We start from the raw sequence: 121,896 nt of genomic DNA on the forward strand, positions 1-121,896 counted from the left end.
TGGGAGGGTTATGTGAAGGATGGGATTGGAATTGAGTTGTTGTTTTTTAATTTACTTCTTTAATTAACTGCGTCAGGTCTCAGTTGTGGCATGCAGGCTCAGTAGTCGCTGCACGCTGGCTTAGTTACCCCACGAGGTATGGGGGACCTTAGTTTCCCGACCAGGGATAGAACCTGTGTCTCCTGCATCGGAAGGTAGATTCTTAACCACTGGACAACCAGGGAAGTCTCTAAAACTGAGCTTAGAAGGACTGGACTTGGGCGGGCTGCTGGTTGGGTGAAAGGAGTGGTCTGAACACAAGTCTTGTCTGAACACAAGTCTGGGCATGAATAGGTGCCATAAACTCATTATTTCAGATCTCTTTATATACTCGTTTCTGACAGCAGAGGAAACTGAGACTCAGAAATTAAATGACTTGCCTGAGATCATAGAGTTAGAAAGTGGTAAAATCAAGATTCCCCATTCCAAAGAAAGGGGGCTGAATGGTGGAACTGAACATAGGAGTACAGAACAGCAGACAAACGGGGGCTGTAAGACATAAGGTGTAAAGGTGAGGCTGGTCAAATTGTGAAGGGTCTAGTTTGCTGCAATGAACAGGCTGGACCTTATTTTGTAGATGTAGATGAAGACAAGCCATTGTACGTTCTCCAGTGGGCTAGGAGCATGATCAGCACTGTGATTTTGGAAAGTGCTGGCTGTCGACTGAAAAAAAAAAGCAAAACATGAGAAGCAAAACATGAGCGCTGTGAGTTGTTTTATTTGGGGCAAAATGAGGACAATAGTCTGGGAGAAAGCATTTCAGATATTTCTGAGAAACTGCTCGGAAGTGGTAGGAGGCAGGTCAGTATATATGTGATTTTGGTGAAAGGGGAATACATGTAATCAAGCCCATATATTTCGCAGAACGTGTCTGCCAGTGACGAGAGGCAGATGTCACCACGGAGGATTTCAGTTCTTTTATAGGTACGAGGCGATGCAAGAATGGGGCTCATAACATTGTCTCCTGAAAATACCTAACTAACTGAAGACCTATTCTGCCAGTTTTCCCCAGAGCACAGAATGCCTCATTACAAATTTCCATGTTTAAATCCTTTCAGGGGTGTTGAAGGTCAGCAGCAGCAATGGCTCATAATTTGATCCTTTGTAGAGATAGACGGCAAGTGCCAATTTGCAGGTGACAACGGCTCAATGGCCAAAAGTGACACCACCTCGTAACACTATTAATTATTTTTAAAAATACAGGTTCTGGAGATACAATGGCAAGCAAAATCAGACACAAGCTGTGCCATACAGGACTAACAAATTAATCAAATAAGCATGCAAACAAGTGGAGAGCCTAAACCACAAAGAAGCAAATACATGACTGTGAGGTCTTTGTCAACTAAAAAAATGCTTAGACTTGTGAGTCAAGTTTTATTTGGGGGCAAAATGAGGACTGCAGCCTAGGAGAGAGCACCTCAGATAGCTCTGAAAGACTGCTCCAAAGAGGCAGTGGGGGAAGGTCAATACATAAGATTGTGGTAAAGGGGGAGTTCAGTGCACTTGTGAGCTTACTTCACATAAGGTTTTCTGCTAATCACGAGGAAATGATGTCACCATCGAGGGATTTAGAGCCTTTCTAGATATGAGGAGATGCAAGGATTGGGATCATAAAATCAGTTCCTTAAAATATCTAACTGTCTAAAGAGCCGTTTCATCAGTTTCCCTGGAGCACAGAGTGCCTCCCTCTCCACCCCGAATTCCCTTTGGGGAGTGTTGAAGGTCAGCAGCTGCAGCAGCACAGGCAGAAGGCAAGGGCCCTTGTTGGTGCAGTTCAGTCACTGGCAAAAGCTCTTGGCAAGAGCCAATTTGTAGTTGACATCTCTTAATAACCAGGATTTTACTTACATTGGGGATCAGTCCTCAACACTTTCCTGATGAAACCTGGGGCATCCACTGACCCCAGTTCTAGGCTACACTCTGCCCGTAAGCCATAGTGAACTAGGGCAGGTCACTGGACCTAGTTCTCCATTTATGAAACAAGTCAGCCTTTTGTAACTCAATGAAACTATAAGCCATACCATGCAGGGCCATCCAAAACAGACGGGTCACAGTGGAGCGTTCTGACAAAACATGGTCGACTGGAGAAGGGAATGGCAATCACTTCAGTATTTCTGCCTCAAGAACTCCATGAACAGTATGAAAAAGCAAAAAGATAGGATACCGAAAGATAAGCCCCCAGGCAGATAGATGTCCAGTATCCTACTGGGGAAGAGAGGAGAAATAACTCCAGAAGAAATGAAAGCAAGTGTTGCTCAGTCCTATTGGACTCTTTGCAACCCTAAGGACTGTAGCCCACCAGGCTCCTCTGTCCATGGGATTCTCCAGGCAAGAATACTGGAATGGGTAGACATTTCCTTACCCAGGGGTCGAACCCGTGTCTCCTGCATTGCAGGCAGATTCTCAACCCTTTAAGCCACCAGGAGAGCCTGAACGAATGGAAAGGCTGGGCCAAAGTAGAAACAAGGCTCAGCTGTGGATGTGTCTGGTGGTGAAAGTAAAGCCCCAAGAGACCCTGCTGCTGCTGCTGCTGCTAAGTCGCTTCAGTCGTGTCCGACTCTGTGCGACCCCCTAGATGGCAGCCCACCAGGCTCCTCTGTCCCTGGAATTCTCAAGGGAAGAACACTGGAGCGGGCTGCCATTTCCTTCTCCAATGCATGAAAGTGAAAAGTCAAAGTGAAGTCGCTCAGTCGTGTCCGACTCCCAGCGACCCCATGGACTGCAGCCTACCAGGCTCCTCCGTCCATGGATTTTTCAGGCAAGAGTACTGGAGTGGGATGCCATTGCCTTCTCCGCGAAGAGACCCTAGACGATCCAATTTCCCTCCCATTCTGATGACTTGGAATTTTCCTGTCCAAATACCGTAGATCCAACTCCAAAGTTACTGACATATGGTGTCCTGAAGTTAGAACGAAGTACTTCTAGCCCTAGCCTCCGTCCTTCCCAGGATGCCTCTGTACCCCGTTATCAGGGTAACCGCCTGGGCCTTCCCCTGGTTCAGGGTAACCGCCTGGGCCTTCCCCTGGTGGAAACCTGGGCTGAGGACAGCAACTACGCCACTTTCATGCGCCCTTTTTGCCAGGTTAAAATATGGCCACCACTGCAACACCCTACCCAAGTTTCTCTCTAAATACCCAGGCCGACCAGCCCCGGGACCTACTCTAGAGCAAGAAAGGGAGGAAGAGCTGCGCCAGCACAGCAATTAAGTTTTCCGGAATCGGTCTCCTGACCCTTAGCTCCTTCGGCCTCTCTCTAGGAGGCACCAAACCTCCGCCCTAGAGCGTCAGTTCCGTCGACCGATGAGTCCAGGATGGACAGTCTCATATATCCAATCAGAATAGGGCCCGCCCCCAAGCCCAAGAGAAGGCAGGGTTGACTCCTGGAAGCTCCGCCCCTCGCAGACGTGTGACGTCAGAATCGCCATGGCCAGCTATCCTTACGGGCAGGTGAGTGTGAGGGGCGGGCGAATTCAATTAGGGCCCTCGCTAAGTCCTGCCCGAAACCCCCTGCTTCGCTGTCTCCCCGCCTCCTCCGCGCCTTTCCCAAGCTGAGGTTGTCTTCTTGAGGTTGCGCAGGAGCGAAGGGAAAAGAGATGGTCGGTCGCTCCTGGCTCACGTCACGTAGGCATGCACGTCTGGGAGGTCGTGTCGCGCCCCCTTTGACGTTGTGCATGGGAAGATTTGGGGTTCTTGAACCCCAGAGTCAGACTGCGCTTGGCCTGGGCCCCACAACTCTCCCAGGACTCCACTGGGGCCCGCAAGCGGGGTCATCAACGCCAGCAGAACGTTTAGAGCACTGGTTCTGTCGGTATCTTTTGGGGAGTCGATAAAAATACACCTCTGACGTACTGCATCTGAACAATCAGGAGAATCTGTGGTTTTAGCAGACTGCCCAAGTGAGCTTGTCTGGCCACTGATTTAGTCCAGTACCTTCGTTTCACACATAGAAAAAGTAAAACCCAAGAAGACATGGAATTTATTTGAAGTCGTTAGGCAGCAGAACCCGGAGCTGTCAGCAAATGCCTCTTCCCCAGCGCACCTTGATCCAGCCAAGAACGCCACAGCAAAGTGATTCTGTGGCCAGAATACGTTGTTGGATGACAGAATGGTTGAGTGATCAAGTGCAGTTTGGTGTGGAGGAAGGTTCACATCTTGGCTCCATCACTTAGTTTAGAGCCCTTAAACAAGGTACTTTTGCCTTTCTGAGTTGAAAGTTTCCTCCTCGGTAAAATAGGGCCACATAATAGGGTCTGTTTCATAGAGCTGTTATGAAGAATAATGAAGTGATGCTCGTAAAACCTTTGGTACAACTAAGAGTGTAACGGGTGTTACCTTTTAGTATTTTGATTTTTCCTAGATTCCTAGGTCAGTGCTGGAAGAGCCCTCAAAAGAGTTCCTTCGTTTTATTAATTTACTTTTAAATGTCATTTATTTGGCTGCCTCAGGTCTTAGTTCCCGCATGTGGGATCAAGTTCCCCGACCAAGGATGGAACCTGGACCCCCTGCGTTGGGAGTGCAGAGTCCTAACTGGTGGGCCACCTGAGAAGTACCAAGTTCCTTCATTTTAAAAGGAGGAAACTGAAGCTCAGAGAGGGCTCCTGAGTTGCCCAAGATCACACTAATTTAGGAGATAAAACCCATGCAGGAAAAATTGGCAAACGGTCACATGGGCTATTACTAAGTGCTGTGTGTAACCACATACCGACAGATGTGGCAAGAGCCCTCTTAGGCAGTGCAGCCCTGTACACAGTATTTGGACATCCATATTCTCAATTGTGAAGGCACTGTAAGCAGGCTTGCAGGAATAATTGATTCAACTTATAACTCCGGAAAGAGCCCAAAGAGGTTAAGTGGCTTGCCTATGGTTGCACATAGCAAGTGAGGGAGCATCTGTGCTAGAACTTAGAACTTTTGTTGCATATTTAGCAGAGGTAGGAAAGAGAGGCCCGCTGGGGCTTAGGTTAGGAGGAAGTATAACCAAGCTCGGTTCCATTTGGTGAGGCTTGTGAGATGTTAATATGTATTGCTAATAAGGGGGTATGGATAAATAAGTTTGGGAAATACTCTGTTAAATGTAGTACGTGTTTCATCACAAAGCGTCTCAGAATTCTTAATTTGTTAATAAACATTGTATATTTGCCAGAGAGGGACAGAGTTTGCAGTGTTTCTTTTTTTTTTAATTTTAATTAGAGGCTAATTTGGAGAAGGCAATGGCACCCCACTCCAGTACTCTTGCCTGGAAAATCCCATGGATGGAGGAGCCTGGTAGGCTGCAGTCCATGGAGTCGTGAAGAGTCGGACACAACTGAGTGACTTCACTTTCACTTTTCACTGTCATGTATAGGAGAAGGAAATGGCAACCCACTCCAGTGTTCTTGCCTGGAGAATCCCAGGGACGGGGGAGCCTGGTGGGCTTCCGTCTATGGGGTCGCACAGGGTCGGACACGACTGAAGCGACTTAGCAGCAGCAGCAGAGGCTAATTACAATATTGTATTGGTTTTGCCATACATCAACATGTTTCTTAAACTTACTTAAGCATGGGAAACTCCCCCTCCCCTGTTTTGAGTCTGGTCATTTTTTGGTGACACTAGTATTATTCCTGAGGAATATAGTTTGGGAAAACATGGCCGTGGTGCATTGTTTCTCGGTGGGTGGCCTGCATCAGAATCCCCTAGGAGCTTGTTAAAAAAGCACGGTTTAGATTTCCACCTCAGACCTGTTCTGTACCCAGAAAAGGCCCAAGCGTCTGCATTTTAATAAGCTTTTGGAGATCACTGGTATGCATCCTAGAAGCAGTGACATAGAAATTAGGGGCCTGAACTTCCAGGTTAGACCGAATTGGGCTAGAATCCTAATTCTGCCATTTAATATTTATACCCCTTTGGACAAATCATCTAAGGACTCTGGGTCTCAGTTTCCTTACTTGTAAAGAGGGAGGAATAACATTTCATAGGCCTGAAAAGAGGATGAAATATGGTGAAGCCTGTGGGCACTTGGTGCATTGCTAACGTGCAGTGTGTGCTAGCGTGTGGCGGGAGCCCCCTTGCTGCTGTGATCGCGGTTACATGCTGTGCTGCCTGGCCTTATGCTCAGTGAGACAGTGAGGAGGAGCACAGAGAGAAGTGTGCCTCAAGTAGAAGAAGAAATGCTTTTCCCTCACCATACCTTTGTTCCTCCTATCCAACTCCTGGTCCACAGTGTTGCAAGAAAGGAAGTGGGTTGTTTGAAAGCATCCAAAAAATTAGTACTGCCTGTCCTCCACCCAGTATGTAGCCCTGGAGGATTCCAGCCTCCTGTTAGGAATCAGAATTCCTGTAACTTTCCACTGCCTTCTGCCTGGGGGGTCCTCAAGCATGGACTGCGTGTTGGAGAAGTAAAACTCAAGTACCCTTTGGTCGTGTCAGGGAGCCAGCCTAATGGATTTCAGTGCATAAGAGCTTGGTCTCTGAGACCAGAGAGATTTGGCTTGAAACCCCTCCACTGCCATTTCCTTGCAGAAATTTCCCACCAAAGTCTGAGGCTTGATATTCCCCTTTTTATAAATGGGATCACAGGCATACCTACCTCAAGAGTTACTGTAAAAATTAAATGAGATAATCCACGTTAAGTGAGTGATACAGTGTTTTGGCATGTAGTAAATACTCAGGTGGAAGAGTGATTCAGACACGTAGATTGTAGAATCAGCATGATGAGTATTAAATGGGAGTAAGAATCAGGCCTGCACAGGAGAGGTCCCTAACTCAGTCTTGGGGGAAGGAAGGCTTCTTAAAGGAGATGACGTTTAAGCCAAAAACCGAATATCCGGTAGGAGTTGGCTGCATGAAGAAAGTATTCCTGTGGAGAGAATAGTGTTCACAAAGACCAGGAAGCAAGAGCCCAGTATTGTGGAAGAATGTAAGGAGATCAGTCTAGTTGTAGTGAAGAAGAGGGGGAAATGAAGAAGAGGGGGAAATGGTAAGAAATGAGACCAGAAAGCTAAGCAAGGACTAGATCTTAAAGGGCCTTATGTTCCTTTTTGAGGAGGGTGGACTTGTGAGGGATCTCCTAAAGAGTTTTATCCCATTTGTGTTTTGAAGCTGTTCCCGGGGGGCACTGTCAGGATGGGTTGAAGCAGGGAGACCAGTTTCAAAGCTATTGAAGTAATCTAGATGATTTGCAGCAGATTAAGCCAACTGTGCTCTTTCCACTGTGGGGGCCCAGTGTGCCGTGGCTGCAAACAGCAGCCTCCTCTGAGGTATATACAGCCTGTTGCCGTAAGGGACCTTGGAGACAGCCTTTTCCAGTGGACATTCTTGACTGGCATGCTGTCCCTAATCTAGACTCCAAGCAGGTTATGTGCAGTGCCTTTAGAAAGCGCCAGGGGAGAGTGGCCAGGTACACTGGCCAAGTCATACTGTCCATCCGCACCAAGCCGTAGAACAAGGAGCATGTGATTGAAGCCCTCTGCAGGGCCAAGTTCAAGTTCTCTGGCCACCAGAAGGTCCCCATCCCCAAGAAGTGGGCATTTACTTAAGTTTAATGAGGACAAATTTGAAAACATAGTGGCAGAAAAGTGGCTCACCCAGATGGCTGTGGGGTCAGATACATCCCTAATCGTGGTCCTCTGGACAGGTGATGTGCCCTGCATTCATGAGAGCCTTGGCGCTGACCCCTCCTTATTCACGCCCACCAATAAATCCTACTTTCCTGTCCAGAAAAAAAGTTATCTAGGTGAGAGAACAGTGGCCTGGTGAACATGGAGCTGGGAGGCAGAAGTGAGGAAACTTGGCACCTAATTGAGGGACAGAGAAGAAAGAGGAGGCCTCAGGGGGTGCACCAGCATGTCCCTTCACTGCCATGGGCACACAGGGAGGAGCAGATTTGGATGGAACGTCAGGAGGCTGTTGGATAGGAAGATCTGCAGCTCACAAGAGATGAAGCTGGAGAGAAAGATTTTAGAGTGTCAGCACAGAGGTGGTAATTGAAGTCTTGGGACAATTCTTGGCCCACTGTTTATTGGCTGCAGGCTTCTAGCCTTTAAATATTTTAGGATGTTCTGCTGGTGAATGCCCAAACCACTCCTTCTGTAATCTTGTGACTGTTTAACCCCTTAGAATGGGCTCTAGCCTCCTGCAGCAGGCTGGGGGTAGCTCCAGAGCACAGGCTTGTCTTTGCAACACAGCTGACTCTTTCTCGTCAGCTTCAGCATGGACAACCTTTGACACCTCTGAGCTTTACTAGCATCTTCAGGGTAGAAGAATGAGCTCTCAAAGCCAAAGCAAAGTGTAGGACTTTCTGAGTGGGTTATTTAAGAGGGGGTGAGCTCCCCATTGGGGCTTCTTTGATGACTCAATGGTAAAGAATCTGCCTGTGATGCAGGAGACGTGGGTTTGATCCCTGGATTGAGAAGATCCCCTGGAGGAGGGCATGGCAACCCACTCCAGTATCCTTGCCTGGAGAATCGCATGGACAGAGGAGCCTGGCATGTTACAGTCCATAGGGTCATGAAGAGTCGAACACAACTGAAGTGACTTTGCATGTACGAGCTCCCCACCATTTGCAGGAATGTAAGCAAAGATTCCAGATGGTGCTACAGAGATTCCATCATTGATTGAAAGTTTGGACCAGAAGGGCTCTGAGATCTCTTAGAATACTGTGGCTCTTGAATTGGGTCTAAGTGCTGGAGTGAAAACAGGATAAAATTCTTCTGAGTCTCCCTGATTTCTGGGCTTGAAGCCTCTGAAAGATCACCTAATCCAACCTTTCCCCCTTCAACCTTGCCCACTGTAGAGACCTGTTATATTTGACACATATATTTTGGACAGTCCCTGCCACTGGCGTGTAGTAGACTCTCACCCATTTATCGTGAACACTTACTTAGAAGAGGGTCGAGTGGGTGGAGTCATGCAGATCCTGTTTTAAATTTCACTATTTCTAGCTGTGCCCTCCCAGGCACGTGATTAAACTTTCTGGTCCTTAATTTTCTCATCTGTGAAATAGGGATCATAGCCCTTACCTCATAGGACAGAGGATCAGTGAGAGCCTTAATAAAATGTTAATTGCTCCCTGCCCCCATACAAACTTATCAAATGTATTTTACTTACAGTCAGTAGAGATAGGATTAGTTTGGAAAAGACCTTGATGCTGGGAAAGATTGAGGGCAGGAGGAAAAGGGGGCAACAGAGGACTCAATGGACATGAGTTTGAGCAAGCTCCAGGGGACAGTGAAGGACAGGGAGGCCTGGTGCACTGCAGTCCGTGGGGTCACAAAGAGTTGGACATGACTTAGCAACTGAAAAATAATAATAACAACAAAGGGTTAGTTTTCTGTAATGTTTTGGAAGCCGTGGTTACTGAACTTTTCCTGTCTTTTTTTTCTCCTTTTTTTTTTTAATCTCATGTTTATTGTCAGCATGAAATGCTCTTGGAAAAACCTCTTAAAGGGGCTGGCAAGTAGCATGGAGTAGTATAAAAGAACGTGGAGTCAAGGACTCTCACTCCTGTTTCATTTCTGGTTCTGACCTTTACTAATAACTCAGTGACCCTGGGAACCGTCTTCGCCAGCCTGGATTCTGGTGGTTTTACTTTCTTCATCTTATGGTGCAGACCAGAAACCTGAGTCATCCTAAACACTTCCCCTTCTTCACTCCTCCTTCCATCGCTTCCCTAATCTAATTAGTTGCCAAGTCATGTCTAGTCTATCTCTGAAATAGCTGCAGAATCCATCCTGTTCTGAGCCTGCTGTCTGGTTCAGGTTCTGCTTGTCCGGCACCTTGGCTGCTTCCTCCCCCGCAAGCTCATCCTCCACACCCTCTGCTGCTTAGTTCTCTAAACAAGGCTTTGATCACGTTTCTTCCCTGTTGGAAACCCTCCTATGGCACTCCGTTTCCCCTGGCATAAAGCTCCACATCTTCTGAGTGATATTCTTTTGTTCACGTTTTTACGGAGGCTTGCCGGTGGGTGCCAGGCACTGTGCTGGACACTGGGGTGCTGTGATGAATGAGGCCCAGTGTGTGCCCCCAGGGAGCTCACTGTTGTGTGACAGAGAGAAATTCTTCTAAGATGCGGCCCCGCACCAGCTACCGAAACGCAGCAGGACAAGTGCTGGGACGAGGAGCACGGAAAGAGCCTGCCTTTCTGAGTTCACGCTGCCTTCTTGGCCCTGCCCCTGGCTGTTAGCCCGCTCCCTGGCCACTCCATGCTCGCCCTCAGGCCTGTGCCTTTGCCTTTCTTCTCGCTTCTGTCTGGGATGTCCAGTTTCCTTTTGGAGAGTTCCTGTGCGCCAGACTGCCTCCTCCAGGAAGCCTTCCTTGAGCCCCTGCCTGCATGTGTTCCTTTGATTGCTTATTTATCGTTTGACAAATGGAACCAATTCCTCTACTCATGCCTCTGAATAGCATTTAAGTCGATTTTTCTGATGTCATTGATTGGATTGTATCACAGTTACCCCGTGCTCCGCAAGGCCAGGCCCTGTTTTGTCTAGCACAAGCTAACACAACATTACTGCTCTGAGTGAATGAAGTCTTTTAACAGTTGTCCCCCTCAGTTTCTGAAAATAGGCCTTCTAACACCGTCCTTTTTTTCTGTTAAAGGATTGTTGGTGGGATTTTGCCAGTAGTGTTTATGTGTGTATGTGAAAGTGCTTTGTAAACTGTACACCTGAGGGCTTTAATGCAGGGCAGAAAGGAAAGAGTTTAGTTGCCATCAGCCCCCTGGATTGTGATAGCGCCAGGTCAGAAGCCCTGCTGGGACAGCCCTCGCTTGATTGTAAGGACTATGCCTCAGGTCCTCAGCCAGGAACAGTTTACGGCTTTGCTCACAGGAGTTCTTGGGAGCAGCGACACCCTGGCTTCTTGTCCAGCCTGTTCTTTGGTTTGCACAGCCTCTGTAGAGTCCTTTCCCCTCTTCTAGCCTACCCTGGAATCCTGTGCCCTATTGCTTAAGGAAAGAGCACTGTCGCAGGAGGTAGTGGGAGTCATTGGGCTAGGGTGTCAACAAGGAGTGGTCTTGTCTTTCTTGGAGGAGGTTCGTGCTCCTCCACATCAGTGTTTCTTGAACCAGTCCCTTCCCCTCACCTGGCCTTAGTTTCTTGTCTGTGAACTGGAGGGGATGGATTGAAGAGGTTCCCTGCGCATCTCTCCAACTCCATTGGAAATCTTTTAAAAATTTATCTGTTTATTTTTGGTTGTGCTAGGTGTTTGTAGCTGCACGTGGGCTTTCTCTAGTTGTGGATAATGGGAGCTACTCTTCCTCGAGGTGCGCAGGTTCCCCACTGAGGCGGCTTCTTTTGCAGAACACAAGCTCAAGGACGCACGGGCTTCAGTAGTTGTGCTGCACAGGCTTAGTTGCCCTGAGGCACGTGGAATCTTCCAGGACCAGGGATCGAAGCTGGGTGCCTCGTATTGGCAGGCAGATTCTAAAGCTCTGGACCACTAGGGAATCCCCCTTCTTTTCTTCTTTGTTGGTCCCATGGCACCTGGCTCATGTGTCCGTTTTAAACAGCTCTTTCCTTATGCTGCTTTGTTAAATGTTACAGAGAGTGTTTCCGTGCTCCTTCGAACATTTCCCTCTCCTTTATATACTGCACTGCGCCCCCTGCACCCCCTCGCCCCCTCCCCCCCCCCGCCTCCCACGCCAGAGTTTACCTGGTTCAGGGCTTTGCTGATAGTAATAATAATAATTAATATAACAATAGCAACTATGATTTATGCCAGACACTGTTGTAAGAACTGTTTGTCTTGTATTAGTGCTTTTCAAACTGCCTTTTGAATCACTGGGAGGGTTCTGCAGGGGCTCACTCACAAGCTTGCGAGGGAGGGCTTGCGAGCCTGCCTCATTGAGGCTCCAGAATCGCCACCTCCAACCACAGCAGCTTTCTCTTGTGAGTTTTTGGATTTGTATTTATCCAAAGGTTCTTTAGCTAAAATTTAACAAAAGCTGTATACATTTCTTGTAATCTGCGGAACAATTCAGTGAGGAAGGGATTATTATGTATTTTGCTTGTGAGAGAACAGGCTTAGAGAGATTAAGCCACTGGCACATGGTCATGGAGTCAGCTGATGGGAGCAGAGTATGGAACTGAGATTGGCCTGTGGCTTCATTATCTGTGAAGGAGGCTTGCCATGAGCTCTGGGCAGCTTCCAGGGCAGAAGAGCGTCCACGATGCTGAGTGGGGAAGGACCTGCCACCAACCCTCCCTCAAGAAGCTTCTCTTCCTTGAGCAGGCAGTCCCTCTTTAGATCAAGTGTGAATTTGGCCTTGGCCTTGAAGGTAAGTGTCCAGGAAGCCATCAAACACAATTAAAAGAGAAAGTCCAAGTTCACACTGGCGGTTGGTCTAGGACTTGTCTGGATGGCAGCATCCTCAATTTTTGGAGCTAGGCCCAGTTGCCCTCTGTGCCCTTGACCTCAGCCCACCTGCCGAGGCCTTGGCTGTCCTCCACTCAGCCTTTGGCTGTCCTCCACTCGGCCTTTGGCCAGCCTCCACTCGGCCTTTGGCCGGCCTGTTAGGGAGATGGAGCCTAACGCTCTGAGTCTCAGGGATCCCTGGCTAGTGGCGTAGGGACACGAACAAGAGCGGGAGTGCTCCCATGCAGGCTCTACTGTACCCATGGCCCGGGCTTAGCAGCCAGGAAACCTGCATTCTGGCCCCAGCCCTTCCACGCGGTTTTGTGTGATTTTTCTGGACTTGAGTTTCCTTCTCCATAGGGGAGCGCTAATACTAATAGTTAATGTGTATTGAGTGCTTTGTACTAGGGTCTCTGTCAGAACTCTTCATGTGATAGGCCTCATTTCATTCTCATACTAATTGGTAGGCCGGCACTTTAAAAGCAAAGAATATTGAGGTTTAGAGAGGCTAAGTCATTGGACCAGTTAGGAAATGGCAGAACCCCAACTTGAACTGGTCTTTTTCACTCCTAGCCGTTGTCCTGTATTGCTTTAGGAATAGGGTCTTGCCTGCCTGTCTCACAGAGCCGTGGGTGAGTCCGGGGAAATGTTTTTGCATCATGAGCTAGAGTCCAGTAAGGAAGACGTGCTCTGGGTGAATCCATGCACCGTGCACCATTGGTGACTGGGAGGGTCAGGGGCATTACTGGAGATCGCGTTTGGCTGGGAATTCTGCAAGTAGAGGTGGGGGTACCATGGAGTGTGGATTTTGAATTCAGTTTGATTCATTTGCCTGCTCACTGATACAGTCAATACTCACGGAGCATCCATTCTGCCCTGGGGGTGGGGATAAAGTGGCAAACCAGTCAGGATACCAGCCCTTGTGGAGCCCCTTAGTGGGCAGGGAAGGGCAGGTTTCCAGGGCAGCCAGGAGAGCAGGTTTCCAGCCCTGCCTCTGCAGGTCATGGGCAGTGTGACTGGGTAAGCTGAATGTCTTCTGGACGCCGCAGGTTCCCCATCTGAACCATGGGATCATGAGTCCAGCCCAGCCTGTAGGATCAGTTAAAAGAAAGGCCATGGCAGGGCTTTGTAACTGTAGCCTGCCGTGCCGTGGCTAGTTTCTGGCCCTGTCCTTCTGACCGATGTCTTCTCTTCTTGCAGGGCTGCCCAGGAGCTGGGGGACAAGCACCCGGAGCCCCTCCGGGTAGCTACTACCCCGGACCCCCCCACGGTGGAGGGCAGTATGGGAGCGGGGTACCCCCTGGTGGCGGATATGGAGGAGGTCCTGCCCCTGGAGGGCCTTACGGACCACCAGCTGGTGGAGGACCCTATGGACACCCCCACCCTGGGGGGCTCCCTTCTGGAACTCCAGGAGGACCCTATGGTGGCGCAGCCCCAGGGGGCCCCTATGGTACACCACCTCCAAATTCCTTCGGTGCCGGACCTTATGGACAGGGACCACCTCCTCCAGGTAAGTAGGGGTCTTGGACTCCAGCTGCCTTGAGCCTTGTTCCGAGTTATCCAGGGCCCTGTATGCCCTTCTTGTGAATGCACAGGCAGCCTGCTCTCTGGCTTCTAAGCATCTTGTCTCTAGCTTTGCTTGCATTAGCAGAATGAGAAGTCTGTTAATTAGCTTTGCTGTGGTGACAACAATTCTGAAATCTCTGGCTTACAGCAACAAACGTTTATTTCTGTTCCTCGCTCACACTTATTTACTCTTGCTTACACGTCGACAGCTGCAGGCTTGGCTGCTGAGGTTCTGCTCCACGTGTCTTTTCTTTCCAGGATCTCGGCTGGAGGCGCAGCCCCCGTTTGGGGTATGCTGTTTCTGTGACAGGCGAAAAGAGCAGGAGAGCTAGGAGGAATGCACAGTGCCTCCTAAAGCTTCTGCTCTGAAGGACGTTATATCTCTTCCACTCAGGTTTATCACATCCCCTGGTTCAAGCCTGACATCAGTAGGATGGGAGTGGATCTTTCTCTCATTAGAGGGGGCTCTGCAGCCCCTGGGCAGTGGAGAGGATGTACCATGCTCTTGCCAGAAGTGGGGGAAGGAGTAGATTAGCCAGTCATTGGAGACAGCAGTACCATCTGCTGTGGGAAGGAACCCCTTTTCTGTGTAAGGGAGGCTGACTGCTTATATGCAGAAAGGCACGGTAGCCTAATTGCTGAAAGCTTGGGCTTTTGAGATAAGATCACTTACTGATCTGACCACATTACTTCATCTCTTTAAGCCTCAGTAGCCACATCTGTAAAATGGGTAAGTATCACTGCTTCACAGGATCGTTAATAAGGATTAAGTGAGAAGTTGCAGGTAAACACTGGGCACAGTGTCTGGCACATGGAGGGGCTTACTAAACAGTGTTCTGTTAGAGGGCTTGTTCTGGAACATTCTCAGCAAAGAGGTATTGAGCATTTACTGTGACAGCAGACGTGACAAGGGCTGTCCCACTGCAGGATGCCAAGACAGGCGGGGGGTGATGAGATGAGATGGGGAAGGATAAAGAGCAGAGGCAGTAAAGGTGAGCTGCTGGACGAATGGGGCCTGGGGAGGGGGCTTGGCAACTCAGTGGATGTGGAGAAGCTTAGGTGGGGGCTTCAGGCTCAGTTGAAGACTCCTGAGTGGTCTCAGACCGGCTGTCAGGAAAGGTGAGTGCCCAGACCCCTGCGCCCTCCCAAACTCATCCAGTGAGCCTGTTCACAGCATCCTTGTTCCGAGGAGCCCGCTCTGGCAGTGAGGCAGCCTGGAGCCACTCTGCTGCACCTGAAGGGCCTCCGGGGAGCGGTGCTGCAGGGAAACTGCAGCGTCTTAGTATACAGAGCGGCAGGTGGCCGAGGGAGAGGCTCGGACCTTGGGGGCTCTAAACACTGGGAGCCAGTGGCATTTATCTTGTCAGAGCTGGAGCTGCTGGCTATTTGCTTTCAGCTCAGCAGCTTCCTGGTGGATTTCCTCCTAAAATTTTGTTTCTGAGCCTGCATGAGGTCTCAGCAGGGGAATGGAACCCCTGGCTGTGAAGCTCACTCCTCCAGGGCCTGAGGCCAGAGATACTTTCTGGGGCTGCAGAGGAGAGGAGAAATGTGCTTCAGACTATTAACTGCTCACCCTCTGCAGCTGCCTGTCTCCCAACCACCATCCTGTCCCCCGCAGTGCCGCCTGTGAACCCCTGGAGCAGTGCTTCTTGAAGCATGATCCTTATATCACATGCACTGGAGGGCCTGCCTTAGCCCTGCTGAATCCAGAGTCTAAAAGTTGAGCACCGTGCTCTGCCAGAGAGGTTTGGCCCTTAACGTTGCCCCCACTGCCCACAGGGGAGATCCTAGGGGCACTCGACTCCCAAAGGGCCTCTCCAGCTCCTCACCTGCCATTACCCCTCCCTCCCACCAACCCAAGACCCCGTGGAGTGCTCTGAACACACTCTGTGCCTTTGCCACATGGCTTTTCTTTTCCCCATTGCAACTCTTTGGTCACCCTTTCAGACCCAATTTTAAAAGCCCTTCCTCTGTGAAAATTGGACTGCACACATTCCAGGCCCATTGCAAAAATTTTCTTTTGCCATTATGTCACTTAGTCATCAGAGAAACCCTGGGAAGTGGGTCCAATTTAGAAATGGAGGAATTAGTACTGAGAGAATGGAATGGTTTCTCTAAAGTCACACAAGCTAGTAAGGATCAGAGCTCTTTGCTTCCAGAGGCTGAGCTCTTCTCTGCTGATTGCAGAGACCGCGTGTTCCAGAGACTCTTCGCCCCTGCCTATGGCCTCCTCAGCGTCTGGCACAGCAGCTGTTTTTTTAGGAAAGAGGGTGGGGCCTGTCGGGATTTCCCACCCGAGGAGGGCAGCCTAGTCCCTCAGTCAGGCCAATCTTTCCTTCCAGCCTCGCCTTGGGGCCTGGGTGGGGGTTTCTGCGCAGTCTCTGATACCGCCTTGTGCCAACGAGCCCTTTTTGGGGCCAGTCAACTCAGCAGGGTTACCAGTACTCTGGCTTTTTCCCAAGACAATCTTCTGTGCTTCTCCGCTTTCATCTGCCACCCTCTCCCCTCACCCCCAGCCCACCCTGCAGTCTCCTTTCCAAATGAATGATCCTTTCTTGCATCTTCTGACATACGCACAAAGCTCGCAGACACCCAAAGCCGTTTGAACGCCGACAGCAACACTAATAATCAGCAGTTACACAGGACTTAGACGGTGCCAGGTGCTGATCCAAGGGCTTTCGTGGATTCATTATATCGTCACAGTAACCTTATGAAGTAGATGCTGTTGTGTCCTCATTTCACAGATAAGAAACCGAAACACAGAGAACGTTAAGAGCTTAGCTGAGGCCGCACCCGGGAGAGCTGAGGCTTGACCAGGAGCCGCCTCTGGCAGGGGCTGAGCACCTCCCTCTTCTGTGTCCTGCCGAGCCCCTGGGGATTCAGAGATGAGTTAGGCTTGGATCCTGCCCACAAGCTGCTCCAAGTATAACCTGGAAGAAGTTGGGAAAAACATGTACACAGAAGAGTGATCAGGGCTATAGGGTGAAGGGGTACAAAGGAGAGAGGAAGAAGGTCCGTCCAGGAATGGAAGAAGAAGAAAGGCTTTATGGAAGGAGCAGCATCTTCTTTTGAGTTTTGAAGTGTGGATGGGAAACGGATGCAAAGAGATGAGGGAGAAGGGGACGCGAAGCAGAGAGAACCCAGCGTGTCAGGGCTCCGCGGAGGGGCTGGGCAGCTCTGGGGAGGAGCAAGGGCCTTACTGCAGCTAGGCTGGCACAACAGGGTGGGGAGACAGACTGACAAGTAGACGGGGTGGACCACGTGGTGGGGAGACTGGAATGCTGTTTTAGGGGCGCTGGGCTTCATTGTAGGCAGTGAGGTGCCTCGGAGGAGTTTTGAGTTGAGGAGGGGGAAACTGGTGAGAACAGAGTGGGATTTTACAAAGGTTGCTCAGCTACAAGTGCTGGGTGGTGGAGAGTTGCCGTATGGGGGATTCGGTTTCACAGTCAGGTGAGAGGGGTCTGAATCAGGGCAGGTGCAGTAGGAACAGGGAAGAGTTGATAGCTGTGTGTGGAACTGCCAGCTTTGGGCTGCTCTTCGGATGTGTGGGATGAGGTGTCGGAGATGTCCTCGGGGAGGTTCACAGATGAGGACCTCTGGAGGCCATGGGGAGGGAGGAACAGCGGCCACCCACACTCTGGTAGGTCCAGATAGGATACACCTGCCCTCATGGTGCCAGGGCAGTCAGAGATGGACCAGACCTGGTTCCCACCACAGAGAACTCCCTGCTGCCTGATGCTCAAGATGCTTGTCTCTGGGCCATGCATGTTAGGTGCTCAGCAAACAGTTTTGGGTCCACCTTCTCAGAAGATTCTTAATCTGACAGATGAGTCCCTGTTTCTTAGAAACTTAAAATCAAATAGAAGAGTGGCTGGAGCACTATAGGAAAAGCCAGAAGGATTTGTGGAGTAGAATTCAATGCATTTACACAGAAGGTCCTCTTCCATTAGAGGAAGGATGTTGTCTTGATGGAAGACAGGGAGGGGGCAGACAGACCTGTAAGGCTTTCAGAGAAGGGAAAACCTGTAGCCAGGGAGGTGCCGAGGCTGGCCCTTCCCAGCATTTCTGCGGATTGGTCTTGAGTCCTGCATCTGACTGTCCTGGTTGGCACCCCTTCCTGCAGGTGGCGTCCCTCCCAATGTGGATCCCGAGGCTTACTCCTGGTTCCAGTCAGTGGACTCTGATCACAGTGGCTACATCTCCATCAAGGAGCTGAAGCAGGCCCTGGTCAACTCCAACTGGTCCTCGTTCAATGACGAGACGTGCCTTATGATGATAAGTGAGTCCTAGCCCTTCCCCATGGGCTCAAGCTGGGGTCGAGCCACCTCCTGTCTGACGGGAGGCAAATGGAAGGCCATTCTGAGGAGAATTGTTTCAGCCAGGGAAGATTTCAAGCAGGAAACTGGGTTCACGATGAGATATCCCTTAAACTGAGAGCTCTTTTCCTTAGATCTTTTCTCAAGTTCTAGACATGGCTGAGTCATAGGCCATCTCGGTTTCTCGTTCTGCAGGATGGGACTACTTGTCCTGGTGGGTGATGGCAGGGAGGGGGTCAGCCCCCAAGCCTGTGGAGACGATGCAGTTCTGGCAGGGATGGGGCTGGTACAGCGCTTGATGAAGGTGCATCTTGGGTGCTGGCATCTGGGCCTCGGGCCTGTGGTTCTGTGGAGTCTCCTACCCCAGCCTGGGGGGACAGGCTGCCTGAGTGGTACCTGAGGACCCTGGGCCCTTAGTCTTGAAGCCTTCTTTCCATTTCCCCCCAAGACATGTTTGACAAGACCAAGTCAGGCCGCATCGACGTCTACGGTTTCTCCGCCCTGTGGAAGTTCATCCAGCAGTGGAAGAACCTCTTCCAGCAGTATGACCGGGACTGCTCGGGCTCCATCAGCTACACAGAGCTGCAGCAAGGTGAGAGCCTGGCGGCACTCGGTGCGCAGGCACAGCGGACCTTTCTCTTTACTCCCTAGGACAGAGCAGGGGTGCTCTCTGCCTTCTGACCACCTCATGTCCAACTGCACTCCAGAACGCTGCCCTCAGCACAGGCGCCCTCCCCACCCCGTCTGTGACCTGGCTGGACAGTGAGCCAAATCCCGGGCAAGGACATGAGCAGGGCTGGATTCTGACAATGAAATTCCTGGGTCAGACAGATCCAGCCGGCAGGGAGCCTTGGGGATGGAAACTCAGCAGCCCAGGGCACTGTAAGGCTGGTATGTGTGCCTTGTGTGGCTCTTTCCTCTTGAGTTTCTAGCATGCAGAATGAAAAGAGCCCTGTAGAGGGGCTCAGAAAGATGGCTTCTGTTGCTGGCTCTGCTGGAAGGCAGTTTCCTTCCCAGAGTACTCTAAACGTAGTTGGGTAAGATGATGAGGTCACAGCTCCAGGTCTGGTTCCAGGTCTGACTCTAGAGGACAGTTGGTTAGTGTGGTTGATGGGAACTGGACAGGGAGCTTTGCTGGCTGAGAGGGAGAAAGCGTTCCCCAGAGAACCCAGCCCATCGCCCTGGCCATGGATTTCACTCAGACCGAGGAGCTTGGAGGCAGGGGGAGAGGGGAGTGCCCTGGTGGAAGAGAAAGGAGGAGATTTGTCTTGAGCACCTACCCTGTTGCCAGGTGATGATCTGGTGATGGATATTTGTAAGGGTGATATCATCACAGGAAAGCTAGTACTTATTGAGTCTTTGCTAAGGGCCAGGCACTGGAGTAAGTTTTTCTCCTGTGTTACATCATTCTGTCTCTGCATGTGATAGGTACTGTTTCTTATTCCCCACCCTTAGATGAAGGATCTCTTATTATTACCCTTTTACAGATGAGCAAACTGAGGCTTAGTCTAGGAAACTTGCCCAAGGGCCACATGGCAAAAGGGGAGCCGAGATAGTAGCCTGAGCGGGTAGATTATACGGAGAGGAAGAAGGGAGCACCCCAGCTGGGATGGGGGGACGTGGGGAGCAGTGTGGAGGCTGCGACCTGGGAACTGCCCTGCAGCCCCACCTGGGGGAGATGGGATGATTTTATTACTTTTAACAAATAACACTTACTCTGAGTGTTTATTATGTACCAAGCAGTATGCCAAGTCCTTTGCATGATCACCTCCTTTAATCCTTACTAGAACCTACAAGGTAAGTATTATCCCTATTTTAGAGATGGTAAGACAGAGGATTAGCAAAGTTAATAAACTACTTGCAGAGGGGCTGTCTTAACTCCAGAGCAGGCCCTCATAGCCTCAGCTGAGCTGCCTCTGATGTCTGTCGGCTTGAAGCAGGGGGGCTCAGGCTTCCGTCTGTAATACAGACAAGTCAGAGATGAGCATGTACAGACTGGTGTCACTCTGGGCCCCTTCGGGCCCTTAGCTAAACACAGTAGAGACATTGAGAGCAAGCGATGGGGGCCTTCCAGCTCAGGGGAGCACCCAGAGCTCCTGCTGTGCTCCTGCCATCTCGGGCGTCTGTCCCGTTTTCACCTTGGTGCCGGTCCCCTCGAGGCCCCTGAACTGCTGTGCTCTGTGGGGCTGATGGATGGCAGTGCTCACGGCAGGTTTTTGTGTCTGCTCTGTGTGCCCCTCCTCTCCAGCTCTGTCCCAGATGGGCTACAACCTGAGCCCCCAGTTCACCCAGCTCCTGGTCTCCCGCTACTGCCCGCGCTCCGCCAATCCCGCCATGCAGCTGGATCGCTTCATCCAGGTCTGCACCCAGCTGCAGGTGCTGACCGAGGCCTTCCGGGAGAAGGACACAGCTGTGCAGGGCAGCGTTCGGCTCAGCTTCGAGGACTTCGTCACCATGACAGCCTCTCGGATGCTATGACCAGCCCATCTGCAGAGTGGGGAGCGCGCCAGGCGACAACGTTTCCTGGCTCCTGGGGTGGGAGAAGCATGTGGGCCTCTCTTCCTTTCCTGCCCCTTCTAGAAAAAGAATTCTCCCTTGCATGATGCAGCAGTGTTTGCAAAGAGTGCTAGGAGTCTGTGTCATGGCCACCAAGTAGTGGGGGCCTTGGCTGAGGCCACACAGGTAGGGGCCTGACTGAGGAGAGGACTGGAAGTTGAATGTCCTTATATCCCTGAGCATTTAAATGGCACATCCTTGCGCCAGTTGCAAGACATGCAAGTCACAGCTGTGGAGTTAGTGCCCAGTTGGCTGGCTCCAGCCTCTAGCTTTTCCTCCTGTGCCCTGACGCCAGTGGTAAGTATTCATCAGCTTCTTCCCATTAGTGCCTGCATTCCCTTGCCTGTGCTGTCTTGTCAAACCGACCCCATTTCTCCAAAGCAGAACCTGACCGGGGTAGGGGTGAGAGATCTGCCCATGGGACCAGTGGCTTGGATTCCACCCCCACGAGGCCATATGTGGTTGACTTCTAGCTGCCCAGGGGTTGTCCCTGCTCAGGGAGCTTGGGCCGTCTGCTCTCTGGGCACCTTTGGCCAGGCGACCCCTCACTTGCCTGCGTCTTCTGCTTGGCTTCAGTCCCCAGGGAACAAGTTGCCACCTCCCACTGCCAATGCTTTTTTATTTGTAGTGGTTTTTTTTTTTTTTTTTTCATTTGGGGCCAAAAAGTTCAGTGACACCGTAAGCTTCAATATAAGAATAAAATTCTGGAGTTCCATGTTTTTCACCACACCTTCCCAGTTAAAGGTCCATGCGTGTATCCATTTAGTCACTCACTCACTTCACTCAACGAATATTTAAGTACATGTGATATCCAGTGGTCCCCAGCCTTTTTGGCACCAGAGACTGGTCTCGTGGAAGACAGTTTTCTCATGGATGGGGGTGTGGGGAGGGAATGGTTTCAGGATGATTAAAGTGCATTGCATTTATTGTGCACTTTATTATTATTGGGTTTCTCTGGTGACTCAGAGGGTAAAGCGTCTGCCTGCAATGCAGGAGACCCAGGTTCCATCCCTCAGTTGGGAAGATTCCCTAGAGAAGGAAATGGCAACCCACTCCAGTATTCTTGCCTGGAGAATCCCATGGACAGAGGAGCCTAGTAGGCTACAGTCTACAGGGTCGCAAAGAGTCGGGCACGACTGAGCAACTTCACTTTGACTTTCTTACTGTTGTTCCATTAGCTCCACCTCAGATCATCAGGCATTAGATCCTGGAGCTTGGGGACCCCTGCTGTGTACCATGCTATGCAGAAAGAAACAACTCAAGGGGCATGGCCTTCATGGGGCAGCTGTCACTTACCCGGGTGAAGTTAAGTGTTGGGGCCTGCCTGGTTCAGTCCAAGGGGCTGACTGTGTGTTTTATAACAGTTTTAGGGCCGGCATTCTGGGCTAGAAGCCGCCACCCCAGACTTCTCACAGCATGGCCTTTTATCATCTCAAGCTCTAGTTTTATCTTCCAGACAAATTGCATTTATGAAGTCATAACTTTCCTCCCATTTTTATTAAGCACAAACATCTGTACTTACCAGCTGGATCTTCAGCATGATAATCAGCCTACGCCAAATGTCTGTAGTGATCTGACAAAATCTCAATCAAAAGCCAAGACACCAGACATTCTGGCTTGCCAGGGAGACTTGATGGGTAGTGGCAAGTTAATCCTTTCACTCTGGGGGGTGAAGATAAGCAAGCCAGGCTCTCCTCCGTGCTTGGTTGGGGAAACGGCTCAGTGAGGCCGGCAGGTGTGTCAGGCTGAGCCAGTTCAGTCCCATTCTCTTCTGGCTGCTGTTGTGCTAGAATCCTCAAGTTAGGTGGAGTCCAGTTCCCAGAGGCCAGTCCCCACCTGGAGCTAGAACCCCCTCCATTTACTCCACTGTCAGTCTGGCCTCTGCTTGCCAACCTCCAGTGACAATTCAGTGCCTTTCCAGGCAGCCCATTTCCTGCTTGACTAATAGGGACTTCTTCCTGATGTGGATCCCAAATCCCACCACGTTGGAAACATCACCCATTGGCTATGGTTTTCTCTCTCAGGCCACCCAGAACCTGTTTCACCCTCTCAGCGTGCCAGCCCCCTAGGTAGCTGAAACCTGTCACTGTGTTTCCCCCCCAGGGCCTCCCTTCCCTAGGTCACATAGTCCTGGGCTCCTCAAAAGCTCTTCACTGAGCTTCATCCCTGGTGATCTCTGAATTATCCGAGTCCCCCAAAATGGAGGCCCGAGGCCCACCACGATGCTGGGCTCAACCAGCAGAGAGTCGGGTAGAAATGCAGACATTAGGGGAAGCTTCTGTTCCTTTGCTCCACTGAGCCACGTGTCTACTGAAACCCACGTGTAGAACAGTGCCAGTCATGTGCTGTCACCCTGATGCTCAGCTGGAACTGAGGAGCCCAGGACCTGGCTTCGTCCTTACGGTCATGGCTGGTTCTAGGCTTGGGGGCCAGCCGTCACACCTCATTCTACCACACTGCCCCCCACCCCAAGCCTGGCTACAAACTGGACAAGTTTGGATCCCAAGGCCAGAGGGAGGGGAGTGGAGAATGGGTGGGACACCCCATCCCGCCTGGCAATGACTCTCAGGAGCTGGGCTGGTGAGTCCTCTGGAGAGAGGGATGACAAGCACAGACCACTCCTTCCACCTGCTCTGCCCACGAGGAGGGGTGCTGACGTGTTCCTGGGCTGGGTCCCTGGCAGGAGCTGCATTTTGCCCCCATTTTCTGACGGGCGGGGTCATTAATCAGGTTAAGCAGAGCCGGCAGTGCACAGGGCCGAGCCAGCCTCTGCCAGCTGTCTGCCGCTCCTCCCAGCAGAGAGCCCTTCAGAAGGCTCCCACCTCCTGCTCCGGCCGTGAGGATCAGGGCCTCCAGCTGCCCTCTAATCATCTGGTAGCAGATGGAGCCTGTCGAGCCCAGTCCCTGGCTTTCTCTTTTTATTCAGTAAGTTCACGGAAAAGAAATGCAAGCCCTGATCTCCAAGAAAGTGAAGATAACAGTAAACCAGTTAACCCTGCTGTCTGCCCACCCTCTCACCTTCCACAGGCTCTTGGGCCCAGGAGCTGACAGATGTGGCCACGACAGGTCTGGCACCAGGATCAGCGCCTCATGAGGGGGCAGCAGCCTGTGAGCCCCGAGGCCTGGCCAGGAGCCACCTGGGATTCAGTGTGTCGGGGGCAAGAGGGGTCAGCAGAGAGCTGCCTTCCAGCGCTGCCTTGACCGCCCCCTCCTCCCCCAGCCTCCCCAGCTTCTCACTCCCTACCTTCTCCCTCCTAAGAAGCCCAGGTTTTGTGTAATGACAAGGAAAGAGAACAGTCAGTGCCAGGCTTTTAATGACAGTTGCTTCAGGCTGCTAGCCTCCCTGCCAAACGGCCACATGGAGAGTGTTCTGTGACACCACCAGTCAGCGGGGTCCAGACTGTGGTGTGTGCACTTGGCACCTGGTGGGGGGTGGGGGGGCTGTTTTCCCACCAGAGAGGGACTCGGCTCAGATTAGTTCACACAGGCCTCAAGGAGCGGCTGCCAAGTGCAGTCTGGGTTTTAGGGAGCCCCTGGACCAGATGGAAATGCCTGCTGGGACCCTTAAAGCAGACTCCAGGGAAGACCTGTAATTGGGTAGGAGAAGGTCTTTGGGAGGCAGGCCAAGCTCTGGAAGGATGATGGCGATGGATGGTACCATGGGGTATGGCCAAGTGAAAGGAGCGAGACGATAATCTTGTCTGTAATGCTTTGCAGTTTACGGAGAGCTTTCCATTTATCCTGAGCGTGCTTAATCCTCGCATCCTGTGTCCCTCTTAGGGCACACAGTTGAGAGAAGGGAAGTGACACTGCCCGGAGGCAAACAGGCAGAAAACTAGGAGTGGAGCCCCAGGCGGCCTCACACTGCAACCAGCAGTCTTTCCACGAGTCGTGGGGGCGGGCCCCCAAGAGCCAGAGGAGCAGCCCAGGCAGAGGACAGGTTGCACGCCCCCCTAGAGCCACCGGCCTGGCGCCCGCTCAGGGCAGCACCGTGGTGACGCTGGTGAGCAGCACGTGCTCCGAGGCTTTGGAGACGGAGCACCGGCTCTGCAAGGACAAGGACTTGTGGCTGGCAGAGGAGCGAGGGCTGGGGACCTTCAGAGAGACGCAGGGACCCAGGCCAGGCAGGCAGCAGGAGAAGGCAGCCTTAAACTGCTCCCGGAACTTGCCTTGGTTGGGAGACAGAAGACACAGCCATAAGCAGACAGAGATGGGCTTCGGCCCAGGAACACCGACATAGCTCAAGCCAAGCTGCCTGTGAACGGGGGCAAGGGGTGGGGGGAGGAAGGGTAGCCCCAGGCAGGAGACAGCCCCAAGGCAACCTCGCCCCTGCCAGGTAGAGAGAGGATAGGCCCTGGAGCAGATTCCCAAGGAGAAATGCAATTTTCATCTGATTCCTTGACAGCGCCCTGGCTCTGAGCCCGGCTCAAAACGTGGCGTCTGGCTCAGGGACCTCAGGTCACCTCCGCCCCGGCCGGCGTGTAGGTGAAGGGGCTCAGGGCTCACCATCTGTGGCTAGGCTTTGCCCACCTCTGCCCCACAGTGGTGAAGATGACCACAGCAGTGGCCCTCAAACGAGGCGCTGTGCCTGGTGCCTGGGCTCGTCATCCAGCTCACCCCAGCACCCTGAGGGGCCCGAGTCCTTCATCCTCCTCACTCCACTGATGAGACACCCAGGTCCGCTGGCCTGTCACCATGCAGAATTTGGACCCCGTTCTAATTCTAAAGACCTTCACTTAAAGTTGAGAGTGGGGGAACAGTGGGGAAGGAGGGACCACCATGACCACCTGTTCAGCCAGAGGACCCCAGGCAATAGACTGCTGTAACTGAACAACCACGTTTCATCACTGGCAAGCCACGCTGGTGCCCAGCAGAGGGCTGAGCACACAGTGCTGTGCTTAGACACGCAGCTGTGTCTGACTCTTTGCGACCCCATAGATTGTAGCCTGCCAGACTCCTCTGTCCATGGGGATTCTCCAGGCAAGAATAATGGAGTGGGTTGCCATGCCCTCCTCCAGGGGACTGTCCCAACTCAGGGATCAAACCCAGGTCTCCTGCATCGCAGGCAGATTTTTTTACCGTCTGAGCCACCAGGGAAGCCCCCAACACAGAGTAGGCTCTCAGTAAATGTAGAGTCAGTTAAGGAATGCTCTCCAGCACATGCTCATTTCTGTTCTCTGAGCCGGAAACCAGTGGCTAGCCTTTGTTAAGTAATTCTTTAGTCTCGGTGAAGGCTAAGATACTGACCCTGGCCCCTTCTTTAACTTTTCAACGTTTTGGCAAAAATCGTTTTGTGTCCAGGCTTGAAGAGTCATCTGGTTCTCAGGCCTGGTCCAAGTCAGAGGTCTGGTGAGTCACACTCTGCTGAGCCCAGGCGGGGGCCGGGGTGGGGCCTTTCCACCCTGAGGCTGGGAGGTAGTGGAGGCGGGTGGGGGCTGTGGGACAGCTGGGAGAGGAGACCTGCAGGGAGAGGGGACCACAGATGCCTGGAGAGTGACAGGGCTGGTGCTGGAGGCAGGTGGATTCAGGGGTAGCCCCTCCAGATCCTGGCCATACTGCCAGTATGTGTCTAGCTGGGCATGGGGAAGCCACTTCCTGGCTCTGGGCTGCCTCTGCTGGTGGCCCTCCCTTCCTCCCATGCCTTGATTATGCAGTCACCTTTTCAGACAGGGGCTCCATCTGGAGCCTGTGTCAACCAGACTGGCTGATCCGTGGTCCTGCTCTGCATGTGTCAGGCAGGGGTGGAGGTGAGCTGGCCCTCCCGCAGCGCTCCCGCCCACCCACTGGTCTGCATCATCTGCAAAACTGGATCCAGGTGCTGGACACCTTCTTCGGCCACTACTGGGAGTGTGGCCTGTCTCCCACTCAAACCAGGGCTCCTGGGTGGGGCCAGGTGTTTCCCCTGAGTGGGGGTGCCCAGAGCAGGGTCACAGTCCCCAGGAGGGAGCAGGTGTATCCTCCCAGGCTTTATTCAGCCTGGAGTGGAGATGCAGAGACTGCCGTCCTGGGGACTGTTGCCACCCTCTGTTACTCTGCGTCCCCAGTCCACTCACCACTGAGGAAGTTGTAGATGATGGGGTTGGCAGCGCTGTTGGCATACACCAGCCAGTGGGAGAAAGTGAAGCAGGCATAGACAGCTTCCCGGTCGCTGGCTTGGCGGAACATCCCAAACACCCTAGGACCGGGAGGGGCAGGACACTCAGAAATGGGGTGTGTGTGTGTGTTTTGTTGGGCAGGAGTCACCATCCTCATCTAGCATACAGGAAAACCAAGACTCAGAAAAGGAAAGTGAGTTGTCCAAGGTCACACAGCTCATGAATGGCTGTAAAGTACAGGAGTCCCACGGTCCCTTCTGTTCACCAGATGGCCTTTTCCTGGGCCTCTGGGTCTAGGGTCCTGACCACAGTTTGGGGTTCTTGAACACAGAGTGTATGGCCGAAGTGGGCCTAGGGGCAGGAGCCAGGGCACCTCTGCTCCGTCACCGACCGTCCGATCCCCTGGGGCTCCCCTTCCCCTTTATCATCTGTCTTCACAGCAGCATGGTGAGTCATAGACATCATCCGATTTTCAAATAGAGAAACAGATTCAGAGAAGCAAAGTGATGTGCCCAAGATCACACAGCCGGGAAGTGGCGGAGCACAAACTCTCGCTCAGATTGTCTCACATTGTGGAACGGCCCGGTATTTGGCTCTCCCCACCCCCACCCCACCACGGCCTCTGCTATTCCAGATACCCATGGGTGTGGTCCCTCCCTTCAAGTCTCTGCCAAATGTCACTTTCTCAGGCCTTTTTTAAAAACCATTACATCTTTAAAAAAAAGATTTTTAAAAACTGCCACCAATCTCGGTCATTGTCACTTTTTATCCCCTTTCCCTATTTTTTTCTTCCTAGCAGTTATTGCTGGCTGACATTGTAATATATTAATATGTCCATTCTTGTCCACCAGATGTCATTTCCACCAAGGCAGGACATTGTACCCTGCACCTGTTCACTCTGTTCCCAGCCCCTACAACCTGATGACTGACTGAACAGATGAGAGGATAGCCTTAGGAGGCAGGCGGGTTATTCTTCCCATTTTACAGATGAGGAGATTGAGGCTCAAAAAAGAGAAACAACTGCCCCAAGGTCACACAGTGAGTGAGCGGTGGGCCCGTTCTTTCTCTAAAGCCGAGAACTCTCCTTTCCCTTGACTCCACCACCTCTCCCCACCCCAGCCGCTCCCCATGTGCTCTCACCTCTTGAGGACGTTGAGGACACTGATGGGCAGGTAGCAGAGGGCAAAGACCAGCAGCACCACCATCAGCATCTTGGCTGTCTTCCTCCGAGCCCGCATCTGCTTCACCTCGGCCAGGAAGGCGCGGGCCCGAGGCTGGGGCTCTGCACCCAGGCCTTGCCCCTGCTCCTCCAGCTGGACTGAGGGCCGCTTCCAGTTCCTGACCAGGGCTGACGTGGTGCCAGGGATCTGTCCAGCACACAGACAGCAGTTGTGGGTAGCACCTTGGGAGGGGTGTTCTGCTTTGCTGGGCTGGACTCTGGGGCAGGGCAGAAGTGAGCAAGGGACCAAACCCTTGCAGTAGGAAGGAACTAATAATCATGATAAAGACCAATATCCTGGACTTGAGTATACTTCCGTTTTTCCATTAGCTCATTGTGAGCCCTCCCACAATATACCTCTTGGGAACATGTTATTGGCCTTTAGTTATAGATGAGGTAGGGGACGCTCGACAAGTCCCCAGGTCACAGCCTGGGGCCTGAACATCCTCCTAGCTACCCATCCATCTTCCTCAGTGGTGAGTTGTGCCTTCCCCTGGCCCATGCCTGACTCGAGGAGGCCCGAGCAAGGGGTGAACAGGTGGGCAGCATGGAATGGCCTGGGCCTCAGAGCACAGGTCCCAGCCTAGGTCGGTGCCTGTAGGCCTCTGATGATTCTGGGCTCCTGGAGCAGCACAGATACCTTCACAGCCTCTCCCACACTAGACACCTGAATCACCCTACAGCAGAAGGGCATGGGGCTAGAGTTCAGGAAACCTGGGGTCTAGGGCCGGCTCAGCCGTTCATGAGCTGTGTGACCTTGGTATGTGACTCACTTTTCTTTTCTGAGCCTTCGTGTTTCCTGTTGGTCAGACAGGACTGAGCAACTTTCACTTTGCACAATGTTTGAGAATCTATATCAGAACTGGAGAAGGGAAAGGCTACCCACTCAAGTATTCTGGCCTGGAGAATTCCAGGGACTGTACAGTCCATGGGGTCACAAAGAGTCGAACACAACTGAGTGACTTTCTCTCACTCTGCACTTGTTCCTGTTGACTGGGGGACTGTGAGGAGCAGATGGCAAGTGTTGGTGGACTGCAAGCCTGCTTGTGTTCAGGCTGGCATCCTCTCCCTGTCCAGGCCCTGATGCAGGGCTCACCCCCACAAGTGCCACTGCCACGGAGCACCCCCTCCCTTGGCAAACACCACCCCCACCCCCCACCCCATGGAACTTGCTGTTGGTCAGTTCGTAATAGAGGAGAGAAGGAAGGCTCTGGAACCAGGAAGGCTGTTACTCATTGGCTGTGGAACTGGTCGCCCTTACTCATCATTTGTATTGTGGGTAATATTGCTTCTTCGGTTAAATATTAATGTTGTGAAGACACTGCAAGCCAAGTGCGTAACTGGGAAGCAGCACAGAGGTACAATTCTTGTTGCTGAGGCCCTGCACCGAGCACTGGAACCCCCAGACCTGGGTTTTAGTCCCTGCTCTTCCACTCACTGTGAAGGATTTGGGAGAAGTTGCTTTGCCTCTCTAGGTCTCAGTTCTCTCATATATGGAGTTGGGGATAATGTTTGGTGGTGGAGAGGATACAAGACTGGCTGGGAGTGCCCGGCGTGATAACTACTGACACTACGACAGTGTCAGTCACTTTGGTTCCAGGGCTGGCACTCGCACTTCTGGCCTGGAGTGTGTCCCTAGGCCTTGCCTCTCTGGGTGCAGCCAGAACGGCATGTTCTGAAGGCAGAGAACTGTGTACTCCCTCAGATGAGGACCCTTGTGCCCTCCCAGACCAGACAGTGACACCAGAGTGGGCCTCACCTGGCGGCCCCAGAGCTTGCGGAAGATCTGGAAATAGGCCATGGCCATGAGACCCAGCGGGGCCAGGTAGGTGACGATGAAGAAGCAACTGTGGTAGATCTTGGGGTAGAGATCATCTGCAGGAGCCAAGACATAGAAGGGTTGGGCCCCCAGCCTGCCCCGCTTAGCAATACCACCCTGCCCCGACTAGAGCCAAAGCCAGAAGCTCAGCCCCATGCAGAGCCCTGGCAGAGAGACCCTGGAGTTACCCAGCTCATGGGTGTCCATCCTGGAGGAACCCTGGCACAGATGTTGACCCTAGAGAAGGTACCCAACCTGGAGGTAACCCTGGTAGATGCCTGCTTTAGAGTGTCCTCCTGAGAGAGCCACACCCGGGGGTGTCCACTGCAAAAGTGCCCTGAGAGATGTCTACCGCTGGGTATGTATCCCAGAGGTGCCCACCTCAGGTGCCCTCCCAAGGCTCCCGCTCTTACCAGCCCAGCGTTCATCACAGACGGAGAAGAGCCGGGTGCGGTTGGCTAGCTCGGGCAGCACACTGCTGCATTCCATGACCGCAGCCTGGGGCACCATGACGGCCAGCGACACAGCCCAGATACCCAGGATGGAGCCCCGGGCACGCCGGGCAGTGCTCTTGAACAGCAGAGGGTGGCAGATGGCATACCAGCGGTCCAAGGCGATGAAGCTGAGGGTCAGCACTGCCACGGACACAGACACGGCCTGCCCCGTGGGGACACAATGTCAGTCATTTTGGGGGCCACCCGGAGACATGGGGTGAGTGATGGAGCTCAGAGCCCAGAAATACCAGGCATCCAGGTGCAATGCTGATCCTGACTCCACCACTTATGCCTGGGTGCTGTGCTATGCTTAGTTACTCAGTCATGTCCGAATCTTTGTGATCCCATGGACTGTGGCCCGCCAGGCTCCTCTGTCCATGGGATTTTCCATGGCAAGAATACTCCTGTGAATGCCATGCCCTCCTCCAGGGGATTTTCCCAGCCCAAGGATCGAACCCAGGTCTCAGGCAGATTCTTCGGCATCTGAACCACAAGGGAAGCCTTACTGCCAGGGTAGATTTGGTCAAATCACTTACCCTCTCTGAGCCTCATCTGCAGAATGAGAATATATCATCCTGGCAGGATTCTTTTTAGAATAAATGAAATTATGGGTGGAGAACACCCAGCCTGAGACCTGGCACATAGCAGGTGTACTAACTTACACTTCTGGAAATAACCATGTGCCAGACACTGTTCTCAGGACCCTCACAATGACCCACAAGGTGAGTACTCTTACCTCCAAGGTACAGATGAGGAAACTGAAGAACAGAAAGGTTAAATAACTTGCCTTAGGTGAATTTCCTCACCTGCCTGTCTTTATTTTCAGGGTGGCCGGAGTTAATCAGTTGACTGGAAAAACCTCAATATAATGGGAAAACCAAGAGGCATTCTCTCTGCCCTGGGATTTCATCCCTTTCCCCAGGCTGTAAGGGAAAAGAGTCCTCATTCTGGGAGGCAAAGATGCAGGTGGGCACTGGCTCCAGGAGTGCCCCCTGCCTTCTGGGGTATAAGGAGGCAAGGAATGAAACCCTGGCCTCTGGCCAACCCTCCTTCCATCCCGCCAACCCCACTGGGTATCCTGATTCTCACCACTGGGAAAGGGAAGGCCCTGGCCAGGGGTGGGAGGGGAGGGAAGGGGAGGAGACTCTTTCCAGCAGGCCCCCTCAAATCTGCCCTACCTCCGGATCAGGGAGCAGACCCAGCGCTCTGTCACAGCAAGCTTGTGTCTGTCGCCTCCACGGTGTGCCTGTGTGCCTGGAGGTGACTGTACATGTGTCCCCAAATGACTGTGTGTATGTCTGCGGGTGTGACCTGGAGGGGATCTCTGTATCCGTACTTGGGGCTGTGTCTGTGTCCTTAAGTGTCAGGCCTGGTAGCCTGCCCTTGCTGACAGCAGAGCATAACCCTGTCGAGGTACTGAGCCACCATCTGAAAGTCAAGACTAAGGGTCCCTGAGATCTAGCAAGGCCATGGTTGTTGTGCTTGGTGTGTCAGAGGGATCACGAGGGTCACCCAGGCGGAGCTCACCTGTAGATAGGGGATGACCTTGCAGAGGGCATGGCCGAAGAGCCAGGATTCAGTGATGTCTACTAACAAGCTAGCCGGCAGGCAGATGGCCGTCACCAGCACGTCAGCCAGGGACAGGTTGACGATGAAGTAGTTGGTGACCGTCCTCATGTGGTGGTTGCGCCACACGGCCAGGCACACTGCAGGGTGAGCAGGGGAAGAAGTGAGGCTGGAGGCAGAGCCACGCCCAGTCCAGCCGGGCCCCTGCAGCGAGACCCTTCCCCACACTACCCAGGAGGGACTGGGGAGAGAAGTGAGGCCCAGGACCCCTCCCAGTCCCCAGGGGGACCCCGCAGCACTCCCAGAGACCTAGAGACCTACCCAGTGTGTTGCCCACCAGGGCTACGAAGAACACAGCCACGTAGGCTGCGATGAGGACCCACTCGTACTGCTTCGGGTACAGATAATCACGCCACAGATAGCGGAGAAACTCGTCTTCATAGTCTGGAGGCTCCGGGGACCGTTCCCTGCCCTCCGTGGGGACCCCCATCTGGGGCCCTGGGGTGGCTGAGGGCTCCATGAGCTCAGGAGCCACTAAGGCTGAAGGGCATCCCAGGCTCTCCCCAGGGAGGGGTGCGCCTGGGCCAGGCTTCAGCCCACTTCCCTCGGTGGAGGGGGGCCAGTCTTGCACTCAGGTGTTTAGGGTCCCAGCCCCAAACCTTCTGAAAGAAGGAAGGAAGAAAGGGAATATTAGGGAATGTGCTGGGTTACGTGCAGATAAGCCCTCTCAATTCTCACAATCGTGGGTTAGGATGAGCCTGAAATGGTTGGAGAAAGCCTTGCATCCCCACTTCATACCAATTGGTCAACTCACCTCTCAGCCTTGGCTTCCCCATCTATCTCGTAGAGTAATAACTGAACCTGCTTCACAGGGCCAGTGAGGAGAAATCAGCTTTAATGAACGCCAAGGGTTTTACCCAGAAACTGGCTGGCTTCCTCGCCGTTGTGGGTTACCACTATTAAGAGCTCCGCTTTGCAGAAGAGACAGAAGCTCAGAGAGGTTGAGCCCCTTGCTCAAGGTCAAAAGGCCACTATGGTCTGTCTGAGTCCACCAAACACCACAGCTTAGGAAGGAGAAGCCATCCTGGTTGCAAACACCTCTCCTGAGTCAGTTCACGGGCCTGAATTTTGGGGTTGTAAAAAAAATGGTCAAGGGTGGCTTTCAGAGACCCAGGCCCCGCCCACCAGACCTGCCAGACCCTCCCAGGTGGACACACACCCACGCACACACACGGTGTGGGTGGAGGTGCAGGGAGGAGCTGACAGCCTCCCTGAAAGCGAAGGGAGAGCCCCAGGCCCAGGGGCTGAGCGGGTCAGCACCCCCGGCCTCAGATAGTCCCCGCTTTGAATCCCTCGACCGCGATGAGCCCCGGCGGCCGCCAGGGGTCGCTGGACCGGCGCGCCGGCCGCCCTCTTCATTCATAAATCCGGCCTCGCACCCCGCTGCTCCTTCCTCGCTCAGACCCCTCCTCCCCTCAAGCTGAGCCGGGACGACCCCGGATGTGTGTAGGAGGGTTGCGGATCCCTGGAGACCCCCGGAAGAGCATGAGGGGTCTCCTTTAGATCCCCACCGGGCGCCGACGGACCTGCTTCCCCAGCGGGACCTCACTGCATCTCGGAGGCTGTGGGGCGGCGGTCGGAGGAGCGAGAGCGCGAAGGGTTCTTTAGGAACCTGACGGAAAGAGGTCAGAGCCTGCTGGGGACCAACCTCCCAGCACCTAGGTCATAGCTCCCGAGACCCCTGGCTTCCGCCGAGGGTCCTCTGGAGCCGCCCACCCCGGGCCCAGGGGTCCCCCAAGCCCCGCACCTGTTGGCTCTGGGACCTGGGCGTCCTCGGCTGCTGATCCCCCGATCGTGCAACGGGACTTCGCCTCCCCTCCCGGAAGACCGGTCTCCGGGGCCCGGGTCTGGGGGCAGGGCACCGGGCTGGGGCAGCCCCCTCCCTAGGCTGCGCTGTCTGGGCTCGCTCGGCTGGGCACGAGCGCCGGCTCAGGCGCGGGCTGTGGCTGGGCGCGGGCTCCGCGGAGCTGCGCGCCGCGGGGAGGGGGGGCCGGGGCGGGAGGGGCAGGGCGGGGAGGGGGGCCCCCAGCCTGTCTCGGCTGCAGGTCTCCCAACCCCCGAGTCTCAGAGGGCGGAGGGAGAGGCTCGTCCGTCCCAGCTCACGACTTCACGCGTCCATCCCACCTTCATTCATGTGTCCACCCGTTCATTCATTACGTTCGCATGCATTCAACATTCCTGCCTCCGCCTACGCTGCATTCAGAGCGCACCTACTGTGTGCCGATGGGCCCTCGGGCAGCTTCGGAGAGCCACAGTGCTGGAGGTGGGTCCCAGCTCCACCTCTGCCCGCTGCCTCACCTAGCTGACGAGGATGATGGCACAGGTGGGTGACCAGGGTGCGAGAGCGTCGCCTGCACGGTCTCCTGCTAGGCTCCAGCTGTTGCTGGAGCAGTGGGCTCCCAGAGATGCCTGGAGACCCTACTTGCCCATCTCCCAGCCTCTGATTCTATCTGCCCTCCAGTCCTTTCTGTTCATGACTGCTTCACCCCTCCCAAGACAGGAAGGATAGATGGGGGCAGCACTCAGGGGAGCAGAGGGGCTGATGAATTCAACAAACGTTTTCTCAGCTGTGTGTCAGGCAATGAGCTAGAATATTACAGCTGCCATTTGCACAGTCCCCGCCATGCATGATCCCATCTAATCTTCACATCAACCCGGTGAGGCGGCTGTTCACCACCCCATTGCACAGATAAGGACCCTGGACTCACGTGGTTCAGTGACTTGTCCAGGGTCACACAGCAGAGGCCGAGCTGGGATTCAAACCTGCCCAGTTCTCCAGGTCTATCCTCCTCTGCCAGACAGAGGTGCCCAGGCTGGCTGGAGGCAGGTGGGCTCACAGCCAGGCAAGTCCTCTACAGTGTGACAGAGCTGCTGGGGCACAGAAGGACAGATTGATTCAACCAGGACGTCAGGACAGTCTCCAAGAGCAGGGATGTAGAGACTTAAAGAGAAGGAAGCCCTGCGGTGGGGGTGGGGGGCAGGGGTGGTGGACTCAAGGCAGAAGAAAAAACAGGGACAGAAGTATGGGGGTTGGGCCTTCCTGGAGTCACAAGCCAGTGAAGGGTGACCTCTTAGGCATCGAGCTGTCACCTTGACCTTCCTCTGTGTCCGGACAGGACCTTCCTAACCCGTCAGATTCACCCTCCTCTCTGACACTCAGAGACTCACACCCCTTCCCTCCTGGGAGGGGATTCCTGAGCTGGAACTTCCATCTTCCCTGTTGCAGCCAAAGGCTTTTTTCCAAAGGAACTAGAGATGCACATTAGGCATAGAGGGTGTGGAAGGGAAGCTGGGGGCAGGTCAGGGACCTGCTTCACCTGTCCGGGGCAGGAAAGAGGACCGAGGCTGGTGCTTACGTAGCACTCTGTCCCTGCGCAGCATCTGCACAGTAAGTGATCATTCAGCGCATCCATGAGGTTCCAAGGCTCTGAACCAGCCCCACCCATCTAGAGCTGCCCGAGGTGCCTGCCTGCCATAGAGAATGGATGAGGAGACATGTGTGTGTGTGTGTGTGTGTGTGTGGTGGGGCAGGGGGAAGAGAGAGAGAGTTTGAGTGTCTGTATTTAGAAGTAAGGGTTGTGACTACATGTTTGGGGAATCCAGTGTGTGACTCTGTGTGTGTGTGTGTGTGTGCGTGTCTGAACATGCATGTGGGTAGGGGACAGGCTCTGGGTTGATGACTGGAGTCACCCAGGGTGGGATGTGTCTGTATGATGTGTCTCTTGATTTGTCTCTATGCATACTGGTGTCCATGTCTATGAAGGGTGTGTGTGTGTGTGTGTGTCTTGGGGGTGTCTGTCTCTCAGTGTGTCTGGATGTGTGGTTGTAGCTTTGACGAGAACGGCCTCCCAGTTCGTTCCCCTGTGAGTGTGGGAATGTGAGGTGGTGTGCCTTTGTGTCCATGGCTCTGCGAGTGTGCGTGCATGGAACTGGGTACGTCTGCCCCCACAACGATGACTCATCTAATCTCCCAAGTGAATCCTCCCTGTCCCCCGCCCATCTAGAGCTGTGACTGTTTGCTAGGTAGGGGCTGGGGAGTGGGCTGCGGCACACGCGGGGCTGGGAGGCAGATCGCCCGTGGACGCTCAGATGACAGCCGCAGCAAACAAGGCACAGGTGGTGATGGGAAAGGGACAGACCCCTCTGTGCCTGCGTGGGCGATGGGCACCGGCTGAGCACAGCACAGCTACAAACCCAACGCACAGCCCAGAATGCCATGATTCAGGGCCTCCCAGACACTCTGGGTTGGAGTGAACAAGGAGCTTCCCAGGTCTCCCAAATCATTGTACTGGGGATGCACGTGTCTATGTGGGGAAGAGTCAGGCTGAGAATCCACCCCACACCCACAATATCCAGTTTCACAGAACCTGTCCCATCTCCCCTTAAGAAGGATCCTTCTTCATTCCTGGGGACCCCAGAGACTGCTCCCCAGGACAAGGATCCTGGGTGATTCCTTCTAACCTGAAGCAGCAGATCTTTCTTCCTCCCCTACCAAACCCTGGCCAGGGAGGAGGCTCTGGGTCCCCAGGTCCATCTAGCCTGGAGTCTGGCTCCCTTAGCCATGGCTTGAGGGTGGGAGAGGCCAGTTATTTGGCCTCTGTGGGCATGGAGTAGAGACCCTGGGGTGTCTTGCTCAGAGAAAATCCTGGGGCCCCCAAGGGGGCCACTGATGCTCTAGGAGACCCACCAGGAGCTGCAGTGGTTTGGTCCTTGGGCTCAACAGCACTGTCCTCTGGGCGTGCATGCTAAGCCACTTGTGTCTGACTCTTTGCAGTCCTATGGACAGTAGCCTGTCAGGCTCCTCTGTCCATGGGATTCTCCAGGCAAGAATACTGGAGTGGGTTGCCATAACCTCCTCCAGGGGATCTTCCTGACCCAGGTATTGAACCCAAGTCTCCTGCATTGGCAGGCAGGTTCTTTACCACTAGTGCCCCCTGGGAAGTCCTCTGGGAGACCTTGGCTTCTGGCAAAGCACCTGTGTCCAGAGGAGGGCCCCAGGGACCTCATAACCTCCATCTCCAGGCTGGGCGCTCAACCTGATGCCTCCTCCTCCCAGGGAGGGCCAGCCTGAAGCCTTTGCTTTGCCCAAGCTGTCAGTCAACCTTTGGCCACGCGACCTCTTTCCTGGAACCAGCCAGCTCCAGCCTTGTTGATCTAATCCTGAGCCTCTGAGCCACAGGGCCGGGTCATATCCATCTTCCAGTGTCAGCCTGGGCACTGCCCCCAGGTGCTACCTCCCCCTCCCTCTAGTGTGACTTACAGTAACCTCTGTCTGGCTGGGACTAGAATAATCAAAATGTAATTGCATTTTCAACTCACTAATGCTGCCACGGGCCCAGGATGGGATGGGAACACTCTGGGTGGGGAGGGCAGAGGTGCTTGTCAGAAGAACAGAGATCAGAAAACAAGCAGACGTGTGGGGTGGGGCCAGGGGAAGGCCAGCAGTGAGTGGGCTGTGGGCCCAGGAAAGGAGAATTCTTTCAGAGGGCTGAGTCCAGACAGGCCATGGAGGTGGCCAGGGTGCTGTGGTCCTTGGGCCCCAAAGTACTGACCCCTGGAAGTTCCTGACAAAGCGTCATACCCACAGGAGGGACCGAGGGACCTCAGGTCCTCCATCTCCAGGCCAGGCGCTCAGGTTTTGTGCCCCTCTCTTTTTGGGGAAGGCCAGTCTTTTTCCAGGGTTTGAGTGATTGGAAAGGACCCACCATCCACCAGGAGAACCAGGGGCCCAGGGCCCAAAGTCAGGCATCCTCAGTGGCTTCACCAGGTAGGGAGCATCTTCACGCCAGGGCTGGAGCTAGAGAGAAGGGGCTGGAGACAGCAGTCTTCTGTCTGCTCACTCACTCATAGACCCACTCAACAAACAGACGCTGGTGGGAGGTAGGCTGCAGAGCTGGGGGGTTCTCCTGCTTAGGCTGCGGAGGCCCCATGTAAACACGGGTGGAGTGGGTATCAAACGCATTAGGGTGGGAGCTGCGGAGTCAGGCCTGGGGGTGGGACGGGGCCCGGACCAACAATGGGCAGTGCATGTGGATCCGAAGGAACACAGACTAAACCCCTCAGCTTGTTAATTCTGGTGTTGAAAGGAGGTGAGGAGTACGGGCTCTGGGGCCAGAGAGGCCTGGGTTAGAGAAGTGGCTCTGTCGCTTACTACTGTGTGATCTTGGACCAGTCACTTCACCTCTCTGATGGACTGGGTCATGGCCGTCAAACATGTCCGTGTCCTAATCCCCAGAATCTGGAAATAAGTTACAAGGCCAAAGAGGCTTTGCAGATGGGACTAAGTGAAAGGTCTTGAGGTGGAGCAGCCTAAGTTAACAAGGTGGGCCCAATATGGTGTAATGAGGACAGGTCCTCATAAGGAGGCAGGCGGGTGAGAAAGAGGAGATGTGAGGACAGAAGCAGAGGTTAGAGCGATGCTGGCCCTGGAAGGGACAACGGACCAAGGCATGATAGCAGCCTCTAGAAGCTGGAAAAGATGAGCAACATAGTCTTTCCTGAAGTCTCCAGAGGAAACGCAGCCCTGCCAGTTCCTTGATTTTTAGCCTCATAAGACACATTTGGACTTCTAAACTCCAGAAACATAAGAAAGAAAATTTTGTGTGCTTTTAAGTCACTTAATGGTAATATGTTACAACACAATAGGAAATAATACAACCTCTCTGTGTCTCAGTTCACTGGTTAGGAGACCAACAGGAACCTTCAGCGTATTGTTGGGTATTCGCTGTGAACGGAGCAGGTGTGCAGAGCCGCAAGCGCTGGGCACCAGAAAGACAGACAACCGCATGTTCATTCTCATGGTATTTATAAAGATCAGAGTGATCTGCATGGGAAGGAGCCAGGCTTGGCCAGATAGCCTTAGGCTTACCTGTCGTTTGTTTTGTTTTGTTGTTTGTTTTTGACGTGGACCATTTTTAAAGTCTTCATTGACTTTGTTACAATATTGCTTCTGTTTTATGTTTTATTCTTTTTTTTTTTTTGGCCACGAGGCATATAGGATCTTAGCTCCCTGACGAGGGACTGAACCTCTGCATTAGAAGGGAAAGTCTTCACCACTGGATCACCAGTGAAATCCCTAGTAATGTTTTTGTTTCTCGTCATGTATTGGTGCTGGAGGCTTGTTAAAGATCCAGATCCTAAAAAAAAAAGTAATATTAGTAGTAAACAATGATCATAGGAAACATGTACTGGTTTGGCTATTTCGACACAGGAAGATATGAGGGGAAGCAAAAGAAGGAGAGGCCTGATCTTCCTGGGACGGGTGTATGTGAGTCTGTGTGTGTGTGTGTGTGTGGACTAGAGGTGAAGAGTGAGTTCGCTATGACTTGGATCACCATTCATATGAGGAAAATCTTATAACAGGACAGAGAAAAAACCAAGATAAACAAAAAAGCTCCAGGGGCAACTGGGGCTAGGTCTTGAGGGATGAATAGAAGTTCTCAGACGGGCTTTGAGTGAAACATGCTGGGCAGAAGGGAGAGAGGAAAAGGGGGCAGGATTTCAAGCAGAGGGGACAGCATGAGGGGTGGGCATGGCCACGGGTCTGTTCTGGGGCCCCAGTAAATGCTAGTTTGGCCTGAGGGTGCTCCCACAGAGGGAAGCAATGAGAAATAGAAAGATGGATGAAGGGCTGGCCTTGAGTCTAGGCTGAGGAGCTTGGGCTCCATCCAAGAGGCAGTAGAGTTCCTGAAGGGTGTGAGTGAGGGTGTGATGTAGACTGATTGGCAGCCATACCCTCTGAAACACATTTGAAATGAATGAAGAGTACATTTTCCTTGTGAAAGATTCCAAACATTCAGAATAAAACAACATAAAATCATTATTTTTAATTATGTAGAGTAGCTATTGATTTCTGTATAAGAAGCTACTCTAACAAAGATTCTCCTAGTCACAGTGACTTAGAAAGATGGATGTTGATTTTTCTCGCCAGGACACCCAGGGCTGGTGAGGTGGCTCAATGATCATCAGAAAGCCAGAACTCTGCTGGGACAGAAAAGTACCCGTTTTGAGCACCGGTTCTGGCGCCAGATTGTCCAGGTTTAAATCATGGATCTGCCACTTATGAGCTATGTGTCTGTGAGCATACTACTTAACTTCTCTGTGCTTGAATTTCATCATCTGTTAAATGGGCATGATATAGTTTCAGCCTAAGATAGGAAGAAGAATGTTCCCCCAAAGATGTTAGTCTGGTGGGCCATGGGGTCGCATAGAGTTGGACACAACTGAACGACTCTCACTTTCTAAAGATATCTATGTCCTAACCCCTAGAAACTGTGAATATAGCCTTATATGGCAAAAAAGAGGGGGACTTTGCAGAAATGGTTATGTTAAGAATCTTGAGATGTTATCCTGATTGGCCCAGTTTGGTCCAATGTAATCACCAGGGCCCTTATAAGAGGGAGGCAAGAAATCAAAATAATAATAGGAGATGTAATGATGGAAGCAAGAAACTGTAGTGATATGATGACAGGATCGTGAACTGAGGAATTATAGGTGGCCACTCGGAGCTCTAAAAGGCAAAGTGGTGGATTCTTCCCTGAGTCTCCAAAAGGGAGAAGCCCAGCTGGCACACTGTTTTTAGACTTCTGACCTCCAGAATGGTAAGAGAACTTTTTTTTTTTAAATCACTGCTGTAGGGACTTCCCTGGGGGTCCAGTGGTTGAGAATCCAACTTGCAACGCAGGGGAGGCGGGTTTGCTCCCTGCTCAAGGAACTAAGATCCCACATGCTGCAGAGAACTAAGCCTGAAAGCCACAGCTACCGAGGGCTCTCACTCTAGAGCCCGCGCTCTGCAACGTAAAAGTCTGTATGCCACCACAAAGAGCCAGCACATCCAAAGTCAATAATAATAATTTTTTAAAAATCAGCACTGTAATTTTTTATAGCAGCAATAGGAAATACACACCCTCGTTAGGTTAAAATGACTTGATACATTCAAAGCACTTAGAAAATTACCTGACACATAGCTTACATATAAGTCTTAGCTAAAACTCTTGTCCTGGGTCAGAGGTGGCCAGCTCCACCCATATTCCAGCTAGCGGGAGGCACGTCTCTTCTGTTACATCCAGTTGGCCTGAATTTGGTCACCTGGTCACACGTAACTGCAAGGGAAGCTGAGGGATATAATGTTTTTCTGAGTAGCCCATGTGCCTACCTGAGATATATGGGTTCTAAAGAAAGGAGAGGAGGTGGCTGTTGAGGAGCTAACGGTGTCCTGCTATTAAAGACAAGAAGTTCAGCAAAGGTACTTTGCCCCCAGAGTTCGGTTAGAGACACACTTTTCCAGCTTCTTTTTCTTGTGCCCCTAATCTTATGTAACATCTCTTGGCTTTAAGATGAGACACCCTCCTTGATCACTCTTGGCCTCCCTCTTCCTGCTAAACCATTACTTTTGCATCTGGTTCTGTACCCACAATTAAAATGCTCTGGTTTTGTGTGTTGTGTATCTCTGAACTTCAAAATTGAAAAATCAATAAAATGTCTAAAAAACTTTATGACTATGCAAACATCATTCCCTATAGAACTAACTAGCATTCTGGGACCTCTAAAGAAGGAACTATGATCTTATAGTTGAAATGTTCTTGAAGAAGAAATGCTCCAGGCTCCAAGTTCAAATATATTTTTCTACATTCCTTTAGATACTCAAAGTCATGTTACATTTTAATTCGCTTTGTATTTGGGCCATGACTCTCTTATACAACTTTTTGTTCTCCAGGAGTTTTTCATTGCTTTTCTCTTCTCTTCTTGAGAAAAGAAACATATGCCTTTTAAATCAGGTCATTAGAATCTTCCAGCTTCTTAATTACATTATTTTTTGAATGAAGCCCATTTTTTTCTTAAGGACATTCTTCTCCAAACCCTCTGACTTCCTGTTCTAATTTTGACCGATGGTTTTATAGACCTCTGGCATTTCTATTCATTGTACTGTTGGGTTAATTCCACTCTTTCGTGAATCTCTTAACTTTATCTTTCTGGAGTTTTGCCTCTGTTTTGCTGACGTGCATCTTCAAATGACATTTTAAAAAGGAGTGCATGGGAGAAAAGCTTCATTGCATGTCTGAAAATGACTTTAATTTGTCGTACGCTTACTGAGTCAGGAGGTCAACCAGCAAGCTTCACTTTATGGTGTGTGGAAAGGGGGACCAATAGGCAACCAGACGAGTTCCCACCCTGGGCCAAATAAGAAGCGATCTACTCTAGACCCCAGCACTCTGAGTAGGAACCCTGGTCCTTTTGAAAAAAATTACTCAGTTTTTTTAGAAAGTACTTCTTTCTCATTTTTTTCTTTTTTAAAATATTTTTACTTTTGAAAAATTGAGATATAGTCGATATACAGGCTTCCCTGTTAGCTTAGCTGGTAAAGAATCCACCTGCACTGAGGGAGACCTGGTTTCCCTGGATTGGGAAGATCCCCTGGAGGAGGGCATGGCAACCCACTCCAGTATTCTTGCCTGGACAGTCCTCGTGGACAGAGGAGGCTGGCAGGCTACAGTCCATGGGGTCACAAAGAGTCAGACACAACTGAGTGACTGAGCACAGCTCACAGCCGCTGAACAGTGTTACAAGTTACCAGGGTACAGCGTAGTGATGCACAATTTTTAAAGGTTCTATTCCACTTGTAGCTATGATAAAATATTGGCTATATTCTCTGTTATATAATGTATCCTTGTGGCTTATTTATTTTATACATAATAGTTTGTGCCTTTTAACCCCTGCTCCTGTCTCACCCCTCCCCCTCCCCACTGGTAACCACTAGTTAGTTCTCTGTATCTGTGAATCTGCTTCTTTTTTTGTTATGTTCACTAGTTTTGCTTGTTTTAGATTCCACATTTAAATGATACTGCACAGTATTTGTTTTTCTCTGTCTTATTTCACTGAACACAATACTCTCCAAATCCATTCATGTTGTTGTAAGTGGAAAATTTTCATTCTTTGTTAAATGGCTGAATAATAACAACATCTTATCCATTCTTCTGTTGATGGACACAGGTTGCTTCCATGTCTTAGCAATTGTAAACACTGCTATGAACATTGAGGAGCGTTATCTTTTTGAATTAGTATTTTCTTCTCTCTTTTTTTTTTTTTGGATATATACCCAGGAGTGGAATTGCTGGGTCTTATGGTAGTTCTATTTTTAGCTTTTTGAAAATCCACTATGTTATTTTCCTCAGTGGCTGCACCAATTTACATTCCCATCAACAATGTACAAGGGTTCAGCTTCCTCCATGTCCTCGCCGACATTTGTTATTCATGGTCTTTCTTATGATAGCCTTCCTAATAGGTGTGAGGTAATATCTCACTGCGGTTTTAATTTGTATTTCTTTGATGATGAATGACGTTGAGGATCTTTCCATGTGCCTGTTGGCCATCTGTATGTCTTCTTTCTCTCTTACTTTTTAACCTGTCTGTCTCTATGTATGTTCCTGATGTGAGTGTATTTGTAAAGGAGAGTTGGTGGCCGATACTGGCTTGTTATTCACTAAACAGGTCTTTTCTTGAATATTTTCTAAACTTTGGTTATTCACATACCACTATTTAATTTTTGCCATATCTTCTTACTACCTGCATTACTGTTTACTCATGGTATTATTTTTCTTTGAATTGACTGTCCTAGTCCTACATGGCTGCTGCTGCTGCTGCTGCTAAGTCGATTCAGTCGTGTCCGACTCTGTGTGACCCCATAGACGGCAGCCCACCAGGCTCCCCGTCCCTGGGATTCTCCAGGCAAGAACACTGGAGTGGGTTGCCATTTCCTTCTTCAAGGCACGAAAGTGAAAAGTGAAAGTGAAGTCGCTCAGTCGTGTCTGACTCTTTGCGACCCCATGGACTGCAGCCCACCAGGCTCCTCTGTCCATGGGATTTTCCAGGCAAGAGTACTGGAGTGGGGTGCCAGTGCCTTCTCCAGTCCTACATTATACATATAAAACTACAAGTGTGTTGTTAAAATTATATCTCTTATTATTTGTAATTATACGGTTATATCTTATAATCTATGTGAAAACAAACACAAAACTCTTAATACAGCAGAGGTTTACTTAATGTAAAATAATATGAACAAGAATAAATATATAAAAAACTGAATCACTTTTCTGTATACCAGAAACTAACACAACATTGTAAATCAACTATACTTGACTAAGTAAGAGTAGGGACTTCCCTGGCAGTGCAGTGCTCAAGGCTTTGCCTTCTAACACAGCCAGGGAATGGGTTCAATCCCTGGTTTGGGAGCTATGATCCCACATGCCTCAGGGCCAAAAAACCAAAAACGTGAAACAAGCAATATCATAATAAACTCAATAAACACTTAAAAAATGGTCCACATCAAAAATGAAAAATTAAAGCTAAATAAAAGATAACAAAGGTGTATTTATTTACCACTAAATATTATCCACAGCAGTGGTTCATGTACTATACTTTGGGAAATATTTTTTTTTTAGCTTCGTGGCAGGAAGGATCTTAGTTCCCCAGTCAGGGATCAAATCTGCGGGGGTGTGTGTGGGGGGGTGTCCTTTCTCTTCCTTGGTCTTTATTCTGGCATGCTGGGAAATAAAATACAAGAGTAAATATAAGAGACAAAATATCACTTTCATTGCTGATGATGTAAAATGTGGGACCTCAGCTTAGGATGAACTCACTGTTCAGTTCAGTTCAGTTCAGTCGCTCAGTCGTGTCTGACTCTTTTCGACCCCATGAATCGCAGCATGCCAGGCCTCCCTGTCCATCACCAACTCCCAGAGTTCACTGACTCACGTCCATCGAGTCAGTGATGCCATCCAGCCATCTCATCCTCTGTCGTCCCCTTCTCCTCCTGCCCCCAATCCTTCCCAGCATCAGAGTCTTTTCCAGTGAGTCAACTCTTTGCATGAGGTGGCCAAAGTACTGGAGTTTCAGCTTTAGCACCATTCCTTCCAAAGAACACTCAGGACTGATCTCCTTCAGAATGGACTGGTTGGATCTCCTTGCAGTCCAAGGGACTCTCAAGAGTCTTCTCCAGCACCACAGTTCAAAAGCATCAATTCTTCAGTGCTCAGCTTTCTTCAGAGTCCAACTCTGACATCCATACATGACCACAGGAAAACCATAGCCTTGACTAGATGGACCTTTGTTGGCAAAGTAATGTCTCTGCTTTTGAATATGCTATCTAGGTTGGTCATAACTTTCCTTCCAAGGAGTAAGCGTCTTTTAATTTCATGGCTGCAGTCACCATCTGCAGTGATTTTGGAGCCCAGAAAATAAAGTCTGACACTGTTTCCACTGTTTCCCCATCTATTTCCCATGAAGTGATGGGACTGAATGCCATGATCTTCGTTTTCTGAATGTTGAGCTTTAAGCCAACTTTTTCACTCTCCACTTTGACTTTCATCAAGAGGCTTTTGAGTTCCTCTTCACTTTCTGCCATAAGGGTGGTGTCATCTGCATATCTGAGGTTATTGATATTTCTCCCAGCAATCTTGATTCCAGCTTGTGTTTCTTCCAGTCCAACATTTCTCATGATGTACTCTGTATATAAGTTAAATAAGCAGGGTGACAATATACAGCCTTGACGTACTCCTTTTCCTATTTGGAACCAGTCTGTTGTTTCATGTCCAGTTCTCACTGTTGCTTCCTGACCTGCATACAGATTTCTCAAGAGGCAGGTCAGGTGGTCTGGTATTCCCATCTCTTTCAGAATTTTCCACAGTTTATTGTGATCCACACAGTCAAAGGCTTTGGCATAGTCAATAAAGCAGAAATAGATGTTTTTCTGGAACTCTCTTGCTTTTTCCATGATCCAGCGGATGTTGGCAATTTGATCTCTGGTTCCTCTGCCTTTTCTAAAACCAGCTTGAACACCAGGAAGTTCACAGTTCACATATTGCTGAAGCCTGGCTCGGAGAATTTTGAGCATTACTTTACTAGCGTGTGAGATGAGTGCAATTGTGTGGTAGTTTGAGCATTCTTTGGCATTGCCTTTCTTTGGGATTGGAATGAAAACTGACCTTTTTCAGTCCTGTGGCCACTGTTGAGTTTTCCAAATTTGCTGGCATATTGAGTGTGGCACTTTCAAAGCATCATCTTTCAAGACTTGAAATAGCTCAACTGGAATTCCATCACCTCCACTAGCTTTGTTTGTAGTGATGCTTCCTAAGTCCCACTTGACTTCACATTCCAGGATGTCTGGCTCCAGGTGAGTGATCATACCATCGTGATTATCTGGGTCATGAAGATCTTTTTTGTACAGTTCTTCTGTGTATTCTTGCCACCTCTTCTTGATATCTTCTGAACTCACTGAGATGAGGGCTAACCGAGCCCCACTCGCAGCATCTGCCTGGGGAAATGATTGGACCTCCGTTTCACGTGTCATGGGCTCAGAGTCTCAGTTCAGCTGCTCTCTTTCACTCTTAGTGACCATGACGGTCACTTGAGCTCAGGGACGTACTCAGAGAACAAAGAGTCCATAACTTATACTAATGGCTTCAAAAAATAAAACAGAAACACAAACAACCCTTTATACTTTATGTGGCTAGTAGAACCTTGGTACTCAACCCAGGCAAGGACAGTTTGAGACAGGAAAGTCAATCTCAATAATGGATATGGATACAAATACACTAAACACAATATTATCAAACTAAATACAGCAATATATTTAAAAATACATAATGACCAAGTTGGGTTTATTCCAAGAATGCAAGGCTATTTTAACATTTGAAAATTTTCATGTTAAGTTGCAGCATTAACGGGTTAAAAGATACAAAAATCCTATGATCGTATAAAACAGATAAAGAAAAAGCAACTTATTCAAACTCTTGGCAAACTAGGGACAGGAGGGGCTTCCTTTTTTAATTTTTGAAATATGTTTTATCCTTATTGTAAAGTTTTTATCCAGGGGAATAGTGACAGTTGACCCAAATAACCCAGCCCTATTAGAAGCTGGAAATTCTTACACTGAGGTTTTTTTTTATATTATATTTTTAATTTCTAAGGGCTATTTTTGTTTGTTTTCTCAATGTACTTTTATTTTTATTTCATTTATTTTTGACTTAGGGAATCTCAGTTCTCTGACCAAGGATTGAACCCAGGATACAGCAATGAAAGCATCGAATCCTAACCAGGCCACCAGGTAACTTGCAGGAGGTAATTCCCTTAGTGTGAAAATTGTAAAGGATCTTTCTAAAACCTACAGTAAACATAACAATGATAAAAGCTTAAAAAGCATTCATTTCAAAGTCAGAAACCTAAACAATGGTTGTTCACTATCTCTTTCTGTTCAAAGCTGTACTAGATTTTGCAGCTTGTACAGTGAGAAAAAGGGGGAGAAATGATATAAACCATTGAAAAGGAAGAAACAAAATGGTCGTTATATATTTGTAGATTAAGTGATTGTCTACCCAGAAATTCTAAGAGATTCCACAGACAAATTCTTAAAACTATTAAGAGGATTCATAGTGAGAGGCAATTTCCCATAGGTTGCACTCCTGGATGACCTGCAATCAGAGGCATTAAATGACCTTTGGACTTTTCCTTGACACTCTCTTAAAGAATATCTGCATGTCAACCATCTTTGGAATATAGAATAAGCGTCTTCCTCCAGAGCAGAGGGCAGACTTGCTCACTGTCCAATATAATCAAGATAATGTCTCCGTCTGCAGCCAAGATCAGGCATTTGGGTCCCCTCAGTGCAGGGTTCCTCAGCAATTAGGCCAACTCACTCGGTGCATGGGCAGCAGCCCTTGGGACTTGAAGGGCAAGCGGAACCACTGACTCAAACAGGAAGCTCATGCTACTTGCTGAGCCACCAGTAATGAAGTTCTTTGTCTCTGACCCAGGAGTCTCATCATCCAGGACACTCTGACAGCTAAGGGTCTGAGTAGGGCAAAATCCCAGGCTCTTCACATTCTTGGCAATTCTGCCATCTCATTTCTAAATATTTGCAATAAATAAAAAATGCTATTTATAAAGGATAACTTTCATAAAAGCACATAAAACTCTTAAGTGCCGAGGGATAAATCTAAGGGATGTGTAAGATTTTATGAAGAAAATTAGAAAACTTGATTGATGGTCATTCAAGAGACATAGGTACATAGAGAGTATACATTTCTTGTAGAAGGAAAGACTCAACTGTAAACATGTCAGTTATCCAATTAATCTATAAATCTATTTCAGTTTCAAAGGGCTAAGTAAAGGTTTTTTAAAAAAATTATTGTTTTCAGGGGGAAAAAAAGGTTTTCAGAAACATGTCAAGCTTTTCCTAAAGTCATATGAAAGAACAATCAAGAGTCGTCAAGACAACTTTGAAGATATTGAACAGGGTGCGAATGATCCTCCAGGTAAGACTTATTATACAAGTGAAGTAGGAAAGACAAGGAGAGTTTGGCAGAAGGATATACAAATAAATAAACGGGGCAGAACTGAGAGCTCAGAGACAGAGACATGCAGATTGGAGGTTCAGCATATGTCAGAGGTGGTATTTAAATCCATTCCTTCAAATAACTGGTGGGAAATTTGTTTTCCGTGTGGGAAAAAAGAGAACTGCACCTCTCTATCACTCTGATCACCAAAGTCAATGCAGAGGGATGCTAAAGATGAAAAAAGAAAACTTTAAACTCTTAAATGAAAATCTTTTCTAGACATCATGATGTAAAGATTTCAAGCAACAAGAAGCATAAATAATATAGAAAATACAGATAGATTTAACTACATTCAAATTCCAAAGTATTGTGTAGTAATAATATAAACAAAATTTAAAGCCAAGCCACATGGCTGGGAGATGTATTGATATAAAATGCACACGACAGACAAAGCCTCAGTATCCAGGCTACATAGAGAGCTACAGATCAAGGACTTCCCTGGGTGTCCAGTGGTTAAGAATCTGCCTTCTAATGCAAGGGACGTGGGTTTGTTTCCTGGTCCAGGAAGATGCCACATACCTCAGAGCAACTAAGCCTGTGTGCTACAACCACTGAGCCTGTGTACCACAACTAGAGAATCCCTCTCCTGCAATAAAAAGATCCTGCGTGCTGCAACTAAGACCCAACACAGCCAAAATAATAAATAAATACATATTTTTAAAAGAACTACAGATCAATACAAAAATTATAAACAACTTGAGAGAAAAGGGGACTTCCCTGGTGGTCCAGTGGTTAAGACTCTGCACCCACAATGCAGGAAGGGTAAGTTCAATCCCTGGTTAGGGAACTAAGATCCCATATGCTATAGCACAGAGCCAAAAAGTAAGAAAAAAGAGAGAGAGAGAGAAAAGCAAGTAAAAGATATAAAGAGGCAAACCATACAAATACATAAAATGATGTTTAACTTTACTTGAAATTATTGGAATACAAATCAAAGCAAAATGCAGTATAATTTTATGCCTCAAATTGGAAAAGATTGGAAACATTTTCAGGCTGAGTATATTATTAACAAGTGTGGGTGAGTACGTGTGGAACCATGGGCATTCCTGTTAATGCTAAAGAGGGTTTAAACTATAACCACTTTGAAAAACAATATGGCAAAATCTAGTAAATTTCAACACATGCATACCCTCTAATCTAGCAATTAACTCAACTAGAGTTGAAATAAAGTTGAAATAAACTCTAACTCTTGATAAGTAAAAAAAAATGCTCATTACAACACTGTGTGTAGTGAAAGATTGAAGACAATAGAATAATGCATAAATAAATCATGTTAGAGCTTAAAAACAGAGAAGGCAATGGCACCCCACTCCAGTGCTCTTGCCTGGAAAATCCCATGGATGGAGGAGCCTGGTGGGCTACAGTCCATGGGGTCGCTGAGAGTCGGACACGACTGAGCGACTTCACTTTCACTTTTCACTCTTATGCACTGGAGAAGGAAACGGCAACCCACTGCAGTGTTCTTGCCTTGAGAATCCCAGGGACAGGGGAGCCTGGTGGACTGCCGTCTATGGGGTTGCACAGAGTCGGACACGACTGAAGCGACTTAGCAGCAGCAGCAGAGCTTAAAAAAAGATGAAGATGAATACACTGAAGGTCTATACATGTATTTATTGACAGGCCTGTGCCTAACATTTGTGAGACCCAGGGCAAGAGTAATCTGGAGGCTCAGAGCCCATGCTTCGTCTCTTCCTACTCTGGCTCCATCCCACATAGTGAAGGACCTCACACATCAGCCAGTTTGTCTTAATTCTGTCCACCAGAGCCATCCCCCTAAAACAGCCACCCTGGACACCCCTTGGGCTTAGGGTGTGCATGGCCTCATGGTCAAACTCAGGAGAAAAAGTAGCAAAATGACTGCTCTGGCCTTGGAAACAGGTTTCGGGCCCTTGAGTCAAGGGAGTTCCAGGATCCTGTGTACCCAGACATGGTTTAGAAGAGCAAGCGAATGGTCCTGGGTGATCCTTGGCACTCTAACCCATAGAGAAGGGCATGAAGCTAAGGGAGGTGTTATGTGTTAACATCGACAAATCTTACCTATAATACTGAATATACAAGGTAGAACTATATGTACCAAATGAAAACTTTATATGAAGCTTAAAAATAAGTAAAACAGGGACCTCCCTGGTGGTCCAGTGGTTAAGAATCTGCCTTGCAATCCAGGAGGATGCAGGTTTGATCCCTTGTCTGAGAAGATCCCACATGCCACAGAGCAACTAAGCCCGCCGTGAGCCACAACTAGAGAGCCTGCCGACACAGACAGACAAATAAATATTTTTTAGAATAAGCAAAACAATACTATCAACTGCTCAAGGATACAAGAAGAGGAGCAAAATAATAAAAATTTGAATGGGAAGGACATCTACTTCCGGCAGTTTGGTGAATTCCGTTCAGTAACGTCTCTGCTTTTTAATATGCTATCTAGATTGGTCACAACTTTCCTTCCAAGGAGTCAGCATCTTTTAATTTCATGGCTGCAATCACCATCTGCAGTGATTTTGGAGCCCCAAAACAGAAAGTCTGTCTCTGTTTCCATTGTTTCCCCATCTATTTCCCATGAAGTGATGGGATCAGATGCCATGATCTTAGTTTTCTGAATGCTGAGTTTTAAGACAGCTTTTTCACTCTCGTCTTTCACTTTCATCAAGAGGCTCTTTAGTTCTTCTTTACTTCCGACCTTAAGGTTGGTATCATCTGCATATCCGAGGTTATTGATATTTCTCTCGGCAATCTTGATTCCAGCTTGTGCTTCACCCAGCCCAGCGTTTCTCATGATGTACTCTGCATAGAAGTTAAATAAGCAAGGTGACAATATATAGCCTTGACGTACTCCTTTCCCTATTTGGAACTAGTCTGTTGTTCCATGTCCAGTTCTAACTGTTGCTTCCTGACCTGCATACAGATTTCTCAAGAGGCAGGTCAGGTGGTCTGGTATTCCCATCTCTTTCAGAATTTTCCACAGTTTCTTGTGATCCACACAGTCAAAGGCTTTGGCATAGTCAATAAAGCAGAAATAGATGTTTTTCTGGAACTCTCTTGCTTTTTTGATGATCTAGCGAATGTTGGCAATTTGATCTCTGATTCCTCTGCCTTTTTTAAATCCAGCTTGAACATCTGGAAGTTCATGGTTCACGTATTGTTGAGGCCTGGCTTGGATAATTTTGAGCATTACTTTACTAGTGTGTGAGATGAGTGCAATTGTGCGGTAGTTTGAGCATTCTTTGGCATTGCCTTTCTTTGGGATTGGAATGAAAACTGACCTTTTCCAGTCCTGTGACCACTGCTGAGTTTTCCAAATTTGCTGGCATATTGAGTGTGGCACTTTCAAAGCATCATCTTTTAGGATTTGAAAGAGCTCAACTGGAATTCCATCACCTCCACTAGCTTTGTTTGTAGTGATGCTTCCTAAGGCCCACTTGACTTCACATTCCAGGATGTCTGGCTCTAGGTGAGTGATCATACCATTGTGATTATCTGGGTCATGAAGATCTTTTTTGTATAGTTCTTCTGTGTATTCTTGCCACCTCTTCTTAATATCTTGTTTCTGTTAGGTCTGTACCATTTCTGTCCTTTATTGTACCCATCTTTGCATGAAATGTTCCCTTGATATCTCTAATTTTCTTGAAGAGATCTCTAGTCTTTCCCACTCTATTGTTTTCCTCTATTTCTTTGCATTGATCACTGAGGAAGTTTGGTGAATTAGGTATTCTGAAAGGTCTTCCCGCTCGAGAAGAACCAGATGTTGAAAAAAAAAAAAAACACACAATAACTTTATATCTTATTACTGGTTTCCCAGGAAGTGAAATCTCCAAGGAGATGAAACAAAACACAATTGTGATCTATGAGGGGTACATATTTAGGGAGGAGTGATGCATAAGAGTAAATGCCTATTTAGCACCACAGTCAGGAGCACAGATGAGGCCAGTAGCACCTGAGGGATCTGAATCTGAGATTCCAGCTTGAACAGGGACCCAGAAGTATATTAAAGTGATTACAGATCAGCAGCTCTCCCTAGTTCCCAGATACAATTATCTCACAATAAACAGCTTAAAAAAAATCATCACCAACAGACCTGCATTAAACATATGAATGTCCAAGTATGTACTTTTTTTTTTTGGCTATACTACATAGCTTGCAGGATCTTAGTTCCCCAACCAGGCATCAAACCTGGGTCCACAGCAGTGAAAGCACTGAGCCCTAACCACTTGGCCACCAGCGAATTCCCTACGTATGTACTTTAGAAAAAAGAAAAATGATGGAAGAAGACAAACCTGAGACACAAGGAGGATTGTTGAGGGAAAAAATGATAAATGTAGATACACGTAAACAAATGTTGTATAATATAAAGAGTATGAGGGCAAATTTATGGGCTAAAAGAAAAAGAGGATAGAAATGAAACTTGATTGCTAGGAAGAAGGGTGAAGTCATTGGAATTAGAGTGTTCCAAGGTTCTTGCATTGTTTGGAAAGAGAGCTGGAATATTAAATTCAGGCTTTGTTAAATGTGCAAGGTAAAATTTTAAAAATAACTACTCTAAGAATAGAAATAGAGTCAATGACTTCAAAGAAATGAGTTAATTTTCAGGCCAGTAGACGGAAAATGTGGAGTAAGGAAACAGAAATTCAGGGTGTGGCCAAGATGGTGGAGGAGGAAGACCCTGAGTTCACTTCCTTCCATGGGCACACCCAAACTGTAACTCTGTACAGAGCAACTATCTATGAGAACAACCTGAAAACTAGCAGAAAAGATTTTCCACACCTAAGGATGTTAAGAAGGAGCAACAGGAAGGGTGGGCACAATGTACCGTCAAGACCGTCCGCCCCACTTTTGGTTAGGCAACCCACAAACAGGAGGCCAATCACAACTGCAGAGGTTTTCCCAAGAAGCAAGTGGTTCAAGCCCCAGGTTGGGCTCCCTAGCCCAGTGTTCTCGCCAGGAAGATGAGCCCCTAGAACATCTGACTTTGAAGGCTAGTGGGTCTTATGTACAGGAGAGTTTATCGGAAATAGAAACTACACTCTAAAAGTGTTAGTCGCTCAGTCTGACTCTTTGCAACCCTATGGACAGAGGCCCGCCAGGCTCCTCTGTCCACGGGATTTCCCAGGCAAGAATACTGGAGTGGATTGCCATTTCCTTCTCCAGGGGATCTTCCCAATCCAGGGATTGAACCTGGGTCTCCCATTTGCCTCAGCCACCAGGGAAGCACTCCTAAAGGGTTCACACAAAATCTCACATGCCTGAGACCCAGGACAGAGGCAGGAATTTGAAAGGAACCTGGATTGGACCCACTTGCTGATCTTGGAGAGCCTCCTGGAGAGACAGGAGGCAGCTAGGGCCCCCCTTGAGTACATGGACACTGGCAGCAGTCATTTTGGGGAGCTTGTTGTACCACCAGGACACTGGTGCTGGCAAGCACCATTTTAGAATCCTCCCTCTAGTTTATTATCACCAGGAGGCAACTCCGCCCGCTGGTGGACCAGCAACCTTCACACTAGGGCCTGGAAGCCAGCTGGGCCAGGGTCAACTACCAGTGTGCCCACAGTAATCCATCCCACTACAACAGAAGTGCCCATGTAGAGCACATAGCTTGAATGACCAAGGGGAAGTGTGTTACTGGGCCCCATAGGATGCTTCCTACATAAGGCCATTTCTCGAAAATCAGGAAATGTAACTGAACTACTAAATACACAGAAATAAAAATAGAGAATCAGGCAAAAAATGAGGCAACAGAGGAATATATTCCAAAGGAAAGAATAAGATAAAGCCCCAGAAGAAGAGCTAAGGATGATAAGCAATCTACCCAATAAAGAGTTCAAGATAATGATCATAAAGGTGCTCAATAAATTCAGGGGAAGAATGGATGAACACAGTGAGAATTTTAACAAAGAGTTTAAAGATATAGAAAAGAACTAAACAGAGCTGAAGAATACAATAACTGAAATGAAAGCTACAATGGAAGGAATCAACTGTATACTAGATGATGCAGAAGAATAGATCAATGAACTAAAAGACAGTAGTGAGAATCACTGAAGCCGAATGGAAAAAAAAAGAAATCTTTGATGAGGATAATTTAAAGGAACTCTGAGACAACACCAAGTATGTGAATATTTGCATCGCAAGGGTCCCAGATGGAAAAGAGAAAGAGACAAGAACTTATCTGAAGAAATAATAGCTGAAAGTTTTCTAACCTGGAAAAGAGAACAGACGTCCAGGTCCAGGGAGCACAGAGTCACAAACAAGTTGAACCCAAAGAAATTCACACCAAGACACATTGTCATTAAAATGGAAGAAATTAAAGACAAAGGGAGAATCTTAAAAGCAGCGAGGGAACTCCCATAGGCTATCAGTTGACTTTTCAGCAGAAACTTTGCAGGGCAGAGGGAATGGAATAGTGAAATATTTAAAATGGTGAAAGCAAGAATATTATACCCAGAAAATCTTTCATTCAGATATGAAAGAGAGTTAAAGAGTTTTATAGACAAAGAAAAAGCTAAGAGTTCAACACCATGTGTAGAACTGGCTTTATAAGAAATGTTATAGGGACTTCTCTAAGTAAAAAAGAAAAGACCACAACTAGAAATATGAAAGTTACAAAAGGAAAAATTTCATTGGTAAAGGCAATCATACAGTAAAGGTAGTAGCTCAACTATTTTTAAAGCTAGTAGGAAAGTTAAAAGACAAAAATAGTAAAACTGTCTATATTCACAACAAGCAGTTAAGGGATACACAAGACAAAAAGATGTAAAATATGATGTCCAAAACATTAAGGGGATAAGTAAAGATGCAGAAAACAGAAATTCAGTCTACTCTTAAAAAGATAAGAACAGAAAACAAGCAAGCAAACAAACAAAAACAGAGCAAAAGTGGGATAAATAAAAATCAAATGGTAAAATTGTAGAGACAAGTCAAATATTTTAGTAATAATAGTAAATTAACAGCACACAGTTCGAAGTGGGATAGTTGAAAACACTTTTCTCCATTATTGACTGACATTTCCAATCAGAAAAAAATTGGTAAAGTAATGGAAGATGTAAGCAACACAACTAACTAGCTTGATTTATTGACCCAAAGTGACTCCAACACCCAAAACTTATTTTACCAAGCATGCATAAAACATTTGCAAACACTGACCACATACCAGGCCATAAAGCAAGTCTTATTGTCAAAAATCAGTCATACGCACCATATTCTCTGACCAAAATGCAATTAAGTTAATGATTGATAATGATAAACAATTCCCACATGTTTGGAAATTTTAAAACACATTTCTGGAAACAATCCAGATGTTCATCAACAGTTGAATAGACAAATAAGTTGTATTATATTCATACAATGGGATGCTGTACTGTGCTTAGTCACTCAGTCATGTCTGACTGTTTACAACCCCATGGACTGTAGCCTGCCAGGCCCCTCTGTCCATGGGAATTCACCAGGCAAGAATCCTGGAGTGGGTTGCCATGCCCTCCTCCATGGGATCTTTCCAACCCAAGGATTGAACCCAGGTCTCCCACATTTCAGGTGGATTCTTTACGATCTGAGCCACCATGGAAGCCCATGAATACCGGAGTGGATAGCCTACCCCTTCTCCAGGGGATCTTCCCAACCCAGGAATCCAACTGGGGTCTCCTGCACTGCAGGCAGATTCTTTACCAGCTGAGCTACCAGGGAAGCCCACAGTGGGATGCTGCTGCTGCTGCTGCTGCTGCTGCTGCTGCTGCTAAGTCGCTTCAGTCATGTCCAACTCTGTGCGACCCCACAGACGGCAGCCCACCAAGGCTCCCCCGTCCCTGGGATTCTCCAGGCAAGAACACTGGAGTGGGTTGCCATTTCCTTCTCCAATGCATAAAAGTGAAAAGGGAAAGTGAAGTCGCTCTGTCGTGCCCAACTCTTTGCGACCCCATGGACTGCAGCCTACCAGGCTCCTCTGTCCATGGGATTTTCCGGGCAAGAGTACTGGAGTGGGGTGCCATTGCCTTCGAGTGGGATGCTACACCCCCAAATAAATCACACACAAATCACTATTTAACAGGCAATGACATGAACAAACCTCACAGAATGTTGAATGAAAGAGGTCAGAAAGAGTAAATACTCTGTAGTTCCATTTGCATAAAGTCCAAAAGCAAAATCAATTCTGGTAGAAGTTAGAATAGTTTTACCTCTAGGATGTTGAGGGTGATTATTGACTGAGATGTTGAAAATTCTATCTTGTTTTAGCTTAAGGAAAAAAATAAAATAAAATAAACCCAGTGAAAGTAGGACAAAGGAAATAATGAATATAAGACCAAAACTTGCTAAAATAGAAAAAAAAAAAGACACAATTGAGAGGATTAACGAAACCCAATGTTGGTTTTTCTGAAAATATCAATAAAATAGTCAAACCTCTTAGGCTGATTTATGTTTTAAAAGGAAAGGCAAAAATAAATAAATATTAAGAATGGAAAGGATATGATAAACACACATGCAGGGGTGATTTAAAAGATAAAAAAAAAGCAATCTGAACAACCATTTCTTTAATGTTATCGTTTATTCCTCATTTCCATTTCTTAAATCAGTTTTGAAGTTATATTTTAAAGACACATCTATTACATCTACATTTTAAATTTTTTTGCAGAAAGTTGTGTATTATGGTTTAAAAAAATCTTTCTATAGTTAATTCCCTCTGTTCATTATTTATTTGGGCCTTCTTTAATCAGCCTTGTGAGAAATGTATCTATTTTATAAGACACTTTTAAAACTGATCTGTATTGTTTCTTTCCGTTCTTGATATTGATTTTTCTCTCATCTTTAGTGTTTTCTGCTATTTGAGAAGGGTGTTATCATGTTGTTTTCTTTCTGATTTCTTAAGTTGGATTCTCAACTCATTAATATGAAATCTTTATTAATGTGAACTCCTTAATTAATTTATTTAAGAATAAGCATGCCCCTTAGGATTGCTTTAGTTGTATTCAAATTTCAAAATGCAATGCTTTGGGGCTTCCCTGGTGGCTCATCGGTAAAGAATCTGCCTGCCAATCCTGGAGACACGGGTTCAATTCCTGGTCAGGGAGGACCCCACATGCCGCCAAGCAGCCAAGTTCGTGTCCCACAACTATTGAGCCTGTGCTCTAGAGCCCAGGAACCACAAGTACCGGGTCCACGTGCCCAAGATCCTGTGCTCTGCAACACGAGGAGCCACCCCAATGAGAAGCCTTCACACTGCAACTAGAGCCCCTACTCACCACAGCTAGAGGAAAGCCCGCACAGCAGTGAAGACCCAGAACAGTTCAAAATAAAGGCAAATTAATTAATTTAAATTATTAAATTAAAACAATGTAATGCTTTCATTGTCAGCCAGTTCCTAATTTTGTATTTTTTCTTTGTCCTGTTAAGTATTTGGAGGTAAGATCTTTCTTTTCAAACTTAGTGTTATCTTTTTGTAATGGTTTTCTCATTTCATTTTATTGTAATCGTAGACGATGAGCTAAACAATATCAGTTCTTCACTCTGTGGGCAGACTTGCTTCATGACCTAGTGTGTAATCAATGGTTATAAAATTTCCCTTATTGTATGAGAAGAATGTCAGTTTTCTGATTGTTTGAACAAGCTTCTTAATTATGTTATTCAAATTTTCTGCATATCTATTAATCTTAGGGCTGCTTGATTTAGTCCTTGGGATGAATTGTGAATCCATTCATCTTCAAAACAGTCTCAACTTTTGCTTTATGTCAGGAGTCATCAAACTATGGTAAATGGACCACATTTGGCCCACTCCTTAATTTAGTAAATGAAGTTTAATTGGAACGTGGCCATGTTCTTTTTCTTACGTGTTATCTATAATTGCGTTATCATTACAACGGCAAAGTGAGCGGTTGAGATAGAGACTATATTACCTGCAAAGTCTAAAAGTTTTCACTATCCGTCCTTTTATGTTGCTGCTGTTGCTCAGTTGCCAAGTTGTGTCTGACACTTTGTGATCACATGTACTGCAGCATGCCAGGCCTCCCTGTCCCTCATCATCTCTCAGAGTTTGTGCAAGTTCATGTCCATTGAATTAGTGATGTCATCCAACCATCTCATCCTCTGTTGCCCTCTTCTCCTTCTCCTTTTATAGGGAAAATATAATATGAGGACTATGCTATTAGATTCAAACAAGTTCGGAATTATATCTCCCTGATAACAATTTCTTTGTTAACCATTATATAATGATTCTCTCATCCTCAAGAATCATGCCTTTTGACTTAAAGTGCATTTCATCTGATACTTCTAAAGCTACACCAGCTTCTTTTGGCTTAGTAGTCACCCAATGTGCCTGTTAGGAATGCATTTAGCTGCAAATAACAAATCCCAACTACGGTGGCTGAAACAATTTACCCAATAAAAATACAGTGTTAGCCATTCAGCCGCTCAGTTACATCCAACTCTTTGTGACCCCACAGACTGTAGCCCACCAGGCTCCTCCATCCATAGGATTTTCCAGGCAACAATACTGGAGCAGGTTGCCATTTCCTTCTCCAGGGGGTCTTCCCAAGCCAGGGATCAAACCGGTGTCTCCCACGTTGCAGGCAGACTCTTTACCACCTGAGCCGCCAGGGGAACCACCTATAAAAATACAAGGTACCCAGTTAAATGTAAATTGCAGATAATAATTTCAATATTGGCATGGGATGTACTTATACTAAAAATAATCATTCATGCTTATTCAAAATTCAGATTTGCCCGGATTCCTGAATTGTATGTGGCAACCCTATTTATAATCTGACCTTGGAAGCAAAACCGGCTACGTAATTTGTGGAGCCCCTTATTTTAAAAATTGTTAGGAATTTCAAGTCAGCGAGAGCAGATCATTAAACCAAGCATGGAGCTCTCCTGAGAAGGTTACCCTATGTGAGAGTACAGGCTGTATTCACAGAAAGCCAGCCCTGCTTGGAAGTGACATACCATCACTTTCACCACATTCTACTGAACAGAAACTAGTCATTAAGTCCAACCCACACGTTATGGGAGAGAATTACACAAGGGTCCCAAGAGGCAGAAATCACAAGGGTCATCTTGGAAACTGACAAACTTTGCTTCTCCTATTTGTCATTTCCTGCCTGGAGGTGGACTGACTGGACTGTCCGTATTCCCTTTGTTTCCTCTCTACTGGTTAGAATATGTGCTATTTCTGGTCTTTCATTAGTCATCCTCAAATTTTAAACATGCATACCTCAGTTAACAAAGTCTACAGTTAATCAATTCTTTTAGAACAATCAGGCCTTCCTTGGTCGCTCAGCTGGTAAAGAATCCACTTGCAGTGCAGGAGACCCTGGTTTGATTCCTGGATTGGGAAGATCCCCTGGAGAAGGGATAGGCTACCCACTCCAGTATTCATGGGTGGCTCAGATGGTAGAAAATCTGCCTGCAATGTGGGAGACCTGGGTTTGATCCCTGGGTTGGGAAGATCCTCTGAAGGAGGGCATGGCAACCCACTCCAGTATTCTCGCCTGGAGAATCCCGATGGACAGAGGAGCCTGGTGGGCTATAGTCCATCAGGTTGCAAAGAGTCAGACACGACTGGGCAACTAAGCCAAAGGACCTTAGAGTGCTTTAGAACTCTGATCTTAGCTCCCTGTCTATAATTTGATTGTTTTCCAGTTTTTAGCCTATCTTGTTTATTTTATCCCCCAAATCAGCTAAAATTATTTTTGATTAATCAAAAATAAAATCATTTTTATTAAGTCCCTGCTTGTTTGCATTTCCCACATTTAATCTTTTTTGGGCTTTTGCTCCCCATCTTTTGTAATCCACTTCATCCTTTTGAGTTTACTTCCTGGATTTTTCATATTATCTTGATCTGTTATCATGCCAGAACACTATGTCCTCATGGTGTTTTTAGTGATTTTTTTTTTTAAACCTTCATTGCATCTCTGGTCATAGCCTTCTTTTCATTCCCAATACTGTGAATTTTGTGCTAATAATTTATTTTATTAAGGCTTTTAAAGAAATAGTTCAACTTTTTGTTGTTTTCCATATTATTAATTCCTGCTTTATTACACCCTTTTTTCCTTTCTTTTTGAGTTTTCTGATGGTCTCTCCTAAAATCTTGAGTTGGATGTTTAATTCATTTGTTGCCAATCTTTTCTGTTTTTAATAAATGAATTTAAAGCTATAATTTTCCTCGCAAGTTTCACTTTACTTATTGTTGCTCAGTTTTAAATATCTTGTAATTTTCATTATAATGTTCTCATTGCATATAGAGATTATTATTTAAAATATGCTTTTAAGGTAACAAATATTTAACAAATATTTCCTTGGCCAACTTTTTATTGTTGGTTTCTAATTTTATCTATCTATTTTATCTAATTTTATACTGGGGCTACAGAACGTGACTGATATCGATTCTTGAAAAGAAATTTTCGACTTCCTTTATGGCCACAAATGTGGTATTTTTAAAAATGTTCCGTGTGCGCTTGAAAACAATGGGTATTCTTTGTGTAAGGAGGAGTAAAGTTTATGTTTATCCAGCAGATGAAGTTCTTAATTACATTGTCCTAATTTCTGTATCCTTCCTAACGTTTTGCTATTTGATCTTCTGGTTTTAAGAAAGTTTAGAATTTCCCATTTTGAAACAGAAAATTTCCCACTTTGTTTATAGGTTCCTGGCTTTCTCCTTGTGGTTCTGCCAGATTTGCTTTATATGTTTCACCAAAATAAATATAAGTTTATGATCCATGTAAGTTCATGATTATTAGATCTTCTTGGCAGATGTTTCCTTTTATGTGTGTGTTGGTTAGGGCTAGACTGCTGCTACAAACGACCCTAAAAACAGTGCTTTAAATAAGACAGAAGTGTATTGCTTGTCCACGTGAAAGTCCACAGCCACAGTTCCTGTGGGGTTTGGTGAACGAGAAGCCAGCAGGAGAGGAGGGAGCAGAAAGCGTGAGGCTGACGTTTGTTCCCCTGCCTCCTCACTGTGAGGTCACCTCTGCTCTACAAAACTCTCTGTCAGAACTGGTCACTTCTTCCCTTTGACCCTGCTGACCTAGGGGAATGAAAACTATGCTATCGCTAGCCTCAGAGCCCTGCAATTTCTCTTATGACTCCCCTACACCCTACTTTGTCATGAGTCCTTTTGAAAATAAACTCTGCCCAAGTTCTCTTAATTAGAGCACGCCATCTGTTTCCTGTTGGGACCCTGAGCAATGCAGGCTGGCATCATGTGTTTAGAAGTCATTGATTCTGAATGCCTTTAGGCAAGCGTGAACTCTCTAATACATGCTGGCCACAGGCCCCATGACTCCCTGTTCTCACACTCCTAGCTCACTCGTGTAACTGCTTAGACCCAAAGGCATTTGAGGCGGAGACCCTGGGTTAGTGGCCCCTGTCTAAGACCACCCCTACATCCACATCTCCAAAGTACCACCGTGTCTCTGGGGAAGGAACTACTCAAAACCCATCAATAACACCCTCCTTATCCGTCTTAACACAGGCTCAGTGTGGCCACTGGTTTGATGGCCAGAGTGGCCTCTTCCTGGACAGTCTCAGCATCTCAGAATCACAGGGACTCCCTTCATCTGAGGATGCTTTTCTACTTTAGAGGGGTCAATACTTCGCCAAGTGACTGTCAGATTTTGCAGGACCCAGAGCCAGCCTGCCCCTTTATGGTGACTTTGTACATCTCTGCTCTGATTCATTCAGTTCAGTTAAGTTCAGTTGCTCAGTTGTGTCCGACTCTTTGCGACCCCATGAACTGCAGCACGCCAGGCCTCCCTGTCTATCACCGACTCCTGGAATTCACCCAAACTCATGACCATTGAGTTGGTGATGCTATCTAGCCATCTCATCCCTTGTCATCCCCTTCTCCTCCTGCCTCCAATCCCTCCCAGCATCAGAGTCTTTTCCAATGAGTCAACTATTTGCATGAGGTGGCCAAAATATTGGAGTTTCAGCTTTAGCACCAGTCCTTCCAAAGAACACCCAGGGCTGATCTCCTTTAGGATGGACTGGTTGGATCTCCTTGCAGTCCAAGGGACTCTCAAGAGTCTTCTCCAACACCAAAGCATCAATTCTTCAGTGCTCAGCTTTCTTCACAGTCCAACTCTCACATCCATACATGACCACAGGAAAAACCATAGCCTTGACTGGATGAACCTTTGTTGTCAAAGTAGTGTCTCTGCTTTTGAATATGCTATCTAGGTTGGTCATAACTTTCCTTCCAAGGAGTAAGTGTCTTTTAATTTCGTGGCTGCAATCACCATCTGCAGTGATTTTGGAGCCCCAAAAAATAAAGTCTAACACTGTTTCCCCATCTATTTCCCATGAAGTGATGGGACTGAATGCCATGATCTTCGTTTTCTGAATGTTGAGCTTTAAGCCAAGTTTTTCACTCTCCTCTTTCACTTGCATCAAGAGGCTTTTTAGTTCCTCTTCATTTTCTGCCATAAGGGTGGTGTCATCTGCCTGGAAAATCCTGTGGGCGGAGGAGCCTTGTGGGCTGCGGTCCATGGGGTCGCTAAGAGTCGGACATGACTGAACGACTTCACTTTGACTTTTCACTTTCATGCATTGGAGAAGGAAATGGCAACCCACTCTTGTGTTCTTGCCTGGAGAATCCCAGGGACAGCGGAGCCTGGTGCAACCCCTCCGTCTATGGGGTTGCACAGAGTCGGACACTACTGAAGCGACTTAGCAGCAGCAGCAGCAGCATCTGCATATCTGAGGTTATTGATATTTCTCCCAGCAATCTTGATTCCAGCTTGTGCTTCTTCCAGCCCAGCATTTCTCATGATGTATTCTGCACATAAGTACCAATTTCTCCAGTCTGACTCTCAGTGGGCCCAATTTGTTTCCCTCATTTCCTCATTTTCAGGGAAACATTCAGTCTTGGCCAGCTCCCACACCAAGACAGTAGAGATCACTGTTACCATTTTACAGACTAGGAAACCAAGGCTCAGAGTGGAAAGTGAGCTTTGAGGAGTACAATGGAGCTGGGCTTTGAGCCTGGTTCTGTTGGGCTCTGGATTAGAGGTTTTCCAAGGGAAGTTGTTTGTGTTGAGGTGAGGAAAGGGAACCTGAGTGGAGGACAGAGCCCCAGATGAACCTCAAAGCCTTATCCTGACCAGACTGGCTCATGACATCTGGGTGAGAGGCACCGACTGACGGGGCCCTGGATTCCAGCAGACTGAGACGCATTCCCTCTTCTGCCCCCATCTGTTTGTCTCCTCAGGCTGGTCTCCAGGCTTCACAAAGTTATGAGGACTCACCCAGGGAATGTCTGTGAAACGTGTAGGTGGGCACCTGCTTGGTTCTGAGAGTCACCCAGATCCATGCTCTTCACTTCTCCAGGTTGTGGTGGGTGCGGATTCAGCCAGCAGCGGGCCCTGCTGTAACTTGACCAAGCCCCTGAGCCCTGCCTGTGCGCATCCATTCATTCACTCATACCTCTGGTCTCCCAGCAAACAGCTCCCATTCAACCATCTCATCATATCCCATGATGGGGACCACGCTCTTCCCCTGGGATCAGACAGCAGGATGCTCTCCTGGAAGCCCTGCTCAGACTCAGTCTTGCTTTACTTTGGGAAAACTACCCTGGGTGTTAGTGTCAGAGCCACAGAATTTTCATAAAATGGATGGAATTCTAGACAAGTTATCTCCAGGGCTCAGGAATGAGTCCTCAGGGAGAAGCTGGGGAGGAATCTCTCACTCTTTGACCTACAAAGTCATCTCTTTGGGTTGATCTATAAATCAAGTGGTAGGCAATGTGGGTTGTATCCAGCGGCACCACTTAACAGCTAAGTGACCTGACCAATCCCACGTTCCCCTGAGCCTCTATCTCCTTATCTGTCCAATGATGGTAACAGTAACCCCTGGCTGTTGTGGACTGTTTTGGTCATCTGGTCAGCATCTCTTCTTTCCCCTGGAACAGCAGTCTTCCCCTTCTTTGGGGTTTCCTCCTCCAAACACTGGTTCATCCAGGGTGGTCATGGCATCTATGATCCTGTCCTTTGGCTAGAGATTAGAGCTGGGCCAATCAGAAGCCTTCCCTGTTCCGTTCTGTTTTGAGTCAGAACTGAGAAGACAGCTGTGAGAACGTGAAAGGCTCAGGAGTTGTCATTGGTCAAATGTCCTTCCTAATAGCAGAGTTAGTCTAGAGAGGGAGAGAGAGAATGTGAGTCCTGGCGAGGTTTAGATTCCTAGTTCTGGCTGTGCTTGGGCCCACTAGCCCTGCTCACAATCTGGAAGTTCACTCCTCTCTTAGATTCCCAGAGTTGCATCACTGGTTGGCTTTGGTTTCTAAAGATATCTTTCTCACAGGGTTGTGTGTAGGATCAAATGAGCTGAAGTGTACGCAGCGCTCAGCCCGAGGTCTGGTGCACTGCAGGCTCAGGGGGCATGGATTCCTTTCCCTTAATGGGCACCAGGCAAGGATGGGGTTTGGCAAGATACCAGGAAGATGTGAGGCATCAGCACTAGTGAAGGGATGTAACTCAGCAGCTCACAGAAAATGAAAGTCAGGTGCCTGGGGACCCCACGGAGCTCCACAGGAGACCAGAATGAATTCCCAAGAGGAACATTTGGTGCTTAGGAAAGATAGGACTAAGGAAAAAAAACTCCTGCTGCAATGATTTGTGGGAGGAAAAATTGCCCCTCTGTACTAGGAATTTGGGCTTTCCAGGTGGCTCAGTGGTAAAGAATCCACTTGCCAATGCAGGAGACACAGGGGACATGGGCTCAATCCCTGGGTCAGGAAGATTCCCTGGAGGAGGAAATGGCAACACACTCTAGTATTCTTGCCCAGAAAATCCCATGGACAAAGGAGCGTGACGGGCTACAGTCCATGGGGTCGTGAAGAGTCAAACACGACTGAGCAACTGAGACACACACACGCACCAGGCGTGTATGCTAGAATCTCTGGAGGTCTAGAAGATGGGTACTATGAAAAGCTTTCAGAGGAGGGATGTTTGAGCTGGGTGTTGAAGGATGACTAAGAGTTTGTCATGCAGGGAAAGGACTTAAGGAAATTGGATTAACAGTACCAAACAACCACTATTAGTACAGAGCTGATTAGTATGAGAATTTAGACAGCCTGAGTTTAATCCTGCCTCAACTATCTGCAAAAAAAGGAAGTAGAAGTTTATTTTTAGTATTAAATGAGATGTTGTTGTCATTATTGTTCAGTCACTAAGTTGTATCTGACTCTTTGCAACCCCATGGACTGTAGCCTGCCAGGCTTTCCTGTCCTTTAAATGAGATAATGTATGCAAAACACTCAGAACAACATGCTGTCAGAGGCTATGGTTAAGCACTAAAAAATGTTTAGCTCATTACAAAAAGCTTTTACATTATCAAGTCCAACCCCCTTTAAAAGATTAGAGCTGTTACCATTTAATACTTTTCAAGTATGCTGCTAAATGTTTAGCATGTTTTGTCTCTTTTAATCCTCCCAACAACTCCAGGAGGTGAGTACTATTATCCTCATTAAAGATAGAAACCAAAACAGCACATTAAAAAGCAGAGACATCTCTGCCAACAAAGTTCCATATAGTCAAAGCTATGGCTTTTCCAATAGTCATGTATGGTTATGAGAGTTGGACCATAAAGAAGGCTGAGCACTGAAGAACTGATGCTTTCGAACTGTGGTGCTGGAGAAGACTCTTGAGAGTCCCTTGGACAGCAAGGAGATCAAACCAATCAATCCTAAAGGAAATCAACCCTGAATATTCCTTGGGAGGACTGATGCTAAAGCTCCAACCCTTTGGCCACCTGATGTGAAAAGTCAACTCATTGGAAAGACACTGATATCAGGAAAGACTGAAGGCAGGAGGAGAAAGGGGCAACAGAGGATGAGTTGGTTGGATGGCATCATCGACTCAGTGGACATGAGTTTGAGCAAACACTGGGAGATAGTGAAGGACAGGGAAGCCTGGCATGCTGCAGTCCATGGGGTCACAAAGAGTCGGACACGACTAAGTGACTGAACAACAACAAAAGATAGAAAAACAGAGCCTCTGAAAGGTCAAGATTACACAGCCAGTGCAGAACAAGCAGAGCAGGGGTTCAAACCCAGGTTTGTCTAAGGACTCATGCCCGTGGCCCAGAGAGGGTAAGGGACTAGCCTCAGAACACAGAGCAGGCTGCTGGGCTGCCAGGATTTCTTTATGGACAGACTCAAGGGCAGTAATCTGGTTGGAAGTCTTTGGTTTGTCTCTTTCTTTACAACCACATGTCCATGGACTTCCCGGGTGGTCCAGTGGTTAAGACTCCACACCTCCAATGTAGGCGCTGCAGGTGCTATCCCTGGTCAGGGAATTAAGATCCCACATGCATTGTGGTGCACCCAAATTAAAAAAATAAATAAAAATATAAAATAAATACAAACCCAGTGTCTGAGTCCTGAGAGCTGCCAGTGGAGAAGACTTAAAACACAACACCTACAAGTCCATTGCCAATATCAGAGAACCAGAGGTGGCTGGTGGAGGTTACTAAGAGACTCGCTAAGCCCTGCCCAGCCCCATTTGCACTCTTGAGGGGGGTTGGGGGGGAGGCTCTCAGGCCTGGGCTCCTTGGTCCATGAAGCTAGGGAAGGGCTGGCTGACCCTACTTGGGCGCACAGGGTCAGGCCTCCCAGCCCGGCAGACAGAGCTAGAGCCTGGAGACTCAGCCGCGCCCCTGCTCCCCTCCCTCTCCCAGCCCCCACCGCTTCCGCCAAAGGTCCTTGTAGAAAAATTCCAGCCGCGCCCAGGGACCGGGGTTTTTCCAGTGGGGTGGGAGTTGTGAGGCCTCTCTGGTGGCCGCAGAGGGGGTAGTAATCGGACAGCCCTGCTCAGGACTCCCTTCCCGTCGTTGTCCCCAGGGCTCTGGCTGTCCTTGGCTCCTTGGGGACAAGCAGGCTGGCCAGGGGAGCCGGGCTCGGGACGTCCTAGCAAACAGGAAATGAAACAAAGGCAGCTGCTTATCGGTCGCCCCACATTCCTTTTAGGTGATGCCCAGGCGGCCTGGGGGACGTGGCTGGCACTGAGGGGCTGCCCTCCAGGGGATACACCTCCCTGCTGCCTCCTCCAGTGACTCTAGCTGAGGGGCAAGGAGGACTGCTGCCAGGGGAGGACCATCCCCAGGCACAGCCTCCCTGAGCTTCTGGAAAGGCAGGGTTCCATACTGACTTCTGTGCCTAGAGGCTTGGGAAGGGAATGGAAAGGAAAGAATGGGTCGTGTTATTCAACCATCCCACAAACTGCAACACCACCTTATCCAGGGTACAGGTATGGGTACCAGGACTCATTAGTGAACCAGACCCAGTCTCTGTTTCTCAAGGAACTTCCAGCATAAGGAAGATAGTAAAATACCAGTGAAAGGGCAGGATGAAGTTGAGTCCAGGGAGGGGGTGTCTAAGCCATGCTAAGGGGGTTGGGGTGGTTAGGGGAACCATAGCTCCCCTGCACAGCACCTGGGACATCCATTACTCTCCCCTGGTACTGTCTGAGTGAAGAAACCTTGGAGCTGGGCTGGGAACAGCAGTGCGACAGGGGAAGGTGGGATGGAAGGGCATCCGCACTGAGAGAAAACAGCATGTGCAAATGCCCAGTGGTCTGCATGCGTGCTGGACATTAGGGAGCAGGGCGGACTCTGGAGCCGCCTGGGCACTGGGTGAAGAAGCTGGTGAGGAAGCTGGTGGGGTGAGTCCTGATGGCCTTGAATGCGAGTGAGGCCTGGACTTAATTCCGCTGGCACTGAGAGCCTGGGGACATGGGCTAGAGAGAGGGCTCACAGAGGCAGGCCCAACCTGGCCTAGGGGTAGGGTGCGGGGGGCTGTCCCTTCGCCTGGGTGGCTTGGAGAAGCTGATCTGCAGAGACAGAGGCTCCAGCTTCTATGGGGCTATGCCCCCCTTGCCTGCTGGGCACTGGCGCCAGCTCTGCTGATTGGTGGGTTGGACTGCCCCCTACCCCAGGCAGAGCTGACTCAGCGTCTGAGAGGTGGTTCCCACGGGCCCACATCTCTCTGGGGGCCAAAGGCCACGCCATCCATGTCCCACCCCCAGTGGATCAGTGTCCAAGGTCACTGACAATTCGGGCTGAATGGAGGCTAAGATTTCTGGTCCCCTGACCCCCACCCCTGCCAACCAGCAAAGCCTCAGGCAGTCCTTTCTGCTGTCCCCCCATATGCCACTCCAACTCTGGCCTGGATTTCCATGCCCAGAAATTTCAAGATACCATAGTTATCAATACTTTGTATCTTTTATTTTAAAACAGTGAAAAGAAAAATAAATATCATTGAAGAATAAAAGTACAAGGGTGGGGTGAGGTCATGGGCCGGAGACTGGGGCGGGGGGACGGTGTGTGGCTCTCCTGGCTTCATTGATCTTGCGTGGGGGTCTCCCTCCTCCCCGGCCAGCCCCTGCCCGGCCCCGCTGGGAGGTCTGGGGGCTCCGGCCAGCCCGCGGCTCCCAGGCCCGGCGCTGCGTCAGCGGAACTGCGCAGGGATTAGACCTCTGGCGCCTGGAGTCCCGTCGGGCGGACGGGCGGGCGGGGCTGGGGGCTGCCGCCCCACGAGGGGGGCTCTTCCCGGTGTGGTGCCCGCGGCCTCAGTGGTGTCCCATATCCTCCATTCCCACGCGGCCCCAGACGCCCAGCACGAAGCTCTCGATGTCGCACTCATTGGCTCCGCGCACGATGCGAAAGTGGCCCCTCTCGCCCCAGGCCGGGCCCCACGAGTTGGCTGCCGTCTGGGAACGCAGAGGGGGCTGTGAGGAGGGGAATCGCGGTGGGGGAGAAGGGCAGGAGGGCCAGGGGAAGGTGACAGCAGCCGCAGGGCGCGCAGTGCCAGGACTCACCCAGTACTTGATGGTCCTCCCGTCAGGCAGCGTCTCCTCGCCCCACCTGCCGGGCAGAGCCAGAGCCACAAGGGTGCTGATTCACCTACTTTCAGGGGCTCCCGCCCCGCTGCGTCCTTCCCTAGCCAGGCCCCTGTTGCCTTTGGTGACTTGGTGCCCCCTCAGGACTTGGGCAGTTCTCTGTCCATCTTTGCCCAAGCCCCACCAGGCTTCCCAGGTGGCGCGAGTGGTAAAGAATCCCTGGGTGGGGAAGACCCCCAGGAGAAGGGGATGGCTACCCACTCCAGTAGTCTTGCCTGGGGAATCTCAGGGACAGAGGAACCTGGTGGGCGACCGTCCATAGCGTCACGAAGAGTCGGAAAAGACTGAAGCGACTTAGGACGGCACACTGCTGTCCCTCTCTGCACCTCCCCCAGTCCCCACATCTCCAAGTCCCCCATGGGACACAAAGGGACGTCTGCAAGGGGGAGCAGAAACGCCTACACCTTCCAGAGACCCACAGCGGGGAGAAGGGCACACATCTGCTGCTCTCCATCCTTACCTGGCTGGTTGGGGGGGTGGAAGTGGGTACAAAGTACATCTTATCGGTTGAACTATTGAAATCAATGATGCTAGCATCTCCTGTTACATCAGTGGGGGAACTGAGGGCTGGAGGTATGAGTCAGTGAGTCAGGCAAAGCTGGGACAGGCCCTGAGCTGTGGAGAGCTGGAGCAACCCTTGAATCCTTGTCTGTATTTGATTTGGAGTGATTTCTCCTGTTGTGTAAGGAACTGTTCTAGAACACTTTGAAAGGCCCCTAACTCTTGGTGTGCCCTGAGGCAAGTACCTCCTCTTTCTGAGTCTCAGCTTCCTCCTCTTTGAAATGGAGCTTTGCAGAGAGGTGGCAAGGATTCAAGGGAGGTTTAGAGCCCCCAGCTGCCCCCAGCCCCCCTCCCCATCAAGCCCCTTACCCTGTGATCTTAACCGAATGGGTTCCATGCCGGCGGTATCGCTCCGGCCTCCCGAGGCTCACTGGTGTGTGGCTGTAGATACCGCTCTGATATAGGAAGAAGTCCTCATGCACCTCCATGAGGGCTGTGGGCAGAGGTCAGAGGAGGTAGCTCAGCCCATCAGCACAGGCACTGACGCCCAAGCCTGGAGATACATGCCTAGGTCCCAGAGCCTCTGGTACCAAGGCTCTAAGTGCCCCCTCCAGGTGCCACCCCTGAGGAGGGGACATAGTCCCCCACTCCTGGCCCCAGTGGACTCGCTGCTCAGGGCTGTAGGGACCACCTATGCCGCAGTGCCCAGTCTCAAGCAGGCACAAGCTTCTGGCATCACAGGGCAGGATGAGGGGCATTTACCTTGGACAGGGCCATTCTCCATCAGCTCCTTCATGATCTCCTTCTCCTGGAGGGTGAGAGGGTGGGGAGGAGACGATGCATCAGGCATGAGGCCCCAGCCTTTGGTTAGGCTTCCAGCTCTCTCCTGCCTTTGCCCCTCACTCAAGTGCAGACTTACGTTGGAGCCGAGGCGGTAGGCAGGAGTGACCTGGTAGATGTCATTGGCATGGACATAGCTATTGGGGCAGCGCGCGGTGGCCTGGCGTTTGCCCCGACCCATGGCCCGACTGTGCATCATGCAGGGGGGTGCGGGGACAGCCTCGTCCCGCCCATGGCCGGAGAACGGGTAGCAGTGGTCAGACACAACCCTGCAGGGGCAGCAGGAGGGAGCGGGGACAGAGTGAGCATGGGGCAGCCTGGCCCAGGCCCTTCCTGCAGGCTTTCGCTTCCTGAGACCCCTGCTTATGCCCTCTTCCCTGTCCGTGCCCCCTGCTGCTCACCCTCGACGGCGCAGGAACCACCAGGCACCATCCAGTCGCCCGCCACGGCAACCCTGCTGGTTGTGCGTATCACAGGACAGCAGGTTCTGGGGCGACAGGACAGGTGACATGTGCCCCAGAGAATGGATTGAGACTCGATCGGATGCCACAGCTGGGAAGGGAGGTAGAGGGGCTGTCAGGGAGTCAGGCCTGGGTCCCCCTTTCCCACCTGGCCAGCCCCTGCCCTTGAACCTACCTGCCGTGGAGAAGGCCCAGGAGCCTGCACAGTTGCCCTGGTCTAGAGGGTCGTGGATCAGGTTGGGCCACTTCTCAGAGGCCTCAAACGTTCTGGGCAGCACCTCCCCTGGACCCAGCACTGTCTGCAAGGCAAAGGCCACTCTTGTCTGTCTCCTGCCTCTGCCCCAGCCTGACCCTCCGGGGGCCTAGGCATGGGAGGTCTCCCAAGAGTCCAGAACCTTCGGCAATTTGATCTTGAGCCCTCCAAGATTTGAGAGATTTGATCTGAGAGATTCCAGCAACCTCCACCTTGACCCAGAGGGAGAGGCAGGCACCATTTAGTGCCTCCCTAGCGTCAGCTGGGGAGTGACTAGTCCTGTTTACAGGTGAGGCAGTTGAAGCCAGGAACAGGTAAGTGACTGGGCCACTTTCCATTCCAGCTTCTTTCCTGCTCTGCACCTTCTGATCCACTTACATCCTTCTTTCCACCAGAACCTTGGGATTCGGGCCCCAAAGGGCAGGGGAGGGAAGAAGCAGTAAGGTCCCGTGACTGGGCAGGCTGCCAAAGCAAACAGCAGGAGGCAGAAAATAGCCAGAGGCCCCAGGGAGTAAGGGCAGGGGCAGGGTCTGGTCACCCCAGCCTTGAGCTGAACTCCCTCTGCAGGGCTGGCCACTCCAGCCAGACACCAGCCCCTCCTTGCCCGCCAATGACAGACAGAGCCTTCGGCATGTGGCCCAGCCCTGTCCTGCTGAAGCGCCCTTTCCTCACCCTTGGAACTGTCCTGGGTCTGGTTCCTATTTCTCCCTCTAGAGGGTCCCACTGGTGGGAAGGGAGAAACCCCCAACTCCCTTGAGGTTCTGCTGAGATGGCATTTGTTTCCGAGAATTGCTGCTCTCTGGCCAAAACTGGGGGAGTGCCTGTCCCTTCCTTCCCAAAATACCAAGGTGACCTCCTGGCCCTTTGGGGCCCTGACCCCGCCATACTGGGACCAATGACATTTTTTCCCAAGCTGGGGAGACTCAAGAAGCCAGGGAGGGTGAGATGCCGGGACCACAAAACTCTGAATCTGAGCACCAGTTCTTACAGTGCAGTTTATCAAGTTATAGGCAGAAACTTAAGGCCCAGAGAAGGGGAGTCACTTGGCCACAACACACAGCCTATCAGTGGGCCTGGGTCCTTGGAGAAACAGGGCACAAGGTGCCAGGGTCCCTGGGGTCATAGGCCAAAGGGAGATGGCAGGATTGTAGTCAGGGGTGGACTTACGTGAATCTCATTCATATTGGCGACGAAGGAAGATGGGCGGACAGTACCTAGGCGGTAGCGAATGCCCTCATCCAGGGTCATGCCCCAGAAGGCACTGTGGTTCCCAGCCCGCCAGCTGAAAGAAAGGGGGTGGAGGTCACAGGCCTGCCAAGGCTGGGGGCCCTGGAGGAATGCACACGTGAGTGGGAGAGACGCCTACTGGCTGAGTGTACCCATGAATAAGATCTGAGTGTGGGTGCCCCTGGCAGGACGTGCCTCTCGGGCAGAAAGTGCATCTGTGTGTGCGTGCACGTGTGCCCACTGGGGTCACGCCGTGGGCCTCTCACCCGTAGTCGCCGTGGTTGATGGCCTCGATCATGTCTTCGTCCACCAGGCATGGCTCCTGGTCACACTCCCACCGCTCTTTCTCATGGCAGGTACTGGAAAAACGGGAGGGAAGGAAGAAGTGAGGTAAGGCTGGGCGTCCTTGGAAGGGAGGAGGCCTTGGAGGTCAACATGTGGGCCTGAAATTCCACATCAGCACCTCCGAGAGGACCCCCCCCGAGGTGATCCCATGCAGCCTGGTGGCTTTAAACGTCAGTTTCAAGTTCATGATTCTCAGTTTACATCTGCTTCTCAGATCTCTCCCTGAACTCCAGATTCCAGGATCTTGACTGCTACACAGCCTCACCTCCGGGGTGTCTAACAGGTTACACTCCTCACATCTCAAACTGAACTCCTGCTCTCCCCTACTCCCAGGACTGCGCCTGCCACAGTCCTCGAAAACAGCCACTCCATCCTTCCTGGAGCGCAGGCCAAAAGCCTGGGAGGCACCCTTGACTCTCTCTCACGTGCTGACCTGATTCACTGGCAGATCTGTTGACTTTACCTTAAAAACACATCCAGAATCCAAACCGTGTCTCATTCTTTCCTGCAGCCACAATGGTCCAATCACCTTTCACCTGGATTAGGCTGCAGCCTCCTCACTGTTCTCCGCCCTGGGCCCCACCCCTTCAGTATATTTTTAACACAGTGATCCTGTTAAACCCAAATCATATCATGCTATTCCCCTGCCCAAAACTCGCCATTGGCTTCACATGACAGGATAAGAGCCAAAGTCCTTCCATGCCAACAAGGCCCCACATGATCTGTCTTCTCTCTGGCCCCCTCCTCCAAGACCTGGTTCCTAAGGCCCCAGCCAGGCTGGTCCCCTGATGGTTGACACAAGTCATGCTCCTGCCGCTGGGCCTTTGAGCTCTTCTTCCTGGGAGGAAGCGTCCTCATGGCCCCCTCTCACTTCTCCCGAGTCCTTATTCAAATGTCACCTTGTCAGGGCGGCTTGCCCTGAACACCCTGTCTCAGCATCCGCCACCCTTCCCACCCTGCTTTCCTGCTTTATTTTCTCCTCAGCCTGTCATCACTGTCTGACGTATTATAGCTTTAATTATTTATATTGTTTATACCTATTTCCTCATAGGATCGAATATCTTCAAGGGCAGGTATTGTTTGATATCATCAGTGCCCCCAAACAAAATCTAACACGTAGTAGGGACCTAATAAATATTTGTTGAATGAATGAATGGGGGCAATATAGTGAAATGATAAAGACCACGGATTCCAAATCGAATCGAGGGTTCTGATTTTAGCTAACTAGTGAACCTTCTGTTAGCTGTTTAGTTGCTGCATCGTATCTGACTCTTTTGTGATCCCATACACTAGCTCGGAGCTTCCCTGGTGGCTCAGTGGTAAAAAAAAATATCCCCCTGCAATGTGGGAGACCTGGGTTCAATCCCTGGGTTGGGAAGATCCCCTGGGGGAGGACATGGCAACCTGCTCCAAGACCCTTGCCTGGAGAACCCCATGGATAGAGGAGCCTGGTGGGCTACAGTCTATAGGGTCGCACAGAGTCAGAGATGACTGAAGCAGCTACGCAGCAGCAGACTGTAGTCCATCAGGCTCCTCTGTCCATGGGATTTCCAGGTAAGAATGCTGGAGTGGGTTGCCATTTCCTTCTGTAGGGGATCTTCCCGACCCAGGGATCGAACCTGCATCTCCTGCATTGGCAGGCAGATTCTTTATCACTGAGTCACCAGGGAAGCCCGTGTGACCTTAGGTAAGTTATTTAAAACTCTCCTCAATGTCATCTGTAAAATGAGGATAATAATAGTGCCAACTTCCAGGGATTAAAAGGCAAGCTTGCAAAGCCCAAGGCCTGGCCCAAGTTATGTGCTCAGAAATTGTCATCTCCTATTATTGTTCTCAGTGCAGGAACCCCGACTCCCCACCCCCTTGAGTTTCAGACTCAGATCCAACTGGCCTCCTGACATCTCCTCTGGGTATGTGAATGGCGTCTCAAAACGGCTAAACTATCTCCCCCAAACCTGTTCCTCCCCCTAACAACATACTCAACTCAGACAACACTTTATCTACTGGGCTGTTCAAGCCAGAACTCCGTGTGGTCCATGACGTCTCCACCGTTACTCATCCCTGTCCCCAGCACCCACATCATGTTGAAGATTACTTTCTGCCACATGCCTCCCCTATTAGCAGACCCAGCATCATGAAAGACTCGGAATCCACTTGCCTCTTACCCCTCCACCACCATCACCCTACTCTGGTCCCTGGACCACGGCAGTGGCTTCCTTACCAGGCTCTCTAACACTTTATAATTCCCTTCCCCCAGTACACACATCTCGCTCTTAAAGCCAATGAGATCTTTGAGCAACACACATCAGTGTGTGCTCCCTAAGTGGCTTCCCACGACACTTAGAACAAAATGCAACATCCTAGGCACAGTTTATGAGACCCAGGGGACATGGCCTGCACCTCCCCAGGCGTCTCTCCCCATTTCACAGCTCCAGCTGCAATGAGCTTGGTCCCACCTCCTGGCCTTTCCACCAGCCATCACCCCCCTTGTTCCCTCCTCCTGGGCCTGGGCCACTCATGCTCTCATCTCCCTGGTATCTGCATAAACGTCCCTTCCTGAGTGGCCTTCCCTCACCCCCACCCCACTCAGAACTAGGATCCCCTGTTGGTCTCTGTCCCCCCATCACACCTGGAACAGGTTGTAATGACAGGTTTATGATTAGTGTCACCGAGGCTCCCGTGCAGGGACAAGGACTGTCTGCTGCATACTGGCTGCATCTCCTTGACCCAGCACCACGCTGGGCACATAGTAGGTCTCTAATAGGTGTCAACTGAACAGCTGAATCCTGTGAATTCTACAATGCTTTTCCAAGCTCATAACTCTGCTATGACAAGATGCTGAACTTTGTCCTTCTGAGCCTGCCCGAGGCTCCCGCCTCCAATGTTGCCTTTTAAGGAGCCTCAAGGGGACAAGACCCAGTATGGCTGGGCTCTCCAGCCCCAGGAGCTGTGGGCATGTTCAGGAAGGCTCTTGTCCTCCCCCTCCCCCTCTGGCTCTCAAAACATCCCTGGAGGGCTCCCAGAGTCTGGGAGGCCCCCAGACACTGCCGCACACCCTCCCCTCAGGTGTCAAGTGCAGGGAACACAGCCAGAGCTGGACTGGGAGGAAAGTGGCTTGGTCAGTCCTCTCCTGCTGCCTCCCTCTTTGCCCCCAGGGCTATCCAAGCAAGTCTAGGCAGGGCTGGTGGCAGCAGGTACTGGCATTCCAGAGGGGGCCTGGGTGGCCAGGCCGAGAAGGGACAGAGTGTGTTAACCCCTTCATGTCCATCCTATCAGTACCAGCAGAATCATGCAGGCGTGCTCCATCTTTTGAACACACACACAGGTCACATACACTCAAAACGTGCACACGTGAGTGCACGTACACTCTCACCCTGACACATGCTGAAATACACAAATCCTCACTCTCACTGTGACCCAGGCACCCCTCACACCAGTGAGGCAATGGAAATCACTTATGCATCATGCATTCCTAAAAGTTTCCTCCTCCCAGAGGCCCTCTCAGTCCCAGAGCAGGGGGTGGAGTGGGTGCAGGGCCTCCTGCTCTAAGTCTTAGGGTCCCCCTTATTTTCATTAAAGCACTCAAGGCTTCCCCCCTCGCATCTCAGACCTTCGATTAGGGTAGTGGCATACCCCAACCCCTTCATCCTCTTGCTGGGAAGTGAGGGGAGGGGTGGGGGAGGGAGGAGGGGCCACATTCCAGGGAAGGCCCCGCTACACTCTGGCTGGCTGCCAGTTTAGCCATCCCTGACCCTCATCCGGTCCAGGTCAGCGGATGCTGCAGTCAGAGGTTTCCTTCCTGGCGCCCCCTTCTTGGACTCTCCAGTGACAGCGAGAAAGGCTGGGAGGGGAAGTAGCCCGGCCCCAGGCAGGAGGAGCTGCACCTGAAGCCGGGCATCCAGAGTTGACTACTCCTGGGGACTGCTGTTGGAATGCCGGTGTAGAAGCTGATGTGGTCCAGGTAAAATTTCCCACGTTACAGATGAGGAAACTGAGGCCTTGCCACCAGCAAATGGGTGACAGGCATAGGATGCGAAACAAGTCTGTTGCCACAAAGCCTACCAGGCAAGCCGCCTCCAAGTCCCAAATACTCACCAACGGTTACAGTTGTCCCAGTAGGTTCCCAAGACTGGATAGATGCGCCCCTTGTGCATACATCCTAGTGGGAGGGAAGACAGGAAGAGAAGTGGAACCAAGACGAGGGACGATGGGCTGAGATGGCCAGATCCTCAGAGGTCTAGTGTCCTGAATCCTCCCAGACACACACACACCAGCCCTCACTGAAAGCAAAGCCAAGCTATAACGTAAGACATCTCCTGAGAGTCACATATCAACTTCCCACTACTTGGAAGTTCTTTACTGACTCTAACCCAAATCCCTCTTGCTTCACTTGGATGCCAGCCACAACATTCCTTAGATCCTATGCCAGTTAAATGAGCTGGGGTTTGGAGATGGGGAGTGGGATGAATATGAGAAAGCCAAAGCCCAAAGAAGACACATGACTGCCTTGAGATAACACAGCACTTTGGGATGACAACCCAGGCACACCTGCGGCCCTGTGGAATTGTAGGAAGGAAGTCAAGTGATTCTCCTCTTGGATTGGGATGGGTGGATGGTGGTAAGGGCTGAAGGTAGGAACAGACTTGACCCACCTCCCAGGTGTGACCAGCCATCTCAGGGATAAGGAATCCTGAGCAAAAGCAGAGGAACTGCTAAAATGACGCTGACCAATGCTTGTGTGCTTTATCAGTCTGAGAGTGAGTCAGCAGGTGGGGCCAGCACCTTCTCAGTCTGGAATACAGAGACAGGAAGGACTGGGAGAAATGGGTAGCTGCCCTTCTCCTGGGGCAAATGAAAATCCCACTGACCGAGGCGCTTTTTCAATCTTACAGGAGAGATTCAAGTTAGACCAGAGTGAGTGCTTCGCAGAAGTAAAGAGAGAGGGGGCGGGTCTCTTTCCAGATGCTACCCCAAAGCCGCCCCTGGAAACGCCAATGCATCAGCCTTGCTCCTGAGCCTTGCTGAGTTTTGGGCTTGACAACGTGACCCACCCCTGGCCGTCTGGTGCCCACCTTGGATTGGGGGGAAGGGGGGTGGCACGCCAAGGCAGAAGTCCCAGAAGTCAGGGCAGCAGTCGGAGACGGTGCGGTTGCAGAAGAGGTCACAGTAACAGGTCACACCCAGGTAGGGCAGGGCGCAGTCATCCGCGCGGCCGCGGCAGCAGAGGTCCTGCTCCTGGCAGTACCGGCCCCCCGCGTCCCGGATGCCACGCCGGTGCAGAGCGGGTGCTAGCTCCCGGCGCCTACGACCCCGCCTGGCGCCCACGCCCAACTCGCCGGCCAGCAGCAGCAACAGCAGCAGCAGCAGCCCCAGTGGACGGCGCCACATGGTGCCTCCTGGGCCCAGGGAGGGCAGAGGTCAGGGGTCAGAAGTGGCGGGCAGCAGAGATTCCCTGGCACCCCCGGGAACCTCTCGCCCCTGCTTCCTGGGGCTGCAAGTCTGCGGGGATCCAACAGGGACCCTGACTTCTGCGTCCCCTGGCAGGACAGGGGCGAGGAGCCACAGTCTATGTGCCCTGGTTTACAGGACGGGGAGGGAGCTTGGGCAAGAAGTGGAGTCCCTCTCTGACCTGCCAGGGGACCTCAGAGAATGGGAGGTGGGGACGGTGGCATTCTTGGTGCCCCCCCGCCCCCAAGGCCACACCCAGGCCTCGAACCCCAGGTCTCCTTCAATCCTGGATCCCTGCCCAGCTTCGGTCCTTGATGGGGGCCCCTGACTTTGTGCCCTCACGTGTCCCTCGCGCTGTGCCCCTCTGCCCCCCTCTACTTTCCCTCTCTGCCACCTGTCTCGGCCCCTCCGCCTGCCCCTCCTCCTCTCTGCTCCTTATGTCTACAACTCTCTCTCTCCCTCCGAGCAGGGGAGAGGCCCTACCTGGTGAGGGGTGTGGGCTGAGCCCCGCTGCCTCTCTCGCCTCCGCCTCCCCGCTCCCCGCGACCGCCGCGGGACACTCAAAGTCAAGTGAGGAAAGCTGGGCTGGGCGGGATCGCTTTTTGTACCGCCCCGCGGGGCGCGCCGCCCCGGCCGGCGGAGGAAGGGAGGGGCCCCAGCGGGTTCGCACCTGGAATCGCCCCGCCGTAACCCCCGAAGCCGGGACTTGGGGAAAGGGATCGTGAGCACGCGACTCACCTTGCCGGGTCTCGGCTGGAAGCCGTTCCCTTAGGGGACCAGCTCCAACCGAGGTAGAAACGTTTAGTGGTCTGCTGACCCTGGGAAGGACTGCCCGGTGGGCTTCGCGGTGGGGCCGAGGGGCTTGCGCCGACAAAGGGAGATTAGGAGGCGGCGGAGTTCCGAGTTTGGGACCTAAGTTAGAGAAATGATGCGGAGAGTGTGGGCGGCAAAAATGACTAAGTCCCCCTGCGACCCCTCAGTAATAAATAAAGTCTTGCGCGCCCCTCTTCACTGGGCACCGCCCCCCTCCTCCCAAGCCTTGGAGCTTCCCCAAGCCGTCTTGGTTTCCAGGAATGACTGGAATCTGGAGGAGGATAGTTTAGGACCCTGCAGATGCCTTGGGAGACTCATCCTCCCCGGGGGGATTGCGGGGAGGATGGAGTGGGTGTGGTGGGCGGGGGGAGAGGTGGGGAGCTGCCTCCCTGCCCTAAGACCCCTCTTTGGGTCTGCCCTCCCCATCAGCCCAGACATCTCACTCAACACAGCCCCTTCTATCAAATCCACCCCCTGGTGGGGTGGGGGTGATCCTGCTCAGCACCTGCGCCCCTCCAGGGTCCCAAAGCAAGAGCCCTGCCAGCTGGCACCCCCTGCAGAGCCCCCCTCCTTCCTGCCCCAGGCTTAAACCCTTCCTTTGCCCAGGCTGGCCTGGGCCCCAAACAATGGGGCTTCTGTCCCGCCAGGCCCGCCATCACCTTTTACCTCCCCATTGCGCAATCCCCTGTCTTCCAAAGGTTGGGCCTGGGGCCAGAGGACTCTTAACAGCGGGAGAATGAAAGAGACACCACCTGGACAGACCACCCCCCATCCTGGGCCTGAGCCTCACAGATGCCCCTGGATGGAAAATGCAAGCACTGGGAAATCCCTTTGCCCTTGCTCTGACCTCCCTGCCACCCTCCTCCAGACTTGGGGCATCTCAGCTGGCTGGCCCCTGGGGGAGGGGAGGGGCCCGGACAACAGGCATCTGTGATTGAGTTGACTGAGTTACTCCCTGCCAGGGGGTACTGGGCAGGGAGTCAAGAAGGGAATCCTGCCCTGAGTAGGGGTGTGGGGGTTAGAGGAGTAAGGTCCTGGAGCTCCAGCATTGGCGTGAACACTTACAGGAGCTGGCCATCTGCTCCTTGCAGGGATCTGGGAGGACAGAACCAGATGAGCCCCTTGAGGCTCAGAACAGACTTGCCCAAGGTCACACAGCCAAAAGGCAGGCTTGCTACCTGCCAACACTCCACTCCTTTCCTCCAGCCATCCTTAGTCACCCACTTAGCAGGTTTCAACACCCTCCCTGTAGGGAAGTCCCTTTCTATGTCCAACCTCCATTTGTCTTACTGCAAAGCGGGCCCCTCATACTGGGAAGGAGGTAGAGGCTGCCTTCAGCAGCCCCCGAAGAGCTCAGGCCCAGAGAATCCACTTTTATGAATCCATTTCAGTGTGGTTCTGGGGCTGAGGGCTGGCCCAGGGGCATCTGGCCTGTCCTTCGCCCCAGATCCCCCCCTGCAGGCCCTCCATGTGAGTCTGTGTCATGCGCGTATCTGGGTTGTGAGGTGTTTCTGTTTGAGTGTGTCTGAGTCTGCCTGTATCTCTGTTACGCATCTGTCATGTGCCCGCATGTCTGGCTGTTGCCTCTGTGTGGTCATGGGTCTGTCCGTATGTCAGTGCACTGTTTGCTTGTATTTGTGTGCTTGTTGGCTTGTGTGTCAGTGTGTATAGTGTCTGCCTGTCTACGAGGTGTCTGTGTATCTGGGTAGGTGTCTGTTTGTGTCTGTTCAGGGGTTTTAGCTGTCTGCCTGTTCTTGCCTGCCTGTCTGCCCATGCACAGGAGACAGGAACGCAGAGCAAGGAAAGAGACCGGAGCCAAAAGCATGGCTCCAAGGTCCCTCGTCATCACCGAGCTTGGCACCGAGCCGCCCAGTGGAATCTTGTGACTCATTTGGTTCCTTGGCCAGGGAGGAGAGGAAAAGGGCGGGGCTCTGGGGGAGGGGCTGGAACCCCACTTTCCTTTTCCGAAGCTCCTTTCCTTCCTGGTGACTCGCTCTCTGCCTTTATTCTTGTCCAAGGGCCTAGGGCAGAGCAACAGGTGAGGAGATGGCAGCAGCTTTGCCCTCTGAGCCCTGTGGCCTCCCGGGAGGCAGGTGGCCTGGGGCTCCGCGGTGATTCTGTCCTTCCTCACTTCCCTGGCAGATCCTGCCCCTCTCGGGGCCTTGGTTTCCCATCTGTACCTTGATACTCCCTAGAGGCTCTTAGATGCTCTTTTCTTTCTACAAAGGGTGTGTGTGTATGCATGCTCACTCATGTTCCACTCTTTTGTGACCCCATGAAACTTAAAGCCCACTAGGCTCCTCTGTCCATGGGATTTTGCAGGCAAGAATACTGGGGTGGGTTGCCATTTCCTACTCCAACCTAGGGATCAAACCTACATCTCTTGTGCCTCCTGCATTGGCAGGCAGATTCTTTACCACTATGCCACCTGGGAAGCCCTTCTGCAAAGGGAGGTGAGGCTAAAAAGAGGCAGTGACCCACCTAAAGTCGCACAGCAGAGCAGAGGCCTGGGCCTCCTTTCCTCTCCCCAGAATCCAGCACTACCCCCTCCCCTTTCCGGTTCCCCAGCTGCTCAGGGTGCTCAGCAGGGGCCATTCTCCTCTGGAGGTTGAGTGGGGCCTCCTGGGAAGACAACGACCCATCGTGCTCTGCTCAACCCAGGTCTGTGGCTGAGGACCCACTACTTGAGGCCTGGGAGCTCAGCTGTATGGATCCCAAATGGCACTGCATCTAGGGCTGGGAGGTCCCTTGGGAACCCCTATGGTCAGCTGGGCAGGCCCAGAGCCTGGAGCAGTGTCTGAGATGCAGGGCAGGCCTAATATGGTCCCCGCTGGGTCTTGTCCTGAATGTGCTGGGCTTCTTGAGGCCTGCTGGACTGTGGTATTGGAGCACTGTTCACGAGCCTGTGTGGCAGAAGGTTGTGCTGTCACAGCATGCTGAAGCTTGTGGGAGATAAGATTCGGGGCCACAAGGAAGTGTGTGGCGCCAAGCAGAGGAAGGCGTTCCTGTTTGATGTTCTCATTCATTCCACAAATGTTTGTTGAGTATCTACTATGTGCCAGGCTCTGTGCTAGACGCTGAGTGTTCGGGATTGAACCAAATGTTCTACTGTTGCAATATCTTCAAGCTAATGGGAAAAGAGACAAACAAGCAAACACGCAGACACACAGACACACACACACACACACACACACATATTCATTCTACCATGTAAAGGTCTATGAAACTGTGCCCATGACATGGGACCTTGAGTGTTGTGATTGTTGAGAGTGTCAGAAAGGAGATGGCATTTGATCTGAGACTGAAGGATGAGAAGGAGGCAGCTAGTCCTGGAACCCAGGGGAGGGTGTTCCAGGAAGCCGTATCAGCATGAGCAGCAGTCCTGAAGCTGGCACAAGTGAGTCTGTTTGGGACACAGAAGGAAGCCCAGAGTGGCCATGCTATAGTGAAGACTGGGGCAGAGGAACAAGATGAGGCTGGGAGGTGGTGTGCACGGCCCATCACCTAGGACCCTCAGGCTGCAGTAGGGAGCTTGAATTGTCTTCTGAGCACTAAAGAGATCTCAACGGGGCAGTGAAATAATCTGATTCACGCATGCAAAACCCCACTCCGCCTGCTCTTTAGAGAAGAGATGAGTACAAGGTAAGAGTGGAATCAGGGGGGCCAAGGAGGAGGCGACGGTGTGGCCCAGGCTAGAGATGCTAAGGCTTGAATGAGGCTGGTGGCTGTGGAGATCCTGAGAAGAGGGCGTGTTGGAGACCTCTTCTGGAGGTGGGAGTGGCAGAACTTGCTGGAGGGTCAGATGAAATGGGTGAGAGAGGAGGAACTGAGAAGAACTTCTGGGCTCCTAGCCTGGTGGGCAGTTTCTCTACTGTTCCCGTCCTGGGAGTCTGGGCAGGCTGGGGGACGGCTTGGACCCACAGAGACTGCGTGACCTAGGCTGGTTTCCAGCTCAGACTGGAAAAGTGGGAGGAAGACAGAGTCCAAGGATACTCCTAGGCAGAAGCTGGGCAGAGAAGAGGAGAGAGTGCTGTGGACTGAGCAGAAGCTGTCGGGGAGGAAGAGGAGGGCCAAGGTGAGGAAGCCGAGGGGGAGCTCCCCGGGAAGGGTGAGTAAGCTGAGGACAGAGACGTGTCCACAGCAAGGACGCCAGGGCGACCTTGATGGAGCAATCTCAGTGAAAGCCGACTGGCAGGAGTGGAACAGCAAATAGGAGTAAATGAACCGAAGAGAACCACCACGGGCAACTTTTTAGAATGTTTTACTGCAAAGGGAAGTCGAGAAATGGGGCTTTGGCTGGAAGAAGATAGGGAGGGTGAAGGGAGAGTTCTGTCCAAATATGGAGACTATAATACCGTGTCTCTGTGCTGATGGCAAGGAATTGGGGAGGAACTGGTGTTCCAGAGAGAGGGGATTACCCAGGATCAGAGTCCTTGCTAAAGTAAGAGAGAGGACACCGGAGCCCAAGAGGACAGAACTTAGGAGCAGGGACAGTCATCTGAGAGGCAGAAGAAGAGGAGGTGGATTTGTACTGTCAGCCATGAGAAGCCGAGGGACCCTCCTCTGATGGTTTGCCAAAGGGGTGCAAGCAAGTTGCAGCCAAAGCGAGACTGGAAAAGAGGCTGGGACGGTTAAGGATTAGATGTGAAATAGTTCTCACAATCAAGCCCACAAGACACATAGAGTAGGATTTCCGGCAGTGCGGAGTGACCATTCGAAGTTGCTGACCATGAATTTGTAATGACTCCGGCCAGCCAGCCTGTTTGCTAGTGTGTGTTCTGCCACACACGGCATGTGCCAAACGTGGGCCTTTTCCCAGGTAATCCTATTAAATCAACAGGCAGATGGGAAAATCAAGACTCAGAAAGCCTTTCTGGCTTGCCCAAGGTCACTCAGCTGGTAGGGGCAGAGCAGAACCTTGAGCCCAATCCCTGAAGCTTCTGCAGAGGCCAAAATGGTCTAAGGACTAAGCTGACTCTCACATCCGGTGGTGTTCATAGTCATCACTTGTGGGTGCAAGTGGGGAAATGCAGAAAAGAGAAACAGCTTTCCCTTTTCTGTAATATTTCTGTGAATTGGCTCTTGGGGTCAGTTGAGTACAAAGGGCCCTGAGTGCTGCTTCCTGCTGAGTAAGGACACCATTTCGTCACCTCTCTCTCTATCTAAATGACAAGCTTCTTTCAACTCTGGGCCAGGAGTGCAGAGATATTTGGGGCTAACTGCTCCCCCTCGTCCGCTAATCATCTGCCCTCCTTCAATTCAGCATTACTTTCACTAAAGAGAGCTCCCTGGGGAACAGTAAACTTGGTGTTATCACCAGCAAACATCTTAGAAAGCAGGTTGTGTCTTCCGGTGCCTATTTACGGAAACATTCCCACACCTTGCTTGGTGTTTCCAGGAATTCCTGATCTTCCCAGCCAGGAAGAGCAACAAGAAAGTCTTGAAAAGTACAAGAGGTTCTTCTGTGGCTGCAAGCACATTGAATACTTTTACCTTTTAATTCCTCAGCAGAAAGTAATAAAATCCTAAAGGCTGAGTTAAAAACCAATCTGTTAGAGTCCCTCTTAAGAGCTAGGTTCTCAGGGGGAAATACTGTGATGTGACCTTAGTGGTTGTAATGGGTTGAATGGAGCCCCCCACCCACAAAGATATGCCCAAATCCTAAACCCTGAAATCTGTGGCTGGAAACTTACTTGAAAAAAGTCTTTTCAGATAAATTAAAGATCTTGAGATAGATAATCCTGAATGTCTAGAGGGGTTGGGGTGTGCTAAATCCACTGACAATTTCCTTATAAGAAACACACAGAAGAGGAGGAAGTAATGTGACCATGGATGCAGAGGTTGGAGTGATGGGGCCACAAGTCAAGAGACACCTGGAGCCCCCAGAAGCTCAGTTCAGTTCAGTCTCTCAGTCGTGTCCGACTCTTTGTGACCCCATGGACTGCAGCACGCCAAGCTTCCCTGTCCATCACTAACTCCCAGAGCTTGCTCACACTCATGCCCATTGAGTCGATGACGCCATCCAACCATCTCATCCTCTGTCGTCTCTTTCTCCTCCTGCCTTCAATCTTTCCCAGCATCAGGGTCTTATCCAATGAGTCAGTTCTTCACATCAGGTGGCCAAAGTATTGGAGTTTCAGCTTCAGCATCAGTCCTTCCAATGAATACTCCTTTAGGATGTCCTGGTTTGATCTTCTCGCAGTCCAAGGGACTCTCAAGAGTCTTCTCCAACACCACAGTTCAAAAGTATCCAGAAGCTGGAAGAGGCAAGAAGCATATTCTCCCCTTGAGCCTTCAGAGAGAGACTAGCTCAGCCAAAACCTTGATTTTGAACTTCTGGCCTCCAGACTGTGAGAAATTGCATTTCTGTTTTAAGCAGTCAAATCTGCGGCAGTTTGTGCCAGCAGCCTTAGGAAACTAATACAGTGGTCTAGGCTCTGTGAGGCCTGAGATGGTGTGTCAACCTGAACGTGCCAAATTCAGGGCTGTTTGCAGATGGAGCCAGCACCAAGCAGCTTGTGTTGGCAAAAGCAGAACAAACTGGCTCAGACGGCATCGACGTTTATCAAGAAATGGCTCAAACGCTCATCGGCAGTGATAGAGCGTAACGTCAAGGTTCAGAGCACAGACTCGGCGGCCAGATGGAGTAGGTTCAAATCCTGGATCTGCCTCTCAGTGAGCTGGAAACCTGGGGCAGGTTTCTGAAGTTCTCTGTGCCTCAGTTTCTCCACGCGTGACATGAGGACGCTGGGGACTTTCCTGGTGAACCAGAGGTTAAGAATTCCCCTTCAATGCAGGGGGCGTGAGTTTGATCCCTGGTTTGGGAACATGCCTCGGGGCAACTAAGCCCACACACCGCAACTAGAGAGCCTGGGTGCTACAACTAGAGAAAAAGCCTGCAGGCAGCAACGAAGACCCAGTGCAGCAAAAATAAAAATAAAGAAGCAAATGTGTTCCAGAAAAAGAAAGAAGAACACTAATGACAGTCCCCACCTGTGCAGTAGTTGTGAGAATTACGACTTCATGTAAAGCCCTTTTAATCGACCGTGCTGACATATCACAAGTGTGAGAAGAGTGTCTGCTATTATTATGATAACCCAAATCAAAACAGCCACAGATGAGCTCAGAACAGACAAATAGATGCAAACATGCTTATGCCGATGTAAAGTGAGTCAAACCAGCTAAAACTAGCTGAAACTACTGTAAACCTGCTCCAGCCTCATGGGTCAAGCCATAGGAAAACTAGATGAAAGGAGTCAAACCGGATTAGAGTGGTCTGAAATCTGCACACGTGTTTGCCTACGTGAGGGGGTCTCTGTTCTCTGCGTCAGCTTAGACGGTGACAAACAGCCCCACGCATGAGAGTGATTGATGCTCAGGCAGAGACTGTCTGAGAGACACCAAGACACAGTTCCCTGTCGGAAGCGTGACCAACGTGTGCTGAAAGAAACACTCACGTGACTTCTCAGAGGCCATGCCTCAGATGTTAGGAACCAACCTCATGCTATTTAGACAAAAGACCGGATAGCTTGCCCCCGGATCCCTAGGGAAACTCCAGGACAAGAAGTATAGTCAGAGTCCACGGGGAACTAGAAGGTTGTCAGAACCCAAGGCCGCTCTCTCCCTGGCTCAGGAAGGGGAGGTAACTCCCTCAAGGCCTAGTGAGCCGCAGGATGAGGGCGGGAGACCCTGGGGAAGAAGAGAGTTCCAGGTGAGAGATCAAAGATTCAAGGCCTTTGTGGTTCCTCACGCTGTGGTCACAGGGGCCTTCGCTGGCTCCGCGCCACCCCAGGGGTGCTCTGTCTTGCTTGTCACTGTCTCCTGCTGGAGGGGGCAGATGTTGGGGAGACTCCTGGATAGGGGATCTGGGGAGCTGGAGCCTCGAAACTCAAGACTGGGTGAGCAGCAGCCCTTCTGTAGTAACAAGCAGAGGAGATAAGGAGAGACCCCAAGAAGGCTCCATGGGATGACATGGCTGCTCGGACACAGATGGGCTGGGGCAGAGAGAGCTCAAGGGTGCGGGTGGGAGTCAGGGGCCTTCGGTCCCAGTCCTGGTTCTGCCTCTGACATATGCTCTGTGACCTTGAACAAGTCGCCACTCTGTCTGGGACTTACCAACCCGTATCTGAAGTGAGAGAGAACCCTCCATAGTGACTGAGGTCCCTAAACTCATGCAAAAGAGAGAGAGGATGCATTCAGTCCAAACTTCCCACTTGCAACTGAAGATATGGAGACTAGATGGAGGAATTGAGCCACAGCTACACGGTGAGTGATCAGGTCTACTCACTATGTGCTCGATAAACTCCTTCTGCAAGGAATGCCCTTTCCAGCCAGCACGACTACCAAGAGCACCTTCTAAGGGGCAGGAGTGCGGGGTGGGGGGTGGGGGTCACTTGACGTGGTTTATTTTATGTAATCCTCCAACAGCCCTCTGAGGTATGATCATCCCCATTTTACAGATGGGAAAACTGAATCCCAGAACATGACTTGCTCAGACACAGCTATTTGAATCCCTGTCTCTAGTTCCCCTAGGCAGAAGGGAGATGGAGGACCCTATGTCAGAGGTCAAGGGTGTTGTGGAGGACATGCCCCAGAATCAACTTTTGGGGGCAAAGCAAGGGAGCAGGCTCAGGCCCACAAAGAAGCTGGGGGGAGGGTAGCACCCTACTGACTCATTTTATTTATTTATTTGGCCACACTGTGCAGCTTGTGGGATCTTAATTCCCTGATCAGGGACTGAGGCTGGGCCCTCGGCAGTGAGAGTGTAGACTTCTAACCACTGGACAGCCAGGTAATTCCCTCTCTGGCTCATTTTAAAGCAATTAGTTTTATTTGATTTTTCATTAATACATCCTCATGGTTCCAAAAATGTGTATAAAAAGCATACAGTAAAAAGTCTCGCCTGGGGACTTCCCTGGTGGTCCAGTGGTTAGTACTTCACACTTCCGATGTGAGGTGGGCAGCAATTTGATCCCTGGTTGGGGACCTCAGATCCCACGTGCTGCTCAGTGCGGCCAAATAGAAATAAATAAATAAATTTAAAATAAACAAATGTTCTATCACTAACAAAAGTCTCCCTTGGACACATGTGCCTCATTTGCCCTGTTCTGATTCCTCGTCCCCACCCCTACAAGTCACTACTTTTTATTAGTATCTGAGGTTTTCTTGCAGAGTTACTTTGTTGTGCTGTGTTAAGTCACTTCAGTCGTGTCCAACTCTGCGACCCTATGGAACATAGCTGGCCAGGCTCCTCTGTCCATGGGATTCTCCAGGCAAGAATACTGGAGTGGGGTTGCCATTTCCTACTCCAGCACAGTTACTTTATGCACCTACAAAAATGAATATATGTTCATAACACCCTTTCTGCATAAAACATAACAAACTACATATGCTGGGAGATTTTAATTTTAATTTTAATCAGCCAGTAGAGCTCCACTTTTCTTTTTATCACTGTCTGATACTCAACTGTAGATTGAAATAATCCATTTAATCAATTTGAGTCCTTTCTAATTTCTCTCTTTTTTGGTATTACAGTAATGCTGCAATAAATAATCATGTACATACTTTGTTCAATATATGTACAAGTATATTTGCAGAATTAATTCCCAGCAGTGGATGGCTAGGTTGAAGGTACTGTATTCATTTTCTGTGGCTGCATACCAAAGTATCACAAACTCAGCAGCTTAAAATAACACCCTGAGTATCTGTAGGGCAGTCCTGCATGATGTAGCTGGGTCTCCTGCTCAGGATGGAGTCAAGGTGTTGGCAAGGCTTAGTTCTTATTTGGAGCCTCAGGGGGCAGACCCGCTTCCACGCTCACCCCAGTCATTGGCAGAACTTGCTTCCTTGTGGTCTCTGGTTTCTCACCGGCAAACAGCTGAGGGCGCTCCTCAGCTCCTAGAGGACACCTACATACTCTGCCACGTGACTTTCTCTGAATGGTACAGTTCATCCTTCTCCTGCTTCAAATCTCGGACTTCTGCTTCTGAGACCAGCTGGAGAAAACTTTCTGCACTTAACAGGTTCAGCTGATCAGGTCCAGCCCCCTAGGAAGAAAGTTCTGCCAATGACAGGAGTGAGCGAGAAAGTTGATTTGCCCCCTGAGGCTCCAAATGAGAGCCAAGCCTTACCAATACCTTGATTCCATCCTGAGCCCCCTCCACTGACTTGGGACCTTACATCTGCAAAATCTCTGTTTTAAAAAAATCTATATTTATTTTTTTAAAGAATGTTTAAAATGTGGACCATATTTTTTAAAGTCTTTATTGAATTTGCTACAATATTGCTTCTGTTTTATGTTTTGGTTTTTGGGTAATCAGGCATGTGGGAGCTTGGGTCCCTGAACCCACCCCTCTGCACTGGAAGGCAAAGTCTTAACCACTGGATGCCAGGAAAGTCCCTGAAAAATCTCTTTTGCCATATAAAGGAACATAATCATTGAGTCCATATTTTCATCATATTTACAGATTCTGCTCACATGCAAAGGATCACACAAAGTTGAAAGCCAAGAAGGATCACCTTAGAATCCAGTCTAACACCAGGGTATTGGCAAAATTGGATAGATAATGCCATCTTGTCCCCCAAGGGATGTCCCCTCCCCTAGCAATGATGAGTGTGCCTGCTTTTCCACGGTGTCACCTAAACAATGATATCAAACTTGGGGATTTCTGCCAATCTGATGGGTGAAAATGGAATCTCGGTGTATTTTTAATCTCTGGTAGACTTCGCATGAATAAGGTTGAGGATTTCTTCAAAAGCTTAAAAGTCATTTACGTTTCTTATTTGCTAATGGCTTCTGGTTTTGCGTCATATAAAGGTCTTTCAAACTCCAAAGTTAATCAGAAACCCTTCTATGTTTTCTTCTGCCGTTTTTATGGTTTCGTAATGTATCCACTGGTTCATGGAACTGGAAGCTTTTCTTGTCATTTTCTCAGCGGTGAGCACCTAGCTGGATCCTGAAAGGCTTGGGGTCTGGGTAGAGACTTGAGCTGCCAGTGGAGCCCTCTAGGTGCTGGGCTCCAATCCCCTTCAGCTCTGCCAGAAGTCTCAGCCAGCAGACCCTCCACCTTCCTCCCTCCAGCGCGCCTGTGTCCTGGGCTGGCACAGGGGGCCCAGAGTTGAGGCGGTCCCTGCCCTGTCTGAGAAGTGAGATGAGCACATGGCCAGACCAGGATTCAAGATACAGAACCAAGGCTATGGGCTTAGGGGAGGGAGAGGGGGATTCTGGTGGGAGTGTTTAGGAGAATCCAGGGAAGAGCTGGCATCTGAGTTGAGCATTAAAAATGAGGAGAAATGGTAGTATCGGGGGAAGGAGAACAGCAGGAGCCAAACAGGGAGGTGGAAAAATCAGCCTGAAATCTAGCCTGGAGAGGATGATTTAGTGAACCATGAAGTCCTCCAGGGTAGAGGCAGGGGATGACTTATCTCTGTGCACCAGCCACAGTTTGTCAAATGAAACGAAGCAGAAGGGACACAGGGCTTTGGATCCCAGGCAAAATCATTTTCCCTTTTGATAGTGAGAAGCAAAGACCTCCAAAAAGAAACCCTTGGCCATGATGTCATCTCAGAACCTGAGCGCTCTCTGCACACAACTGCCCCCTTGTGGCTGATCTGGGAACTCTCCGTGCCTAGCCTCAGGTGTCAGCTCTACGCTGAGCCAATTCACTAACTGAGGGTGCAGAGCCGGCTGAGTGGGTCTCAGAGGATTGAAAAACTATGGGATTCTGTCCTGAGTCCAGTAGGCTCTCAGAGACCATCTGGTCTGACTTCTTCATTACATACAGAGAAACCAAGTATCCAAGAGAGTACTGCTAGGTCGTGGGTGGAGAGATTACCAGACTTGGTATAAGTCTGCAGGCTGGCTCCACTTCTAACTGGTTGTAAGGTCCCAGGAAAGTGGCCCTACCCCACTGACCCGCAGTTTCCATCTCTGTCAAATGGAGTCTGGGGCCTGGCAGAATTCCCTTTTATGGTCATATCAGGCTAAGTCACTCAGATCAACTCACCCCTTGGAAACAATGAAAAATGCTGGTAAATTAGTGTATCCAGAGGGTTACAGAGTTACCAGAAAAAACACTGAAGGGAAAACAAAAATTTTGACAGAGAAACCAAACAGGAAAGTCTTTTTTCCCGATTCTGGCCACTCTGGGCTGTTGTTTTGCTGACTGTCTTGGACCAGGGGCACAAATAAAGTTAGAGTACATAGTGAAAGATCATATAGAAAACCTTCCCCACAACAAGCTGGGAATCCCCAAAGCCACGCTCCTAGAAGGAAGTCAGCCCTAGTGTGGACTTGCAGCCCCAGCTTATATGTGTTGGATGATCAAGTCTTGAACATAGATTGAGGTATCCCCAGACTGTGATTCCAGCCCCCCGAAAAAGCAAGTGAAGATCTTCTTTGGAGGGAGGGTTGATTAAATCTAGACTCGAAGGAGTTAAGTGTGTAGATTATAACCTCTAGCTGCTGCTAAGTCACTTCAGTCGTGTCCGACTCTGTGCAACCCCATAGATGGCAGCCCACCAGGCTCCCCCATCCCTGGGATTTTCAAGGCAAGAACACTGGAGTGGGTTGCCATTTCCTTCTCCAATGCAAGAAAGTGAAAAGTGAAAGTGAAGTCACTCAGTCATGTCTGACTCTTAGCGACCCCATGGACTGCAGCCTACCAGGCTCCTCCGTCCATGGGATTTTCCAGGCAAGAGTACCATTGGAGTGGGTTGCTATTGCCTTCTCCAAGGATAAACAGTAAAACAATAAAGACAGTACAATTTCCAGGTCAGTTTAGGGAAGTGGAAGTCCCCTCTGGGTGCAGGTCTACTAACCAAATACCTATGCAGATTAACACCAGACAGTGTGTGGGCTTTAAGGCAAGAAGTACTATTAGGATACTACTCAATATCAAAACAAACAAACAAACAAACAACCCAATCAAAAAAAAAAAAAAAGGGCAGAATATATAAACAGACATTTCTCCAAAGAAGACATACAGGTGGCTAACAGGAACATGAAAGATGCCCAACATCGCTAATTATTAGAGAAACGCAAATCAAAACTACAATGAGGTATCACTTCACATCAGTCAGAATGGCTTTCATTAGAAAGTCTACAAATAATGGGCTTCCCTGGTAGCTAAATTGTGAAGAGTATGCTTTCCAATGCAGGAGACACAGGTTCAATTCCTGGTCCAGAAGGATCCCACATGTCACAGAGCAACTAAGCCTGTGTTCCACAACTACTGAGCCTGTGCTCTAGAGCCCGGGAGCCACAGCTATGGAAGCCCACAAGACCTAGATCCCAGGCTCCGCAACAAGAGAAGCCATCACAATGAGCTGCCCATGGACCGCAACTAGAGTAGCCCTCGCTCACCACAACTAGAGAAAAGCCCGTGCAGCAACGAAGATGCAGCACAGCCAAAAATTTTTAAAAAAGTAAATAAAATTATTTTTAAAATCTATAAATAATAAATGCTGGGGAAGGTGTGGAGAGAAAGGAACTCGCCTACGCTATTGGTGGGAATGTAAATTGGTACAGTCATTATGGAAAACAGTATGGAAGTTCCTTAAAAAACTAAAAATAGAGTTGCCGTGAAAGTTGCTTAGTCATGTTCAACTCTTTGTGACCCCATGGTCTATACAGTCCATGGAATTCTCCAGGCCAGAATACTGGAATGGGTAGCTTTTCCATTCTCCAGGGGATCTTCCCAACCTAGGGATCAAACCCAGGTCTCCCACATTGCAGGCAGAGTCTTTACCAGCTGAGCCACAAGGGAAGTTCAAGAATACTGGTGTGAGTAACTATCCCTTCTCCAGTGGATCTTCCTGACCCAGGAATCGAACTGGGGTCTCCTGCATTGCAGGAGGATCCTTTACCAGCTGAGCCACAAGGGAAGCCTAAGAGTTGCCATATGATCCTCCATTTCCACTCCTGGGCATATACCCAGAGAAAACTATAATTTGAAAAGATACATGCATCCTGTTGTTCATTGCAGCACTACTTAAAATAGCCAAGACATGGAGGCAACCAAAATGCCCATCGACAGATGAATGGATGAAGAAGATGTGGTACATATATACAATGGAATATTACTCAGCCACAAAAAAGAGTGAAATAATGCCATGTGCAGCAACACAGATGGACCCGGAGATTACCATATTAAGTGGGGCAGAGAAAGACAAATACATACGATATCATGAAGTCTAAAAAATGCAAATGAACTCATTTATAAAATAGAAATAGACCTTCTGACATACAGATGCAATAGACATGAGCTTGATCCTCGGGCTGGGAAGATCTCCTGGAGTAGGAAATGGCAACCTACTCCAGTATTCTTGCCTGGACAATTCCATGGACAGAGGAGCTACAGTCCATGGGGTTGCAAAGAGTCAGACACAGCTGAGCAACCGAGCATGCGTGCACTATTGTATATAAAATAGATAACCAAGAAAGATCTACTGTACAGCACAGGGAACTATACTCAATGTTTTAAATAACCTATAAGGCATAAGAATCTGAAAAAAAGAATATATCTGAATATAAAAGAACACATCTGAATCATTGTGCTATACACCTGAAACGAACACATTGTAAATCAACTGTACTTCAATTAAAAAAAAAAAAAAAGACGTGCTATTAGGAATAGAGGGGACCACTGTACAAATAATAAATAATAAATTGAACAGGCATTCCACAAAAGAGGAAAACCAAATCATTGATAATATGAAAAAGTGCTCATCCTTACACATAATTTTAAAATGCAAATTAAGACCACAATAAGATGCTACTACACACTTATCATAATAGGATAATATCATATTGGGATAAGTTACAATTTGAACAATATCATCTATTGGAGATTACTAGATATACAGAGGCAGGAAAATATGATTGGTAGTCAAGAGAAAAAATAGAAAATAGTGTCAGAACCACAATGATCCATATACCAGAGTTAATAAACAAAAACTTTAAAATAACTTTGATAATATGCTAGATAACATGAAGAAAAAAAGATTGAAAAAGTGGATATACAATAAAGATTGTCAATAGAGAAGTAGAATGTATTTTTAAAAACTAAATATTCTAAAACAGATATACAACACATGAAGTTAAGAATTTATTTGATATATTTAACAACAACAAAAAAGAGTACAGCATAAGGATAAAAGACAAGATTAGAAAACTTGAAAACAATTCAATAGAAAACATCCAAGCTGAAACAGAAGAAAAAAAAAAAAAACAGGAACACAGCATAACAAATTCTAACATTTATATAATTAGAATCCCAGAACAGAAGAAAAGAGATTTGGGACAGAAGCAATATTTGAAGATACTTCAAATGACTTATTATTTTTCCAAAACTGTTGAAAGATATCAACCCACAAATCCAAGAAGCTTAGTAAAACCCTTTCTTTCACTAAAGAAAGCCACACTTAGACGTGTTCAACAGCTGAAAACTGAGACAAAGAAACATCACAAAAGCAGCTAAATATAAGACACTATCTTTAAAGCCCAACAATAAGACTGGTGCCTACATTTCAACAGAAACTATAAATCTAAAAGAAAATGGAATGACATTTTAAAAGGTCAGAAATGGAATAATAATAATAAAACCAACACTGCTAATCTAGAATTCTATACCAAGGAGGGATAATTTTTTTTTTTTTTAAGAATTAACAGGAACCAAAGACATTTGTACAAAAAAAAGTTGACAAAATGTGCTGCTGACCAAATTGTACCACAAGAAATATTAAAAGAAAAATTTCAGGCTGAAGTAAAATGACTCCAGATGAAAGAGCAGACCTTCAGAAAGTAATGCAGAGCACTGGCAAGGAGAAATGTGTGGGTAAACATTCAGAAATTGACGAAACAGTGATAGAAATGTCTTGGAGGGCTTGTAGTGTTTACAGAAGCAAAATATACAACATAGCACAAAAGCTGGAAGGGAGTTAAAGGAGCTGAGCTGTTGTAAGTTTCTTGTATTGTTAAAACAGCGGTAAATATATTAATTTAATACGCCAATGAGCCTGCAATATTGTGATATGGGCTGAATGTTTGTGTCTCTCCCTCCCCACCTCCTCCCATTCATACAATGAAACTTTAATCTCCAAAGTGATGGTATTTGGAGATGTGGCCTTTAGGAAGTAGTTGGGTTATGAGGATAGAGTCCTCGTGGGATTAGTGCTCTTTTGAGAAGAGGGTAAGAGAGCTTGCTTCCTCTCTCTGCCATGTTAAGACAAAGCAGGAAGACTGCCATGTGCAAACCAGGAAAAGGACTCTCACCAGACCCTAATCATCTGGGGTCCTGACCCCGGACTTTCCAGCCACCCGAACTGTGAGTAATACATTTCTATTGTTTATGTCCATCGCTTTATGGTATTTTGTTACAGTAGCTTGAACTAAGACATATAATAATATGTCAAAGACGCATATTTAAATCTCTAAAGTAACCACTGCAAGGATTTTGTAAAACTGTGTAGCTAGAACCTAATAAAGGAAAAGCATGAAATAATAAAAGCTAGATGATTATCCAAAAGAAGAAAATAGTGGGTGAGTACATGAACAAGGAACAGATGAGATAGAAAATGAACAGCAAATGGTTGCTTAAATTATAAATCCAACTATATCCAAATATAATCCAACTATATCCAAATGGTTGCTTAAATTATAAATCCAACTATATCAGTAGTTACATTAAATATACAGGGTTAAAACAAACTGACTAAAAGACACGTAACACTAGAGTGGGTTTTTTAAAAGCCCAATTGTGTTTCATTTATAAGAGACACTTTTAAAATATAAAAACACAGAAACAAGAGGGTCAAAAAAGATATACCACTCAAACACTACTTTTTTAAAAAGTAGTGTCACTATATTAATACCAGGTAAAATAAGCTTAAGACAAAAGGTATTACTAGAGATAAAGACAGATGTTTTATAACAATAAAAGTCCAATTAGAGGCTTCCCTGGTGGTTCAGTGGTAAAGAATTCGCCTGCCAATACACCACAGCTATTCAGCCTGTGCTCTGGAGCTGCAGCTACTGAGTTCATGTGCTGCAGCTGCTGAAGCCCACACTTCCTAGAGCCCGTGCTCCGCAACAAAAGCCACTGCAATGAGAAGCCTGTGCACTGCAGCTAAGGAGTAGCCCCCACTAGCTGCAGCTAGAAGAAAGCCTGCATGAGCAGCAGCAAAGACCCAGCACAGCCATAAGTAAATAGATAAATAAAGAAAATTATTTTTAAAAGTCCAATTCAATAGGAAGATATAACAATTCTAAATTTGTATGTACCAAATAACACAGGTTAAAACTATATAAAGCAGAGACTTCCCTGGTAGTCCAGTGGCTAAGACTCTGCGCTCCGAATGCAGGGGGCCTGGATTCTATCCCTGGTCAGGGAACTAGATCCCCCAGGCTGCAACTAGAAGATTCTGCATGCCGCAACGAAGATCAGAGATCCCAAATGCTGTATCTAAGACCTGGTGCAGCCAAATTAATTAGTTAGAAAAACACATAAAAATTGTTGAGACTAAAAGAGAACTAGACAAACATACAACCACAGCTGGAGATTTCAAAATACTTTTTTCAGAAGCTCAATCAAAAAAAAAAAAAAATCAGCAATGGTACAGATGATTCAATGTTGTTCACCAGTTTGATTCAGTTGAGACATAGGATATATATGCAGAACACATTTCATGAAAGAAGATATACCAATGGCCAAAGAGCACATGAAAATGTGTTCAACATCACTGATTGTTAGGAAACTCCAAATTGAAACCACAATGAAACAACATTTTACACCACTTGAAGAGCTAAAATAAGATCAACATACTAAATCCTGCTGAGGATTCAGAGCAACTAGGACTTTCATACATTGCTGAGGAGAGTATAAGTAAGTTCACCACTTCAGAAGACTGCTTAATAGCTTCTTAGAAAATCCCAGCTATTAATAGTTACCCAAGATATCGGGGCTGATTTCAGATCTAGGGTGGGAAATGTACAAGATGAGAGAAACATAGTCATGAGCCCCTGATGATGAACACACATCACCTGTAAAAGCAGGCTTGTCAGAAATAGAAATGCAAATCTGATTAGTTTCTGGATCCAATGACCAATTAACAGGAAATTCCAAGAAAAGAGGAATGTGCTACCTCCACCATGGAGATATAATTAGCAATGATAGCGGGAAACTCTGTAAGACAAATAATCTGGTTTCATTAGTAAATAAATCGCAAGAAGAAAAAAGATGGAAAGAGAACCAAGGATTAAAAAAACTAATGACACATTAAAATAAAAACCAGGCAAAGTGAAAGGCTGCTGGGGGTGGAGATGGGAAGTGATAAGGAGGAGATGTGTGGAGAGTTCTGGGGTGGGGGGGCAAAATTTTGCCTTCAGACAGGTGTGGTGGTCATACAGGAGTTTGCCTAATTATGGTTCATTAATCTGTACATTTGTTTTATGTGGTTTTTTTGTATTCGTGTTGTATTTTGCCATTAAAAAAAAGGTTTAAGAAAATCATTCAGAGATGTGGGTGCAGGTTTTTAGGCTTCAGCTCCCAGAGATTCTGCATCTCTGAATGAAGCTTCCTAAACCACCACCTATTAGAAAGCTTCAGATGTTTTTACGTAACCATCATTCCAAGATGCATTTTAAGGAACATTGGTGAAGGAACTGGGGAGCCAGGGACAGATTTCACAGCAGAACAGGCTGAGTTTTTGCTTTAGAAAGATCCCTCCGCCACATGGAGTATGGGCTGGAGGAGTCTGGAGTCTGACTCACAAGGTCAGAAGTGATGGCAAAGTTCTGGCAATCAGAGCAATGGCCTTTGGAGATGGGACTGGATGTAGAGTTGAGAAATGTTACAGAGGCAGAACTTCAAAAAGCATTTCCAAATTCTTCAGTTCAGTCACTCAGTCGTGTCCCACTCTTTGAGACCCCATGAACTGCAGCACACCAGGCCTCCCTGTCCATCACCAACTCCCAGAGCTTGCTCAAATTCATGTCCACCGAGTTGGTGATGCCATCCAACCATCTCATCCTCTGTTCTCCCCTTCTCCTCCATCTTCAATCTTTCCCAGCATCAGGATCTTTTCCAATGAACCAGCTCTTCACATTAGGTGGCCAAAGCATTGGAGTTTCAGCTTCAACATCTTCCAATGGATATTCAGGACTGATCTTCTTTAGGATTGACTGGTTGGATCTCCTTGCTGCCCAAGAGTCTCTCAAGAGTCTTCTCCAGCACCACAGTTCAAAAGCATCAATTCTTTGGCACTTAGCTTTCTTTATGGTCCAACTCTCACATACATGACTACTGGAAAAACCATAGCTTTGACTATACGGACCTTTGTTGGCAAAGTGATGTCTCTGCTTTTTAATCTCTGCTGTCTAGCTTTGTCATAGCTTTTCTTCCAAGGAGCAAACGTCTTCTAACTTCATGGCTGCAGTCACCATCTGCAGTGATTTGGGAGCCCAAGAAAATTAAATCTGCCACTGTTTCCATTTTTTCCCCATCTATTTGCCATGAAGTGATAGGATCAGATGCTATTATCTTAGTTTTTTGAATGTTGAGTTTTAAGCCAGCTTTTTCATTCTCCTCTATCACTTTCATCAAGAGGCTCATCAAGAGGTTCCTCTTTGCTTTCTGCTATGAGGATGGTATCATCTGCATATCTGAGGCTGTTGATAGTTCTCCTGGCAGTCTTGATTCCAGCTTGTAATTCATCCAGCCTGGCATTTCACATGATGTACTCTGCATATAAGTTAAATAAGCAGGGCGACAATATACAGCCTTGATGTATATGGTTCCCAATTTTGAACTATTTTGTTGTTCCATGTCTGGTTCTGTTTCTTCTTGACCTGCATACAGATCTCTCAGAAGGTGTGGTATCTAAGGTGATCTGGTATTCCCATCTCTTTAAGAATTTTCCACAGCTTGTTGTGATCCACAGTCAAAGGCTTTAGAGTAGTCAGTGAAGCAGAAGTAGACATTTTTTCTGGAATTCTCTTGCTATTTCTATGATTTAACAGATGTTGACAATTTGGTTCCTGGTTCCTTTGCCTTTTCTGAATCCAGCTTGAACATCTGGAAGTTCTCGGTTCATGTACTGCTGAAACCTGGCTTGGAGAATTTTGAGTATTACTTTGCTAGCATGGAATGATTGCAGTTGTGTGGTAGTTTGACTATTCTTTGACACTGTCCTTCTTTGGGATTGGAATGAAACTGACTTTTTCTAGAATCCCAGGTAATTCTCAGGAATTCCAGGAGTCATACATTGTTCTGTATTTTCCTCAACACTTCATGTGTTTTGGAAGAATAATGATTGACCGTAATAAAAAATAGTGAAAATTTTCTTGAGAGATTGTTATACTAAACATTTCAGGAAAATCCCTGGCAGTGCAGTGGTTAGGACATTGTGCCTTCACTGCTGAGGGCTGAGGGTTTGGGTTCAACCCCTGGCCAAAGAACTAAGATTCCCACAAGCCCGGCATAGCAGCCAAAAGTAAAAATTCAGAGGTTTTCTGTTTAAAAAATCATGATTGCAGATGCATGGTTTATTATTATTATGAGGCAGTGTATGACAGGATGGTATATAGTAATCCCCCTCCTCCCTTATCTACGGTTTTGCTTTCCACAGTCTCAGTTACCCGTAGTCAACCATGGTCCAAAAATATTAAATGGGAAATATCAGAAACAGTTCATAAGTTTCTAAACTATTACATGCATTTATGTATTTCATTAATTTTTGGCTTCACCACATGGCATGTAAGACCTTAGTTCCCTGGCCAGGATCAAACCCATGTCCCCTGTATTGGCAGCATAGACTCTTAAGCACTGGGCCATCAGGGAAGTCCAATGTTTTATGTTTTAAATTGAGTGCCAGTCTGAGAAGTGTGATGAAATCTCTAGCCATCCAACTCCATCCCAACAGAGACATGAATCATCCCGCTGTCAGCATAATCTGCCTGTGAGTCATTCAGTAGCCATCAGTTACCAGACTGACGGTCTTGGTATCTGGGTGTTTGTGTTCAGATAACCTTTATTTTATTTAATAAGGGCCACAAAGCCCAAGAGTAGTGATGCTGGCAATTCAGATATACCAAACAGAAGCCATCAAGTGCTTCCTTTAAGTTCTAAACTTATAGAAAAAATGTGGAGGCTGCTAAGATCTATAGTAAGAACAAATTTTCTCTTCATGAAATGGTGAGGAAGGAAAAAGAAATTCATGCTAGTATTGCTGTCTTGCCTCCAAGTGCAAAAGTTACTGCCATGGTGCAAGGAAAGTTAAGATGGAAAAGGCATTAAATTTGAGCAATAAGATGTTTTGAGAAAGAGAGAGACCACATTCACATAACTTTCATTACAGTATGTAATTATAATTGTTTTATTTAGTTGGTGTTAATCTATTGCACTTATTTTATAAAATAAACTTTAGCGTAGGTATGTATGTATATGGAAAACCACAGTACGCTCTGTAGTTTCAGGCATCCACTGGGGGTCTTCTAACCTATCACCGCCTTGGATAAGGGAGACTACTATATTCAAAAACATGTAACAATGACCTCTACCACATATAGACACTTGATCATTTAAAAAAACATTAAAAAGGGGGAAACATTAACCCAACATAAATGCCAAATAAAGGTCATTTTAAAAATTGAGTGATATCACAAATGTTCATGTTGATTTATGGCAAAAACCATCACAGTATTATAATTAGCCCCCAATAAAGTAAGTAAATTAATTTTAAAAAATTATAAATAGATAAACAATAAGGTCCTACTGCATAGCACAGGGAACTGTATTCAATATAATATAATGAAAAATAATATATATATGTACAACTGAATCACTTTGCTGTACACCAGAACATTGTAAATACTCTATACTTAAATAAATAAGTAAAAATAAATAAAAGACAAAAAAATAGAAGAGTCTTGAAAATTTAAAATGCAATATTAATTGCCCTTGATCTTTGTTTTTATGATAAATATTTCTGGTATGGAAGAACTGATTTCATTTGCACTGATGTTGGTTGAACTGAGTGTCTTGCCTCATGTTGGGTATTAGGTACATGTTGCTTCCTATAACTTTCCTCTTTTTAAGGATGCACTATTTTGCTTTACAAAGAACTATAGCCTAGAGCAAATATTCAAACACTGGAAAATACCAGCTGACATAATTGGGTTCAGTTCAGTTCAGTCAGTCACTCATGTCCGACTCTTTGTAACCCCATAACTGGGTAGTATTAGAGTAACATGTAATGGCACCCCACTCCAGTACTCTTGCCTGGAAAATCCTATGGGTGGAGGAGCCTGGTGGGCTACAGTCCATGGGGTCGCTAAGAGTCGGACACGACTGAGCAACTTCACTTTCACTTTTCACTCTCATGCATTGGAGAAGAAATGGCAACCCATTCCAGTGTTCTTGCCTTGAGAATCCCGGGGACGGGGGAGCCTGGTGGGCTTCCATCTATGGGGTCGCACAGAGTCGGACACGACTGAAGCGACTTAGCAGCAGAGTAACATGGCGAAATTATCAAATTAGGGACTTGTTCCCAGATAGCTCAGTAGGTAAAGAATCAGCTTGCAATTCAGGAGACCCCAGTTTGATTCCTGGGTTGGGAAGATCTGCTGGAGAAGAGATAGGCTACCCACTCCAGTACTCTGGCCTGGAGAATTCCATGGACTTTATAGTCCATGGGGTCGCAAAGAGTCGGACACGACTGAATGACTTTCACTTCACTTTGCTTCCAAAACTTATTATTTCTTGGAACACTAATCATAGGATTTGAATAAAGCTTACTCATATAATATATATAAAAACATAAATATTCATTTTATTTGCAAGAATGGCTCACAGATTAGCAGCAGACAGGTCCACAAACACATATTTATAACATGGCAAAAGCTACTCGCGAAACTGATGACATCTCCAATTCTCTCCCACGTGCTCCTGTTCCAGATCCCAGAAATGTTGATCTTGACCTTTGACTCTGAGTGTCAATATTCCCTGCTCTAACTTTTAACATGTCAGTGAACGTGAAGTCGTTCAGTCATGTCCGACTCTTTGCAACCCCATGGACTGTAGCCTACCAGGCTCCTCCATCCATGGGATTTTCCAGGCAAGAATATTGGAGTGGGCGGCCATTTCCTTCTCCAGGAGATCTTCTCAACTCAGAGATTGAACCCAGGTTTCCCGCATTGGAGGCAGATGCTTTACCCTTTGAGCCACCAGGGAAGTCAGGGAAGTCAGGGAAGTCTGACATGTCAGTGGGTTCCTTCAAACCAGAAACTTCTGTATGTTTGCTAAGCTTTGATTTCCACAGGAGAATATTCATAGCTTTTCCTACCACCAGCGATTAGTATCATACAACCCAAGAGAGGAGAGAGTTTCCAGGAGGGAGGGGACAGCTGTGTGAGTTGGATGGGTGTTGATCAAGGCTGTGAACTGGCTGAGAGAAGGTCAATGGCATGCACCTCCCTGCTAGAAAGTCCTGCTATGACCTCTAGACTTTCTACACAGATAGCTGTGGGCTGGGGCGTTGGTGGGCTCCTCCTGTTCTGGACCGCCCACACCTTTCACAGCCTCCGAGCCTTTGTAGAGCTGTTCCTTCTTCCTGCAGCATCTTTCCCGAACCACCCCAGTCATCAGGTCTCTCTTCAAACGTCACCTCCCACCACCCTCTCCAGTCACTGTCCTTTAATTCCTTCTCACCATCCTCCAGAGTCTAGCATTGGTTTATTTATTTGGTTGGTTCCTGTCCTCCCCCTTCCTCACCTCCACCCTCCATGGATGTCAGGTCTACAAGAGCAATGATGTCTGCTCAATTCCCAGAATCTAAAACAGTGCCTGGCACAGAGGAGGTGTTCAGTGAATACTTATTGACTCCATGGAGCAGGCAGGTTCAGACAGCTTTTTAAAGCCACCTCTTCGGACTTCTCTCTCCTCGTTTGTCAAAGAGGGAAGGGAACTCCTCTAAAAGGCATTGTTATTCCCATAAACCGAATCCTTAGCTGAGCAAACGCCTTGTAGGTTTCTGGTCAGATGCAACACTGACTGTGGCCAGTGGGTGGAAGCAAATCACTATGGCTGAACCACAACAAAGCCTGGGCCACTCGGCGCTCAGAACACCTGAAATTTAATCTCCCAACAGCCAAGCTTGTTATATATATAATACATATATATAATACGTATATATACGTATGTGTGTATCTTTGAGAAGCATATATGTATATGTATATATATATTTGAGAAGCAAGACTTTCTTAAACATAGTGTGCTCATCCCTGTGGCCCTAAAGGAAAAACACTGAACCGCTTTTGAGGTCAAATCCCAGTTCTGTCATTTACCAGCTAGGTGGCCCCAGGGTTCACTTCTCTAAAGAGGGGGTATTATTTGCTCACTGGGTCATTATGAGTCTCCAGCAGGTAAAGGCTGTGGAAGGCAGCATGTGGGCTCAGGAAAAGGCTTTGAAGACTGCAGGTGGAGCCTGGACCTGCAGAGACCCCCCTGCCCCCACCAGGAGCACCTCATTCTCTAAGCTGTCTCCACCTGCCTAGCTCTCTTCCTTCCCAATGACCCCCCCTCATTCTGCACCCACAGAGCAGGTGCCCATGTGCTGAAGACAAAACACACTGCACGGCGGGCCTCTACATGGACCCCCACAAACCTCGAGTGGGCACCTGCACTGGCACTGCCACCCATTTCACAGATCCATTCATCCTTCCACACTTTTGTTCCTTTTCCACTCCGCCCCTCTCCTGAGAACACCAGGACCCTCTCCTGCCTCCTTGCTCCCACCATGTTCTTGCTTCTTAATCCGCTAAGAAAGAAACCACCAGTAGATTTCCATGTTCTCCCAGTGACCTGCCTGTCCCTGTGGAGGCACTGAAGGAGTTCCCATCTAGGCGCACCCCGCCTCAGTTCCCCCACCCTGCCCCAGAGCACAGGACACTAATCCCTCCCATCCACCCAAGGATGTTGCTTTGCCACTGTCGCCTCTCTTTCTGCGTCTTAATTATCTTGCCTTCTGTCAGTCATCCCTGTGAGCCTACAAAGAAGCTGTAATATCTCTCATCTTAAACCTTCCTTGACCTACAGGCACCTCTTCCAGCAACCCTCCCATTTCCTGCTCCTCTTACAGCACAACTAACTTCCTGGAAGAGGTGCCCACACCCCATCCTCTCTGGACCCCACTTCCACCAACCTTCCTAGGCGTTAAAATCCGCTGGTGAAGATCAGCGATGACCTCCGTCTCTCCGATGTCGTTCTCAGCCCTCACCTCACCCACTCTGGGGAGTCCTGGGCACAGAGCTGAGGGCTGCCATCCGGGAACGTTTCTCCTCTCAGTTCCCAGGACTTGTGTCATCTCTCTGCATATTTACTTCCTGGCTGAGCTGGCAAGCCCTAGGGGTGGAAAGTCCAACCAGTGTGGACCACACCCCATGGACAGTCATATCTGCCCTCCCGACCTCTGCCCTGAAACCTGATGCTTATATCTGGAAGTTGAATCGGCTTCTCATATATTACTTTTCCAAAAGGGAACTCTCCATTTTAATCCCTCCTAACCCGCTTCTCAAAGAAAGGCAATGCCAAAGAATGCTCAAACTACCGCACAATTGCACTCATCTCACACGCTAGTAAAGTAATGCTCAAAATTCTCCAAGCCAGGCTTCAGCAATACGTGAACCGTGAACTTCCAAATGTTCAAGCTGGTTTTAGAAAAGGCAGAGGAATCAGAGATCAAATTGCCAACATCCGCTGGATCATGGAAAAAGCAAGAGAGTTCCAGAAAAACTTGTATTTCTGCCTTATTGACTATGCCAAAGCCTTTGACTGTGTGGATCACAATAAACTGTGGAAAATTCTGAAAGAGATGGGAATACCAGACCACCTGACCTGCCTCTTGAGAAATCTGTATGCAGGTCAGGAAGCAACAGTTAGAACTGGACATGGAACAACAGACTGGGTCCAAATAGAAAAAGGAGTTCGTCAAGGCTGTATATTGTCACCCTGCTTATTTAACTTATATGCAGAGTACATCATGAGAAATGCTGGACTGGAAGAAACACAAGCTGGAATCAAGATTGCTGGGAGAAATATCAATAACCTCAGATATGCAGATGACACCACCCTTATGGCAGAAAGTGAAGAGGAAATAAAAACCCTCTTGATGAAAGTGAAAGAGGAGAGTGAAAAAGTTGGCTTAAAGCTCAACATTCAGAAAACGAAGATCATGGCATCTGATCCCATCACTTCATGGGAAATAGATGGGGAAACAGTGGAAACAGTGTCAGAGTTTATTTTTTGGGGCTCCAAAATCACTACAGATGGTGACTGCAGCCGTGAAATTAAAAGACGCTTACTCCTTGGAAGGAAAGTTATGACCAACCTAGATAGCATATTCAAAAGCAGAGACATTACTTTGCCAACAAAGGTCCGTCTAGTCAAGGCTATGGTTTTTCCAGTGGTCATGTATGGATGTGAGAGTTGGACTGTGAAGAAGGCTGAGCGCTGAAGAATTGATGATTTTGAACTGTGGTGTTGGAGAAGACTCTTGAGAGTCCCTTTTACTGCAAGGAGCTCTAACCAGTCCATTCTGAAGGAGATCAGCCCTGGGATTACTTTGGAAGGAATGATGCTAAAGCTGAAACTCCAGTACTTTGGCCACCTCATGCGAAGGGTTGACTCATTGGAAAGGACTCTGATGCTGGGAGGGATTGGGGGCAGGAGGAGAAGGGGATGACAGAGGATGAGATGGCTGGATGGCATCACTGACTCAATGGACGTGAGTCTGAGTGAACTCCAGGAGTTGGTGATGGACAGGGAGGCCTGGCGTGCTGCGATTCATGGGGTCGCAAAGAATCGGACATGACTGAATGACTGAACCTGCTTCTCCTCCCTCCCTGCATCCCCATCTGTGTACCACAGCCACAGCCCAAAGCCCTGGAGTTGTCCTGGACGCCTCTCTTTGCCTCTTACCCCACCTCTGACCCCTTCAGAAAGTTCTCCCCTCTTGACCTTTGCAGTCCACGCTGAACCTGGTGCAGCTTACCACCTGTACTGTGACCACTGTCACTTCCCAGGACTGGCAGGCGCCCCTCAACTTCTCTCTGCATCCTGTCACACTATTCACCTGCCCAAACCTGCCAGGGCCTCCCCAGCCCCTTCCCCACCTTCTCCGCCTCAGAGCAAAGTCAGATCCCTGACTCACCTGAAGCTTGAGATCAGCCCCCAGTCCTCCTCCTGCCTCAACTGCCAACACCTCCCCTCACTCACTGTGCTCACCCACACGGGCTTCTTGCCTGTGAGGGAACACTGTCAGTCCCTGGCCTTGGACTTGCTGTTTCCAGTGCCTGGAACTCTCTGACTCAGGTAAGCACAAGCTCCCTTCAGATCTCTGCTCACCTGCTATGTCCTCAGAGAGGCCTCCCGAGACCCCACTATCTAAAACAGCACTGTCTTCAATCGCTCATTGGCCCCTTGCTTGCTTTATTTTTCTTCACAGCCCTTATTGCTTCCACTTCATTTTATTAGATTTAGGGCTTTGTTTATGCTCTTTTTCCAACTAGAAAGTTAGTTCTATGAGCTTAGACTCTTGTCCATCTTGTTCATCATGTGTCACTTGTACCTAGAACAGTGCCAGGAACAGTCTAGGCTCTTGCATTTTATCTTATGGATGGATGAATGAGTAGATAGATCAATGGGTGAATGGATGGATGGATAGATGGATTGGTGGAAGGGTGGATAGATAGATGGATGGATGGATGGATGGATGGGTAGATGGATGGATAGATAGGTAGATGGATAGATGGGTGGATAGGTGGATGGATAGATGGGTGGATGGATGGGTGGAAGGATGAATAGATAGGTGGATGGATGGGTGGATGGATGGGTGGGTAGATGGGTGAATGGATGGATGGATAGATGAATGGATAGATGGGTGGATGGAAGGATGGGTGGATGGATGGAGAGATGGGTGGATGGATGGATGGATAGATGGGTAAATAGATAGATGAATGGATGGATGGGTGGATGGATGGATGGATAGATGAATGGATAGATAGGTAGATGGATAAATGAATGGATGGAAGGGTGGATGGATGAATAGATAGGTGGATGGATGGATAGGTGGATGGATGGGTGGATAGATGGGTGAATGGATGGATGGATAGATGGATGGATAGATGGGTGGATGGAAGGATGGGTGGATGGATGGAGAGATGGGTGGATGGATGGATGGATAGATGGGTAAATAGATAGATGAATGGATGGATGGGTGGATGGATGGATGGATAGATGAATGGATAGATAGGTAGATGGATAAATGAATGGATGGAAGGGTGGATGGATGAATAGATAGGTGGATGGATGGATGGATGGATAGATGGGTGGGTGGATGGATAGATGAATGAATGGATGGGTGGATGGATAGATGGATAGATGGGTGGATGGATGGATAGATGGGTAGATGGGTGGCTAGATGGGTGGATGGATGGATAGATGGATGGATGGATAGATGGATGGATATCCACAATCACACAGTAAAATGCCTGAAGGGCAAAACACAGAACACATCAAAATCTCTTGCATCTGAGTAAAACTTTATTTTTACCCTAAAGCCCACTCACATTTGTACTTCCAGACACCACTGGGGAGGTAAGGATAGATGTTTCCACTCAGAATTTCAGTCTCTGGGAGGAGACACACTATCCAAAGGCTGTCTGAACCTGCTACCTTCCTTGGGTGACATCCGCAGATTCATTCCCTCCACCTGAGATGTTTGCAGGAGAAATCTCTGTAGCCCAAGGGTTCTGGGGATTCCTCTGGTCTTGGATGAGCTGGGGAGGCTGCAGCAAGATTGATAAGGCTGATTCTGGCGGGTGGGGAGGACCCTCTGCAGAAGCTGGAGTTCAGAGACTGTCTTGTTTTATCAGGTGAAGCTTTAAAAGGGCACAGAACATGAGTGACTTTGGCTTCTGGGGTCTTCTGTCCCTTCCCTTCCTGCAGGAATGTGACCCATCATTCTGAAGTGACTCTCTCTATCATCTTCCTTCCCTGCAGGATGCATTCTTTTTTTGAGCTCAAAACTCCTCAAATGTTGTTTTTCAAGTGTTAGCCTGCCCAGGGAACATGCAGTGGCATTTGCTCTGTTTCTGAGTTGGCTGTATTCACACCTGGTCCATTCAAGCTCCAAACCTGGGTGTTTCTTAAGGCCAAAGCCAGGTCTGAGGCACCCACACGGTCCATTAACTATGTGGCTAGATGCTGTACATATTCGCTGAGGATACCCAGACCGTGGGGGCAAGGGTGATCAGACTCAGGATCAGGCCCAGCCAGAAGCAGGTGGGCGTGAACTGACCTTGAACGAGAATTTGCATTATCTCACTTAATCCTCTCAACAATCCTGCAAGGGGAATACTAAGAGCACCCTCACTTCACAGATGAGAAAACTGACGCTCTGACCACACTGCCAGGATGTGGTGGAGCCTGGATCCCCTCCAGGCGTGTCTGACTACAATGCCAGCGCTCTCTCCATCAGGCGCCTGTGGTTCACATATATGTTTCTGGAACAACGGGCAGGGATCACTAACAGATTGAAAGGAAGGACAAAAGCATCTCAAGGTTCTGGTCAATGCACGTTGCTGCATATTCCAGGGTATGACCTCCAGGGGGCGCTCTTGTAATGGTGCAGGTTCCTTATACTGCCTCACTCCAGGGTCAAGAGGGGGCTGGGTAGGCTGCCAGGAAGAGCTAACTGAGGCTTCAAGCCCACGGTAGACAGAGGAGTTTTGTTTGCTTTGTTTTTTTAATTACTCAGAAAGAATGTTTGTTTATAGATTTTAGAAAACCAGGAGCAGAGCGCTTTAGAGTTCTGGGCAGTCATGTTTTATCTTCATTTGTTCAGTCATTGGCAGAGTAGCAGAGAAAACGGTGTTAAACCTAGCTCGTGATTGCTGTTGTTTAGTCGCTAAGTCGTATCGGGCTCTTTTGAGACCCCATGAACGGAAGCCCACCAGGCTTCTCTGTCCATGTGATTTTACAGGCAACAGTACGGGAGTGGGTTGCCATTTTCTTCTCCACAGAGGACAGTTTTGAACCTTAGATGTTGCCTCATTTCGGAGGCACCCTAACCCGGCAGTCCCCCAACATTTTTGGCACTAAGGACTGGTTTCCTGGAAGACAATTCTTCCTCGGACCGGGAGTGGGGGGGAATGGTTTCAGATGATTCAAGCACATTACATTGATCGCATCACCACCTCAGTCAGCTCCATCTCGGAACAGCAGGCGTTAGAATCGTAAAAGGAGAGCGCATGCGCGGTTCATGGTCCGCGCACAGGGTTCGCCCTATGAGAATCTAATCCCACCGCTGATCTGACAGGAGGCGGGGCTGAGGCAGTAATGTAAGCGATGGGAATTGGCTGTAAATACAGTTAAAGTTTCTCTCACTCGCCCCCCTCTCACCTCCTGTTCTGCAGCCAGAATCCTAACAGGCCACGGACTGGTACTGGTCCATGGCCTGGGGTTGGGGACCCCTGGGGTTGGGGGCCCCTGCCCTAACCTCTGTTTCCTCCACGCTACTCCTCCCCACCAATCCCTGCCCCCAGACATCCCTCACGAGCGCACCAAGGTGACACAGCCCCTCCATTCTGACCATGTCTGGCCTACGGTGTGGTCTCCAGCAGGCTCCTGTGGAAGAAATGCGCCGGTAAAGGGGTGTTCCGGAGCCCCCTCCACTACCTCAGGAGGCAAACCCCAGGTTGGACCCAGAGGAGATCCTGGGTCAGGAGCTGTGAGGGAACCTGAAGTTGATGGGGAAGGGATATCTGAGGAAGGAACTGGGAGGCAGCTGCAAATGGTCAGAGAAGAGTGGGGCCTGATAGCGGGGGGGACCTTGGCCATGGAGCTGAGGGTCAGCTGGGGCTACAGGGCTGCCTGATTCTGCCCACAATGGCACATGTCCGGGCTCTCAGAGCTGCCCAGGTGGGCTACCTTGGACTTCCCTGAGGAGAGGTTGTAACAGGGTCAACCCCATAGGCAGAGGCCAGTGTCAAAGGTCAGCCAGACATCTTGGGCTTTGCTGGGGCCAGTCAGGGGACTAGGGTATTTCCAGGGCCTGGGATCCCAGGGCTCAGCCACCAACTCCCCTTAACAAGTTCAGATCTTGGTGAGACCCGCTCATTGCCCACCCCCTCTCCTCCTCCCCCAGACACCTGAGCTCAGGCCCCACGGCATAGCAGATGGAGGTGGGAGATAAGCCACTGAAGGTGGAGCTCAGGACAGACGTGTAGGCACCCATGAACGGGAAGACCAGCCAGTCGCCCACATCCAGCTCTGGCAGCTGCACCTCCTTCAAGAAGAGCTTGTCAAAGGCATCACACGTGGGGCCAAAGAGGGTGCAGGGGAAGAGGGACAGCTTGGGGCTGAGCTCCTGCAGGGACATGGGGATAGGGAATCAGAGAAGACCCCACACACACACCCCTACCCACTTCTCATCAAGCAGGGCATGCCCCAGGGCACCAGCAGAAAGGACTCTCTTATCCACCCACACTGACCAATTCCTAAATGATCCCTGTGTGCCAGGCATTGCTCTTAACCCGGCCTCATGGAGCTTATGTTCTAGAGACTGACTCCAGCCTTGCCAATTCACAAGTGCAGACACAGATGGGACCTCAGCTTTCCCATCTATAAAGTGGGAAGATTTTATTTAATAATCGCTCAAAATACTGGGCCTCAAACCTAGCTTCATTGAAAGTGCTTGAGGAGTTTTCACAAAGGATCATGCCAGGGTCCCAACCCATGAGAAATTCCGATATCAGTGGTCTGGGGCCTGGTCCGGGCAGAGAAGTATTAAAACTTCCCAGGTGATTCTAATGTGAAGCAAAGTTTGAGAATCTCTACTTCCTAAGTCTCCTGCATCTCCAAGATTCAAGGACTCTAGAACAACAGACAGAAAGACAGACAGCCAAAGGGAAGCATATACCCCTCCACAGACCCATGGACCTAGACACGCATCTTCCCGCATAGGTGTGAATCGCCAGGCCCACACAGAAGTGCACATGCCAATATGCGCAGATACACTTGCACATCCTGGCACATGCAGAAGGTGTGACAATCCACTAAGGCACCAATAATCTGAGATCCTTCGCCTCTCCCACTGGTAGCAGGGAATCCTGCCCGAGGGGGGCTGGCCCAGGTGGTCTTAAGGTCTAGGAGGTGCCAGAGCCATGAAACCTTCTCCTTACCTTCACCATAATGGGCATCCTGGGTTCAGACTCCCTGGGAAAGATGCGGAATGTTCCATAGTGGCCATCATTGAGATAGTACAGCAGCTTCCGGCGGCCTCCTGAGGGCGGGCAGAGGGCAGCACTGAGCTGTGCCCAACCAGGGCTGACCCTCAACACCCGAGCCCAGCACCTGTGGGGGAGCCCTGACCCTCTGCCCAGCACTGGATAACCCCTGTTCCCTGCTCCAGGAGTCTTCTCTGAGCCCATGGACAGTTGGGGCCTGCCCTCTGCACTCCCATTGCCCCTCCGCCTCCACCCCCCACCTTTCAGTGTTCCTCCCTTCTCCTCTTCATCTTCCTCTTCCAAATAAGAATAATCTAACTAGACTTCCTTAGTGGTCCAATGGTTAAGAATCCACCTGCCGATTCAGGGAATACAGGTTCGATCCCTGGTCTGGGAAGAACCCGCGTGCCATGGAGCAACTAGGCCTGTGCGCCATGACTACTGAGCCCGCGCTAGGGCCTGCGAGCTGCAGCAGCAGAAGCCCTTGCCTACAGCCCGTGCTCCGGAGCTAGAGAGGTCCCCACAATGAGAAGCCAGTGCACCACAACTACAGAACAGCCCCCACATGCCAAAACTAGAGGAAGCCTGCACACAGCAACGAAGACCCAGCACAGCCAGTAAATAAACAAAAGAATAATCTAACTAACACACCATATGACTCAGGCGTTGTTCTAAGTTCCCTACATGTATTCAACTATTTAATCCTCCTAACTACACTCTGAGTGGGTTCAGCGAGCCCTACTTTACGGTTGAGAAAACAGTCTTGTCAGCAGTCATGTAGGAGACTGTGGCAGGGCTGGGATTCGCCCCCAGCTCGCAGGTCTCATGTTCTCTGCCCTCCCCTTAGACCAGGTGCCCTGAGCACCTGCTGCATGAGTCAAACTGGGAGCAAACGGTCTTTTCGTGACTTGATTCCATCATGGTTGGTCCTTAGTGATGTGCTAATTTATCAGTTTCCTTCCTCAAAGGGGTGCCTGTCTAAACTACATTTTCTTATTTTCTATATTCTTTTTTTCCCCCTATATTCTTGAGGCTCCAGCATCTGGGGCCTTGCTGACCCTAGCGAGACTGCTCCTCCCCAGGCTGGTTAATTTCTAGAGACAGCAAGTGACTGCCTTGCAAGTATGCCTTGCCCGTGCCAGCCAACCAATCCAGTGTTCATACTGCAAACCACCTCTGGATGGAACTCACAGAACCAGAAACTACCTCTGGCCTAATCCTCCTAGGGCAGTCCTTACCCCCCACAACCCACTGAAATTACTCAAACTAGCCAATCCCAAACCTGCCAGTCCAACTCACCCTGCTTCACCCATTCTGTTCCTCGAAAACCACAACAGAGGCTCTGACCAGTCTTTTCCCGTGTCCTTCTGCTTCCTGACCCATCCTGTCCTTCCCCTTGTGGCCCTGAGTGGCCTGCCTCACCTCTGGGTTCTCCAGAGGAAGCTTTACAGCAGTTATTTCCAGGTCTTACACAAACTGATTAAAACACATTCCAGGTATTATCACCCTGCTCATTTAACTTATATGCAGAGTACATCATGTGAAATGCTGGGCTAAGTGAAGGTCAAGCTGGAATCAACATTACTAGGAGAAATATCAACAACCTCAGATATATAGATGATACCACTCTAATGGCAGAAAGTGAAGAGGAACTAAAGAGCCTCTTGATGAGGGTGAGAGAGGAAAGTGAAAAAGCTGTCTTGGAACTCAACATTCTAGGGAGGGAGGTGATAGGCAGGTTCAAGAGGGAGGGGACATATACTTCACTACTGGCTTCCTTGGTAGCTCAATCAGTAAAGAATCTGCCTATAGTGCAAGAGACCAGGGTTCAATCCCTGGGTTGGGAAGATCCCCTGGAGAAGGAAATGGCAACCCACTCTAGTATCCTTGCTTGAAAAATCCCATGGACAGAGAAGCCTGGTGGGCTACAGTCCATGGGGTTGTAAAGAGTCAGTCGGGCACAACTGAGCGACTAACACAACATGGCTGATCCGTGTTGATGTTTGGCAGAAACAAATACAATTCTATAAAGCAGTTATCCTTCAATTTAAAAAATAAAGCTCAACATTCAAAAAATAAAGATGGTCCCATCTCTTCATGGCAAATAGATGGGGGGAAAGTGGAAACAGTGACAGATTTTCTTTTCTCAGGGCTACAAAATCACTGCGGATGGTGACTGCAGCCATGAAATTAAAAGACGCTTGCTCCTTGGAAGAAAAGCTATGACAAACCTAGGCAGCGTATTAAAAAGAAGAGACATCACTTTGCCAACCAAGATCCATATAGTCAAAGCTGTGGTTTTTCCAGTAGTCATGTGCAGATGTGAGAGTGGGACCATAAAGAAGGCTGACCACCAACGAATTGATGCTTTCCAAGTGTGGTGCTGGAGAAGACTCTTGAAAGTCTCTTGGACAGCAAGGAGATCAAACCAGTCAATCCTAAAGGCAATCAACCCTGAATATTCATTGGAAGGACTGAAGCTGAAGCTGCAATACTTTGGCCACCTGATGGGAAGAGCCAACTCCTTGGAAAAGACCCTGATGCTGGGAAAAACTGAGGGCAGGACAAGAAAAGGCAGCAACAGAGAATCAGATAGTTGAATAGCATCATCGACTCAGTGAACGTAAGTTTGAGCAAGCTCTAGGAGATAGTGAAGGACAGGAAAGCCTGGTGTGCTGCAATCCATGGGATTGCAAAATCAGACACACCTTAGCAACTAAACAACAACAAAGTACATTTAAAAACATTGCCCTACTCTGACAAGCATGGGGTACAGCATCTAAGCACTCTGCCTCTGTTGATGTTGCCAGTGGAAGCGTGTGATGCTTTCTCTCCAGCACTGTCATACTTCTGATGCATATTGAACTAGTGCTCATCTATGACCCCCAGATCCTTCGGACAGGACCTACTACCAAGGCAGTGTCTTCACAACCACTCTTCATCTGTTCTTAGAATATTGCTTTCTGGAATCTAAACTCAAGATTTTGTGCTGATTTCTGTTAGCATTTGAAGCATTTCGTAATATTTGGGCATTTAGATGCCCAGATCCTTCTGAATACTGATTTTCTGCCCTCCCCGCTGACCCCGATATACTTCCTACCATCCTCCCCCCTCTTTCTTGTTGCCATCACTGAAGCCATAGCCCCAGTTGTCCCTAAACTACTTAGTCGTGAGAGGTAGTCAAGACACCCCTAAGGTCAAGAGCTCAGGTCTGCTTGGCACGTGGTATTTGAGACAGGCAGACCAGGTCCAGTGTATCACTGACCAGCTGTGATGCCTTGGACAAGTCCCTTCCTCTCTCTAAGCCTCACTATCTCTGCCTGTAAAATGGGAATGACCCCAAAGTACTTCACAGGGTTGTTGAGCAGAAATGAGAGAAAATACATATTTCACACATGATAGATATTTAATAATTGGCAACTCTTGTTTTTATGGAAATAAAAATGAGTCCCTAGGGACTTCCCTGGTGGTCCAAAGATTAATACTGTGCTGCTTCCACTGAAGGGGGCATGGTTTCAACCCCTGGTCAGAGAACTGAAATACCACATGCCCCGTGGGGTGGCCAAAAAAAAAATACACATACAAAAATTACCCCTTACCATAATAAAGATACAAATTTTAAAAATAAGCCCTTAATACTTAGAGTTTTGTTAAATGATGACTTGAAATCATAGGCTTCCTATCACAATATCCTTTAATCAGACGTTTTGTGAATAAACGCAATCAGCTGACACAAGTGCCTTGGGATTACAAACCTGTGGGCCAATCATTTGTCCAAAGGAGAAGGGAGGAGATTAAAGCAGCTTATAAATATTTATATGTCAGTTATCATAAAGCAGCAAAGAATAAGAGCACTAAGCCAGTGGGGAAAATCTATTCATGTTCTCCATCTTATCATGCAATGGAGTTTCTGGTTAGCTCACTTTGTGTGAAAACCAAATGCTGCAAAAATAACACTGTAAAAGAGCTCCTGCGGTGGTTAGGTTTACCAATACCCTGCAGATGTCACCCTTAACCTTCAGGCCATGACGACAAGGGTGCCTTCTTATATGTATTGTAAGAATTTGCATTTACTCACTGTATTTTTGGCACCGGAATCTGCCCCTGTTAGATAATGCTTGCTGGATGAATTTAAAGTGCACAGCAGCACGATTTTGTCCATGAACCTCATGGGCTATAAACGCCATATAAATCCACTGGCTACTTAGGAAAAATGAAGACTCTTCATCTTGCTTCTCACCTCCCAGTCTGAGAACAATAAAATAGTGATACTAACAGGTTCATTCTCATACCCAATTCAAAGCTTGTTTCCTGCTAATTAGGCATTTGGGGGTGGAGCCCAGACCCCCTATCCATCCTCTGCTCCTGGACAGTGGCCTGCCCACCCACTGGGCTCCAGCACAGCCTTCTTGGCAATGATGTTGACAGCGGTCGTGCAGACAAATGTTGCATAGAAGCGTCCAGGCTCTGCGATGACCTCGACGCCACTCCCCTCGGGGAAGTCTTGGGCCAGGGCAGCGTTGATCACTCCTGCCACCTGCAGGGACAGACCCAGACTTTAACATGGCCAGTCCATCTGAGGGGGCTTTACCTGCACACTCTCCCTTCATTCCCTTGACAGCTGTGTGGGGAGTCGTTATCTCCATTTTACTAGGGAGGAAACAGGTAGATGCTGTGGCCCATGGTGGGGAAGTAACTTGTCCAAGGGCACAGAGCACCCTGAGATATCTGAATTTGGGACCACTTAAATTAATACACAGTCAGCAAAGACAAAATGTTCCCCAGGTCACAAGGATAACAAACTTCTACCTGACTGTAGCTTAAGGGGGGATAGCAACTAACACCTCTAAAGAAAGACACGGAGCCAGATACACACATGCTCATATATGCACACAGGCCATGCAAGTGTAGTCAGACAAAGACCTCTCAACAAAGACAAATCTCATGTGACTCACAGTTCATATGACCCCCTCGTACACAATCTCATATGACCTCCTCATACACAAACACACACACTTGGTCCCCTGAACCCAAGCTGGAGCACCCGGCTCCCTCTCATCCTCCCCATCACCTCCTCAAACTCAGGGTCAGAGCCTTCCTCTCTGGAGAAGCCCCCTCTGATGTCCAGGAGGCTCATGTCATGCCCAATGCTGCTGCCCATCTCAAACACGCGCCGGCAGTCGACGATGGCCTTCATGAAGTTACGGGGTGTCTGGCATCTTGAGCCCACATGGAAGCTGAACACACATCAAGTGACATGTAGAGAAACACCCGTGAAAAAGCAAAGGTCAGTAGGAGGACAGACATGGCCAGAAACACCGAAGCATGGTCATACTTGAGTTGGAGCACTCAAGACTGTGTGGTGGTCACCTCTCTTAGCAGCCCCTTCCAAGTGCCTCATTGCAGGGGCTTCCCTTTCTCTCCCCCTTGGAAGGCATGTGTTCAGAACCCGAATCCCCATGCCTGTGAGGAGGGCCAGGTCGGGTGAGGCCAGTGCAAAAGTTCAAGGGGGTGCCACAGTACTAAATGATCAAGATAAAGAACATTTAATGTAATCGTTGTAAAGAGCAAAACTGATTTAGAAACATCTACAATGACGAAAATACTAAAATGTAAATAAAGACAAGATTAGTAACAGTAGGGACTTCCCTGGTGGTCCGGTGGTTAAGAATCCACCTTGCAATACAAGGGACACGGGTTCAATCCCTGATGGGGAACTAAGATTCCACATGCCATGGAGCAACTAAGCCCGTGTGCTGCAACCACTGAGTCTACACGCCACAGCTAGAGAGTCCACGCTCTGAAACCAAAGACCCCACGTGACACGACTAAGGCCCAACGAAGCCAAATTACATGAACACTTAAAAATAATACAGGCGCTTTATACACACAAAAGTGGTAACAGTAGCTGAACCCTGAAGCAAAAGGAAAAATGAGAAATGCCAATCCTGTCTTTAGTTAAAGTTTTAAATTTTTCTCATCGTGATTTTTTTGCATTATTTTTCATTTTTTCAAATATTGTATTCAGTTCAGTTCAGTCGCTAAAATATTATTTAGCTAGAGTACTAACTTTTTTCACATCCCCTTAAATTTTGCACCCAAGGCCTTTGCCTCCTTTGCCCCACCCTAATCCCAGATAACATCCAGCTTCTTCGCTGAGAACAGAGAAGCACCTTGAGGCCCAGAGGGGCTTCAGCTGACCAGAGTGTACCCAGGAAGCCAAAGGCTGGACGTAGACAGTGGAACTTTTTTCAAGAGAACATACTGGTCATAGCAAACACTCTCTTCCAACAACATGAGATGATGCTACACATGGATATCACCAGATAGTCAATACTGAAATCAGATTGATTACATTTTCTGCAGCTGAAAATGGAGAAGCTCTATATGTTCAGCAAAAGCAAGACCTGGACCTGGCTGTGGCTCAGATCATGAGCTTATAGAAAAATTCAGGCTTAAACTGAAGAAAGTAGGGAAAACCACTAGGCCATTCAGGTATGACCTAAATCAAATCCCTGATGATTATACAGTAGAAGTGACAAATAGATTCAAGGGATTAGATCTGATAGACAGAGTGCCTGAAGAACTATGGACGGAGGTTTGTGACATCCTACAGGAGGCAGTAAGAAGACTGCCTCTTCTTAGAAAACAAGAAAAAGATATACAAAAAGGCAAAGTGATTGTCTGAGGAGGCCTTGCAAATAGTTGAGGTCAAAAGAGAAGCGAAAAGCAAGGCAGAAAAGGAAAGACGTACCCAACTGAATGCAGAGTTCCAGAGCGTAGCAAGGAAAGAAAAGAAAGCCTTTCTAAGTGAACAATGCAAAGAAACAGAGGAAAACAATAGAATGGGAAAGACTAGAAATCTCTTCAAGAAAATAGGAGACATCAAGGGAACATTTCATACAAGGATGGGCATGATAAAGGACAGAAATAGTTAGGACCTAACAGAAGCAGAAGAGATTAAGAGGTGGCAAGAACACACAGAACTATACCAAAAATGTCTTAGTGCCCCAGATAGCCACGATGGTGTGGTCACTTATCCAGAGCCAGACATCCTGGAGGGTGAAGTTAAGTGGGCCTTAAGAAGCTTTACTATGAACAAAGCTAGTGGAATTGATGGAATTCCAGCTGAGCTATTTCAAATCATAAAAGATGATGCTATTAAAGTTCTCACTCAATATGCCAGTAAATTTGGAAAATTCAGCAGTGGCCACAGGACTGTAAAAGGTCTGTTTTCATTTCAGTCCCAGAGAAGGGCAGTGCCAAAGAATGTTCGAACTACCGCACAATCACACTCATTTCACATGCTAGCAAGGCTGTGCTCAAAATCCTTCAAGGTAGGCTTCAGCAGTATGTGAGCTAAGAACTTCCAGATGTACAAGCTGGGTTTAGAAAAGGCAGAGGAACCAGAGATCAAATTGTCGACATCTGCTGGATCATAAAGAAAGCAAGGGAATTCAAGGAAAGCATCTACATCTGCTTCACTGACTATGTTAAAGCCTTTGACTGTGTGGATCACAATAAACTGTGGAAAATTCTGAAAGAGATGGGAATACCAGATCACCTTACCTGCCTCCTGAGAAACCTGTATGCAGGTTAAGAAGCAACAGTTAGAACAAGACATGGGAAAATTGACTGGTTCAAAATTGGGAAAGGAGTATGACAAGGTTGTATATTGTCACCCTGCTTATTTAACTTATATGCAGAATACATCATTTGAAATGTTGGACTGGATGTATCACAAGCTGAAATCAAGATTGCCAGAAGAAATAGCAACAACCTCAGATATGTAGATTATACCATTTAATGGCAGTAAGTGAAGAGGAACTAAAGAGCCTCTTGATGAGGGTGAAAAGGGAGAGTGAAAAAGCTGGCTTAAAACTCAACATTCAAAAAACTAAGATCATGGTATCCAGTCCCATCACTTCATGGCAAATAGAAGGGGAAAAAGTGGAAGCAGTGACAGACTTTATTTTCTTGGGCTCCAAAATCACTTTGAATGGTGACTGCAGCCTTGAAACTAAAAGGCGCTTGCTCCTTGGAAGAAAAGCTATGACAAACCTAGACAGTGTATTAAAAAGCAGAGATATCACTTTGCTGACAAAGGTCTGTATAGTCAAAGCTATGGTTTTCCCAGTAGTCATGTGTGGATGTGAGAGTTGGACCATAAAGAAAGCTAAAGAATTGATGCTTTCGAAGTGTGGTGCTCGAGAAGACTCTTAAGAGTCCCTTGGACTGCAAGGATATCAAACCAGTCAATCCTAAAGAAAATAAACCCTGAATTTTCATTGGAAGGACTGATGCTGAAGCTGAAGCTCCAATACTATGGCCACCAGATGTGAAGAGCTGACTCCTTAGAAAAGACACTGATACTGGGAAAGATTGAAGGCAGGAAAAGGGGGCGACCTGATGAAATGGTTGGATGACAACTGGCTCAATGGACATGAATTTGAGCAAACTCCAGGAGATAGTGATGGGCAGGGAAGCCTGGTGTGCTGCAGTCCACGGGGTCACAAAAGAGTCAGACACGACTTGGCGACTGAATAACAGCAACGACGGACAGTGGAAACCAAGACTCCTGGCTCCTCCTTTCCAAGCAGGGAAAGCCAGTCCACTCACCTGGTTCCAACCACAGCCAACCCCAGGTCCCTGGCAGACTCGAGCAGATGTTCACACACCTCCAGCCTGGCCCCAAACTTAGAGCTCAGGGGAAAGATGCTGTCACTGTCCTGGGTCCACCAGAGGACCAGCCTGGGAGAGGGGTGCAAAGGGTATCAGAATTTCTTAGGCACATGAGCCCCGAGGCCCCCCATCCTACCTCCCTCCAGCTTCCCACCCACTTCTGCCTAGCTCCTTTGGACTGTCCAGCTATGGAGACCCAAAGAGGGAACACACTCACTACCTACAGGCTTCTGTCCAGGCAAGAAAAAGCAGGAAAAGGATAAATGCCGGGAGCCGGCATATTGCATATTGAGTGCATATTGCATATTGCATATTGAGTGCAGCACTTTCCACAGCATCATCTTTCAGGATCTGGAATAGCTCAACTGGAATTCTATCACTGCCGGGAGCCTGCGTGAGGAACTCCACCCATGACAAAGGTCATGAGGAAGGAGGCTCGGCATACGCAAAGGCGGAATCGAGCCTCAGGAGTCCCCCTGGAAATTCTCGAGCATCTACCCCCAAAACCAGAGTCTGCCTACTTTCTGCTTTGTGCTCTCACCTACACCTCTGACTTTACGGGGGGCTGTCCCCCACTACCTCTCTCTGAAAAAAGAGTTAGCTTACAGCTCCAGTTAATAATTCCTGGGTGTGACAGTGTTTAACCTACAAACTCCTTTGGAAATCCTCTAGCCTGCCTGAATAGGTTTTTCCAGCCACGTGTGATTGTTCAGAGCCTCCCAACTGTGAGAGGCAGGAGATGTTCTAAACTGTCTAAACACAGATTCCTTTGAGTAGTTAAAAGATTGATTAGAAATTGTATTGGTGAAGGGTTTTTCACTTATTGGGCCAATGTTTGCTGCTAAGTCTCCATACCCCTTACCTACTGTGTCCTTGGCAGTGTATTGATTGATATAATGGGTGTATAGAAATGTAAGTAGTAGCTCAATGTTTGTAACCTTGGACCCTTGAGTTAATTCTTTTCTTGATTGAGCCCACCTCACCTTTGCCCTATAGGAATGCAGCTTTGTCCAATGCTTTTTTGGAGGCTGGTGCCTGACTTTGGAATAATCACCTTTAGAGAAAGATAAGTTTCTTAAAATGTTAACAGGCCTCCTGGCCAGAAGATGATGTAATTCACCTGAACTTCTGCATATGCTAAGTTTGAAAGCCTGGCTTCGATTAGGACCAGGAACTGCTGTCCTTGCATGACTCCACCCCTTCCCCCATTACCCTCTATGCACAACTTAAGGTATAAAAACTACTTTGGAAAATAAAGTGCGGGCCTTGTTCACCGAAACTTGGTCTCCCCATGTCGCCCTCTCTCCCAAATTCTGGGTGAGTCTCCATCTGGAGCGCGGAACCCGCCATGCTTGCTAATTATGCCTGGGCTTCTAAGATCCGACCGGGGAGGCCTCAGTGTCTCCTCTCCTTCAGGAGAACGGAAGGACGCCTGCGGCCTACATAAGTGGTGCAAACTTCTTGTCTTGAAGTTTTATTGGTCTCCCGCGTAAACCAAGCTACTCAGCCTCTTTTCTCCACTGAATTTTCTTACTGAGCTATCCTCATCCTATTACTCTTTATATCTTTGATAAAATATTTAAATAAATAGGTCGCCGACGCCGTCCCCACTTCGAATACCCTGGATCAGCCAGGGCTGGTCCCTGGCAGATAAAATTATAAATACACCTTCCATAGGCCTCCACATTACAGGATCAGAGATGTTAAATAACTTTCCTAAGATCAGGCAGCATG

At 48.7% G+C, this 121,896-nt stretch overlaps 4 protein-coding genes, 1 long non-coding RNA gene and 1 pseudogene across 15 annotated transcripts; 3 read left to right on the top strand and 3 right to left on the bottom strand.

The window, feature by feature from the left end:
• Window positions 1-3,449: 3,449 nt before the first annotated feature.
• On the top strand, window positions 3,450-21,530 carry PEF1 (penta-EF-hand domain containing 1). Its single transcript, NM_001097992.2, is given in 5 exon segments — window positions 3,450-3,485; window positions 13,566-13,875; window positions 18,055-18,210; window positions 18,696-18,839; window positions 20,496-21,530. Coding segments are annotated over 5 exon segments (864 nt in total). The 5' UTR covers window positions 3,450-3,461; the 3' UTR covers window positions 20,726-21,530.
• Window positions 7,193-7,314, top strand: LOC112443638 (uncharacterized; annotated as a pseudogene).
• A 2,569-nt stretch (window positions 21,531-24,099) lies between the features above and the next one.
• On the bottom strand, window positions 24,100-34,506 carry HCRTR1 (hypocretin receptor 1). 6 transcript variants are annotated; one of them, XM_024998944.2, is made up of 9 exons: window positions 33,804-34,506; window positions 33,583-33,668; window positions 32,318-32,658; window positions 31,958-32,136; window positions 30,350-30,593; window positions 29,877-29,992; window positions 28,039-28,265; window positions 26,857-26,978; window positions 24,100-24,972 (listed from the first exon to the last, which is right to left on the bottom strand). In XM_024998944.2, the coding sequence occupies exons 3-9, from the start codon at window positions 32,514-32,516 to the stop codon at window positions 24,782-24,784; spliced, it is 1,278 nt and encodes a 425-aa protein (XP_024854712.1). In that variant the 5' UTR covers window positions 32,517-32,658; window positions 33,583-33,668; window positions 33,804-34,506; the 3' UTR covers window positions 24,100-24,781.
• Window positions 34,507-37,408: 2,902 nt separating this feature from the next.
• On the top strand, window positions 37,409-58,049 carry LOC101902428 (uncharacterized). 2 transcript variants are annotated; one of them, XR_009492250.1, is made up of 4 exons: window positions 37,409-40,656; window positions 47,081-47,156; window positions 48,247-48,363; window positions 55,963-58,049. It is a non-coding gene; the product is annotated as an uncharacterized lncRNA (long non-coding RNA). The 2 variants fall into 2 exon arrangements; XR_009492251.1 differs by lacking the exon at window positions 55,963-58,049 and adding an exon at window positions 48,949-51,416.
• A 10,566-nt stretch (window positions 58,050-68,615) lies between these two features.
• Window positions 68,616-104,566, bottom strand: TINAGL1 (tubulointerstitial nephritis antigen like 1). 5 transcript variants are annotated; one of them, XM_059879449.1, is made up of 13 exons: window positions 104,397-104,566; window positions 79,125-79,298; window positions 78,011-78,334; window positions 77,034-77,097; window positions 72,860-72,952; window positions 72,534-72,648; window positions 71,289-71,412; window positions 71,054-71,225; window positions 70,732-70,921; window positions 70,575-70,620; window positions 70,182-70,305; window positions 69,231-69,276; window positions 68,616-69,122 (listed from the first exon to the last, which is right to left on the bottom strand). In XM_059879449.1, exons 3-13 carry the CDS (start codon window positions 78,324-78,326, stop codon window positions 68,982-68,984), a joined length of 1,431 nt encoding a protein of 476 aa, XP_059735432.1. In that variant the 5' UTR covers window positions 78,327-78,334; window positions 79,125-79,298; window positions 104,397-104,566; the 3' UTR covers window positions 68,616-68,981. The 5 variants fall into 5 exon arrangements, with proteins under 5 accessions (XP_059735432.1, XP_059735431.1, XP_059735430.1 ...); XM_059879448.1 differs by lacking the exon at window positions 104,397-104,566 and having other exon boundaries at window positions 79,125-79,342; XM_059879447.1 differs by lacking the exon at window positions 104,397-104,566 and having other exon boundaries at window positions 71,054-71,204; window positions 79,125-79,293.
• Window positions 104,567-110,208: 5,642 nt separating this feature from the next.
• On the bottom strand, window positions 110,209-111,022 carry LOC132343413 (probable ornithine decarboxylase). The gene has a single exon (XM_059879450.1). The coding sequence runs from the start codon at window positions 110,631-110,633 to the stop codon at window positions 110,322-110,324; it is 312 nt and encodes a 103-aa protein (XP_059735433.1). The 5' UTR covers window positions 110,634-111,022; the 3' UTR covers window positions 110,209-110,321.
• Window positions 111,023-121,896: the final 10,874 nt, after the last annotated feature.

The sequence above is a fragment of the Bos taurus genome, chromosome 2, assembly GCF_002263795.3.
Source record: "Bos taurus isolate L1 Dominette 01449 registration number 42190680 breed Hereford chromosome 2, ARS-UCD2.0, whole genome shotgun sequence".
In the NCBI taxonomy this organism is placed as follows: domain Eukaryota; kingdom Metazoa; phylum Chordata; class Mammalia; order Artiodactyla; family Bovidae; genus Bos; species Bos taurus.

Coding starts and splice junctions, on each gene's coding strand:
- LOC132343413 (XM_059879450.1), bottom strand. CDS start 110,633: ATGTCCCTGCAGGAGCTCAGCCCCAAGCTGTCCCTCTTCCCCTGCACC.
- HCRTR1 (XM_024998944.2), bottom strand. CDS start 32,516: ATGGAGCCCTCAGCCACCCCAGGGCCCCAGATGGGGGTCCCCACGGAG. Junction 30,594..31,957: donor AGGTCATCCCCTATCTACAG/GTGAGCTCCGCC, acceptor CCCACGGGGCAG/GCCGTGTCTGTGTCCGTGGC. Junction 24,973..26,856: donor CATCTACAACTTCCTCAGTG/GTGAGTGGACTG, acceptor CTCCCAACCAAG/GCAAGTTCCGGGAGCAGTTT.
- TINAGL1 (XM_059879449.1), bottom strand. CDS start 78,326: ATGTGGCGCCGTCCACTGGGGCTGCTGCTGCTGCTGTTGCTGCTGCTG. Junction 72,649..72,859: donor ATCAACCACGGCGACTACGG/GTGAGAGGCCCA, acceptor CCTTTCTTTCAG/CTGGCGGGCTGGGAACCACA. Junction 70,306..70,574: donor GGAGAATGGCCCTGTCCAAG/GTAAATGCCCCT, acceptor CTCTGCCCACAG/CCCTCATGGAGGTGCATGAG.